The sequence below is a fragment of the Panulirus ornatus genome, chromosome 20 (assembly GCF_036320965.1).
Source record: "Panulirus ornatus isolate Po-2019 chromosome 20, ASM3632096v1, whole genome shotgun sequence".
Classification (NCBI taxonomy): domain Eukaryota; kingdom Metazoa; phylum Arthropoda; class Malacostraca; order Decapoda; family Palinuridae; genus Panulirus; species Panulirus ornatus.
Genome location: NC_092243.1, coordinates 59,867,125 through 60,011,303, shown reverse-complemented (window position 1 = coordinate 60,011,303; position 144,179 = coordinate 59,867,125). Strand labels below are relative to the sequence as shown.

Sequence of the window (144,179 nt, the reverse complement as noted above, 5' to 3'; positions counted from 1 at the left end):
TAGTGTATCGTCCTCCCTACAGCTATAAAGCTGACATTCAGCGAAGATTTACGTGGGAAGAAATGTCTTCCGTCACATGGAGACGTATCTATACCATCCATGGCATGCATGACGTAAGTCTACTTTTATCATCACTGATCCTGTTATTCCCAACAAAAAATAAACTACAAAAATTCAGACTTCATTCAAGCGGCTCAACACCTGCCACCCACCCTCCCCACACCCGTCTCCTTCCTCTCCCACAGGAGGGTGTTGTAGGACACTGCTGGCTCAGTGGACGTCTTGCAGGGGTGTGTCTTGAGACATGGTGGTAGAGGGCGTCCCCAAGTGGGCACGACGCCAGCCGTAGGTGGCCAGTGGTGCTGAGGGAGTGAGGCCGGGTGGTGGGGAAGGGGAGGGGGGGAGGGATCCAGGGAAGGGAGGGCCGGAGGGGTGGGGGGCTCCTCCTGCCTGGGCCATACTGTTCGGTCGGTTCACCTGTCAATTTCCTGCTCCAGTGACGTCCTTCACAGATGACTTCAGCGGCGTGAGTTTCCTCTTCCTCAGTCGCCACACTGAGCCTCGCACCCCTAGTTACCATGCGCTACATGTACAGTGGACATCACGTACAGTCTTGTCAACTACTTTCTAAACCATGTTCAAGAATCTAACAAACAGGGAAGACGGTTAAGAATTTACAGCTTTTTTTGTAGACAGCAAGGGTTTACGAACATTAGAATACAGACAGTATTACATCAGACCAACAGAATACAAACAACAAACTGTAACATAATGAGGCCAGAACAAATTACTATGTAAACGTAAAATAAGACGGAAAAAAATTGGTAATTAAAAGAAAATGTTTCAATAAACTTTAAACGTCAAGTTAGTTAACGCGGAGGATGTATCATATGTCAACACACGAGTTACTCCTGAGTGTGGAGAGGAGAGCTCTGCTAAACTACGTCGCACCTCCAGAGCTGGACCGACGCCAATCACGTCACCACCAACCAAACCACGACTGTGGTCAGGCACGTCGTCTGTGCTTCCGACCCGCGTCCCACCCCACCTCCTGTCTCAGTAGGACCCAAGCCTCCGTCGCGTCGTTCAGTCCATCAAACTTCACCGTGTCATTTTGGACGACAGATTATGCCGGAAGGAACCACGTCAGTGCTATCACCAGATCTTCCAGCTATTGTGTTTATTCACTTCGTGAAGTCAAGACACCAGGACTCCCTACTCATGGAATCAAGAACATCAACGTACCTTTCATTCATTTTAAACTTACTGATGTCTCTCCTTCTGGTCAACATTCAATGGCCTCGTAAAAAAAAAAATGCAGAAATGGGAATTCAACAGCATCCCCAGTTCCTCCCACACCACTTGTCATGAGGTTCTCAACACACTGGTCCTCCCTATTCCCCACCTAAATTTCATCCGCCACCATCACCTCCTGTCACCAGAGATCCCTCGCCCAGAGTTGCAGCTCGCCACCACAATCATTTAAGCCCATTCGAACCCGTAGAAACCAATTCAAGACCAGCCCCATCCCGGCTGATGTGAACATCATCCAAGACTCTCTGTTCAGCCGCCTTTTCATAGCTCCACCGACTATAATCGAATAGCGATAACACACCTCATTTCCCCATATAAATTACAGCGTATCCATGAGGATATACGCCTCAGTCCATCATAAGACATGAGGACAGCAGAGCCTCATTCCTAGTGACTCGACCACTACTGAGCAACCCGCCCAGGTCTATGAGGTCAGGGCGCGCAGGTTGAGGTAGCGCCACTCAGCCAGCCTTCCTCATTCACTCACTTACTCAGGATGGCGCTGTGAGGAACCTGCTGACCAATACAGGACGTCAGCTTGTGGTGTCTTCGCTATCGATCCTGGCCTGAAAGACATCAGGTGGGTATTCTAGTCTTTCCTTCGAGCTTTCACGTGAATCGAACCGTAAGTAACTTATCTTGGGAACTACTGTGCCTGCAGACACTGCCAGCATCAGCTGCCACAGTGGTGGGGACCTCAGACTTTGGTTTGATTGGTCATTCTAAGCTCATTTCTCATTATAATCATTCTCTGTAATACAGTTTTCATGCTGTAGTTCTTATGTTTTTCTTCGTATGGCAGTGTAATAGTTTACATTAAATTTGACGTATTTATTACTATAACGTCGTGGATATGTATGTAAATTCAGGATCATACACGAAGCTTGGGGCAATACTTAACTGTTGTAAGAGGTTGAGCGGCCAGCCCGGGCTGGTGGAGACGTTTACTGGCGCACGAGACGATCCATCAATCTATGGCAGTTTATTCTGCCGCTGCCACTGTGTGGACGGTCGACAGCCGTTTCTGTCATCATTTCGTAACGTCTTTGTTCTCTTGGTGGGAGAAGCGAAGGCAGATCCCAAGGCCAAGACCCCAGTGCCCCTGGTGTACCGATGATGCACTAGGGGGAAGAGATGGAGGGACTCTACCCACGGGAGACTTTACCATCCCCGATGTTGGTTTTCTTCACAGAAATTCACGGCAGCTTTGGTTACTGTTTGGTACAAGAACTTCAGTTTTTGTTGTTGACTATGTGTTACACCTCCCTAGCTCTGTGATCTTGAGATGACTATAACATTGCCAAAGCTGGAGACAGTTTAACTCGCGATCTTGAGCAAGTGTTTCAGACATAGGGAATTTCAACAGAAATTTGGTTCACTATCATATTCAGAGCCACAGTTCACTATGTTAGTGAGGTGGAGCAGATCCTTGGGTTGGGATATCTTATTCAAGAAGCTTAGAACCTTCTTGCGAACTGTTGTTTGTCGCAAGACCATAAACTTCAAAGTACCGGTTGGGCCCAAAATGGATCCTTAACATTTGCTCAATCTCTGAAGCCAAAATGATCTGCAGAAAGGTTTTGCCAGTTCCATTTTATCCGTCTCGTCAGCTTGGAATTCATTTCTGTGTCTATGGTATACTATATATCTGTTTTCAAGAATGGCTGTCATATAGGTATATGTGTTATCTTTGTGGGGACGTCTGATGCTCTTTTAATCGGGTCGAATCATTAACCTGAGATCCATCTTGTCCACAGATGGAGGATACCGAAATTTCTCCTAGCTTAAACTTACCCGATGAGACTCGAAGTCTCTTGTGTGGCTGAGTGATAGGAGACTATACGTTGGACGACCTTCAGTCTAGATGTATACTTTCCATGGTCGATGCTTCTCTACTAAACGTCTCTTTGCCTCTGACAGATATTCTCTTTGCTAGAAGTGGTTGGTATCCCTCTAGCCCAGACTTACGCTATCTTGCTGTTTACACGTTCGAAGAATCGAGAAGAGCTTGTGAGGCCTGCCCATATCAGACATAAAAGAAGGGAAAGAAAAAGTCCCTTTTTTTCCTGCACCGACAAAGGGTTGATGTAGGAACATGGCTGCAGGGAATGTGGGTTTTCTTCAGTGGAAGTCACCATGTTGATGCCACTGTCTTCCCTTGTAGTAAGATTTGGTGAAGTTTCATATTCAGGCAACATACGGTGGGAGCCTCTTCTTCCGGCTCGGAAAGTAGTTAACCTTCAGGGTGTTTTTTATACCTAACCGAGGAATAAATGAGTCATTTTAAAAAGACTAACTCCTGTGGACCAAGCCCAGTTTAAGGAGTGTTTAAGAGCAGGTTTTATCCTAATTAGGTCTAAGTTACCGAAGCCAAGATTCTATTTCAGAGGAGGATCAAGTAGCTACCAATATAAATGTTGATATGGGTTATGATCATCTTGATTTCATAAACGATCCTGAGGCTCATCCCTCTGGTCTCTGTTTGGAGGCTCAGGTCTGGCTGATCCTGATTAAGGCACTGGCTGTAACTGAAGGACACCTGAGTCTCTATATAGGTTCTCCGTACGAGCGGTTCCTGGGTTCTGGTACACTGTGGGGTGAGGAGCTAAACGTCAGCCCAAAAGCAGCCTAGCTTACCTTGTCTTAACGATGTACCTCTTCCTTAACCTTCTCCCTAAGAGGAGGAGTTCTTTTGACTTCAAACAACCACTCAGGGAACTGGGTCAGTTAGTCTCTATTTTCATGGAAGACGCGTTAGGGTACAGATCATTTTGTCTTACCTGCCAGACTGATATCCTTCGCTGGGGGATAAATCTTCAAGTCCACTCGTTTCAGTACATCGTCGGCCAAGATGACTGTACTGTAGTATCCTAATAAAGTCTGTTTCTAGGTTCTACAGGCTTTTAGTGCCTTTTAGAAACGACAGTTTCAAGCATGTATGGACTGTCTACAGAGGTCACGTCTGAAGAAAGAGACTTGATCATACCATCTTTAGCGTTGTCTCGGCTGACACAGTAAACAAGGAACCTAACAAGATACCTTCGTCAGGCAATTGTTGGATATGACTGTCTTCCCAGATACAATCAATGAAAGTTTCCAAGCTTTTTCAGCTCAGATCTTTGCTAAGGTTATGGAAATTGTGTCCATTTACAATCAGTCTTTGAAAGTGGACTTGCTAGTGATGTCTAGGCATGGCCTTAATTCTCAAGCACGCGGCAGGAAGTTTTTACACTTACGAAGGGAAATTTAAGGTGGAAGTGCGGGACGAAAGATGAAGCTTCTCCTAAGATGGCAAAAATATCAAACTTGTAATCTTCACCTTTCTGTAAGTCCTTTTTTCCTGTCGAGGCAGCTCAGACGGCAGGCTATAAAACTGAGGATGTGACCATATGAACAAATCCACACAGTAGTTCGTCAGTCAACGACTGGTATTAAGAGATCGAGTAGGATGAGGCAAGATAACTTATAAGTAAGTTAAGAGAGCCTCTCTGATTAATCCCACGGAAGGGTTTATGGGGCGGTTTTCTTTAAGATCTTCCCAGAATTCATTTCAGGCTTAAAGTTCTGTTGCCCGTGATAACAAGCTCCTTCAACGGACACAGACACAGTTTTAGACCTTCCTTTTTTTAAGTGGTTCAGAGCCACTGCCTCTGAGAGAACCTCTCCATATTATTACGAGGAATTCAATGACTGCCTTCAAGAGTTCTTTTAATTTCTTAGGAAATCAATGACTGCCTTCAAGTTTTATTTTTATATTTTTTGGAAGTTCAACAAATGAACATTATATATGTTACAACGGAATGTTAAGCTGTTATGGAAGACTCGTTCTACCCTCTGTAGATTAAAACGCCAAATGCAATATTAGCTTTTGACAGACTACACCACGATGATGTGACAAGAGACAAGCCAGAGGACCGGATTTCACAAACATCCTTTAGCCGTCGGTAAAAAAAGGTTCAGTCAACTGTGACACCTTTTACTGTCACTTAAAAATCATCTGATCTCATAATAATAACTAATGATAATACTTCTGAACGACACGTTACATAAAACCCACACACTATCACAGGCAAATGTGGCTGAGCCAAGCCTAGTCGTTACGTTCGGGCGTTTCACATGAAGCGTTTCCCCACTATGAAACATCAACGAAACGATCGGTCTATATGTGTATTGTGATCGTCAGAAACCTATCAAGGTCTACGTCTACCTATAAATATTGTACATCTGTACATGTGCCTGTGGCTGCTTCCCTAAATGATTAATCAGTGGGAAACTTTTGAACAAATTCTATATGTAGTGGCGCGGATCTACAGCTTTGCAAAAACTGGTGTCAAATGGTGACTCAGCCCTGAGCTGTTTGCTTGTGCGGACCAATCATGATTAACCATGACCCAAAAACCATGTCACGCCACTGGACACATGCCTTCTAATACAGATGCATTCAAGCAAGCATGACAATGTCTTGTGGCGTACAAGCATGGGTGAGTTGGTAATGGAGATTGGTTGGTGCCGCGCCCATCAAACAGCCATCCTGGGGCTCAACTTAGTTGTAAGGGGGAAAGTTAAGGACGAGGTTGGTGCTGTGTTAACTACAGGAGATATTAGGGAGGTTAACGCTTCACAGTCTACATCTGTGGTGCCAGTATTGAAGACGTCAGGGGAAATCAGGGTGAGTCAAGCTTCCAGAATGTTAAACTGTCATTAGGGCTGACTCCTTCCCTCTACCGGGATGTGGGGAGTCTTTCTTGGCATTACAGGATCTAGAGTGGGTTACAGTCATTGATCTAGGGAAGGGATATCTCCTGGTACCACCGAGGGAAGAGGATAAGACTAACACTATCACTTCAATTGAGTCTTGGATATATGACAGAGTGTCGTACCATTTGCTTTCGCAGGGGCACCAGTAGGTTATATGATAGTAATAAACACAGTTTTTAGGAATTCTTGATCAGAATATCAATGACGAGGACATTCGTGCGTTGGGCTTAAGGGTAGACACCCAGCTCCGTGAGAGAAGACTGGTAAAAGTAGTAATTCCAGGTGACTAGAACACCTTGTTGAAGGGCCTAGCCATCTCACTGTATGAGGAGACAGCGGCTCGGTAGGCGAGGATCGCATAAGGGTTTGTGTTAAGGGTCATCCAACAATCATACACTAGAAAAGTCAAAGTGAGGCAAAGAAAGCAAGTTAACCAAGTCAACAGACACACCCTGCCGTACAGACACGTACCACCAGTTTTGTTGTGATAACTGATTGTGATGGCCCTTTACTCTCTAGTACAAGGATAGCAAAGCAGTACCGTTATCAAGAGAGGGGAAATACACAGTGTTTTGTGAACACTAGTCCGCCCTGCCCTCCAGGAGTATCTTTCAAATCTTGTTTCATGAGTTTGATACAAAAGATGACGCTGAGTCAGGGGTCAAAAATATCACTGTGAAAGGTAAGAATTGAGTGCCTGCTAGATGCGAGGACTTTCATGATAATAAAGACGAACTCCCGTGTGACACTTTACCAAGACACGGCACACTTGACCAGTTACCCCAACGTCTGATGTCAGTAGTGTTGGCAGCGTGTCGCGAGGGAAAACCACCAAAACATACGAAACAATATTACAAGATGTTGCGGGGCGATATTGATGGCTGACATGGCGGAATAATATGACAGCGGCATGTGAGAAAACGAGACTTTTCATAGTCAAAATCTTATTAACGCTCGTGCACACGGACCCAAAACACCGAATCTAACCTAAAAGAACATTGGCCTTAGGTGTTGACCTTACCTACCTACCTACAAAGTACAGTTGATGGACATTCAAATTAGTTAACATAAGTTGTTCCTAAATAAGAAAATACTTTTCAGGCATTTCGCAACATGGTGCCAGATTTTGTGTTATCTTCTGACTCCTGCTTATCAGATTTTTTTTTTTTTAACTTTCAGACATGTTAAAACCATAACATTTGCCACTTAACCTCCGAAACTTAAACACCAGAAGAAGTAGCAGAAGAACAAGAACACGAACAAGAAGAACAAGAAGAAGAACTTGTTTTCAGAGTGAGCTCCACTCAGGCAGTCAACACTGGCAAACCATTGGCCTCATAATGTCATCAGGCACAAGGTAAAACTGACTGTAATGACATATAAACACGTTTCTCATGAAACAACACGAGTGTCACCCACTTAGTTATAAACAGAATGTTCCGTTATGGTTCCTTTCTGACCTGAGATTCGACAGTGTGGATGTGGAAGAGGACTCGGTGAAAATTAACTGCAATTTCGTCAAGAAGCCCGTCACGAGAGGGTTACCCCAAGAACAAGACACGAACCTGAGAGCAATTTGGCGTAGGGTCTTGGGCCAGAGGACAGCACTGGGGAGGATGACTGACAGCAACACTGATCCTCAAGGGTAACCAAATGAGCAACAAGAAGATAATAGCAAGACACTCACCGCAGCGAGAGTGAAGCCTAGTCAGGCAGAGAGCGCGACGATGCAGATGTGAGAGTTGTATTACGTTAAAGTCTTATGCACAGGTTTATGTTCTGGTTTGATAATACTCGACGATGAATGTTTGGTTTTTGTTTGTGATATTTCACTCTGGGTTCTTGTTTCTCTGTGACTAACCTCGGGGAGGAAACAGTGATGCAATGGTGCCTGAAGATAATGTTCCGTGCTTGTTCATTATAGATGACGACGTGAGCAGGGATGTTAATCTTTGATGTATGTGTTAGTTTGTTGAGATGTGACATAAGTAAAGATATTGCCGACATTTATGTTTTTCAGGAAGAAGGTGAAGCTGTACCCGAAGGGCGTGGCTGACGGACAGTTTGGCGGGCGACCGATGCTGGTGCAGCAGTTACAGAATTCCTAGTGGTGGACGCTCGACATTTTTGCCTTACTGATCCCACTACCCACCGCCCTAGAGCACACGTTACATCCTGACATGTTTGGGGTCAAAGCCCTAGGGCCACCACGAGTAGCGTTTCTCTCCTGCTTCTCGGTAAGGTTGTAACCTTCCTCAGAGGCGTGAGAGCAGCTGGGCAACGTGTGATCTCTTCTGTGTCACCCGAGAAAGCCAGCGACCCACCCCATGGCAGATGGCCGCGACCGCCTGTGCCACGCTGCTGCAAGAGGAGGCAAGTTGGTGCGGCTGCCACAGACGAACGAGAAAAGAGCGAAAGCACTGCGGAGGACGAGCCCAACAAGGAAGATACCGCAGGTGATTTTGTGATTCTGAAAATATTTCTAATGTTTATCATTCACCATCTCTTCAGTAGCGTCTCTTGCTCTTGGAAATCAAGTGTAACTAGAGCTTTGTTAAAAAGTTGTTAATGCAAATTCAAACGAGTTCAAGAGAAAGGTAGAGACGTTAAGAGAGGGGGGGCAAACTGAGACAGGGTGAGCATTGGTAAGCTTCATGGCGAATACGATGTTTTGGAAGGAGATGAATGGTGTGGGGTGAACAAGGGAACAAATGGGAGCGTCAGTGAATGGAGGGGATGGGGAAGTGACGACTGGCAAGGAAGAGGTGAAAAGGATATGGAGTGAGTATTTGGAAGGGCTGTTTAGTGTGTTAGATTATGTTGGCAGATTTGGGATATACGAGGCGTGAAAGCATGCACAGCGAGAGCTATGGCAAATGGTTTGGTGAAAATAGAATTCTTACATAGGGTGCAACGTGGCAGAAAGCTGGAGTGGATGGGACTGCAGTTGAACTCCTCAAGGGGGTGACTGTTGTTGGTCTGTCAGGATTAACGCAGGAAGCGACGAACAAAAAAAGAAAAATGTCAATTCAGAGTACCTAGTAAACTGTATGGGTGAGTGGTGAATCAAAGAGTAAAAGCGCGTACAGAGCATTAGATTGGTAGTATACAATGTGGATTTCAGTTGTGGTATAGGATGTGTGAACCATGTGTTTGCTTCGAAGAACTTGTATGAGAAAGACAGAGAGGGATTTGTATATAGCACGTATAGATCTGGAGAAGGTAAATACAACGTTGACAGGGATGCTTTAGGGAATTGGAGAGATTTGGTCATGAATGATGATAGAATAATAATTGATAATAATAATAATTGATGATAATGATAATAATAATAATAATAATAATAATAATGATGATGATGATGATGATGATGATAATAATAATAATAATAATAATAATAATAATAATGATAATAGCTTTGTATCCAGCATTTATTGGTCCCTTAACGACCAAGCCCAGAAAAGTTCGAAAGAAGAATGTTTCAGTCTTATCCATTACCACGAATATCACGAAAAGTTATGAAAAACAAACAAAAAAACAGTCAAACTTACCTTAATAATGGTGTAAATTACTTCAATTTCTGGCTCCTCACTGAGGTGGGTCATGGCGCCCGACCACCAACTCGCATAGTAACTCACACGTACGTACTTTAATTTTCATGTGTTCTATATTAACGACACACTTCACACTGATGGATATTCTTTGTAACGATAACGTAAAATATTTAACAACGCACCATAAGGTTTTTTACAACTGATTTACGTACATTGATTTAATGTACATCACTTATTAATTACGTTTTACTTACATAATTTTCGGATACATATATTTTTCAGTTTTTTATAAAGAAATGTTTATTCACTGCTCAATGACCTGAGCTGTCAGCGTGTATGCCTGCCCTTACCTTGTAGAAGATTCCACCTTTTTCCTCTATACAGAAATCACAATCCACTGTCCTATTGTGATTAGAAATAAAGTTCAACATACGTGAAATCAATATCATGTGTCTTAGAAACAGTCACTAATTTACCGGGACGAACGCGCAACGCGCACCGCTGAATGGCCCCGTTACAACAAGAAGCAACAGCACACGCGAGAAATCGACATTACCCTCCCGTGTCATGTTGGTGACTGACAACGGTGGGATTTTTTTTTACTTCGACGTTAATCATTGTTGGTTGTGACATAAGGCAACTTGTATACCACAATAGATTGATTGGTTGTTTGGGCAGTAGGCCTATTAACTGCCAAAGTATATTAAGGCGGTCAAAGTCAAGCTTTGTACACTAACCGAAAAATCCCTGGAATATTTTTCAGTTACTAAAGATGATTTGAAAATCACATACACTCTCACTGTGTTTATAGGCCTTGCAGAAAGGCGCGCCTCCTAATTCAAATAATGGAAGAAGGAGGAAACTCGACTAACTACGGATTCACGTTAACAAAATGGAGAGATTTGGTATCCCTGATTTCTATCATCTCATACAAATGCAGGTTGGAGTAACCAGTAACCATACAATCTTAAAAGGACGTCTTTCAGTCTGCTCCCAGAGCCTGTTCGTCCACATCAGCATTTAGCTCCCGAAACCGCAGCTTGGCAGCGTTGCTTACACTTTGTTTCGCCCAGTTTCAGGTTCGACCTGCCGCGGCGGTGGTCGCGCTGATGCTGAAACTAATCCGAAAATATATCAAATGCTTCGTGTAAGAAACTGAAATCTGAGTAAGTTGTACTATAAAACTGACTCCGCAAATAAACATTTGTAAGTAAATGAAGAAGAGTTAGGAATATACATGTTTATTGAAGGAATATAGTCTTCATTCATCAGCTATCAGTGACATCGAGCCAGAAAGCAATAGCCATATTTTGCCGTTGTTGTTGAGGCAAAAAGACGAAATATACGAGCAAATAGTTACGTATTGTACATATATGAAACTGGTATGCTTCCATATGAACGTCATGGCTTCAATATATTGAACTAAGTCACTGGGTAATTATGCAATTCTTTTCCATGTTGTCAACACCACGCTTCATATTGTTTGCTTTGATATTATGTTTTTAAGATTTGCAATGTAAATTTACATAACACACGATTCTCTGTTTTTCTGCTCATTTATGGTGGTTTAACTTCGGAAAATGACCATCTACTACGAATTGGCATACATCTTCCCTCAAGTTTTCAACATCTTTGAGAACTAATGCCAGGGTATGTTTACATCGTTGTCACAATGTCATCCTAGCTTATGCTGACAAGAGAAATGAGGTCACTATAATTCATAACTCTAGAATCTAGCAGCTTTCACGACTGTCGTGTTGACCAACTTTAGAATTAGTGAATCTCTCTCAAACGTAAAGTATCAGCGATCTCTTGTACCAAACTTTCCTCCAAGTACACCGTTATGGACAAGATCCACATTTGTCGTGAGTAGGTTCTCAATTGTACTGGACACTTATCAAGTTTAGGTAGAGTCCCACACTTAGCACTGCTGGCAATGGATTCTCCTTACCTCGATACTGGCATGTTAAAATCTTCCATTTTAATTTCTACGAAACAGTCATAACGTCTTTCTTCGACCTCTGGTGTTGAGCAAAAGGTCTATAGACTAAACCACAAGATTAGTTTACTGGTCTCTGTTTTGGTTGATTTCTTACGTAGGTTCCCTCCAACTTCCCCGAAAATGATGTTGATATCAACATTACAGGATTAAGAATAACTAAGAGCAATACACTACCACCTACTTCATTTCCTCTCTCAGTGACAAGAGCGAACCCTGGGTAAGTATGTTCAGCAAGGTGATATCTATTTCTATAATTCAACCACGATTCATAGACACCATTTATCTGATAACTTTCTTCTATGTAATGTTGTTGGAAATACTCATAGAGAAGAGCGGCCCCCCTTCTCATAGGTTTCGTTGTTGGAACAAAATACGAACGAAGCCTTAATGGGCGCCCTGTCTACACGGTTAGCACACAGATAAACAGACAGAGATGAAGATAATGAGGTTATTGATCATTTTATAAGTTGATATCTTTTCAAGATATTACAGATCTTCGTGCTTATCTTGAATTAAACATGTTAATAAGAAAATAAATTTGTAACATCTATTTACCTAGAAATAATGTGTAACTGTTCATCTTTGATTCATTATGAAAAAAAATACAGTAGGGAATGACCCGTAGCTCATAAATATTCATTGTATTTTAATGTTTTATTAGAACACAATAAGAAATCAGAGTAATCCATAAATAGATGCTGACACTACTTATATTTGAACACCTTGTCTGTAACCATATGAAATTTTACCCTTGATTTTTTCTTCACTTGTAAGAGAGTAAATTTCTGAATACTTCTTACTTTAGATGTCCAGAGATCTGATAAGTTATCACTGTCTGTCATACTTGTGTAGAAGAGATATGATGGGTGTACCATCCTCATGACCCCAGCTTGCGAGTTTAGTCAGGATCCTTAGATATGAAGTGTAGTGCAGGGGAGTCGGCACACAGGAAGCAGTTATACTTCTTGGTGTCAGTGGCTGGGTTGGTGATGTTACCATGCCCTAGAGCAGCCCCGAGGAAACTGAAAGTGCCATAACTGATGACTGTGTGGTCGCCAAGTGTCAACACTGCCATATCCAACGTAGCGTCTTTCCAGCTGCCTGGAAACATGATGAATAGGGAGAATTACACGGGTCTGTGTGAGGGAAGGCTGAGAGGCAGTAGGACCTCTAGCTGGGATAGAGATGATGCAGCCGGTTATGTCAGAAGAGGTGTAGCATTGTCAATGAAGGATGAGAGGAGTGGAAAGATGGCTGAGTGCAAGTGTGTCGTCTGTGCAAGAGTGTTAATTGCCAAGGTTGAACGTGAGAGGTTAAGGGTGTTAGGAATGGTTGAATATGCGCCAGGTAATGACAGAAGAGATGGTTAAAGATGCCCTCTGGAGAGGACTGGACAGAACAATAGAGGATGTAGAGCCAGGGGAGACTGTGTGATGTGTGATTTGAGTGACTGTGTGGGGGAGAGAGGGTGGAGGAGGGAGTGGTAATTGACGGTAGGACCCTGGAAGCAAATGACAATGGTGAGAGGATACCTGCCCTGTGTGCAGCAGGAGGCAGGAGTGTATGTATATATATATATATATATATATATATATATATATATATATATATATATATATATATATATATATATATATGGATGTACTATATGAGCTAGTCTTTTGTTGTAAAAGAAAAGTTGAGGAATACAAATATAAAATTTCACTTCCGGGTGAAGTTGCAAGTCACAGTGAGAGGTTGTAAATCATCACAAAGTGTGGTAGAGGTGATGTGGAGGCGGTTTATGAATGTATTACCGGAGGCCGGGATGAAGGTGCGTAGCAATGTACGTATAGGGGGAAAGAGAGGCACAACATAGCGGAATAAAGATAAAGGAAACTTGATGAAAAAGAAAAATAATTTGGAACAAGATACTTTGGGAGAAGCTGAGTCAGAGAAGATAGACATAAACAGATGGCAGAGACTGTATATCATAGCCTGAAAATAAATATCAAAAAGGAAAGTAAATGGGGATCTCGAGACACAATTGAATGAGAATCTAAATGAAAGATAATTGTGTTTGGCAGAGAGGAATGACAATAAAAGATATATGTAAGGAGTATGAGTAATATACATATGTGGGAGAACATCAATGATAAACGATTTAAGACATCTTAAGACGGAGTGGACGAACTTGTGAACATCACAAAAAAAAACAATGTTAGCGCTAGGCAAATTTGAATGCAGACCAGGGTAGTGCTTGTTGGAGATACTCGCCCCAGACCATCCTCGCTTCTGGTGAGGGAAAAATCACCTCCAGGACACAAGGTACGGGATGAAAGAAATACTGTCAGTACATGGTTATGAATCTAAGTTCGCATGGATACATATGGGTATGGCAACAGTGATGACGGAAGTATAAAGTCTTTGAAAATACTTAGGGAACTATTTTTTTCCCCACTTACCCAGGGATTAAGATAAGGACAGCACTGACGTCGAAGCAATCACAAGAGAGTATTTCCTGTCAGTTCCGCAAGAAGGTCTGAGTGATTCCTCTGAAGGTTGGGCAAAATACAAATATCGACGAATCATGTGACCATTTTTTTTTTTTTTTCTCGCTGAGCCAAACCTCAGAAGACAAGCAGGTTTACTTAAAGTTTGTAATCTTTGTTGAACAAGGTATCTTCTCCACACTCTGGTCATACAAACCCACAACAGAACCAAAATCTGGTATATCATCATAGTCGTCGTTTTAAGTGATCAACCACGCATTTCGATGCTGACCACCTAGACTGTTTACTATCATATCTTATGATCTTTTCTAAATTGAATACATTAACTTCCTCATCATGTAGCCTATCACGGTCCTCCGCAGATCTAGAACTAAAGAAGTACTCCTCCACATTCTCTCCCGTCTCTCGTTTAGTTTCTAGCTGCGCTCTCTCGACAGTGTCAATTTCACTCAGGAGCTCCCGTCAGCTGGCAAGTTCATAGCCTCACTCACCTCCCTGCTATTGTTTCTTTATTTCTGCTACTTTCTGTGTTACCTCACGTGTGTTGCCGCTTCTGCCCTCACTAGGAGCCTCTTGCTGGCCAAATAAGAGAACAATAATCTCCACGATGCATTAGCTCAGGACCAGCGAGAAGGACCTGGTCATATCTGCTCACTCACAACCAACCATGTTTGGCCTACGTTATTTACCAACAGGAATCTTGACAGTGTATGATGACTGCTGTGTTCTGACCGTATATACCAACCATCAGTAACCATCGTCTGGCCATAATATATATTTACCGATCGTTAAGAAATTTTTTTTGGCCGTATCTACTTTTTAAATATGGTATCTTGTCCACAGTAACCATGTTTTAAGTCATATCAGACATCCATAATAACCATTTCTGGCCCATATGAATCTATTCTCACCACCAGTAACCACGTCTTGACCACAGTGTCCTGACCACCAGTAACCACGTCTTGACCACAGTGTCCTGACCACCAGTAACCACGTCTTGACCCCAGTGTACTGACCACCAGTAACCTGCTCCTGGCCTGGCCACATATACTCACCAGCCACAATGATATCCCGGCTGCGCAGGAACTTTCGGCACCATTTGTGGTCGTCGCTGACCACCACAAACACCGGGTTCACCACCCTGTCAGAGGTCAGGCATCGTTAGTTATGATGACCATCAAACTATAGCATCAATGACAATAACTCAGTCTAAGAATAACGGTTATGAATGAGCAGTAAACAACAACAGGAATGTTTTTTGTTTTCTATTGCACAAGGAAGCTGCTGGTCACTGTATAGGTGCTCTTCCAGGCCAGGCCCTTCCAGGCGAGGCCCTTCCAGACCAAGTCCTTCCAGGCCAGGCACTTCCAGGCCAGGCACTTCCAGGCCAGGCCCTTCCAGGCCGAGCCCCTCCAGGCTAGGCCCTTCCAGACCAAGTCCTTCCAGGCCGAGCCCTTCCAGACCAAGTCCTTCCAGGATAAGCCCTTCCAGGCCGAGCCATGGATGTAAACAAAATGTTAAAGTTCGTAAAAGCAATAAGGAAAATAAATAATTTTCTAGAACTTTTCGAAGGAGGAGGAACATCTCTCTCGTCAACAAGTATCAGGTTACAGCTGTTAGGAAAAACATAAGTAGGTCGGGAGTTCCATTGCATAATGGTGTAGTGAGTCAATCATAGAGCACAACTACCCACCCATGAGCTGCCAACGGCCACACAGTACTCATGCGACACACTCGCCTGTCAAGTACTATGCGGGTTAGCTAATGGTGGGGACACACCTGCTGCACATTCCCAGGGAGCAAAAATAAGAGATTAATCTCGAAAGAAGAGGGAAATAAGCCAAGACGGCGGCGATGGACAAGTGGGTCTAGGTTTGATGACAAACTGGGAAAGCTGCTATGGTGGACTACTTTGGAATCGACTTTTTTCAAGTATGCAGAGCCAGAACCTGAGATCAGTTACCTTTGCCAGCAAGGACCAAAACTTCGTACAATCGGAACAAATGAGCATCTGTTCGGAGGAGAATCTATGGCTTCTAAACAGAGCTTGGAGTATCTTATGGGAAGACTAATCTAATGATGCAATTTACGATTTCCAGGATAGATGAACGGTTACGATGATATCATGAATATCTGCTGTGCTGAGTGGTGGAACTAAGGAGATGTCAAAGATAAGAAAGATGTGAGAAGGTTTTAGATAGGGGAAAGGGAGGAAACTCAGCTTTAAGAAGCATTAAACTTAACTAGGAAATCGTGTTCAAATCTGAGTTTATTAGTGCCAGTTGTAATGAGACGAGGCGCATATTGAGACTGGAAAAATACAGCGTTGCTTTGAGAAAGTCGAGGAATGCAGTAATGAGTCGTCAGGGTATGAATACATTTGACTACCTGCTGAAGAAAAGAAATTGTTGATAAAAAAAAGGTGATATTCTGAAGTGTCTGTGTACAAGAAATGAAATTAAACTTTACAGGGCAAGAAAGAAAGATAATTGTCTTCAACAATAGAGTTATCCATTCACTTACTTCCTTCTGTAGTAATCGAAGGCTCGATTGAAGTACACTTCATCCAGCTGTGTCAGGTTGTAATGAGTGCGGATGTAATTGGTGTAGTCTCCCCTGCGGACGTGGACCGTGATGAGCGTCACCTGCTCCCGCTTGTACTTCTTGTTCAGTCGTCTGAGAGCTTGGTTGATGCTGTCTCTGGCCCGCTGCAGCAGCTCCTCCTTGAAGGTGAGCAGGCGACGGACCAGGCCCCTGTGAGCCATGATGAGGTCTCGGGGGCAGGGGTGGTTGAACACGTAGTACGATCGCTTCAACAGAGGATCAGTCACCACCTCTTGGGTTGACCGAGCCCTGGCGTCCTGGGCGACCTGGTACAACATCCTGTAGAGGTCGTGGTAGAAGATCCTCTTGGTGTCCTTGGTGAAGCAGCTAGGGTCCTGCACCGGCAGGGTTACATTTTCCAGGATGAGACTCATTGTAGTGTTCATCTCATTTGTTATTGAAACCTGCAGGAGATGAAACCCTTGTCTGAAATCCTGTCCTATTTCCAGATATACACCCCTACCATGGTACCCACTCTGTAACTCGCCTCATTATACTTTACTGATACGTATCAGCAGATGTCATGATCATTCAATAGATATTAACGTTAGATTATTACAGAGTCATACGTGTGTAGTCTCAAGTGTTCATCTCCTCAACACCAACCTGTCGGTGCTTGGTAAACCTGTCCCTGTCATCATACACCACACCACACTGGATTATCACTCTGATCTACAATCTTCCCCAACCACAGTAATTACAGCAACACCGTCACGACTACATCCCACATTTCAATTCGTGGTTGTTTCCGCAGGACACGTAAGATCTTCGTATGGATTGCACGAAGATAATATAGTACTTGGATGGAAAAAAAAAAGAAAAGCTCCATCATGTGACTGAAACATCTCTAGATGTCATGCTCATGGGGAAATCCCAATTACAGACTTAGAGGGAGGAGAGGTTGTCACGTTTGGTATATCAGAGGAAAATATCATATGGTGTTGGTCTCAGCAGCGGCCCTCTGGGATGGTGCTGGTTCCAGCAGGCAGATGGTGATGTGTCACTGAGTGTTAAGCTGCACAGCATCACCACTGGTGACGCTGATTATGAAGGTCAGGTCACATATATCATCTTGTGATGACTTTCTATAGCTCTGTTAGTGATTCGGTGGCAGCACGTGTCTCATGTGTTTATGACCAGTGCCCCTGCCTGCCAGTGAGTCTAGGGTGATACGTATGTGTGATATGTGTCTTTGCCAGGTACGTGGCTGTGATCTGCGTGTCTGTCAGTGAGTCTCTGTCTGTGGTGGTACGTGTCTGTAACCTGTGCCTCTCCGAGTATGTCTGTCTGTGGTGGAGTGTGTCTGCAGAGCAAAACATTATGTTCGCTTGATGATGAGTTCAATAACATCTAAATACAATAATGGTAGAGCCCAACAAGCTTATGGCTCTTAGTTACCGGCATCCTGGTGTGCAGAGAATCTCCAAAGCCCCGCCTGTCTCTCCTGCCAACGAGAAGGACTCAGGCAATAAAAGACTGGTCCTCGCTAACACCCTTACCCATGACTTGACCTGTCTGTTTTGCCCTCTCTCCAGTTTCTCAACAAACAATAGCTAAGGTTGTATCTAAGAAACTAGAAGTCGTGTTTAGATGTCTAGTTTCTCTCCTGACACGCGAACCGTTGCTACGATTTTACATAGGTCTTATCTGTCCTTGTATAGTGGACTGCATCTTGGAAGTTCCAGCTCTGTAGACAGAGTCGAATCCAAAACAATGCCAACGTAACAACTCCTCATATCTCACGCATAACACGACCCACTTTCCCTCCGACGAAATGTTCGTTCTCTTTCCATTCTCTGTAGATATTATTCCGGTTTCTGCTCCCGAGGACCAGCTGCTTATTTGCCCCCAGCCATTTGCTAGAGCTCGTAATACAACAGTAAGCGACTGTGTCCCCGTTGGCAACCCAATGGCAGGGCTTTGTGATGTGTGTTTGTTTCTTTTCCTACACCACTTATTTTGGAGCTCCTTATCTCTTAATAACTTTCCAAAGCAGCAGAGACTTTTCTCCTTGTAAAGAGCAGAGTGTTTTCATTTTCTTTAAAATCCTTATATTATTCTCCCCAGTCACTCCTCACTTCATCTCTTTCGTCTTCTTTTGCGTTCCAGTCGAGGCCTGGCTGCGATGAGGACTTAGGTCCATGACTGGAGCCTTTCACACACACATACACACACACACACACAAAGCTGTACTCAAAGAGTCTTCCTGCACACTAGCTGTACAGGAGAAGGCAGTCGGGCACACATGCTCCTGCACCCGGGCATGGAGGCTCTTGTTTCTGGCTATGAATAAATTAATTCCAGTACGTTTACCACGCCAGGGTCAGGATGCTCATTTTTGGCGAGGAAAAGAGGAAAAATGTGGAAAACAAAACATAAACATTACGTTTCCTTCCTGCTGGGGAAAGAAATAGAGAAAAAAAAAGTCCTGCTATAAATAGATTGAAATCGTGAAGGGTTAAGAGTTGCATTCTACTTTAAGCTTCTCATCTTTCGCTAAACATCTCGACAATAAAGACATACATAATTCTGATGTTTCCCCTCACAATGATCAGAAGATATTTCATGTGAAGTTAAACTGTGGAAGTTAAGAATAAAACTCTCACCACTGTAGACATGAACGACTGAACCACACTGGGTGGAACGACCTTGGAGTATGATGGCCTGACCTCTAACCTGACCCTTAAATGGCCTGGTCTATGACCAGACTATTCATACCTGAAGGTTGTAACCGTCGTGCTCAAGGGTTGTGCTGTCGTGCTCAAGGGTCATGCTGTCGTGCTCAAGGGTCGTGCTGTCGTGCTCAAGGGTCGTGCTGTCGTGCCCCAAGGGTTGTGCCGTCGTGCTCAAGGGTCGTGCTGTCTTGCCCCCAAGGGTTGTGCCGTCGTGCTCAAGGGGCGTGCCGTCGTGCACATGGGGCGTACCGTCGTCCTCAACGGTCGTGCTGTCGTGCCCCGAGGGTAGTACCGTCGTGCTCAAGGGGCGTGCTGTCGTGCCCCAAGGGGCGTGCCGTCGTGCTCAAGGGGATGAATAACAGAAGTGGTAGTCACGCTGGAGCAAGGGGTCAGGTTGATGGTACACAGTCAGTGTTACGGTGTCGTCATTACTATACCAGGTGATGGTGGCGGTGAGGAGGAGGAGCTGTGGGAGGGTGAGGACTTACCCTGACGCCGAAGAGGTGACGCAGGAGGAACAGACTCACGTACTGACACAGTTTGTTGCCCAGCCGACCCCCGCTGTGTATGACCACATGGGGCGCCCCGCACTCTGTGGGGCACAACATACATTACACACGTGTTGCTGTTGTTGTGTGTGTGTGTGTGTGTGTGTGTGTGTGTGTGTGTGTGTGTGTGTACCCCGTGTACATATATGTGTGCGTATAGATACACGGTGGGGGGGGGGGGCGCACACACATACCAACCCCCCCCATCCGCCCACACACACACGCTCATAAAGCCAGTCTCATGTGGACACAGCTGGAGCACACAGTTGTACACATACAAGATACATAAACTACTATAATGGTATGTTCTTACACACACACACACACACACACACACACACACACTAAACGACTAACTAAAAAGCGCTTTCACAGTGGAAGACGTTACAGCCACCAACACCGGTATAGTGGGATGGGATGGAGGTTATATAAAACACTGAGACATCTAGATACGACTGAGACATCTAGATAAGACTGAGACATCTAGATAAGACTGAGACATCTAGATAAGACTAAGACATCTAGGTAAGACTAAGACATCTAGGTAAGACTAAGACATCTAGGTAAGACTAAGACATCTAGACAAGACATTAACAGAATACTAAAAGGTCTTGGCCCATACGAGGCTTATGGTCTTGTTGAAATTTCACTATGTGTCGAAATGGAAAATATGTGCAGATACGTTACACAGACCTTTTGAAATACTGTTCAAGATGTCGTCATTTGAGAGAGAGGGAGTTTCAAGGGAATGGGAGAGGGTGAACGCCATGCCTGTATATAAGGAATGGGACTGGAAAGAGACGTTGAACTGCAAACATTTTAGTTTTTACATAAGTTTGTTGGGGGAAACGTTCTTCGGAAGTTACTTGTTTAGAAAAACCAGAGGACATAAGATGATACCAAGCAAGAAACTTGTTAGAAAAAAATATAAAGAAGTATAATTCTCTGGTATAAGAATAGGGGATAGGGGATTAAGAATACTTCCCACGTATTCCCTGCGTGTCGTAGAAGGCGACTAGAAGGGGAGGGAGCGGGGGGCTGGAAATCCTCCCCTCTCATTTTTTTTTTTTTAATTTTCCAAAAGAAGGAACAGAGAATTGGGCCAGGTGAGGGTATTCCCTCAAAGGCCCAGTCCTCTGTTCTTAATCCTACCTCGCTAACGCGGGAAATGGCGAATAGTTTAAAAGAAAGAAAAAAGAATGGTGGATGAATGGAATCGAGTAAACAAGGACATGGTAAATGTGGAGAACGTACGGAAGTTTAAAAAATTATATGACAGTAGAGAAAGTCGGAGAGATGGGGGCCCAAGAGTGTCGAACTCTTTCCCCGCACAGTAAAACAGTTATTACAAACGCAAAAGTAAGTATACACACACTACTCTATTCTGAGACCCATTTTGAGCCCGGATGTCTACAGCCAAGAAAGGGATTCTTGTTGTCCACACCCAACTCATGAGTGAATCTCAGGACAGAAGTTTCCTCCATAACCTCCTGTAGCTTTTAAGATCCTCTTCGTTCCTTATGGCGACAAAAACAAAGTCATGGCAAAAATATTGACTCTGCATCTGCGTTTACGATCGTTGACGACCCATGTCCTGAATCCAGTTTCATTGACACGAGAAGGGGGACGTTCTTCAACAAACTGACATAAAAACCAAAGGCATATTTTCAGCAATAACTGTGATGAAAATTAATAAAACGTCGGTTCCTCATATAAGCTTTATCCAAGAAAAATGAAAAGGGAGAAGAATGAGATAGTTAAGCTCCTGACAACCTTTTTCAATAATTCACTCACTACAGGAAAAGTTCCAGATGAATGGAGGTTTGTCAATGCAACAGAGACGTTCAAAAAGCAATAAGTCACTGCACAGAAATTATCTCAAAAAAACAATGTCACTGCACGGAAATTATCTCAAAAAGCAATAAGTCACTGCACGGAAATTATCTTCCCATTAACTTAACGTCTGTAGTTGGAAAACATGAGGAAACCATCTTTCGAGATAGAATCTTAAACTATTTAGAGGATCACCACTAAATAAATGATTCTCATTATAATTTTCCTCGGGATCGCTCATGTCTGACAAATCTGCTTGATTTCTTTTATATGATCAACACATATGACCAAAGTTAAGAGCTGATGTTATTTATCTAGATTTTCAAAAAAGCTTTCGATAAGAGGTTCAGCAACAAAAGGTTACTAGCAGAAATAAAGTCATATGGCACTGATGGGGTTGTACTTCAGTGGACAGGAAACTGGTTGACTGGCCGTAAACAAAGTTCTGATTCATGGTCAAGCCTCACAATGGTTAGATGTAACATGTGGGGTGCCACGGGGATCAGTCTTGGGACCGGTTCTCTTTCTCATATATGTTAATGATAATGATAATAGGGTGCATTCAAGGTATCAAAATTCGCTGATGATACAAAGCTGGGAAATAAATCTACAGATGAACTTGAATGTCAACAGCTTCAAGCTGACATGGACAAACTGATGGACTGGCGGCAAAAGAATCTTAATATCCATAAGTGCAAAGTTTTACTTATCGGCAATAGAAACGCAAAGGCAAGCCACAGCATGAATATTCTTGAACTCCAGAAAGCAAATGATAAAAAAAACACTCGGACGTAATTATTTCTGGTAACCTTAAACCAAGTAAACAATGCACAGAAGCAGTGATAAGAGCGACCATAATTTTTGGATCCACATGTAGGGCGTTCGAATTAGACTAAGTCCAGGGAAATCATTCTTACTCTTTACAAGTTCGTCCACATTTTGAAAATTGTGTTTAGTTTTGGTCACCTTTCCTAAAAAGAAGACAGAAAGAAGAAAGTACAGCGTCGAGATACGACGATGATTTCCGGACCGAGAAACAAATCTTACGGGAGCAGATTAAATGTCCTAAATCTATTAGTTTAGAGAGGAAAGGGTTAAGAAGAGAAGATTAAAGACAAGTATTCAACATCTTCAAAGACTTTCTTAATCTTGATCTATCAAGTTACTTTTGACTTCATTCGTCTGATTTTACTCGTAGTAATGGATGCAAACTCGTGGACAAACGTTTTACCTCGAACGAAGCGAAGTACTTTCTCTTAAACAGGAACGTAAACAAGGAAAGGTATGCAACTTAGAATGGTTGGAAGCAGGACTGAAGGCACATATAAGAACAGACTTGAATATTTCGCTTCAAGTCCACGACTAACATCATTTGCGCCTCCTAAGTCAAAACAATGACAATATGCAGGTTAATCTCTTTGAATTATCTGTACACCTGACTTTTATCACATTAATCAGCGAGTTTCTGATATGTTCCACTATCACAAAAAGCTTCGAAAGGACTCAGTGGTCTCTGCTGGTGTTTGAATTCCTTTGTATTCCTGTGTATGAATATCATCAACGTATCGGCAGTACCCCCACAACGATAACAATTCATCTTCAAAACGGAGGCCCTAAAATACATATGCAATATAACATAAATCTCACTCGTCAGCATCTCACCAAAAATATGATAATACTGAAACATTGCCACGACCCTACAAGACTACAGATACCATCAACCATGTATATAAGAGAATAATATCCCCTCATACATCATGAAAGTATAATACAAGCTAAGGCTCTACATTGCTTCTCCACCGCACCCCATATGACCCCACGCTCCACCTCCACTTGGACCTCAAGCAAATCCCCCAACCGTTAACTCACTGAGTTTGACCCCTACAGACGCATGAACTCCGAGGGAACATGGTCCATGGATCAATGTATTATCTGCGTCACCGCTCTCACCAGTAACACTTCATTCCTGTTTTCTTCTCTATGTTCTGATGTATCATTCATAAACAATTCAACTAAAGATGGCCAGTGTTCGTGTTCCTAGGATGTATTATGTATTTCAAGAATATGAAAATGAATATTGGACATTTCATTCACACTTTATCGGTGAAACAGAACGTGGAGAAAAAAAAGTAAATACAGCAAGTGACTTTTAAACATGCAATGATCTTCAACAAACAGTGTATCAAAGAAAATATTCTGCCTCAAACGAATATTTAATAATTGAAAGTATACTTATTGGTGAAATAATTGTACATGAACAGTTGTAGAGACAGTAAAGCCACAAGCAATTGAAAGTATACTAGAGGGGAGAACGTAAAATAAAACGGACTTACAGTAAAGCAGGGAATGTACCGAATTACCTTGTTGAGAAACTGGTCGAACTTGGAGGTTTATCGGTATAGGTAGGCAGACTTCAGGGCTGGTGTCCTCCAGCGATAATGTTCGACTTCGTTCTAAGCTAGAATTTTTGTGTTGCCTTAAATTAGCCACTGTATTTTGCTGTGAGTGAGGTTCTCTACCTTGCAGTAATGTAGACTCTGGGTCTTTCGTTGGGTTGGTCTCAGACCCTTGTTGTGTGTGAGAATCTGAGCGTCCTCGGCTGCTGTCTTGGCTTTGTTTAGGTTGATGTAAGTCCTGTGCATTAGACTCGGCCGTCTGATGAATGTGAGGCTCTGGACGCTGATATACACCAGCCTCGACCACAACTTTAGTACTAACATAATAATGCAAGGTTGAACTAGAGTTTATCTTAACTTTACGTTCCTGACTTTGCTGTTGAGCTGACTCTTGGGTTTGTTCTATATCCGAATTATGTTCCTGTTTTAAATCTAAGAAGGTTAGAAATGGCATTATAGGCATTACACTTGAATCTCGGCCTTTTGTATGGTTTTCTGTGATGTTTCTCAACTTACGGTTTGACTCTCTGACATCACAGCGAACTTTAGGCTGAAACAGGAACGAGTTGTTATATATTACCATAGTCGAGGTCGATAGTAGGATCAGAGTGACAAATAATTTCTCTATTTTCAATAGCTTCATGGCGACGACCTATCCCGCGGTCGATAATAGCCTCACCTCAGAAACGTCAGGATGATGTTGCAACGTCCGATGGATAAATTGTGCATCTAAATTTATAGGTTTGGAGAATAACGCCAATGCTTTTGCTGATTTGATTTTGTCAAAGAATATTTATCAGAGACAAGGTAGTACTGTCCAGTCTTTCCTTAATATGTGTGATTAGTTTCATTTATCCACTACATTGAGACGAAGCTCATCTTTATAATCTCCAGCAAGTAATATGTACTCATTTCCCGTTTACGTAGTCAACTGCTTCCTCAACATCAGTGTAAATGGTCCTCTGCCATGAATGCTGTTTCCTTAACCTATCTTATCTTCACTCTTAGCTAGTCACTATATGCGTCGCGTTGCTGTGTCAGTCTTTAGTTAAGCTGCAGTACTGGATCCACTCACTAAGACAAATTATTTCGCACTATCCTGGTATTGGTTTGCTGCAGTAGACGACGAGACAATCACATTTGTCCTGGTACACAGGTACTGTGGCGTAGCGATGGTAAAATGACTAGGCTGTCCCTGGCAGCTCATAAAGCAAGGGATATGGCTAAGGCCACAGCTGGCCAGACACACCTTTACCCATCTTATTTGCATAAATCATTCTATTTGTACTTGTGTGTTCGCTCAACTCAGTGTGTAAGGGACAACCAATGAATTCTCACAAGCCGTTAGGTCTAAATATATACCGCCTTTGGTTCTCAAGCAGAATAAACAGCGGTCTCCCGGACAACCAACTTCAAGCAAAGTGGGTCAGATTGTCAATTTAGGAGCATTACGAGTCAGAGAGCGAGTATATTCTGGTGGGCGTGCAGGCAGGCGGCATCACAACCCAGGTTTGGGCGTGGGCGGGTGAGTGGCCCCCCTTCCCTCGCTGCGTGTTGTCAACTGTGTCTACATCTCCCACAGAACAGCACACTATATACTCATACTGTTGAACAGGATACAATTGAGCTCATGGTCTTAACATCGTGCTCAAGTACGACGCTGATCCTTGGAGTTCTCATAGCATAGCCACGATGATGACCTGGCATTTGACGTGACCTTCGAGTGTCAGCCTCCACCATACATCTACCTTACATTTCCTTTCTTCTTTTATTAACGTTACTCAAACCATTCATCGTTGGCACGAGATTTTTGCATCTCGGTTTGCTTTTCAAGTTGCCAGCGGGGAAATGTAATTAAAAAGACCTTCAAGGAACACAAAAATGTCAAACTGACCCTCGGTGATATATTGTTTTGGCTTCATCTCCCACTCGCTGATACCGTTTCCATCAACTTCGTGACGACAAATTTAAGTAAACGTTTTCCTAAAACGTCCGTGAAGTAAATCAGATGTGTATAGGACGATGGCCCAGTTGATGGTTGTGTTGTTATGTGGAGGAGCTGAGTTCGGCAGGGAGAAGCGGGCCTCGGGTTTGGCAGGATGTAACTAATGTAATTCATTCAAGGAAGCTGAGGGTCGGTGGCTTGGGTGCGCCAGGACCACAGATGAGGGACGATGACCCGATCCAGCCGAGGCCACTATACCATAGTAGACTCAGGATTTATATAACTACATTATAGTTTGTATGATGATCATGTGGCAGACTGACAATGTCTGCATTATCGAACTTGACCACAGTGTTACCACCACTGACCTGAACCGTACGACCCTTGAGCATGACCATACAACCTCTGTGTTCAAGAGGTTAACTTTGCAAGAAGGAAAGATAACACTTTAGGCGTCCAAATTCTGATTCAGGATGACGGAAGATGATTATAAACCCATGATCACGTGATAACATGATACTATATATTTATAGTTTCCCCACCAGACTACATGTGGCCAAGACCATACTGCCGGGCCAGCTGTAGGTTACAGGTGGCCAAGACCACACTAACCGGCCAGCTGTGGGTTACAGGTGGCCAAGACCATACTGTCGGACTAGATGTAAGTTACAGGTGGCCAGGACCACACTGTCGGACTAGATGTAGGTTACAGGTGGATAGGACTGCACTACTGGACCAGTTGTAGGTTACAGGTCGCCAAGACTACATTAATGGACTACACTGTCCGGCCAGCTGTAGGTTACAGGTGGCCAAGACCACACTGCCTGGCCAGCTGCAGGCCAAGACCACACTGCCTTACTAGCTGTAGGTTACAAGTGGCCAAGACCATACTGCTGGACCAGCTGTAGGTTACAGGTGGCCAAGATCACACTGCTGGACCAGCTGTAGGTTACAGGTGGCCAAGACTACATTGTTGTACCTGTTGTAGGCTACAGGTGGTCAAAACTACACTGCTGGACCAGCTGTAGCTTACAGGTCGCCAAGACTACATTAATGGACCAAGCTGTAGGTTACAGGTGGCCAAGACTATACTACTGGACCAGCTGTAGGTTGAAGGTGGCTAAGACTACACTGCTGGACCAGCTGTAGGCTACAGGTGATCAGGACTACACTGTCGAGATGTAGAGAATGAAAATGATCGCGAGTCCCTAATAATGACGACGTTAAAGAACACCAATATATGTGATATTCTGTAACCTGTCCGAGACATTCATTAGGCTCACAGGTGTGACGGACGCATCTGTGCTAGTTACACCTGCAGCTCCACCCCCCTGGTAATTAACCTGTTGCCTACGGCAGCACGATCCCTCACCATGACGGTGCGGCCTAACAGCATGACGGTAAGACCTAACAGCATGACGGTTCTATCCTTAAGAACGACCTTACAGCCTTGGAGCACGACGGTATGGCCCTTTGAGTGCGATGCAACGGCCCTTGAGCACAATGGTATGGCCTTTTAAGTATACGGTGGGAGGGTCCTTCACTATGACAGTAGGAGCTATCTGTGTTTTCTGTCCTCTCACTCGAAGCTTCAGGATCGGTGGAAGACAGGCTAGTTCTTTATCCCTAAGGTAGTGTTCGCTCAGCATATATATATATATATATATATATATATATATATATATATATATATATATATATATATATATATATATATAAGTCTTCTATCGAAAAAAAATATCATGGAATTCCTCCGATTTTCCTTCCTTAGTTTGTCGTAATAATTTCTTCCTCTCCAATGCTGCAGGTCTACAGTGCTGTCCTTATATTCTCCTTTATATTTCCTATTTCATTTGAAATTTTGTTCACCTGTGTACAGCCACGTCTCTCCACGTCACTCACTCTTCATGTTCTGTCACCAGTATCCCACCATCTGATTCCTCCTACCTTGATTAATGTCCGTAAAGTAATTGTTTAACTCTTAAAAGTTTCTCCCAAGATTTCAAATACCTCTCTTTTTTTATACAGATTCTCAATGACCATGAACTTGATCTCGAGCCTTGCATGACTGCTTTTCTCTCATGACGATGCTCTATAATACTAGGCTGTGAGATAGATCCAGTACTGATGATGCATCGTTGTTTCTACTCCTATTGTCTTCACTGAAATGACATTGAACGTTTCCTGAATCCATTCAAAGAACGTATGTCTCATTATTTTTTCCCTCGTGTGCCTACAGACACCCAGTCATTTTCGTTGTTGGTAACACCAGGTAAGGCGTGTCTGCTGACACTCCATCAGCCTAATTATACCTTGCGTTAATTCCTATTTACAATTACATATATATATATATATATATATATATATATATATATATATATATATATATATATATATATATATAGAGAGAGAGAGAGAGAGAGAGAGAGAGAGAGAGAGAGAGAGAGAGAGAGAGAGAGAGAGAGTACAAGGAAGGAGTTCTACACTCTTGTGACCCCATTTGAAAATTCTGTATTGCCATACATCTTAAATCCATGTAACGGCGATGCATTAATCATTTCCTTAGTCATTCTACTTCATTCATCCACAACACACACTACAAAAATATTTCTTTACTTTTCAACAAGTTCCTTGCTTAATTTCCATTTATGTTCTCTTGTTTCCATATCATTACATCTCTCGCACTGTCCACGTCATCGATCTATTTAACAACATAAAAGTTGTTATCAGGCCACCTTTCACACTTCTCTCTTCCAAGGTGGGCAAATCCAAATCCTCTAGCCATTCCCTGCAACTGAGCTTTCTTAATCATTGTTGCCCCCCTCTGGACTTACTTCATTAGTTCTTTGTGCTCCCTTAGGTGCGGTGACCAAACTTGAGAAGCATATTCTAGCTTTGACCTTACGTAAGCTATGAACACCCTGCTGACTACATCCTTATCCATACAACTGAAAGGTAATCCAATATATGCCAGCAGCGTTTGTCTCCTTTGCTATTCTCTTATTATGCAACTGTGGCGACAGGTTAGGGATAATGTCGACTTTCAAGCCTCGCTCACCCGCAGAATCCTGGAGCTTATTTCCTTTTCGATAATAATGACACAGTTGTCGTCTTTCAACTAATCCCATCCTCATTATTTTACATCTGCTCGAGTTGAATTTCAACAATCATGTATCAGTCTGTCTTTGGAGTAAGTTTAGGTTCCCATGTAAGCTGATGGAATCCTCTTCGCTTTTTACCTCATGAACTTTGTGGGTATATTCGTCTTACATCTTTTAAAGTTTGACAGTTTGTATATACAGAAACGGAATAATCTTGGATTGACAGAGTCAGAGTTCATGTAGCGGAAATATCAGTGTATTTCTGTGATCCCAAGAAAATGTGTGGTGATTTGGCAGTCTAGAAGTCTGAGGCTCCTCCGTCAGCCCTGCAGGATACTGATACTGTTTCGCTCAGTTCTGATCTGGGTGATGTATGCGACACGCAACATAACAGGTTCCGGGTCATCCCGACGGCTTTACCGGTGGCAAGTGAAGATTTCTTGCGATTCTATTCTTCTCACAAGAACTTCCATTCCATGTGGATGCCTCTCATCTTCACACGTGAAGACCTTGATTCATTTCTTTTATTGTTTCAAGTCTGAGAGACAGGCACTGGTGGACTTTTGACAGTGCGTTTGCACAGTAAATCTTTATAGAATCTAAAGCTATTCAGAACTTACTGCTTAAAGTATTACGTTCAAATATCGCTGGAGTCATGATCATCGTTGTGTCGTGCAATATGGCCACAACAGGTCCAGTAGATCCTGACACCTATCCTCGCCACACTCTGGAGTAACTCGTGTATTGTTGACAGCACGATACATCCTTCCGATCACCTGACTTGACGTTTTAGGTTTATTGAATCAAACTTTTCTCTGTACGTAGTCGTTTAATTTTCGTCTTGTTTCGATTGGTTATCTGTCAATTTGTGATTTACTCCAATGAACTCTCTTGGTTGCTTTTATGTCGTACTTCCGATGGCAGGGGAGAAGTTCTAAGATTCTAATCTTACTCCAAATTAATCTTTTCAAACGTTTATAACATTAAAAAGATGTTGGCATGGCCTATAGCGACCTGGGGAAGCCGTGTGTAGTGCCAGGGTGGAGGTCCGACGTGGGGGCTGAGGCACAGGAAATTCCACCAGAAGTCATCTGTGAAGGACGTCACTGGAGCAGGAAATTCACAGGTGAACCGGGGCGTCGGCCGGACCAGCCAGGGGCGGCCTCCTCACCACCCAGCCTACCCCACTATCTGCATTCCCCACCACCCAGCCTCAGCTTTTTCCTGTCGTGCACGCACCCAGATTCCTACACTAGTCTTGGATCTTCTCTCTGTGTCCAGCCAGTAAAGCTGTGTCATCTGTGAACAGCATCTGATTCACTTTCCTTCACTTTGTACTCGTCCCAATGAACAAAACTCTTTGTAGCAACTTTATCCAGTCAGAGGGATAACCTTATCCCCATCCCATAAGTTATTGAATGTTTAAAGCCCTGTCAGGGCATGATTGGGAAATCTGATCTGAAAGACAAAACACAGAGCAATAAAGTACGGTAAATGCAGAAGAAAAAATAAGCTTATTTTTCATACTTATACACCATTTTCTGCTTTAGTAAGGTAGCCCCAGGAACAAACGAAGAATGATCTTACTTGGTTGCATATACCCACTAGGTGTCATGTATAATGCATGGACACCAATGCTCCTTATCAACAGTCGAATCCCTGGCTGCTTCATGTGCCCGTGCCCCAGCCTACACATCCACCCGGCCTCCACACAACCTGGCTTCCCTCACCATCTAGCCTATGTTACAATCGTCACCTGGCTTGTCCCATCTCCTCTGGCTTCCCCTGCCACCCGTCCTCCCTCACCATCCAGTCTCCCCGTCACCCAATTTTTGTGAGGTTGTTGGAGGAAGAAGTGGCTGGATGAGGGGAAGATACAGTATGCATTAGAAGGTTAAGCAGTTCACAGGTGTATGTTATGTGCTGTGCGCTGATGGCTTACTGGAAAGGTGCTCTTGGTTTCTTCTTTGTGTACTCCGGCAGACTGTGGATCTGTGTAGTGATGTTTCTCTCCTGGTGTCTCTCTTATTGTTCTGAGGCTCCGCGGGGATCAGAGGTATTCATCGTTGGTAATACTGTCCAGGTGTTGGATGTGTCTGTGGTCTGTGTCACAGTTGTCTTCCAGACTTTTGTGTTGCTTCTAAGTATGTGCGAGTTGGGTTATCCTTAGACGTTTTTGTTGTTCTTCGATGTAAGGACACTTCCGGTTTCTGAAGGATCATAAGACCCTAGTTTGTTATCTACTGTACCTTGAGCCTGCTTGATCTGGAGGCGAGGTGTGTGAGTAATAGTGAGTAGGTAAGGCCTGGTTGAATTTTGGCTTTCACAAGGAAGAATTTTTGGCTCTCCGGAAGGTGCCAGGATCAATACAGACAAGTCTGGGCCGCTTTTCCTTGTGTAGTCCTTCTGTTGCTATGAAGTATAATAGAGCCTCGTAGTGTAAGTGTGGAACCCAGGACACTGCTGCTCATCTGGCGAGCTGCCTTGTTCCCCCTGTGATGATGTAGTCTGAAGTTACTCTCCCCAACACCATTATCGTATTTTCTATCTTTTTTTATCTCTCATTTTCCAATCCTCTTAGATTTCTTTGAGTCCGGTTGCTTCTGTCTGTACTAAAAGAGTGTTCTGGGAGTGAGTTGTTTAAGACAACCATCAGAGATCCACTGTCTGCATAGACGTCCATGACCATGTCCCCGACTGTACCCAGCTGGTGAGGGAATGTCAGCTGTGTTGCTTGGTGGTGACAGGACGCTGCCTTGGGGAACCCCGGTCAGTAGAGGATATGTGGGTGACCTTGCAGGATTGATGATGATATCTGCAGAGTGTTGCGTTACGAAGTTACACAGCAATCGCTTTGTGATATGTGGCATGCTTGACTGTAGTGAATGTGTTGTAAACCATCAGTCCACCCTCTGTGAAAGGCTTTGCTTTCACCTCGTTGAATAACTATGCCATTTATTCCTTGTCCTCTGGAAATGGGAATTTCTTCTGCTGAAATCACAATTGCAGAGGTAGTGCTTCTGCCTCTCCGGAAGCTAATGAGGTTGTTTTCTAAGTGTCCTCTTCATCTAAGCTTTAAGTTATCCCTCAGAGGGTCTCCCCAGAGCTTCTAAAGGGAATAGGGAACGATAGTTCTTCGGGTCTATTTCTAGCATTACTTGGACGGTATCACATTATTGCTACTCCAGCCTTTTGCAGTCTTCAGGAAGAGTGTACTGTGTTGAGCATGGCTATATAAATGTTCAGAAGGTAGGGAGCTTCTTGATTAATTTCTTGTCTTGCTTTTCCTTGGGGCTGAGCTGTTGGCCTTCTGGCTGGTTGCCTGTAGGTTCTACCTGTTAGTTCTGACTGAGAGGCAGCTAATACGAGGCAGTTGAGTTGAGTCGTATAGTCTACTGTAGGATGGTTCTTTCCTTATTCTGAGTCAGCCAGTTTGTTATTTCTCTTTCATTACTTTTTTCTTTCTTCCTTCAGGCGTGTTTTTGCTGTCACCTAGATAATTCACTGGCAGCAGACCCCATAATTCTTAGTGTTAAACCTTGACCTTAATCTGCCTCATCAAGAAAAATTCAAATCTCTGGTCAAGAATCTTAATACAGATGTTCCTGAAACTTTGCAAACAATATTCCCATTCCATTTCTTATTTCAGTTCCAATACCTTGTGTTGCACTACAGACGACACGAATATTTTCATGAACGTCCTTATGGTTGTGATGATCAATCAACAATTTCCTGTTGTTCTGTGTTAGTAGCCAAACCTGACATGTGCGCTGTAGAACCTCAATCATGCTGGGGACTGACCACATCATGGGTTCCACATTTCCAACACGCTGTCTTGTGACCCGATGTAGTGGCGTGGAATACCCAACACCCTGGCCAAGCATTTGATCATCTATGACGACCCGTTCCTCGATGGATTCTTCTTTCAAAACGAAATCTCGTTTCTGTCAACATGAGAGTCAGAGAGGACGTCCCCAGAGCGAGGCAGGAAAGCTGGACACTAGGGCGCTTCACCTGCCGCCAAAAGTTTCCTGGTGTTCGCTGGCCACTGACGGGATGCGTCGCTCTCCTGCCAGGCAGATCCCTCATCCCACCTGGACTCCTCCTACACGGCTATCAAACACCTCCTTTAAGGAGGTCGCAGAGGCGCGGACGAGACGATCATAAACGTGTCTCCGTTGACTCTGGTCATACCATACCTCCCCTTGCGACACATTACCAATAATAAAAAAAAACCTTCGTAATGATAAAGCAACAGGTAAATGAACGTATGAACAACCGATCCATGACCCATGACAGAGACCTTCATCATTGCTGCACCGTCTGTCACGTGCCACAACGCTTCCCGCGCACATCAGCACAGAGCGTCACTCCTTATCATCATGCACAGCGGCCGGAGGTAAGGCATGACCGGACCAGAGGATCATCGTGTTGTTATCTCTTCCCTCATCATGACCTTCCACAGGCACTGGCCCTTGCATCTACATGCCTCACGTCTGGTCGTCGGGCCTGGGGTGGAAATGCCACCACCATGTGTGGGAATGTGAGAGGAGGAGACAAGTGTTGTTTATCTCTTTATCTCCGGAGGTGTGAGTCTGCCTGCGTCACCTGCCCCCAGGTAGCGTCCCCTCAACTCCTGATAAGCCCCGCCAGCCGCACAGATAACGACGACATGCCGATACGATATCCAATTATGAAATTTTGTACCTGGTGTTGCAACTGGCGCTGTACCTGGTGCTGTACCTGGTGGTGTTCCTGGTGCTGTACCTGGTGGTGTACCTGTTGGTGTACCTGGTGTTGTTACTTGCGCTGTACCTGGCGCTGTACCTGGTGTACCTGGTGGTGTACCTGTTGGTGTACCTGGTGCTGTACCTGGTGTTGTTACTTGCGCTGTACCTGGCGCTGTACCTGGTGCTGTACCTGGCGCGGTACCTGGTGCTGTATCTGGCGCTGTAGCTGGTGCTGAGTTACAGTAAAGAACCTTCAGGAAATGAATATTTATGAATTAGTCTCTCATGACCACAGTCCAGTTATCGTTTCATCCTCAAAGATGATGAAGAAGTACGTCACAAAACTGGCTTTCAGCTTTACGCAAACGAAAATAAGACAGTTTGTTAGCACGAACTGCTCGGGAGGATGATGAAGACCATCGCTGAAGGAGGCACGGGAGGCAGGGTTACTGGAGAGGGTGCTGGTGGGTGGCGACCATCCCTGATGGCCCTCAAGACAAGACACCTCCACCAAACATTACCCCGACTAACGTTAACCCGAGCTGTAGGGCAATGATCCTGATCCAGCGGAGGTTATCTCACAATAACGTCAGCCTGTGGTATCTCTCGTGGTGTTCTTTAAGGTCATTACCGCCAGTATCTGAGCCGGATATGATGCAAGGGTACGCTCCTCACTATCTCTGGCTGAGACTCCAACCTGCTCTGTACACTGACGTCACCGTTTTCTGTATATAACCCCAGCTACTGGCACTGTCCTGTCATGAACACTACTGCCTTGGTCCTGGCATAACACCCTTGGCACTGACCTTACGTAACACTACTGGCACTGTCCTGACATAATACCCTTGGCACTGTTCTGACATATCACTACTGGCACTGTCCTGACATAATACCCTTGGCACTGTCCTGACATACCACTATTGGCACTTTCCTGACATACCACTATTGGCACTATCCTGACATACCACTACTGGCACTGTCCTGACATAACACAACTGGCACTTTCCTGAGGAAACACTACAGGAACACTCACCAGACCACTGTCCATCACGAGCACATTGCACCAGCAGCCGTCGCTAATCTTCGTCAACACAGCGAAGACCTCGACTCACGCCACACAGGTGAGGCACACCCAGGCAGCCAACACCTGCAACAATCACATGTTCTCTGTTATATATACTCGTATATTCCTCCCAGAGTGGACTACTGATATATACTCGTATATTCCTCCCAGTGTGGACTACTGATATATACTCGTATATTCCTCCCAGTGTGGACTACTGATATATACTCGTATATTCCTCCCAGTGTGGACTACTGATGTCCAGAGCCGATAAACTATAAAACTCTAAGACTTTACCCTCAAGTATATTACCTTTGTTATCGTGTTCAGAGAGATACAGTACAGCACCTGAGCTGGATAAAGTCAACAGTTCATCTGTGGTTATCCATCTCGCGTCCATCTTCCCCTCGTATGCCATCCATCGTTTATATCATTCCAGATTCCAGGATGGAGAGCGGCCTGGTGTGGTGGTGTCGTCTGCTCCTGCTGGCTGGGGTGAGTCTCACGGGGCCAACAGCAGCGCCCCTGGCGGTGATGACGGCATCTCTTTCAGGACGACGGGGGAGGGAAATATTAACTGGAGTTATTACTGGGCCAGGAGATGTGACTGAAATGTCCCGATATCAATTTGTCCGGCGCGCGAAGGGGAGGGCAGACTGAGGTGGTGTGGTGGTGGTCACGGCAAGTGATGACTGGTGTTATGATGATGATGATGATGGCATACCACTCTATACAGACGTGGTGGAAGCGGCTATAGAGGATATTGATTTATAATGCTAATTACACCACGACTAATAATGATACTGGTAGTAATCATGACAGAAATACTGATGGCAATAATGATGATAATGATAATACTTAATGAAAATGATAATGATAATGGTACTACTTAATGATAATGATAATGATAATGATACTACTTAATGAAAATGATAATGATACTACTTAATGATAATGATAATGATACTACTTAATGATAATGATAATGATAATCATACTACTTAGTGATAATGATAATGATACTACTTAGCGATGATGATAACAACGTCTTACACCATAGACCAGTGTAGGTGGGTTTGCTGCAGGTGGTGACGGTGGGATGCAGGGGTCACGGACGCCTGCTGGAGCCGGTCTCGCGAGCCTCGGCCTGGCGCCTGGGCTGGCCAACGCCAGTGGACTACGACGATAACCAGGGCTTCTGCGGCGGCTTCTGGGTGAGTCGCTACCAGGTCTCGTGAGGGTGAAAATTCACACACACACACACACACACACACTACTGATGGAACATTTAGAGATCCTGAGTAAATCTAGCCGCTTTACGCTTGATATTGTGAGTCAATATGAGTCTAGAGGTGATGAATAAATAAATGAGCAAGTGATGGTGTTCAACAACTTAGTGGTCGGGGTGTGTGGGTTGCGGCAGCGGCAGCATGAGGTGAACAGCGGCAAGTGCGGCATCTGCGGCGACCCCTGGGATGAGGAGCAGCGGCCACACGAGGCCCCGGGAGGACCTTACGCCACCGGCACCATCGTCAGGCACTACGTCCAGGCGCAGGTCATCACCCTCATCGTCGATATCACCAGCAACCATAGGGGTCACTTCGAGGTCAGCATCTGTCCCGACCCAGAGGTGGAGGCCACTCAGGAGTGTCTCGACATGTGAGTTAGCTGACTCGAGTGAGTGACTGTTAATCTTGTTTTCAGGCCAAAAGTTGTACGCTACACAGGAATGTCTTGACCTGTGAGTTACCTGGCTCGAGTGAGTGACTGTCCCAGTGCCTGTGTAAGCCATGTAGGAAAGCATTGACCAGTGAGTTACCTGGCTCTAGTCAGTGACTTTCCTAACGGCAGAGGTGTAGGCAAGGTAGGAATGTGAGTTACCTGGCTCTAGTGAGTGACCGTCCTAATGGTAGAGGTGTAAGCCATGTAGGAATAGTGAGTTACCTGACTCTAGTGAGTGACCGTCCTCATACCAGTGATCATCACTGTTGCCAGCTCCCATTCGTGAAGGAACCATAACAACAACAGTGATCACCCCCTCAGGTACCCACTGCCCCTGGCTGACGGCTCAGGCTACGAGTACAACATTTCCCTCAACACAGGCGAACACAGCCTCCAGTTAATGTTGCCCCCACATCTCACCTGCACCCACTGCGTCCTCCAGGTGAGTACTGCGTCCTCTAGGTCAGCCATGTATCTCCCAGGTGAGTCCTGCATCCGCCAGGTGTCACTTACACCCGCTGTGTCCTCCATCTGAATCCTTAATCAACCGAGTCATACGTCCTTTAGGTGTCCTTCGCATGCTGAGGACAAGAATCCTCTGTCGGATCAGAGTCAGTTCAGTAGACAACTCCAGCGTCCCTCAGGCCAGTTTCCAGTTGCGTGTGTGAGTTTTGTGTTGTTCGAGTGGCTTATCAATCCTTCATATGAGTTGTGAGTTATGTGTCATCAGGGTGAATTCTGCCTTCAGGAGACTCCTGCATTCCCAGGGTGAGCCTTGCAAACTCTCAGGTGAGTCTCATTGTCTTTCAGGTCAATGTTTATGTCTTGCAAGTGTGTCCTACGTCCGGCAGGTGAGTTCTGCATCATCCAAGTCAGTCTTCAATCCTGCAAGTGATACCTGACACATATCTTGGTCGTTGTGGTGGTTCACATGAAACACGAAATGAAACCTTTCCCAGCCGCTGCAATCGAACCATCAACAAACCATTCCTCTCCCGTAAGACACCAGCAGTCCCTTCACTTAACGTCAGCTTATTGTGTATTAATCTTTCTCCTGTTTTCAGTGTACAGGGGCGTGTCCTGCAGTCTCTGCCATCTGTAAGACATCAACGACGGTGATTTGGAAGGTCCTCTCATGCCAAGTCTTCTCTTCCGGAATATACCCGAGAGAAAACCATTTTCTGAATGTAAAACTAATGGGTCGAGTGGAACCAGTGTGGCGGACCCAGGAATGAGCCTAGAAACAAAGACGTGGTGAAAGCGAGGGAGTAATGCAAAGTCTGATGACATGGTAAAGAGATTCAAAGAGAAGTGGATCATGAAGCCAAGTGAGGAGGCCAACAGTCAGTTAAAAGAGAGGCTAAACATTAATGATAAATGTATAAAGGGCAAAAGAGGACCTACTGTACAGGACAAGGCATTCTCACTTGGATGACAATCAGCTCCAAGGCTTAGCCAACTCCTCGGCAAGATCAAATTGAATTAGAGGGAGAAAGTGGAAGCAGAGAGATACAGGTGGTGATATTTGGACCGGATGAGGACCGCATTCAATCTTGGGAGGGAAGCCCAACAAGGGAAAAGGAAATAAGATGTGAAAATACTGAAACTGATAAGACATGGAAAGTCTGGTCTTCTATAATGAACGAGAGAGAGAGAGAGAGAGAGAGAGAGAGAGAGAGAGAGAGAGAGAGAGAGAGAGAGAGAGAGAGAGAGAGAGAGAGAGAGAGAGAGAGAGAGAGAGAGAGAGAGAGAGAGAGAGAGAGAGAGAGAGAGAGAGAGAGAATGATACATAGTGAGAGTTGGCAGGACATAACTCAGCATGGATATAAACCTACATTTACAGTTATAACGAATGATACGAAGAGGCAAGGGAACGTAAGGGAGGACAGAAGAGTGCGGAGTAGGGAGGAGAGAGGTCGTCCCGGTGAGATACCTTAAAATCTGAGGAGCTACCTGTGTATACTGGTCCCTCCAGAGGGAATATCAACGGAAAACTGGCAAGTAAGACATGTCTCCTTGCATAATGTACACTCCCCTGGGAAGACGTGCCACGACGTTGGCATAGCCAGGAAGGTAAGGTGGGGGGTTAGTGAGGCACGTCCTGCTCGGGAATGGAGATGTCCTTATTATGGAAGATTTCAACCACAGGAACCTGGACCACAATGTCTGCATCCACGTGAGAGGAGGTGATGCATGGAGGCTTTAAGTTCCAGGAATGTGTTGAGGAAACAGTCCAGCACTAACCTGTGACTGAACATAACAGGGTCACATTGTAATCTAATTTTCACGGAAAACATCTTGGCAGTAAGGAACGTGACATGTGGTACACCACGCAGGCACAGTGATCAGTCCAGACGCTGAGAAGGAACAGAAGAAAGGAGAACGCATTAACACGCTGAACATCTACTTTAAGACCATAACTCAAGACATGTTTATCCCCATGGGAGGGAACAGTTATGTGAAGTCTACAGTGACAAGACATGGCGACGGGGGCGACAAGGAGGACAAAGACGTAGTTCAACATATCATAATGTGGCAACATATGCACATCTACAATGTAGATTTTTATTGACGGAATTCTACACATACAGCATTTAGAGGGTATGTGAGAGCAAGGAATGAGTTTAGCAGAATGAGGAAGGAAAAGCAGAGGAATATCTCAAGACATATTGAGAAACTAAATGAGAATCCTAAACCACACGCAGATGGACAACAGACAGGAAGTTGAGGAACAGGTTATTTGAGCGATGGATTCAGAGGGAAGGGCTGATGAGCTGAATGTGAAGTTCTACAGTATGTTGACACTGGTGGACGTGTGACCCCAGCACTACCTGCATGACACATAGGGGTAGACCATGGTAAGCACACACTCACACACATCACGGCACCAGACGGCAGGAGGCTCAGGCAGGGTCAGGCTGCACATGAGGTGTGTTGGTGTGACAGTGTCTCACTGTGGACTGCAGCAGTGTCCAGCAGCACTCGACCCTCCGCTTTAGACGTTTGAGAGTTAAATGAAGGAAGTTATGTGAATATATATATATATATGTGTGTGTGTGTGTGTGTGTGTGTGTGTGTGTGTGTGTGTGTGTGTGTGTGTTTGTGTGTGTGTGTGTGTCCATACATATAATGTTTGTCTACAAAAAGCAGTACCTTGACTTGCTAAGGTGAAATAGTAGCGGTACGTGGCTGGCAACATCTAGGGAACAGTGTTTCTATAAAATCATTATATCAACATGGTGCAGTAGTGGTACGTGGCTGGCAACAACTGGGGGACATTGTTACCATAATAATACTGATATGTTACAGTGGCGGTACGTAGCTGGCAACAACTGGGGCATCTGTGAGGACGGGTCTGGCGCCCTGGGCTGTGGACCACAGGAGGAGTTCCGCGCCTGTGCTGACGTGGCCGTCTCTCAGCCCTCCCCCAGGTATGTCTGACTCACCATAACAAACAACGTCTCGCTACACCTTGTGTTGACATACTATTCATTAGTACACTGTATAGTACATTTATATACATCAGTGGTTTGAGGTGGTGGGTAAACACAAATGAGAGATTTTGAGCATAATTTCTCTTAACGTTTTCGGCTCGCGCCAAAAAAAAAAAAAAAAAAAAAAAACTTTGCGGAGAAACTGATTAAGAGAAAAAGATGCACACAGTTCTTCACCTGGCTGGACGCAGCACCGTGTTCCCTCGCTTTCGCCTGGCTTCCTTAGCCAAGTTCCCCTACATTCTATCATCGTCAAACTTGCATCTGCAGTTACCCATCTTATGAAACCGTTACGTTTGTTGATCATTTCTCTTGTGCGTATGTGGGCAACTTCCAAAGCCTTTTTCACTCGTTTGTTTAACCTTTTATGTATCACTTAAGCCCCTTTCTATACACGTCTGTGTGGACAAGAGGCGCATTCGACATCCTGTGTTGATGTATATCAGCTTTATGATCACTGATCCTTTGGGCCATACTTGCCCTGTTCCCCAGTAGTAAATGGCTGGATATCCAGTGCAAGGTTCTACGTATACGTTTTCCTCGTTGACACTTCTACCACTTTTTTTTTTCACTACATCACCCATCTTTATCCTCGAGAATGCAGCAATGTTTATTCCTGTCTTTATAATCATCTGCTTATATCCGAAGCCCTCCATGAGTTTGTGATTGTTATATACTTTTAGTTTTCCACTGAACTGCTTTCAACAGTCCTACTGCAACCTTGGCTTACGAAGTTGGCCTGGATGTTGACAGGGGGCTGTGGTTTCGATGCATTACACACAAACACACACTCATATATATATATATATATATATATATATATATATATATATATATATATATATATATATATATATATATATATATATATATTATCCCTGGGGATAAGGGAGAAAGAATACTTCCCACGAATTCTCTGCGTGTCGTAGAAGGCGACTAAAAGGGGAGGGAGCGGGTGGCTGGAAATCTTCCCCTCTCGTTTTTTTCAATTTTTCAAAAGAAGGAACAGAGAAGGGGGCCAGGTGAGGATATTCCCTCAAAGGCCCAGTCCTCTGGTCTTAACGTTACCTCGCTAACGCGGGAAATGGCGAATAGTACGAAAGAAAGAAAAAAGAAATATATATATATATATATATATATATATATATATATATATATATATATATATATGTGGTTTCAGAAGTGGTAGAGGATGCGTGGATCAGGTGTTTGCTTTGAAGAATGTATGTGAGAAATACTTAGAAAAGCAAATGGATTTGTATCTAGCATTTATGGATCTGGAGAAGGCATATGATAGAGTTGATAGAGATGCTCTGTGGAAGGTATTAAGAATATATGGTGTGGGAGGAAAGTTGTTAGAAGCAGTGAAAAGTTTTTATCGAGGATGTAAGGCATGTGTACGTGTAGGAAGAGAGGAAAGTGATTGGTTCTCAGTGAATGTAGGTTTGCGGCAGGGGTGTGTGATGTCTCCATGGTTGTTTAATTTGTTTATGGATGGGGTTGTTAGGGAGGTAAATGCAAGAGTTTTGGAAAGAGGGGCAAGTATGAAGTCTGTTGGGGATGAGAGAGCTTGGGAAGTGAGTCAGTTGTTGTTCGCTGATGATACAGCGCTGGTGGCTGATTCATGTGAGAAACTGCAGAAGCTGGTAACTGAGTTTGGTAAATTGTGTGGAAGAAGAAAGTTAAGAGTAAATGTGAATAAGAGCAAGGTTATTAGGTACAGTAGGGTTGAGGGTCAAGTCAATTGGGAGGTGAGTTTGAATGGAGAAAAACTGGAGGAAGTGAAGTGTTTTAGATATCTGGGAGTGGATCTGGCAGCGGATGGAACCATGGAAGCGGAAGTGGATCATAGGGTGGGGGCGGGGGCGAAAATTCTGGGGGCCTTGAAGAATGTGTGGAAGTCGAGAACATTATCTCGGAAAGCAAAAATGGGTATGTTTGAAGGAATAGTGGTTCCAACAATGTTGTATGGTTGCGAGGCGTGGGCTATGGATAGAGTTGTGCGCAGGAGGATGGATGTGCTGGAAATGAGATGTTTGAGGACAATGTGTGGTGTGAGGTGGTTTGATCGAGTGAGTAACGTAAGGGTAAGAGAGATGTGTGGAAATAAAAAGAGCGTGGTTGAGAGAGCAGAAGAGGGTGTTTTGAAGTGGTTTGGGCACATGGAGAGAATGAGTGAGGAAAGATTGACCAAGAGGATATATGTGTCGGAGGTGGAGGGAACGAGGAGAAGAGGGAGACCAAATTGGAGGTGGAAAGATGGAGTGAAAAAGATTTTGTGTGATCGGGGCCTGAACATGCAGGAGGGTGAAAGGAGGGCAAGGAATAGAGTGAATTGGAGCGATGTGGTATACCGGGGTTGACGTGCTGTCAGTGGATTGAATCAAGGCATGTGAAGCGTCTGGGGTAAACCATGGAAAGCTGTGTAGGTATGTATATTTGCGTGTGTGGACGTATGTATATACATGTGTATGGGGGGGGGGGGGCCATTTCTTTCGTCTGTTTCCTTGCGCTACCTCGCAAACGCGGGAGACATCCTCGATAAAAACTTTTCACTGCTTCTAACAACTTTCCTCCCACACCATATATTCTTAATACCTTCCACAGAGCATCTCTATCAACTCTATCATATATATATCATATATATATATATATATATATATATATATATATATATATATATATATATATATATATATATATATATATATTATCCCTGGGGATAGGGGAGAAAGAATACTTCCCACGTATTCCCTGCGTGTCGTAGAAGGCGACTAAAAGGGGAGGGAGCGGGTGGCTGGAAATCCTCCCCTCTCGTTTTTTTTTTTTTTAATTTTCCAAAAGAAGGAACAGAGAAGGGGGCCAGGTGAGGATTTTCCCTCTAAGGCCCAGTCCTCTGTTCTTAATGCTACCTCGCAAATGCGGGAAATGGCGAATCGTATGAAAAAAAAAAAAAAAAAAATATATATATATATATATATATATATATATCGGGGCCTGAACACACAGGAGGGTGAGAGGCGTACAAGGAACAGAGTGAAATGGAACGATGGGCTATACCGGGGTCGACGTGTTGTCAATTGACTGAACCAGGGCATGTGAAGCGTCTGAGATAGACCATGGAAAGGTCTGTGGGACCAGAATGTAGTTTCGGTGCATTACGTATGACATCTAGAGGCTGAGTGTAGACGAATGTGGCCTTTTTGTCTGTATTCCTGACGCTACCTCGCTGAAGCAGGGGATAGCGACGCTGTTCTCCTGTGTGGCGGGGTAACGACAGGAATGGATGGATCCAAGCAAGTATGAATATGTACTAAATTTGTATGCATGTAATGTCTGCGCATGTGTATGTATATGTGCGTATGTGGCCGTTTATTTACATATATGTGAATATGAGTGAATGGGCCATTCTTCGTCTGTTTCATGGCGCTACCTCGCTGACGCGGGAAACAGCGATTATCCATAATTTTAAAAATATAAAGAAAAAAAAAAAAAAAAAATATATATATATATATATATATATATATATATATATATATATATATATATATATATATATATATATACTGTACAACGTCATGTCCTTCACCTACCCACCTCCTCCTAACATCTTATCCTTCATCCTAGGACGCGTCTAGGATTCCGCAGAGCTCTCCAGCCGTCGTCCAGCCGTGAGACTGGAGGAGGAAGACCCCTCCCGCCCCACCATCACCGAGACGAGGCGCCACGCTCCTCAGAGGCACCGTCACCAGCAGCCAAACACGTCTGAAGAGCTCTGGGCGTGAGAGGGTCTCTATTCCGGGGCGGGGCGTGTGGGCGGCACAGCGGAGGCCCCGCCCACACTGCCCTCCCCTGCCCCAGGCCACACACCGCCTCCCGCAGCGGCAGGAGGAGATTCTTCTGCCTCCTCAACGCACCTCTAGCCTCAGATGCCTGTCGAAAGAAAGAAATAGCCTCAGGTTAACTTAAACCCGCAGGGCATGATGGTATGAGCCTTGAGCAAGAGGGCCTACCGTAACCTTAAGGTTAAGGAGACGATCCCTGGCTATGACGAAGTGTCTATTGACCCTCAGCCTTTACGGGTTAGGTCGAAGGTCAGGCTCCAAGGGACGTGCCGCCGTGTTCAAGGGTCATAACGCTGTGCTCTGCGGACCGCGTCATTGCAGACTGTCAATATATACTTCTTTTAAGGTTAATTCATATGAAAATGATCCCTCTTGAGGGAATATCCGCCTTATGTTGCCCCCACCAGTTATCAACACAAACACATTGCATGGAATCATTCATGTTTTCCTCCCAGTCTGAGTTCTTTGGATTTGACATTACTGCTGTTTACACAATACATGTGTGCGGTCATGTTTAAGTCAGCCTGTGGACACACGAACGGATACGTCCTGTAACATACACACACACACACACACACACACACACACACACACACATACAGGGGCTTCCGCGGTGCAGTGGTTGGTGTCGCTGACCAAGATTCACGTACGGATCCGCCGGGGTTCGAATCCTGAGCGCGGCAGCCGGCCCACAGGCAACTCATTTCATCATCCTCCCCTCAGGGATGTTTGATGAGTGGGTAACTGGCTTTGGCTGGTGTGTGTGTGTGTGTGTGTGTGTGTGTGTGTGTGTGTGTGTGTGTGTGTGTGTGTGTGTGTGAATATCAAGAAGCGTGGCAACACAAGTGTAAGGCTCTCTGTTCGTAACACACAGACAGTATTCCCACACAGATGCTCCATATACAAACAGCTACCAAAGATATAAATAAAAGTTAAGTACAAAAAACACAGTTATTTTGTTGCATAATCATTTCCATTACAGCGAGGAAGCGTCAGGAACAAGTAAGCCCCTCAGGTGTACGCACACACGTCCAGTCACTCGTTGTCATGTACAATGTGCCGAACTCAGCTACTATCATCCACAGCCAAGCTCCACAGAGTAGATTTCTAATGTCCTGGTTCAGCCCACTGAGAGCAGGTCACTCCCCGTATACCATCATACCCAAGTCATTCTATCTAATGCAGGCCTCGCCCCTTCCTGTATGCTCAGACCGGGACGCCCTGCTGAAAACCACATTCATTCCATCCCTCCACCTCCATCTTGCTCCTTGGTCTATCTTTTGCCCTTGCTCCCTCCAATTTTGACACGTAGATCCTTTTCTCGGGCCTCTCTCTCTCTCTCTCTCTCTCTCTCTCTCTCTCTCTCTCTCTCTCTCTCTCTCTCTCTCTCTCTCTCTCCATCCATCCTTACCATTTGCCCGAACCAGATCAGTGCACCGTGGACGGCCCTCCCAGCCGCTAATATTCCTTGCACAGTCGACCCATCTCATGCCACATCCCACCCTCGGGCATTTCATCTTCAACGTGTCCACCTTCTTCCTTTCTAATGCGATCGCAGCCCAAGGCTCGCGTCCACACGACACTACTGGGACTACCGTATCGTCAGACATGCATATCTTTGCCCTTAGGGACGCTGGTCTTTCACCCGCACACTCCTTAATGCGCCCAGGACCTTGGCCCAATCTTCCATCCCATGACGAACTTCCTCCCACTTGTTTACATTCTATACATGTCATATACAAGTCGTTCTATCTATACAACGAGGAGACGTAGCTAGGACGCCATCTGGTAAGCATGCGATTACTAAATGGCGTCCTAGCTACGTATCTTCGTTTTATATCAATTGACTGTTATATTTCTCTCTTGTGTCTCCCCTGATGATGTGATTATTACACGAAAGTGCACTTGGGAACTTATCGTGTTTCATTTTCCCCGTAGACTCACAGGAATATACTTGATCACGCACAAAATTGTGATCCTTTCCAATATATATATATATATATATATATATATATATATATATATATATATATATATATATATATATATATATATCATAATTTAGCAAATTTGCCTATTGGTTCGCCAACACCTCGCTGTGTGACTCAAAATATCGCCAAACTGGTGATACGTTGCTCCGTTTCCTGTACAGAGGAGAGCCAAATTTAATGATGGAACTTGTTAAAGCGATCCGCGCAAAAACTCCAACACTGTCAACAAAGATTGTGTACTTCCTCAACCCCTTTAGCAGGGCAGCACGACTCTCGGGTATGGTGGCGCAGTGTTCCACCTGGTCCCAAAGGTTTAGGATGAGTGCCTCGTATTCATACCATACGGTCATACCGTTGTCCTCAGGGGGTTAAACTATGGCTCGAACTTATTCTACAGGGGTTACCAGGAGGTAATATCGCATGTGTGTCTCACAACTTTTTTTTATGACTTGCGCACCTGCTCTCATCATGTTACACACACACATGACATGAAAGTAAGCAAGAAAACAAGTTAAGCAAACACAAAATGGCATTTTTTTATGGTATATCATTAACGGATGAATGGAATCAACTGAATGAGGACATGATGAATACTGACAGCATAAAAAAAAGTTTAAAAAATCTTATGGAGAAAGAGAAAGCCCAAAAGATGGGGGGCCCCACGAGGGTAAAACTCCCTCCTTGAAAAATGACAGGTATCTAATGAATACAGATGTCAGAACATGGGTACCTTCAGCCTCAAATGTAGATGGAGGTTAGAGAGAAGGAGAACCGGTCCAGTGAAAGATGTCAAAACGAGAAGGAAAATCGCAATGTCCTGTGATGACACTCATCCATCCAGAAACTGATGGTATAAGAGAACACGAAACGACTATAGCTATAGTATGGTAAGGAAAGAGGACCGGAGAAGCTGTGAGAAGTATATTATGGACAAGGTTCGGGGTTATCCAAAACTCTTCCATAATTTCATAAGGAGTAGACTGTCCGTAAAAAAAAAAAAAAAGGCTTATAAGGCCAGGGATTCAGAAAAAAGAGATACAGATGATGATGTAAGGATACGAGAAGTGAATAACAATTTCAAAAGTGTTTTCACAATGAAAGACACCACAGGTCTAACACTGGTGAGGTGGAATAGGATGGTCTCAGAAAACACTGAATATCCAGAAAAGACGTAAACAGAATATTTAGGATCTTGACCCACATAAAGCTTAAGGTTCTAATGGAACGTTTCCATGTGATGAGGATGTGAGCAGATACATGTGACAAACCGTATGAAATGTTCAAAATGTCGATGGAAAAATGTAAAGCGTCCAGGGGGTGGAAGAAGGCAAACTTTATACCTTTCAATAAGAAAGATCAGGTGGATGTACTGAACTACATACCAGTATCCCTGACGAATGTGGTCTGTAAAGTGCTGGACAGAACAATCAGGAAACAGATGGATGACTTTCTGCTGAGGAGAAACTACCTAAGTGAGAGACAAAACGGTATCGGGAAAAGAAGGACAAGTGTACCGAATCTCTCTCATTTCTATGAGGGAGTGAGTTCGGTCGTAAACGAAACAGAAGGTTGGGTTGAGTTTGTATGTGGACTGTCAGACGACATGTAACACTGCTCCACGTAAGAGGCTGGTGAAGAAGGTAGATCTTCAAGCAGGAACAAGAGGGGACTAATGTGATGAAAAGATGATTATTGTAATGGAAGAGAACACAGGACGTATGTCAGAAGAGCCTTCTCGAAGTGGGTGGAGGTCAATCAGTGGGGTGCAGCAGGGTCCAGCAGGGTCCAGTCCTGGGAACATTGCTTTTCTTGGTCTACGTAACTGGCTTGCCAGAAGGACTGGACTCCCTACCTGAACATGTTTGCGGATGATGCCAGGGTCATGAGTAAAGTAAGGTGTGAGGAGGACTGCATCAACTTACCTGGGAAAGTAAACAGACTCCAAATTTGGTCTGATACATGGTTGATGAAATGCAACCTAATAAATACTAAATAATAAGGATGGGGCAAAGTGAAAAATTGGCCTGAATGTGATTTTCATGTAGCAGGAATATATATAGCTGCAGGACGCTGTGTATGACCATCCCTATCCTGTCGCCAGATTCCCACACTAGGAAAACAGTAAGAGACAATCTGTCTGTTGGCAAACAACACTTAAATGCAACAAAAAATATGTTTATACCGCATCAAGTGTACAGAATCCAAAAATGACAACCACTCACAGTTGTTTCGAGGTGGAATTCAACCATCGACACTCACATAATGGAGACAGAGTCCAGTTTTTTTTGTCTTTTTTTTACTATTTTTTAATTCAAACCATGCTTAGTACGTGTCATGTACATGCGGGTGCTGGGCTGACTGCAGTACTGAGCTGGGGAGACTAACAAACTTGGCAGTTTCAGTTTGTCTCAAGAGAGGTGCTACTCGCCTTACCCCCCATGCAATCCTCATCTAATCTGCCTTTCTCTTCGTCTCGTAATATGTATGAAATCATTGCTTAAATATGCTACCGTGCCTGTTGTACATTCAGTGCATGTGAAGGAGACATGTATGAAACTGCAGCTTCTTCTGGATATGGTTGGACACAACAGACATCAGTGGATTGTGTGTGGAGACTGTAAAGTTCTGTGCCTGCTGCTTGGTCAACCATGCTGGTAATGTGAGTGGGACAACAGACCGAAATATCAACACTGGAAAAAGAGCGGGAATGGCCACCTTGAAACATGTACTCCAGGTTCAAAAAACCATCATTCTCATAAGCTGAGTGAGGCCACTCCATGTAAAGCTGAGGCTGGTGAATCAGTTTCTCAATGTACGAGATAAGTCAAGACACGGCTTCAGACAGTTGCAGGGAATTTCCAAAACTTTAAAATGAAAACTAGAAGGTATCTTTGCTAGGCTGCAGACCTTCAAAAACTTGCCACAGGATGAGCAATGTGAAAGAACGATGAAGACAGCATAGAAAGAAGTCTTGGAAGGCATTCAAGAGCGTAATCCACAGCTTTCTGTGTGTTTATAAAGATTCCAACTACAAAGATAAAAGTCATTGAAATGATCAAAAAATTGTAAAACTTGGTTGAAACGTGAGTCTGAAAGCACTTCCTCCGATCACATTTGAACTACTTTCTTCTGAAAATTAAGCAAGGAACACGCTGGAGAAGACGTGAAGGAGTGAGTACCTTTATGATGTAAGAGTAGTGGATGAATGGAATAAACTGAAGTATGAGACAGTGGATGTGAACAGCATTCATTAGTTTAAGAAGTTGTATGATAGGAGGAAAAAGTTCAAGAAATGGGACCCCACGAGTGTAAAATTCGCTTCCCATACAACACAAATAAGAACTACATAAAATTCTAAAAAGAACTGAACTGCATGTATAATCAACTTGCGAACGGAATTATTGAAATACATGATTGTTGGTATTTCCTTCGTCGGTATGATTATTGTTAGGCTGGTAATCTAACAAGGATATTGTGGTCCTGGCCACCTGTAACCTACAACTGTTCCAGTAGTGCACTCCTACCCACCTGTAACCTACATCTAGTCCGGCAGTATGGTCTTGGCCACCTGTAACCCACAGCTGGCCGGTTAGTGTGGTCTTGGCCACCTGTAACCCACAGCTGGCCGGTTAGTGTGGTCTTGGCCACCTGTAACCCACAGCTGGCCAGGCAGTATGGTCTTGGCCACATGTAACCTACAGCCGGCCCGGCAGTATGGTCTTGGCCACCTGTAACCTACAGCTGGCCCGGCAGTATGGTCTTGGCCACCTGTAGTCTGGTGGGGAAACTATAAATATATAGTATCATGTTATCACGTGATCATGGGTTTATAATCATCTTCCGTCATCCTGAATCACAATTTGGACGCCTAAAGTGTTATCTTTCCTTCATGCAAAGTTAACCTCTTGAACACAGAGGTTGTATGGTCATGCTCAAGGGTCGTACGGTTCAGGTCAGTGGTGGTAACACTGTGGTCAAGTTCGATAATGCAGACATTGTCAGTCTGCCACATGATCATCATCATACAAACTATAATGTAGTTATATAAATCCTGAGTCTACTATGGTATAGTGGCCTCGGCTGGATCGGGTCATCGTCCCTCATCTGTGGTCCTGGCGCACCCAAGCCACCGACCCTCAGCTTCCTTGAATGAATTACATTAGTTACATCCTGCCAAACCCGAGGCCCGCTTCTCCCTGCCGAACTCAACTCCTCCACATAACAACACAACCATCAATTGGGCCATCGTCCTATACACATCTGATTTACTTCACGGACCTTGTCATGAAGTTGATGAAAACGGTATCAGCGAGTGGGAGATGAAGCCAAAACAATTTAACACTGTCGATATGACTTCTTCACATTGTTTGTTTTGATATTAAATTAACATTTGATTAAATTTGTTTTGTGTTAATATAACACTGTGATGTATACGATAGTGTGTGAGTTACCGGGTTAATGGTGAGACACACGCTCTCTGCCTCACCACATAACTTTCTTGCCTGTCGACACGATCACACCCCCTGCCCGCTCCACATACTGGGACGTTTGTTAAACTTCTTCCGCAATGTGAGGACTGAGAGGGATACAGGAACATTAGCAAGACAGGGATACAGGAACATTAGTAACACTGACGGATACAGGAACATTAGTAATACTGACGGATACAGGAACATTAGTAACACTGAGGGATACAGGAACATTAGTAACACTGAGGGATACAGGAACATTAGTAACACTGAGGGATACAGGAACATTAGTAACACTGAGGGATACAGGAACATTAGTAACACTGAGGGATACAGGAACATTAGTAACACTGAGGGATACAGGAACATTAGTAACACTGAGGGATACAGGAACATTAGTAACACTGAGGGATACAGGAACATTAGTAACACTGAGGGATACAGGAATATTAGTAACACTGAGGGATACAGGAACATTAGTAACACTGAGGGATACAGGAACATTAGTAACACAACGTTGCTGTATTGATATCTCATGAGTAAGTTGGTACTGCTGGTGTAGGTACAAGAGGGGCGGCGAGTATTGCTGTAGCAGAATAAGAGACAGAGGTCGCGTAGCCTCATGCTGTAGTAGGGAGGAGGTGTTGCTAGGGTCCCATGCTGGTGCTGCAGGAGGAAGAAACACTGCTAAGGTCACTGGGTGCTGCTGCAGGAAGGAAGAGGCGTTTGCCGTGATCCCATGCGACCAAGCAAGGACTCGCCTCTCCTGCAGCAGTAGCAGGGGACTCCTGCATCATCTTGTCTCCCTACCTCTGCTCTTCCAACAGCGGTAGCTGCTGTCCTAGTCGCCTGACACCCCTGCACATAGCAATATAACATTGTGGTGTTGCCCCCGTGTTACTGTTCCCGGCTACTGGTTCTCATGTTCCTGAAGTGACAGAGAAACATCCAGAGTTGGTAACACGGTGAAGGGTACTGTCTGGCAAGAAAGTGAGAGGTACTGTCTGGTAACACGGTGAAGGGTACTGTCTGGTAACACGGTGAAGGGTACTGTCTGGTAACACGGTGAAGGGCATCGTCTGGCAACATGGTGGAGGGTGCAAACGTAAATATCATGACTAGATTTGTTCTGAAACTTTGACCAACTTAATGATAACCGGTTTAATTCCCTTGCTAAATACATGCCCTCTAAACTCTGGCCAAATATGATATAGCGAATGTATAGCGTTCATCTTGTTTTCTCATTATACATACGTACTAGCGTTTCCATTGTAATTATCGCCTTGAGTACAACAATAAGTCCCTCGCGTATGATTTCTAGCCCACGAGTATAAAATTCGCTTCCCATACAACACAAATAAGAATTACATAAAATTCTCAAAAAGAATTGAACTGCATGTATAGTTAACTTGCGAACAGAAATATTGAAATACGTATATGTTGGTATTTCTTTCGTCGGTATGGTTATTTAGGCTATAACACTGATCTAGTGATCGAGAAATCCGGAGTTCAAAGCAGCACTTTAATGTACTATTCGTCAAAATGAGTGTTATGGCTATACCAGGATCCATGATGGGTAGGGTACACAGGGTGTCACAACTCAAGGGTCTGGGCCCAGGGGAGGCCAGGGTATAGTTGAACATTTTTGACAAATACGATAACAAAACCTCCTTAAGTAGCAGAAAAATATGGTATTTAATCAACGAACAAGAGGAAAGATGGTCTTCTCTGACACATTAAGAGACGCATCTAGCAGGGTTAGACATGGTTTTCTCCGCCTTGAGGCACCATAACTTAACAAAGCCACTTAAATGTCACTTCATGAAAAGAAAAGTTGCGTACTTAGGAAAGGACCAGATCCTGGCAAGATAGAGGCGGTTAGCGGATGGAACGTCCCAACTTCAATTAGGGAACTACGGTTGTTTCTGGGTGTCGCCTCCTACAGAAGATTTGTACCAGGATTTGTCCAACTTGCAACCCCTTTTAACATCACTAACAGTGGGATCATGCACTCCCAACACACCCTCGTCGGACAAATGGAGTGATATCCGAGGGGAGGTGTCCCAGACCGTCAAGGATAAGTTTGCGACAGCACCAATACTCGGGCGTGCGGACGTATCTCAGCCTTTCTTTCTAGAAATTGACGCTAGCTTTTTGGGACTGGGGACGGTGCTGTCACAGGAGTTTCAGGGAAAAAGGCATCCTGTGGCATATGCAAGTAGGGGGGTTGAGAGAAAATATGCAGAACTATAGCAGAAGGAAGATTGAGCTGCTGGCTCTGAAGTGGGCAATCACGGAAATGTTCAAAGATTAACTCATAAGGAACAAGTTTGTGGTAGTGACGGATAATAACCCACTGACCCATCTAGAGTAAGCTAAACTTAGGGGGTGGCAGAGCAGCGCTGGGTGGCCGATCTGGCCAAATTTCATTTTACCATAGAGTACCGGGCAGGCAAGGCGCCGAACGGGAACGCCGATGGGTTGTCACGAAAGGCGAATGAGCCTGAGGCTGAGGATTCATCAGATATTGTGGAAGCTCTGGGCGTGGAAGTAACAGGAGCGTTGGGTGACGAGGAAGAGAGAGTAGCTCCCATGGGGGATATGAGGTTCAGAGCACCGCCTGCCGGCCGAGGACGCCAAGACATTCCAGTCCTTGAAAATCTGATACCGGTTTACCAGACAAAGATTTTGGGGAGGTCGGAGCCGCAAAACCATTAATCTTAAAGATCCTTTCCGCTTCGGTAATACACTATAACCGTATTTCCCAGATTGTAGAATTAAAAGGGTATCGTTAAATAAATGTTAGCAAATTTGCTTCCCCCTTCCTCCCCCTCTAAGCCAGTGCCTATCTATATCCTCGCTCGACACTACGTTCACTCGAGACATCTCGAGCTCTTGTATGTCGACTCTTACGTTGTAGGTCTCGGCAATAAAGCAAATATAAGGCAAAATCCAAATAGCGAAGTATTAACATAAAACAGTTGACTGCAAAATGTCTTACAAAATATTCGGGACTAAGAATAACAAGTGATGTGTAAGGTCTGGAATCTGAAGTATCACAAGAACCCAAGATATTCCTCTCGGGCTCTGAGTATTAAAACCAATAGAATGTATACACAGTTGACAATGTGCAGCGAACATAATGCTGACTGGGACCTAACCTGCGTTGTGATGTTGCTTGCTTGCACGCCCACTCGCAGTCTGCCCCACCCGTAGTGGTGTTGGCTGTCTAGATTACTAAGCCTGCTCTAGAACCAGAGCCATATCTTACTGGATCGTTAATAATTTATATACATTCACATGGTATCCTTTACATTTTGGGTAAAAACACTTGTACAAATAGTTTGATTTGTAGACGTTGGACGGGTGTGCGTTTGGCCGGTTCATCCCCTTGCACGAGCCTCTCTTCACAATTTGCGAGGGATAGCTTAGCTCAGTCTTCCCTACCGTGGCGGCGCCAGGACCGGTGCACGGCAACTTCTCAACCACAAGACAGGTAGAACTCTTTTTTCATCTGTACTGCAGCAGATCAATAGCATGAAGATATGAAAATATATATATCTTGAAAAGTGATTCTGTACAGCAACAACTTCAGGCTGGCTAACAAAAGCATGCGATGTATGCAGAAAGTTACGAGTGAGGGTAAAAAATGGCCACAGGAACAGCAGTTAAGCAGAATTTGATTCCCTTTGTTCAGAGTATTTGATGCATATAACCGGTTGGAGAAAGTAGAAATGAACGCATCTTAACTGCAGGGAATCAACAGGACCTATATTTATATCCTAAACACATTAAGTCGTATGCGCTTACCAAAGAATTGGCAGCAAAACATCATTTTAGTGAAATTACCAATATCAAATTGCCAAAACCGAAAAATTCAAGATTTATTATTATCAACATCACCCTGACCTCTCGACACTCAAGACACTCCCAAGGCTAGGCTATCATCGGCCCGGGCCCAGTTATCGTCATGAAGCTCCTGAAAATGGACAAATTATTTGTTCTTCTAATCATTGTGTCAGCCTTGATTATCACTGCGATCTACAAATATTCTCAGTTACGCCTCAGTTATTCGTTCCTGTTTAAACAGTTAGTCAACAGCCAAGTCACAGAATCCAGAAGTGAGTCAACGAACAACTCTGCGGCAGATGTTGCTTTGCAGTATAAGACGTTGTCCAACGCCGTCAACGACCTCATGGCTTTCATCGTAGAAAACTTTAAGAAAGGCCAAGATTCAAGTACAATAATACGCCGTACATTCTCCAATGTAGAGCCAAACCATAAGTCAGTTACCAAACAAGTCGAGGAACGTAAAGTAGACTCTAGTTTAGCCTTGCAGCACCATCCTAATTCTAAAGTCTCCAAGACAGGCGTGCAGCAGGGCCCACAACCTGGCAAACATCAACCAGGTTCTCACACAGCGATACCCCCAGGTAAAAAGCCGAACTCACAGCAAAACACAAAGGCTAACGCTGCACGGAAAAATAAAAACTTTAAACAAATGACAACTTTACCACCGAAGGATGTCATTCCTGACCCTTGTTTTCCTGCACCGGAAAACCTCACAGTTCACCCAATTTCCCAGCAAGGTAATATGATATATCGTTTATTGAGTTCATTCTGCTTCCCTTCCGTTTTCATACTTTAAATTCATCGTAGGTTCTACTTTCTCCATAATTTTTCATACGTGATACACATTTCAGTAAGCCACAGACTTAGGGTCGTAGATATATTTTTAAGTGTGTGATTTGCACTCGGAACAATCTTTGACTCCTTAGCAGCCACAAATACTCAACACCTACACAATGAAACAAATATCCTCCCAGTACAATCTCACCTCAACATGACAGGGATGTCGATAAATCCATCCCTATGTTACTGGTTGTCCTCGGTCGACCAGAATTAGCGATTAGGGTAGGAACGACGCTAATGTCAAAAGACCAACTTGAGTGGAACCATATCGGGAGAACTAGAGTACAAGAGTCGTGATCAGGAACAGAGCTGGGAGGTAACATCACGTGAGAAGGCTCGTGGAGGAAGCATATCATATTTTGGTCAGTGTGAAAAACTGCTCTCTCAAGTTCACGAAAGACCTCAACATCCTGGTCTCCTCACTTGAATATCCACGTATTATCATTCTATTTATCTTTCTGTATCTGACGCCAGAAGAGTCTCCGCTTACCTCTGTCCTAACATGCCTCCCTCGCGTACATTATTCCACACATTCTTCCAACATTGTGAATTATTATCATTATGGTATAAAGGAATACAACAGGCATGGTACCAGACCTAATGAGAACGAGTTACGAATACAGAATGAGTCATAATTCTGGCCAAACTAGAGGAAAGGTTCAGGGAAGATATGATAACTATGTTGAAAATGTTTCAAAGGTTTTGAAGACGTTGATACAGATTTTTATCATTCTAAAGGCGAGTTTTAGAACAATAAGGCACAGTTAAGAAAGAGAAGGGAACGGAAGGATTAGGGAATGAACTCCTTCGGCAACAGAGTTGCGGACTTGTGGAAAAGGTTAAGCTGAGAGGAGGTAAGCGTAAATAAGAGGGAAAAAAATGAAATCTCCTTCGCCGTAAGTGTAAATAATTGGTAAATATCTTCGAACACACACACACACACACACACACACACACACACACACACACACACACACACATGTAAGTGACATACATATGAACGCATCCACAAATAAATGAGCAACATGTGTATAATAAATGTTGTGTCCACAGAGTGCGGGGCGCCCTACGTGATAATGAACTCAGGGGGTCGGCTGGGCAATAAACTGTGCCAGTACGTGAGTTTGTTTCTCCTGCGTCACCTCTTCGGCGTCAGGGTAAGTCCTCACCCTCCATAAGCGACTGGTAACAGGAACAACGACACCCTAACACTGAATGTACGTACCATTAACCTGAGTTCTTACAACCAGAGGAGTAACCACTGTCGTCTGTAATTCCTCGGCTGTGATGGCCTGACCTCTGGCCTGGACCTTAAGTGTCAGTTCAGAGGCCAGACAATCATATCTAGACGTCGTTCCGTCGTACCCAAGGGTGGTGCCATCGTGCTCAAGGGTCGGTCGTATCGTCGCGTCCAAGGGTCGGTCGTATCGTCGTGCTCAAGGAGTCGTACTGTCATGCTCAGAGTCATACCGTCGTGCTCAAGGAGTCGTACCGTCATGCTCAGAGTCGTACTGTCGTGCTCAAGGAGTCGTACCGTCGTGCTCAAGAGGTAGTGAACCTTTACCTTGACCACTTTTAATCTCGAGTTCCAGTTCGAAGACATATTTGAAGTGGAGATATGCACGAAAAATGTACGTCTGAATTTATCTATAGTGCTCAGCAAAGGAAAAAAAAAATACATTCACTCAAAATTCCAGTCTGTATAATAATTCCTGTGGTTGTTATCATCATCGTTATCTATAATCCAGTATTGTTCTCGTGTCTCCGTCTGGTGAAGAAAAACAAAATTGCCCTCTTGGTTTCTTCCTATTCTTTCCGTGAATCATCATCACCTTTGACCCTAAGATACTGAAGATGCATCTGACTTGACACGTCAAGAGTGTGAAGATGCGCTTATCAAGGGCGAAGTGTGAGTATTTTAGATTTATCAAAGATGTAGTGATGGAGCGAGTCTCCCAGGTAAACATACGTTAGTGCGACCTGACCCATTAGGGAGAAGGGAAGATTAAGTTGATCGTTCCCGTACAAGATTACTAGATCAAAGGCCAGTGGTGTTGAGGGTGGAGAGACCCACACAACATTATTATACGACCGCCCGGTGGAGGTGCCCGTTATCCTGAGCGCTGCGGGGGATCTCATCAAGACAGAAGGGACTCCTGGGGCAGGAAGTGAGTGAGGAACGAGAAACAAGAGCATCACACAGATCGTATCCCTTGCCTCCTAAGCCTGTGTGCTGGAACACCGCTCCACCTAAACAAGATGCTCTTTTCTTGATGACAGAGACTCATGTCATAGACGAAAGTCCTCAACAGAGCCATGGAATATACACAGAGGGCAAAAGAGACATATTAGTAAGGCGAGAATTGGCAAATTTATCGACGAGTTCTGCAGAAAGTGAAATAAAGCTGCCTTAAAAACAATGGTTGTTTGAAAAGACACGAGAAGATAAAGGCTTCAAAACCATGCAGTGTAGGGAGAAAACAAACATTATAACGGCTACAACAACCACATATACATCTGAATGAACTAACACTGCTGCTACAAGAGCAAAGACATCCCTTATCTACAACTCCATGAACATTCACACATCGACATCTATATCACCAAGTTCGATATCTTCATTTAATAAATCTATATCAGATACAACTCCAACAACTTCATCCACGTCTACTTAGATAAGTACATCTTCAGCGCCTACGTCTACAACATCATTTTCATCTACATTAATAGTGCAACTCTTTCATTAACCACATCTACATCTTCAACAACTATACAAACGCCTACGATAACATTAATAAATCTCCACCGATATCCACAAAAACAATTTTTTTTCAACAATGGCCACCTACATCTACAGGTACAACTACAACTCTTACAACTACGTTTTTAAGTACAACTCCTTCATCGACAGTCCCATTGACATTTACAAGTATATCTACAACTACATCAACAAATTCAACCTCTTTAACATGATCCTCATCCACATCTTCAAGAGCAGATTTTACAACAGCAACAACATTTACATTAATAACACAATGTAAACAGCTATATAGAGATCTGCAACAACAATATCTACAACTTCAAACATCTACCATATCGAAATCTACAACTACAACAAAAACGCTACATGACACTACATAAATTCCTGCAACTTCAACAGCTACCAAATCAAAATATACGATTACAACTTCTACAGTCAACAACAATATCCACAACTCCCATCACCTAACAGTAACCACCGCATCTTCATTAACATCAGCCAGTTCCCTCATCATCTGAAACTACATCAACGCATTCAGTTTGTGTGGCGGTGGGGAGGGTCGTTACGTATTAAGAAAAATCTATGAAGGATAACAAGAAAGTAAAGTGGTTGGTGGAGGAGGGGTAAAGGTTATGGTAATGCCTGGGGTGGTGGTCGGTGTAAGTTCCTATGCAGGCGGGGTACGGAAATTCATTTATCATTATTTCCGTGTGAAATGATAGATCATCACTCAAAAATAAATGGGAGAAAATACGCCGCTTACGGGAAGCAGAGTTAACGATGTTCAGTACGTGGGGATTACAGAACGGAGTAGACTTTAAGATTATGGTGAAAATTTTAGAATTTCTTGCAGTCATCATAGCCCTCTGGCATCCGTATTTAAATCAATACGACACTGTCTCATGCAGTAGTACTTATTTTTGTAGTAACAAATGAGTATGTAACTGCTCGTAGTTTTATGTGACATAGCTCAAATATTATCAAGTAGATTTCTTTTACAAAAAAAAAAAATTAAAGTTACAAAGTAAAATTGAAAATAAACTTCGTACAAACGTGTGACCGAACAACGTTATCTAAGTGCTTATAAGACGTGACAGATGAGGTAGACAGTACGCCCTCACAACGGTGCCTCATAACGTTGCCTAATTACGTCCCTCCACGTCGTTACAACGTAATAACCAAACTACACAGCCTTGAAGCAACTGTGTATCAACGCCATACGTTAGCTGGGTTAACGACGATATTAATGTATTTTGCTGGAGACACATACATGCCACGAGCTCAGGAGTGTCTTCCTATGTGCGCTTCTGGCAGTATTGTGCTCGTGGGAAGAAAATATTTCGACCACAAACTGTGATAACCCCGAGTCTCCTGGGATATATATAATGTGAAGGGACATGTCCACCTAGCTGGCAGGTTGGTGTTACAGAGTTGACCACTTAAGACCATAGACGTGTGACTGTAATAAGCCACTATGAAATATCAATGAATTGTTATGATATATATTAATTTATATCAAAAGAATAATTACGATATTTCTCATTAATTAAAACTTACATGCATGTACCTTAACCACTGTACATACGTATATAAAGGCAGAAAGTGGTCGGTTTGCAGTTCAAGCAATTACACATATCTTTAACTACTGGCTATACAACAAAACTCCTAACATCTGGAAACTTGCCAACATGATACAAATCCTAAAACCCACCAAACCACCCAACTCATCCTTCCTCCTACCGTCCTGCATCACTTCTGTCCTCAGTATCCAAATTCTGAGGAGGAAAAAAAAAAAAAAATGATCCACCACAATATCAAACAAAACAGTCCATTCTCAGCCACACAGCATGGCTTCAGACCCAAACACTCTACACAATGACCTCACACAACATAGCCTAGATAGATTCAACCAACCACAACCTCCCTCCCGCGTACTACTGCAGGCAACTCACATCAACAAAGCATTTGACACTGCCCCCCAACACATCCTCATACACAAAATACTTGATACTTGCCTCCACAACTATAACAAAAAAAAAAAAAATTGACCAGTTTCATAGCCAGCCGCCATGCCAGTTACTCACACTGGCTTCACTTCATAACTCTACAATGGCGTTCCTCAAGGAGCAACTAGTTCCCCACTTCTCTTCCATCTCTTCCTGGACGACCTCCCGTTACCTCAGGTAAACCATGAACATGAAGTCCTTGTGTATGCAGACGACCTCACAATCACATCACAACACCTTACGTTACACAACTGGAACACTGGCTCACCAAGAACAGAATGTCTGAGTCCCTATGGAAGTCTTCAATCACTCTCTTAATTCCAGACAGACATGAGTCCAGTTCATACCCTCTAGTCACCTTGAATGCACACTCACTCCCTCTGGACAAAACGCAACCATTCTAGGCATCACATACGACGCACACATGACAGTCGATCCTAACATCAATATCATCAACACAAAAGCAACACAAAATGCCTTCACAACACTATTGTAACTAACACCAGATTTGGGCAAGAAAAAGAATCCTTCAATATCATCTATAAAAAGAAATGAATCCGCTCAACTTTAAACTATGTCTCGCCTTCTGGTCTTCCGCCCAAACAAAAGCAAACATAACCAAACTGCAAACCAAACAATATAGTGCACTCACAAACAAATACCGACTCCTTAGCAACCACAAACACAGCAACACCACAATGAAATAAAGTTTCCCGGTACGATCCTACCTCAACACGCTCGGCACTCAACTTTATGCAACAGAACTAGACCCCTTTTATCTAAACCACTCTCTAAGTCACAGATCCCTTCACTCCAAACGAATATATCAGCGACGAAATATATGCTTTGAAACAACCTGATAAGCATTAAACAACCGACCTCCCAACTCAGTCTTAAACTCCAACCTAAAACAACCGTCAGAAACCACACTCTCCAGAGAAACACGGGTCATACTCACCGGCTCACGCTCTAGACATTACTGATCACTACAAACACCATTTCAGCATATCCCAAGACCCTGTACACCCACAATACAACATCCATAAAGAAGACGCCGAGCACTTCCTGCTCACTTGCCCTACAATCTATACAAAGATGCATACACAACACTTTATGACCTATGATCCCAACCAATGGCCGCTTCTTGAGTGCTGCAGGAGCCTCATAAAGATAGAAGGGACGTGGGCACCATGTAAACTATATCTGTCCATAACTAGAGCACAAATGACATACGGCCAAGGGTTTCATCACCCGCAGGTTTCGATGCAGAAACAAATGAACGCGACTTTGAGCCGCATTTTGAGGACTATGATGCTACCAGTGCAGGACCCCAGCTGCTTCCCCAAGGGCCCCAAATGGATCCACTTCCGTAACCTTTACAAGATGTTGTACAAGGCCGCAAATGACGCCAGGGCTCGGGCACCCCAGAGTGTCGTCACGGAACCTCTGCTGAAAAGATCTTATTTCGTCTATAACAACCCCTGCCCCCGAGACCTCTTCATGGCCCACAGGGGCCTGATCCGTCGCCTGCTCACCTTCAAGGAGGAGCTGCTGCAGCGGGCCAGAGACAACATCAACCAAGCTCTCAGACGACTGAACAAGAAGTACAAGCGGGAGCAGGTGACGCTCATTACAGTCCACGTCCGGAGGGGAGACTACACCAATTACATCCACGTGAAATTCAACCTGACACAGCTGGATGAAGTGTACTTCAATCGAGCCTTCGATTTCTACAGAAAAAAGTAAGTGACTGGATAACTGTTTTGTTGAAGACAGTTATCTTTCCTCATAGTCCTGTAAAGTTATCATTCTATCTCTCGCTCACAGAGTCCTTGTTGTGGTTGGTGGTAAACCTTCCAACACGACGAACTGCCATTTCATTAGTGTGTTATGTAAGCTTAAGATGTATTTATGTAATTTACCAACGATCATATAGCTTCTGTGGCTCTCCAGACATGATCTAGGCTAGACATCCTCACACCACCTCCACAGTCAGTGGTACACCAGTACACCCACCACTAATACACCAATACACACTAGTGGTACACATGATAAACCGTACACTCATCAGTGGTACACCAGTACACTCACCAGTGGTACAACAGTACATTCACCAGGGGTACACCAATGCGCTCATCAGTGTTACACCAGTACGCTCATGAGTGTTACACCAATACACTCACCAGTGGTACACCAGTACACTCACCAGTGTTTTTATACATTCCCGTCAGGCTGAATGAAAAATAATGTTATAACCAGTACAGTCATGAGAGTCGTTAACAATGATATTAGAGATAATACGTATAATGTGATAGTGAGCTTTTGGACTGCCACAATAAATATCAATACACGTTTTCTTTATTTTCTCCGCTGTTTCTGGTTATGAATTATTTTTGCTCTGATGCGTCAAATGATGCAAAATGACTATTTTTTTTCTTTAAATCGGATGACGCACATAGCGTTACCGATAGGTGAGCGTTTCTGTATATTTTGGATAATCCCATATGCGTCATCATTACTTAAGAGTGTGAGATTTTTGAATGACGCTACATGTGTCAACGGAAAGCAGGAACATAAATTCTCCTCTTCTCACCTTTCTTCAAGCAATCCTTTCTGTTTACCATGGTGCTGTTTTCCTCTGTTCTGTAGGTTTATTTTCTGTCATTATCTTCGTGTAGACCAGTCCCAGTGAAGTAGACTTGTCTCTGAAAAGTACAATGTAGGTCTTCAATCTTCTATTTTCGCCAAAATGCACCACTGATGGCTGGAAAGAACATCGAGCTTCCAGACATTAGCATATTAAAACAAAATCCTTTCAAACATGACATTATGTATCTTACTGTATATCAAAGGTGATATTCGTGTATACTATGCATTCATTCCTAAAATCCATCCCAGAAAGGGAAAGAACCCAACATTTTCTTGAAAACTAAATGTGTGCTGGGAAAGCTGACTGGGGTACCACAAGGCTCAGTTTAAGGACCCATATTCTTTATTGTGTTTCGAGATGATCTGGAAACGGGACTCGCCAGTTGAATTTTAAAGTTTGCCAGCGTGACACGAAGGAATGAAACCTAGATAAAAGACAAAATAATACTACCTAAGGATTCAAAGTGATGTACACAAATTGATGGAGGTCAGAGACATAAATAAACTTCGAAGTTGACAAATGCAAACTGATGTATTTTGGTGAAACATATTGATCGTGAGTATAAAAATGCTCGGTAAGCCATTAAGAAAAAAAAATGGAGCTATAAGACTTGAGCAGACGCGAGTGTGCACAAGGTATATCCAGCTGTGTAACAGGGATCTGTGATACGGTCAAACAATAGAGGGTACAGTAACTACTGTAAACATACGTGGCTGTGCACTAATATAGATGTTAACCATATACATTTGTATTTCACTAAATAAGAATATCAAAGGTAATATCTAAGTAAGAATTTTTCTTCATGGATTGCTGTCAAAATGATATATATCTAGACGACTGGTGTCCTGTACGGTATTGTAAAACTAGGAACATTACTGCCAAGCATCTATGGACTGGCGAAAGGTCTGCCATATTAACATTTTTAAGCTGTTTTCAGTCCCTACGTAAACCAGAGCTTGCTTTGATTCCCTCTCTCAGATAAGAGCTACCCTGATATTTAAGCTTGAAGCAAACAAATATAAATTCAAGCAAAACTGCAAATGTAATGCTTTGGCAGAGTGAGATTCTCCTCTTGTTCTCAGTGTACAGGGGACGAGATGTCGAATGTATGTTGTATGGCTGGCAACAGCTGAGGTGTGAATGTAGCTCTAGTGTTTATTACGAGTATTATTATTATTAAACCTAGATAGATATAAACATTAATGATGTCTATCCTCTAACAGGGTGGCGAACCCAGTGTTTGTCGTAGTGAGCAATGACCACGCATGGTGCCGCAAGTTCCTGCACGGCCGGGATGTCATTGTGGCTGGTGAGTATGATAAGAACAATATATGGTAGCTCAAGGTTGGTACGTCTGGCCAGAACATAGCAACCATTGTTCGTGAACAAATATGAACAATAAAGCGTGCTGTGAACATGATTTGGCAGTGAATTGACGAGTACTTTCTTTTATGCTTCTAATAAAGATATTTTCTTCAAATGCTGTTCTATTGAGAGAGAATCATATTTCTGAAACGTTATCGCTGTTAACCTAAGAGAGGCAAACGTTTTTGAAGCCTGTTTAATTATTACCTTTATAAGAACTTTGCTCGCTCAATCTTCATGACGTCACAAATTTCGACAAGGAGGCTTCATTATGGTAGGTCGTTTAGGCTTCAGGCCTATGAGTGATAGGGTCATTATAGTTGTCAACGTCACCCATGTTTGCAACTTTATCATATAGACAGACCTATTAGGCAATCGATCATTGTCAAAGATGTTTAGACTTCACTATCTAATGCACAGTAAAGTATCACTGTTGAATTATGGAGCTTTAAGGTCAATTCGTACACATCGGTGACGTGTCAGTGGGGCGTCCGCTCAGGTCAACAGTAATAAAAGAGGTATCGTTACCTTGAATTTGGCTGAGGCAATCACACACGACCGGCGGCACAGTACCATATTTTATCGCTCAGTATCAGTGAAGTTGTATATCATCATCGTCAACGATATGTTTTGGTACTTCAAAAACAGTGGACGAGCTTTGGTGTGTGGCTTACCTATAGCTTGTGTGGGTTTGTGAACAAAAATGAATGCCGAACGACTAACTGAATAGTTTCGAAATCATTGTTCTTTTTGAAAACATTTTTCAGACATTCTAAAACTTTGAAAAAAAATTAGTTCCATCATAAATTAATTCCGTATGATAAAAACTCACCTTCACTATCTCTTTTCTTCCAGCCTCATGTAGTACCCACTTCCTTTTCATCCTCTGATGCTCTTCCTCTTCGTCCAAAAGTATGGCAGCCATTGCCAATTCCATATCTGTAAGCTTTGCCATCTCGAAAAATCACTGACTTCAAACCGTACGGTTATGTGTGAATAGGCGTCACTGATTTCACTGACACTGAACTGACACGTCACTGATATGTGTGAATTGACCTCTATGTGCACACTATTGTCTTTCAATTTTACACATTTGTTTACATTATTGCCCACTTTGAGCATATGCAAACCATCGTCACAAGCAAGCCAATCGCTGAGTTGCTCACCTAGTTCATTCTCAGCTTTGTCAACCAGCCTACTGATGATATTAACACGATTTCCGATCCAAGAAACTGTACCATTTTAAAAACTTTCAATCATGTTTCAAAATGCTCTGAAAATTCATCAGGTATCGATTTTGAGTCATTATATAAGTTGCAAGCTTCAAATGGTACACTACATGCAGGAGGACCAGTGCAGACAATCTGCAGGATCTTAATTGTGAATACATTGCAATTACTGATTTTGGTTAAGGGCTTTTCCAAGAGGTTGGGTTAATCACTCCCATGAGTTACAGAGGAAGCTATAAACTTACTAAGAACTAATAACTAATATACTTACAATTATTTTAACCTTTTTAATCCCTGAAAAGGAAAAATAGATGTATATCATGTATATATAACTGGTTCAGTCATTTACGTTGGTGATTAATAAAACAACCTTGTCAGCTTCACCCCCACCCAAAACAATGGCATGGGTATTTAATGACTCAGCTTTCTCTACCTGTAAAAAAAAAAGATAAATATGTTGCATCGAATAAAATGTCTCCCAATTATTACTGGCTGCTCTATGTTCTCAAAATATCCAGTTTCATTGAAAACTAGTAGCTGCTTTCATAATAACCTTACTAATGTGCAACAGCTCTGTTCAATTTCCTGAACAATATTTATGATCTGAATCAAGCATCCAAATAACTTAAAAACTGCTTCGTTTGCTAAGATACAATGTGTTCTCTTGTTTTTGAGCATGTTCTGGACGCACACCTGGTTTTGTAGGGGGCATATTTACTGCTGGTGATGATGGTGAAGTGGCCCTGACACTGGAAGGGAATTGACTATTAGTATTAGAGGTGAAGTGGAGGTGATTTTAGAGGTGAGGTCAGTGTGAGTCATACAGGATCTGTGTGCCCCTTCCCAACCCCCCATACATAATGAAAAATAAAATACAATATCATATTCTTTATCCATATAAATGCAAACAAAAGATGAAGCAAGCCAACATTAAAAGAATGGCCTGACTGGCTCCCCCAATCTGAAGAGACCCTACTTAACAATAGTGAGGATGAGGATATTTTACAGCAACACAGGAACTTACTAATGTCCTCCAGACACTACAAAAAAACAGCGAAAAATCTAGACAACAATTTTTCAGACCTGCAACAAAAGTCTGATGAAAAATACAAAACTAAATATTTCCTTCTTTCACATATGTTTGCCATTTCCCGTATTAGCGAGGTAGTGCCACAAGAAGGAGAAGGAAAAGCCTAGTTCACTCACATTCAGCTCTACAACTAAAAGTACACCAGTTACAAGGTGCAGACTGGTTGAGCCTGAAAGTGTTCTTCTCCTCAATTGATTTCCTGTGTTTACTTCAGCAACAACACTTTCCATACATACTCAAACGCTTCTCATTAACCTTCGAATCCTAATTCCCTTACCTCAAAGCCACCACATGAAGGATATTCACATCTTCATCCACAGCTGTTTCAACTCCAAACAGCTAAATGATTCGTTTCATACATTACTCAAAGTATTCACATGCTTACCGTAGGGTAATCACAACTAAAAATGCTCCAGAAAATAACTCCTCAAAGTAAACTCCCATCCAAAAGAACAACTTTTGTCCACTGAGAGCTTAACAAATTTCTGAGCCCTTTGGGAAGACCGTCTCTCAATGGATAACGATGCTGTATTTCCTAAAATATCATGGGCCAATGATATCTGTGACTGAGATAGGGGCCTTTGCCCACATGTTTCTACCAGCAACTTGGCTCTGTGAGAAACAATGTTTCTATGAAAAAGATATACTCATAACATGGCATCATGTTTTGGGAACAACTTGTCTATGGGAACAAAATTAACGAACATGGAGGCTTGATTAGTTAAGTTTTGTCATCAAGTTGGCACTCCTCGAAGGTTCAAAACAATGTTATCACCAAGAACAACTCAGTTCTAGTCCCTACCTTTAGTGTGTTACCCCCTACATGGACTCCATGCTTTTAAATCATGAAAGAGAACCAGAGGAAAAGAAAAAGAACAAACCAACTGTTTGAAGGAGAAACACCACCAGTAATTAGGAAGGGGTAGGGGAGGCTCATCAGTAAATACAGCAATAAAACTCGCTCCACACACAATAATAATACATAAAAACATATATAAATCTGACCAAAAAATACAGTACACTACACAATTAGAAAAATTTATGATACATACGTAGAATGATGAAAAACAAAAGCACAGATGTGCACCACACTGATCAAGAAATTCTTAACTGTCGAGTAGATCTGTCCCCTAGAGTGAATGGTTGATGTTATCAACATGGCAAACTCTGGATAAAAGCAGGCCCATAGCGAGCAACCTTCTGCTACCATGCTTTAGTGGTTAGTGGAACGATTGCATTAACTAAATAGTTAAATAGCGTATATGAACAAGGTTTTAACCCCTCATTGATTACACAAAAAAACAGCATAGAGAAAAATTGCAGAATTCAGTAATGTCTCTATCATCTTATTTGTCAGCCATGAGTAGCAGTAATTGGTAATAGGTAGGAATTTTAGGCTGGAGCATTTGGTACAAGTAGTAGGTAAAAACATTAGGCAGGAGGATTTGGTAAAAGTAATAGATTGGAGCTTCAGGTAGGAGCATCTGCTAGTGGTCTGTTAAGGGTGAGTCAGTAAATACTGAGGACTGGTAATGGAGTTCAACAGTTATGGGGACTTTTTTTCCCCCCATGGCCTCCCCTTGAGGAAGGGAACCAGCAACAGAGATAGAAATGGAAAGAGTTACTTCCTCACAAAGGTATTTCTTTGATGAATCTTTAGGTTCTGAACAACCTCTGACCCATAGGCTGGATTAAATGGGGTTATACTATGGGGAAGGAAAACTGTGAAATACCTCTCCATCATCTAGATAGTCAAGTTCTGTACAACATTGTTAGTTAGCAAGAATGAGCACTACTTTTGCTGTCCTCAGGTAAACCTTTCAGAGATCAATATGAACACTAGTTATATAAAATACACATTGCTTTGCTGAACTTAGATAAGCCTTCTGCTTCAATTTTTCAATTTTACAAATAACATCCGGAAAACAAATCTGTTTCCCCAGTCATTTTCAGGGCTCTTCCACTTTATGACGTATGACGGTCACCTTTCTTGATCGTCTGGCCAAAGGCCATGTATGAATTTTTGCAAACCACCATCTGTTCATTAAAGGTTCACATTTCAGTCTTCTCAGGAGTTAATGAGTCAACCTGAACCAAACTTGGTAGGGACTGTTCTCAGATAGTCTATTTCCAAAACTATGTCCAGTGACCCTGACCACAACCCAAGATGCCTGCTGTTACTAAAAGTAGCCATCATCTGTCCATCAACTTTTCATAGATCAATCTCCTTTACTATAACTATGCCGCTGTGAACAAAACTTGGCAAAGGTGATTCTTGGCCCTTTTTTCAAAGTCTTGTCTGGTAACTCTGACACCCTTTGAAGATGGCAGCTGTTTCCAAAATTATTAATTTTTTCTGCTTATATTTTTTCACAATTCTGTCTCCTCCTTTGAAATTGCAGGGTCAATTTGAACTAATCTTGGCAGAGATGGTCCTTCGCTTCTTGCCCAGTATTACCAAAATTTTAAGACTGAATTATTCAAGAATTCGTAAGCCTTTAGATTACTCTGATTATCCAAAAGTACACTTAAACCAAATTGCATTTCCCACATTAACACAGTCAGCATTTTCTTTTATTCCTAACATCCTGGATTTGGTTTTTCCTTTCCACAGGGGAGGGTGGTTAGAGGCAGGCATATTCAAAGAAGCACCACCCTGCCTAGTGCTTAGGTTACCTTTCATGATGCCGGCAAATTCATCCACATACTTGCTAGCACTTCCACTAATTTCAGGCAGATTTTCACCTGCAACATACAACTTGATGTCATGTCTTTTCTTTGTTTCAGTCAGACAGTAGCAAAGTCATTCTTCACATCAATTTTCATAGCTTCATAAATTTTTTTAACCTTTGCCATCACTTGGTGCCTGGTCAGAAGGATTCCATAAACCCTTTTATTGTGAGCTCTGACTTTTGTCTATATACCATACACTGTGGATACTGATTATTGTTCATCAACATTCTTTAAACTCGATGCCTTTAAGATCTTTTAATGTATGGCTGGCACAGTGCCAAAGTTGCCAGGGCCCTAAGCTCCATCCATATGAAGGACTGAAGGGTTGAGGGGTTAGTATGACATTGCACTGCCAAGAGGAGTAATTTTCAGTCAAGCTCACATGGACATTCTTTATTCAACATTTCATTCCTTTCATTTTTCCATACTTGCTCATTATTTCCCATGTAGTTAGGAAGCACCAGGAACAGAGAAAAATGTCCTCATTTTCTCATACCCACTTGCAAATTGTCATGAATAATGCACTGAAACCAGAGTCCCCATGCACAGTCAAGCACCACTGACCTTTCCATGATTTCCCTTGAGCACTTCACATGCCCAATGGCAGTATGTTACTCCAATTTGTTCAAGTCCATGCACACCTTATATCTGTTTGCATATTCAGGCCCTAATCACTCAAAGCTTCTTTCATCTATCCTTCCATCTCATTATCTGTCTCTTCCTTCTTGTTCTTTCTAATTCTACATATGTACCCTCTTTGCTAGCTTCTCCTCACTCATCCTATCCATATGTTCAAATATCCCCAGAGCCTAGGTCTTTGGGGTCCTGGAAGAAGAGAGATGAAATCTAAAAAAATCAAAATATCTAAGTAAATGAGAGGAAATATAAGTAAAACATACATATTATAGACTATTTTTTTCTGTCATTTCTCCTTTCACATGGGCCCCCAAGCCCCTTTCCTGGTCAGCCCAACAGGACCATATGCCAAGCCTTCCCTTGGGTTGGCATCAGCTCTTGCTGGGCTTGTTTACATGGTGATATTAGTCTTAATGATCATACCAACCAACTAACTTACCCTGCAGTGGTGGTAAATCGAATGCCTCTATAGTTCTAATTCTCTCTTTTCTTTTTTTTTTTTTTTGTATTTAACGAGAAGTACTCTATTCAGTGCTACAGCAGACTTCAAAATACTTTTTCTATTTTTCATTTATTGTTAATCCCCACCACACTGAGGGAATGAGACTATTTTCCCATCAGCAGGTAAAAGATAAATTTTGCATCTGCTGAAATCATACAGAATTTACTTTGTAAACTCCAAGCATATCCAACTTCAAAGAGTTTCTATTGATCACACCAACAGTATCCACCTGCCCCCCCAAAAATGCCTCCACATACTTTCAAAAGCATTACATGAACTTAGGCTTATTGTGGGTACAAGCACATGGTGCTTCAGGAACCAAGCAAACTCAGTCCCCAGATACCAAGGCCAGAGGAGAGATAAAAGACTTCTAAAATGTAAGTGTGACATCACTTTTGGAAATGTATGGGGAGTTGGACAAGGTATTTTGCAGACACTATATTCAAGTCAGATTTATGCATAAGACTCTTTCGGCCTCTGTTGTGCCTAATATATGTTTCAATTATGCTAGTCCCAGTTTCCTGTATGAACCTATTTAAAGGTACTCCCTCTTATGCAGCTTATCCACACTGTATTTACATTTTCTGCAGTACTGTTAACACTTGCATTTTTCATGTGAATGTTGGTGTACAAACAGATGATAAAGACATGGCAGCAAATTTTCCATATATTTTAGTTTGAAAATTGTATGGATGTTAAAAAATGATCATAGCCATTATTCATTTAAAGGAAAATGAAACAAGGTACAGGTTGTACCTCTTTAATCTGGCATCCTGGCCATTGCTGGACCAAAGAAAATGCTGGAAAACAGAAATTGACTCCAAGGGGAACCCCCTATGTAAACACATGCCCAACAACTAGTCTTGCCAGCTCATTCCAGATACATATTGCTGTATTATCAAAGGTAGAACAAAGCGTAAAACAGGAAACAATACAACTATTAAAGCTTCCAAACAAGGTTTTTATTGTTACATCAGATGGAGACTCTTCAATATCTTAGGCAAGGATTTTTCGTGGCATACAGTGTCAATACAGGGCAGCGTTGTGCACTTGTTGTGGGCCTTAGTTTTCCACTGCCACTAACTATGCAAATTCATCCACAAACTTTGTTGCAGCTTCCATGTCAGCACTATGCTTTTCACCACACACACTATGTACTGATATTCCATGTCTCCACTTGAACTTGTGTAATCATCCTTGCAAATATTCACAGTTACAGTCTAGCTTTAGTTCTTTATGAAAAACTTTGGCCTGCACAATAAGCATCTTCCCAAAAATGCTTACACCTTCATTACATTGGAACGTAAACTGTTTCAAAGTTTTCCAAAACTTTAAACTTTTCTGGCTTTCATTTTCAGGTAAAAATGAATATATGAAACTAACAGGACTGTTAATTAGCTTGGCTGCAGTGCAAACAGATTTTGGCACTTCAGCGCTGCTAACAGTGCCGCCCTTCTGGCATATCCACAAACTAATGGGGGTAGATTCAAACATACCAGACCGCATAGCACCAGATTAGAGAGGTACAACCTCTGTATTGATTTCCAAGTGAACAGGGTAATCCCACGAAGTCACAATGCTACTCTTTTTAACTCTGTACTTGCTCAAATTCTTTGCCATATTGTTCCTCAAATGAATATTTTGGATGTTTTTCATAAATTGGTAATTTCTTTCTAGGTGGTTTTCATTAAAACAGTATTTTCCTGAACCTACTGTATAAGTCAAATTCATTCAGTACCTTTACTTCAAAAAAGTCTTTTTAGTAATTCAGCTTTGATGCTAAATCTATCTACATCCATGCAGAGATGTGAAGAAATACTTTCAAACGGTCAAAGTAATGGAAGAATGGAATAAGCATAGTGATGAAACTGAGTGCTGACAGCATGCAGGAACTTAAAATGTAAACAGAGCTCAAGATATGGGGGCCCACAAGTGTGAAACTCCCCCATTATATGGTACAAATATGTAATCAATAATACTCCTTTACATCTTTTTTCTAGGTAGCCTGAGAGATCCAGCAATGGATATGGCAATCTTGTCACTTGGTGATCACACAGTCTCCACATATGGCACCTTCAGCTTCATGGGCTCTGTTCTAGAGCCTGGCAACTTTACCCACCCTTTAAGTGACAACAAGAAGTATAACCTCTACGAATGTGTGGACTCCCCTGCTTTTCACTATATCCTTAGGGATCCTAACTAAAATTAGCAACACTGTAAGCAAGCTGAACGATGTAAGATTGACATTAAAGCACATCTGTATACTTGAGTATAACAGACAATAACTTTTTAGATTTCTGAACAGCCACAGTAAAACAAGTATTCAGTATGCTAATGAGTCTATTATTTATGAAAAATACAGTACAAGGTTGAATCTTCATATGAACAAAATGTAAAAGTATTTGCAATAAAGTTCCATGTCCGACAAAAAACTGAATAGGGACAATAAATCTGTAAGGATTACATAGGAAGGGTAATCTGACCACAGCAATTTTCATAATGAAATGATGGTTAATACTTGCAAATTCTTTTTAACCCCACCCCACTGGAAACAGCATTGCTACCCCCTGCTTCAGTGAGGTAGCACCAGGAAAACAGACATAAAAGGCCACATTCATTCACACTCAGTCTCTAGCTGTCACGTGTAATGCACCGAAACCAAAGCTCCCTGTCCACATCCAGGCCCCACAGACCTTTCCATAGTTTACCCCAGACAATTCACACAGGGCATGTTGACCATGGTATACCACATCGTTCCAGTTCACTCTGTTCCTTGCACGCCTCTCACCCTCGAGTATGTTCAGGCCCCTATCACCCAAAATCCTTTCCACTCCATCCTTACAACTTCAGTTTGGTCCCCTGCTTCTCCTTCTTCCCTCCACCTCTGACAAATATATCCTCTTTGTCAATCCTTCCTCACTCATTCTCTCCATATGTCCAAACCATTTCTACACACCCTCTTCTGCTCTCTCAACCACATCTCTTACCCTTTCATTATTTACTCAATCAAACTACCTCACATCACATATTGTCCTCAAACATTTCATTTCCAACACATGAACCCTTCTCCATACAACCCTATCTATAGCCCATGCCTCACAATCATAACACTGTTGAAACTACTACTCCTTCAAACATACCCATTTTTACTCTCTGAGATAACGTTTCTCTCCTTCCACACATTCTTCATTGCTCCCAGAACCTTTGCCCCCTCCCCAACCCTGTGAATCACTTCCGCTTCCATGATTCCATCTGCTGCTAAGTCCACTCCCTGATATTTAAAACATTTCACTTCCTCCAATTTTTCTTCATTCAAACTTATATCCCAGTTAACTTGTCTCTCAACCCTCCTGAACCTAATAACCTTGCTCTTATTCACATTCACTCTCAACTTTCTCCTTTCACACACTTTTCCAAATTTGTTCACCAACTTCAGCAGTTTCTCGCACAAATTAGCTACTAGAGCTGTATCATCAGCAAACAACTGACTCACTTCCCAGGCCCTCTCATCCACAACAGACTGCATACTCACCCCTCTCTTCAAAACTCTTGCATTTACCTCCCTAACCACCCCATCATAAACAAAGTAAATCACCATGGAGACATCACACACCCCTGCCCTAAACCGACATTCACTGGGAACCAGTTACTCTCCTCTCTTCCTACTCATACACATGCCTTACATCCTTGGTGAAACCTTTTCACTGCTTCTGGCAACTTACCTCCCACACCATATACTCTTAAAACCTTCCACAATGCATCTCTATCAACCCTATCATATGCTTTCTCTAGACCCATAAAAGCTACATACAAATCCATCTGTTTTTCTAAGTATTTCTCACATACGTTCTTCAAAGCAAACACCTGATACACACATCCTATACCACTTCTCTTGTCAGGTGTTATGTGTAACAAGGAGAGATTGTATTTTTGTGAATAGAATTCCAGCAGTCCACATGTGGGTGAGGCAGAACGATAAGACAGCTAACTGGGCCAGAGGAGTGCAACTCGACAACCACCAAAGTGCTGGCCCACTATGTAGCTGTCACTAATACTCCTGATACCTATGCGGGTAGTACTGGTAATATACCTCCCTAATCATTGGCTGCCTACCAACTGCTACTTATTGAGGAATCAAAATAGAGCATTTGGGCTGTTCACCTAGTACAGATGAAGTTAACCTATAACAAATTATCTTCAGTGTGTAACATGTGCTGTCTATCTATCTATATCTCCAATGCCCATTCCCTCATGGAACTCCCTTAAAGAAGTGGCAATGGCAATAAAGTCTCCATAACTAATGAACTCTACTGCCTCTTTCTAGCCTTTTGTGCCTCACCCTTAACAGGCCACTGGCAGAGGTCAACTCTAGTACAGTGTTTTCAGAGGCTCCTACCTAAGGCTTCTACTGATTAATTCTACTTAATGTCTCCCTAATTTTCCAGCCTACCACTTCAGCCTATGTTTCTATCTAATGATCCTCCCTAAATGTTCCTACCTACTATCTACTGTTCCTACTATTTTGCCAAAAGGCAAGGCTAGCACATAGTGTTCACCGCAGGAAAATCTAGTTATGAAGAATTAGCTGTGTGGGTAAAGTGTTACAAGTGACAAGGAGAGATTGTATATTTGCAGACAGAATGCCAGGTGTCCATGTTTGAGTGAGGAAGAAAGAAAAAGGCAGCTACTTGGGTCAGAGGAATGCAACCTGACAGCCATTGAAGTCCTGGCTCTCTACACAGCTGTCACTAACCTTCCCAATACCCTGGCAGGTAGTACTGGTAATATACCTCCCTAGTCATTGGCTGCCTACCAACTACTACCTTCACATGCAATATTAACAATACATAAATTCCTCATTTTTGGATTTCTAAGACTCCATGAATGCATGAATGATATCAGAGTGGAAGCCATCAACCACTCACAGCAATCCTTCAGAAAAAGATTTAGTACAGTATCATATTTTTTTAAAGGAATATTTTCCTTACAGCTGTCAAAGTTTTCCCTTCATTTTTCTCTTTCTCTTACATTCCTCTAGTTGAGGAATAACATACATCAGTAACATACTTTCTGTATCAGAGGATGTGTGGCAGACTATGAAAAGGAAGTCTAGTAAATATAATAAAAGAAAGGTCAGTTAAAAAAGCATTTAGTTATTTATTTTGCTTTGTCGCTGTCTCCCGCGTTTGCGAGGTAGCGCAAGGAAACAGACGAAAGAAATGGCCCAACCCACCCCCATACACAATGCATATACATACACATATACACACGCAAATATACATACCTATACATCTCAATGTACACATATATATACACACACAGACACATACATATATACCCATGCACACAATTCACACTGTCTGCCTTTATTCATTCCCATCCCCACCTCGCCACACATGAAATACCATCCCCTCCCCCCTCATGTGTGCGAGGTAGCACTAGGAAAAGACAACAAAGGCCCCATTCGTTCACACTCAGTCTCTAGCTGTCATGCAATAATGTCCGAAAACACAGCTCCCTTTCCACATCCAGGCCCCACACAACTTTCCATGGTTTACCCCAGATGCTTCACATGCCCTGATTCAATCCACTGACAGCACATCAACCCCGGTATACCACATCGATCCAATTCACTCCATTCCTTGCCCTCCTTTCACCCTCATGCATGTTCAGGCCCCGATCACACAAAATCCTTTTCACTCCATCTTTCCACCTCCAATTTGGTCTCCCACTTCTCCTCGTTCCCTCCACCTCCGACACATATATCCTCTTGGTCAATCTTTCCTCACTCATTCTCTCCATGTGCCTAAAACCATTTCAAAACACCCTCTTCTGCTCTCTCAACCACGCTCTTTCAATTTCCACACATCTCTCTTACCCTTACATTACTTACTCGATCAAAACACCTCACACCACACATTGTCCTCAAACATCTCATTTCCAGCACATCCACCCTCCTGCGCACAACTCTATCCATAGCCCACGCCTCGCAACCATACAACATTGTTGGAACCACTATTCCTTCAAACATAGCCATTTTTGCTTTCCGAGATAATGTTCTCGACTTCCACACATTCTTCAAGGCTCCCAGGATTTTCGCCCCCTCCCCCACCCTATGATTCACTTCCGCTTCCATGGTTCCATCCGCTGCCAGATCCACTCCCAGATATCTAAAACACTTTACTTCCTCCAGTTTTTCTCCATTCAAACTTACCTCCCAATTGACTTGACCCTCAACCCTACTGTACCTAATAACCTTGCTCTTATTCACATTTACTCTTAACTTTCTTCTTTCACACACTTTACCAAACTCAGTCACCAGCTTCTGCAGTTTCTCACATGAGTCAGCCACCAGCGCTGTATCATCAGCGAACAACAACTGACTCACTTCCCAAGCTCTCTCATCCACAACAGACTTCATACTTGCCCCTCTTTCCAAAACTCTTGCATTCACCTCCCTAACAACCCCATCCATAAACAAATTAAACAACCATGGAGACATCATACACCCCTGCCGCAAACCTACATTCACTGAGAACCAATCACTTTCCTCTCTTCCTACACGTACACATGCCTTACATCCTCGATAAATACTTTTCACTGCTTCTAACAACTTGCCTCCCACACCATATATTCTTAATACCTTCCACAGAGCATCTCTATCAACTCAATCATATGCCTTCTCCAGATCCATAAATGCTACATACAAATCCATTTGCTTTTCTAAGTATTTCTCACATACATTCTTCAAAGCAAACACCTGATCCACACATCCTCTACCACTTCTGAAACCACACTGCTCTTCCCCAATCTGATGCTCTGTACATGCCTTCACCCTCTCAATCAATACCCTCCCATATAATTTACCAGGAATACTCAACAAACTTATACCTCTGTAATTTGAGCACTCACTCATATCCCCTTTGCCTTTGTACAATGGCACTATGCACGCATTCCGCCAATCCTCAGGCACCTCACCATGAGTCATACATACATTAAATAACCTTACCAACCATTCAATAATACAGTCACCCCCTTTTTTAATAAATCCCACTGCAATACCATCCAAACCTGCTGCCTTGCCGGCTTTCATCTTCCGCAAAGCTTTTACTACCTCTTCTCTGTTTACCAAATCATTTTCCCTAACCCTCTCACTTTGCACACCACCTCGACCAAAACACCCTATATCTGCCACTCAATCATCAAACACATTCAACAAACCTTCAAAATACTCACTCCATCTCCTTCTCACATCACCACTACTTGTTATCACCTCCCCATTTGCGCCCTTCACTGAAGTTCCCATTTGCTCCCTTGTCTTACGCACTTTATTTACCTCCTTCCAGAACATCTTTTTATTCTCCCTAAAATTTAATGATACTCTCTCACCCCAACTCTCATTTGCCCTCTTTTTCACCTCTTGCACCTTTCTCTTGACCTCCTGTCTCTTTCTTTTATACATCTCCCACTCAATTGCATTTTTTCCCTGCAAAAATCGTCCAAATGCCTCTCTCTTCTCTTTCACTAATAATCTTACTTCTTCATCCCACCACTCACTGCCCTTTCTAATCAACCTACCTCCCACTCTTCTCATGCCACAAGCATCTTTTGCGCAATCCATCACTGATTCCCTAAATACATCCCATTCCTCCCCCACTCCCCTTACTTCCATTGTTCTCACCTTTTTCCATTCTGTACTCAGTCTCTCCTGGTACTTCCTCACACAAGTCTCCTTCCCAAGCTCACTTACTCTCACCACCCTCTTCACCCCAACATTCACTCTTCTTTTCTGAAAACCCATACAAATCTTCACCTTAGCCTCCACAAGATAATGATCAGACATCCCTCCAGTTGCACCTCTCAGCACATTAACATCCAAAAGTCTCTCTTTCGCGCGCCTGTCAATTAACACATAATCCAATAACGCTCTCTGGCCATCTCTCCTACTTACATACGTATACTTATGTATATCTCGCTTTTTAAACCAGGTATTCCCAATCACCAGTCCTTTTCCAGCACATAAATCTACAAGCTCTTCACCATTTCCATTTACAACACTGAACACCCCATGTATACCAATTATTCCCTCAACTGCCACATTACTCACCTTTGCATTCAAATCACCCATCACTATAACCCGGTCTCGTGCATCAAAACCACTAACACACTCATTCAGCTGCTCCCAAAACACTTGCCTCTCATGATCTTTCTTCTCATGCCCAGGTGCATATGCACCAATAATCACCCATCTCTCTCCATCAACTTTCAGTTTTACCCATATTAATCGAGAATTTACTTTCTTACATTCTATCACATACTCCCACAACTCCTGTTTCAGGAGTACTGCTACTCCTTCCCTTGCTCTTGTCCTCTCACTAACCCCTGACTTTACTCCCAAGACATTCCCAAACCACTCTTCCCCTTTACCCTTGAGCTTCGTTTCACTCAGAGCCAAAACATCCAGGTTCAAACATACTACCTATCTCTCCTTTTTTCACATCTTGGTTACATCCACACACATTAAAAAAGTAAATACAATAAAAAAAGTAAAAAGAAGTACTGAATTTGCTTCAATTTTTTCTTTCATGGACAACTGTAATCAGTTAATTCATCAGGTATGAAGTCATAAAAATAATACTTATTTCATAATCAATACATTTAATAGAAAATAAATATAAATTTGTAAAATTTTAGAATAAAACTTACATAGGTATATACAAAATTACAATAATACAATACATATATTGCAGAAGTATCTACATACAGTAGTAGCAACATTGTTGCAATACATTTTGCTATAGGGAGTTCTATGAGTAGCTCAAGTTTTTGTCATACTTGCTCACCATTTCCTACTTCAGTAGTGTAGTACCAGAAACAGATGAAATAAATCCTCCATTTACTTGCATCCACTTTCAAGCTGTCATTTTCAATGCAACGGTAAACAGAGTCCACTAAGCACAGCCAAGACTTACAGAGCAATTCCATTCCATGGTGTCCACTGACCACTTTATATGACCTGGTTCAGCCAAATGATAATATCTAACCCCCCCCCCCCTCCCATATACCATATCATACTAATTTGCTCTATCCCATGCATGCCTTTTACTCTTATGAATAGCACCTCAAAGCCTCTTTCATTACATTCTTCCATCTCCTTTCCAATCTTTCCCTCTCTCTTTATTTCTGACAATATGTTGGTTATTCTTTCTTTACATATCACATCCAACACAACCTGATCAGCTCTCTCATTCAGACTATTTACAACACAAATAACTCTATACAATGTCATTTTTTAAATGATCAACCCCCTCAAAACATATGGTCTCCTTTAGCATTTTATCCCTGACATATCTACCATCTTCATATTAATCTTTAACAACATACTCACTACCATTCCTTAAACACATTGTCCCTCCTCAATCTAAAACTTTGTGCATGCCACCATCCCTCTTGATCACCACTTTCCCAAACAAGTTATCAGCGACACTCAACAAACTTATACCTCTGTAAACTGAATATTCACTTTTGTCCCCATTACCCTTATACTATGGCATTATATGGGCATTCCACCAATCCTCATGCATCTCACTATAAGCCACACTTCTTTCATACATGCTCAAATTTCCCACATTTGGTGAGGTAGCACCAGGAGCAGACAAAGAAGGGCCTCATTCACTCATATTCCATTCTCTAGCTGTCATATGCAATGCACTGAAACCATAGCCACAACCAGGCACGATGAACCTTTCCATGGTTTCTCCCAGCTGCTTCATATGTCTTAGTTCAGACCACTGACAGCACATTGCTCCCTGTATACCACATAACATTCATCCTATCACATGTGCTCCTTTCATTCTCCTGCATGTTCAGGTCTTAACCATTCAAAATATTTTTGCACTCCATCCTTCCATCTTCAATTTGGTCTCCCCCTTATTCTAAATGGCACAGGACCCCTGTGCCTAGGATAAGACTTCTGTGATAAATACACTGAACATCTACTCCTTAAATCTTGCATTCACCCCTCAAAAATGGACCCATAACATCACATTACTTGACCCTTGGTCCTGCTCAGTAAACAATGACCGTCTTCATGAGCCATGTGGATCACTGAGTGAGAAGTTAAAAGACTGCGAGGCAAATTATTGCAATATGGCTGAGAGCTCATGATTTCTCAATTGGGTCTTCTTTACCATTCTGAACAACAGATATGTGGTACAGTCGCTGTTCTTCCTGAGTAACACTTCCTGGAGCACCTGACATCAAACAGTGGCCCTCCATAGACTTGGGAAATGCTATAACATCACGTATACTATTGGCCCTGCACATCTCAGCAATAAGTCGATCAAATCCTGTTACCAAAAGAGACTAATAATGAAACCTACAGACTGTCAGAAAATTTTCTTTTAAAGTCTACATTTCTTATGGCAATGCAACAATCTTTAATCATCTTTATCATTATATGTTCCTAAACAAACTACAGTATTATCCAACATCCCACAGTCACACCAAAAATAAGTGAATTAATATGGCATACTGAAGTTCAAATCACAATTAAATAAAAATATCAATCTTGTATTATATATGATAACATTATTACAATAACCCTTTGATTAGCCTGAAAAATTTTGGTTATGAAGACTGAAAACCAATGAAGTCAGAGGACTATGACCTGAGAGAAATTTAGCTTGGAATGGATTAAATCACAGTCTTACCCACACAAAATGAGATGTACCTATGAGGATCCACCCACTTAAAACAGGCTAACAGAAGCTTGTTCAGAGTGACTTGTCCAGGCCTATGACAATCACATCACAGGTAAAATGGAAGGGTGCAGCTGAATGCTGGCATCTTTGCCTTAGGCCTTTTACTGCCAGGAATCAAGAAGCAATTTTTCTAAAAGAAAATGGGGAAGGAATTCTAAATGGAAACTCAAAGGACTCTGCCTATAAGATAGAAATTATTTTTCATCCCTCAAAACCTAATTTTCTTACATACAGGTGAAGCCCCAGGAGAATCTGAGAACGTGCCCACATAAAGGAAGATGGACTTACAGAAAAACCTAAAGAATAAAACTAAAGAAATATTTACCCCTGATGGCAATTTGCCTCCAGCTATAAACCAACTGCTTCTAAGAGTGGCATATCCAAAGGCCCAAAGGGGAGGTGAAACTGGTTCAAAATGAAATGATGTCAAACCAAGGAGTCTGTCAACTGTTGAAGTGTCCTTCAGCTTTGGAGGGAACAAGGGGAAACAGGAGACTGAATTGGAGGTGGAAGGATGGAGTGAAAAAGATTTTGAGCAATTGGGGCCAGAACATACAGGAGGGTGAGAGACATGCAAGTGAACTAGAATGATGAGGTATACTGGGGTTGAAGTGCTGTCAATGGACTGAACCAGGGCATGTGAAACGTCTGAGGTAAACCTTGGAAAGGTCTGTGGGGTCTGGATGTGGATAAGGAGCTGTGGTTTCAGCACATTACAAATGACAGCTAGAGACTGAGTGTGAACAAATGTGGCCTTCTTTGCCTGTTTTCCTGGTGCTACCTCACTGAAGCAGGGGGTAGTGATGCTGTTTATTGTGGGGTGGGGTAGCGGTGGGAATGGATGAAGGCAAGCAAGTATAAATGTGTTCATGTATATATATGTATATGTCTAAGTAATCCTAGCACTAACTCACAACTGCACGGGGGAGGAGGGGGAGTGCCATTTCATGTGTGGCAGGGTGGCAACAGGAATGGATGAAAGCATCATGTAAGAATATGTACATGTGTATATATGTATACGTCTGCGTATGTATATGAATGTATACAGTGAAATGTATAGGTATGTGCATGTGTGGGCATTTATGTATATACATGTGTATGTGGGTGGGTTGGGCCATTCGTTCATCTCTTTCCTTGCACTACCTTGTTAACGTGGGAGACAGCGACAAAGTATAATAAAAAAAAATAAATAATATGTTATGTATATGTATTATTTATCCTGGGGATAGGGGAGAAAGAATACTTCCCACGTATTCCTTGCGTCTCGTAGAAGGCGACTAAAAGGGAAGGGAGCGGGGGGCTGGAAATCCTCCCCTCTCATTTTTTTTTAATTTTCCAAAAGAAGGAACAGAGAAGGGGCCACGTGAGGATATTCTCTCAAAGGCCCAGTCCTCTGTTCTTGACGCTACCTCGCTAATGCGGGAAATGGCGAATAGTATAAAAGAAAAGAAAAGATATGTATTATATGGGCATTTATGTATATATATGTGTATATGAGTGGATGGGCCATTCTTCGTCTGTTTCCTGGCGCTGCCTCACTGATGCGGGAAACTGCGATCAAGTAAAATATAATAATAATAGAAATAAGAAAAGAGTATGTTAATCTAAGGTTTACATAAACCTACAAGAAGTAGGCCCCTTTCTGAGTCTATAAATGCATTTTGGTCCACAAACAGCCTGTGTGGAGCAGATCTATCCCCCTTTGTAAGTACCTTTCCAAATAGGTCTGTTTCATCCAAAAATATTTCACATTAATGGTTGGAATATACAAAATAAAGTTTCAGAGTTAGCGACAACAGCATTAGATGAAAATTATGATGTTACTGCCATTTCCAAAATTTGATTAGATATCAGTAGCCAAATACTCAATTCCACTGTAAACTCTTTAATAGGGATAGAGGAAACAAGGTAAGCAGTGGTGTCCTGCTCTTTGTTACAGCTCTTTTAAATCCCATAGTAAAATGTGTTGTAGCCATTAAGAATAACGATTTCATTTTTGTAGAAATTAATGATAAACTATATAAGAAAATAACAGTTGGACAAGTTTATAGGCCACCATGCAGAGACACCAGAGGTAGATGAAAGATTTTATGATCAATTAGCAGAAATTTGTAATACACAAGATTCTATCATAGGAGATTTTCAAATACCAGTATCTAAATGTGGAAAACCCCTTCCCAATAGCTCTGGGCATCGACACTTACTAAATCGGCATGATAGTGAACTTAACCAATTAGTCGAGAAACCTAATTGTGGTGAGAATACACTTGATTTAGTTCTAACTACAAATGAGGATCTCATTAATAATGTTGAAATTTGAAAAAAGTTTGATACAAGTGATCACCAACAAATCACTTTTGAAGTTGCTTTCAACACTGCTTATAATGATGGTTAACAAGACAGTTGTATAAAAATATCCATTTTTTTATCATGCAAAGTTCAATGATCTTTGCACTGCTCATGACAGGCAAACCTGGGATGATATTGTCAATGAAATAACATGAACAGAGTTTGGAAAAGCTTCAGGAAAACCTTCAAAGCAGCAGATGGTACATATGTACCAATGCATAAGAGATGGTCTATTTCTAAAATGAAAGCAAAGTGGTGCAACAGTGAAATGAAAAAAAATGCTTGTTTTCTAAGGCAATAGCTCATGAGAGACTCAGAAAAGTCAATAACCAACATGATTGTAAAGCTGTGATGAGAAAGTAAGAGTTGTATGATGAAGTAAACATCATTATGATGCATATATAGCTGAAATCAGCAAATGAAACCCTGAGGCATTTTACTGTTATGTTAGAAGCAAGAGAGTCATCACCCAGTCAAGAGGTCCACTAATCATGGAAAACTGACTTGGTTCAAGACAATAAAGCAATGGCAAAAATCTTGAATGACTTTTTTGCATCTGTATTTATGATCGAAGACACAACCTATGTCCCTAACCCAGTTCACTGAAAAGTTCTTCAACAAACTGACACAGAAGCCAAATATATACTTTCAGCAATAAACAAAACGAAAATAAATAAAAAAGCAGGATGTGATAAGTTTATCTGAGAACAATGAAAGAGGTGAAAAATGAAACAGTTAAGCACTTGCCACAGGAAAAGTCCCAGATGAATGAAACTTTGCCAGAAATAATTGTTCGATAAGCTTAACTTCTGTAGCTGGAAAACTTATGGATACCATCATTTGAAACAGCATTGTGAACCATTTAGAGTGCTATCATTAAATAAACGATTCTCTGCATGGTTTTTGATAAAATTGCTCATGTCTAACAAATCTGCTTGATTAATGGTATAATCAACATGTATGATGAAAGTGAAGCAGATGATGTTATCTGCCTAGATTTTCAAAAAGCTTTCAACAAGTTTCTGCATAAAAGGTTACTAGCAAAAATTAAGTCACATGGCACTGACAAGGTGTACTTCAGGGGGTAGGTTACTGACTGACTGGCCTTAAACAAAGAATAGTGATTAATGTTCAAGCCTCAGAATGGTCAGACATAACAAGTAGAGTTCCACCTGTCTTGGGACAGGTTCTCTTTCTCATATATATCAATGATACTTACAATGGAATGCATTGCAAAATACTAAAATTCGCTGATGATACAAAGCTGAGAAATATATCTACAAATGACACTGAACATCTACTGCTGCAAACTGATATAAACAAATTGGTGAACTTGGCTCATAAGTGGTAAATGAACTTTAATATCAATAAGTGCAAAGTTTTACATATTAGGAATAGAAACAAAAAGGAAATCAATACTGTGAATGAATCCTGTTGAACTGCAAAAGGTAAAAGAGGAAAAAAACCTGGGCCTAATAATCTCTGGTGACCTAAAACCAAGTAAGCAGTGCATAAAAGTGATGAAAGAAGCATAAAGAATTCTTGGATTCATAGGTACAGCCTTCAAATCTAAATCCAGGGAAATCGTTTTTACTCTTTGCAATTCACTGGTTGATTCACATCTTGAATATTGTGTTCAGTTTTGGTAATTCTACCCAAAAAGAGACACAGATAGAATGGAGAGTACAGCATCAAGCTACCAAGATGATTCCTGGACTGAGAAACAAATCCTTCAGATCAGATCAAATGACATGAATCTATTTGGTTTAGAAAAGAGGTTAAAAGGTGATCTAATACAAGTACAGTACTCAAAATGATCAAAGGCTCTGATAATCTTGACCTATCAAGTTATTCAAGGCTTGATCCATCTGATTTTACTTGTAGAAACGGATTCAAACTTGTGAGCACACTTTACCTTAAATGAGGTGAAGCGCTTTTTCTTCACCAGGATTGTTAACATATGAAACGATTTCCAAATCAGATTGGTTGAAAGCAATACTTAGATATGTTTAAGAATAAACTTGATCACTACTCAGCTTCAAGTCCAAAACTTTCATTGCAGTAAAACCTTGATTTAACGAAACTCTATACAATGGATTTCAGATTTAACAGACTGGGTAAATAATAATACATTATTTCATAATAACCATGTGCATTTCTTATTGCACTTGATTTTGGTAACACGAGGTATACACGCTTTGTTTTGGTTTCACTCTGCCTCAAGCTATCATGTGGTCAGGTTGTATATAGAGAATTGTGACTTTATTCATAAAATAATTTAGCAATCTTTACAATTCAAAATGGCATCAAGTGATAGAGGAGTTAAAAGAAAGCATGTGAACTGCATATTGTAATATTGTATGTCATATATTGTATTAAAAAATGGCCCATAGGTTATATTCGATTTAATGAACTTTGCGCATTAATGGACATCCCTTCCCCCTATTAGTCTGTTAAATCAAGGCTTTGTTGTATATGCGTCTCCACAGTCACAATGACAATTTGCAGGTTATTATCTTTGAATTATCTGTATGCCTTCTAACTTTTACCCACAATTTTTCCTACACTATTCTGTGAGTTTTTGATATCTTCCAATATTGCAAACTGCCTGTTTGAATTCCCTTGTATTCCTTCGTATAAAAGTGGCACAAATGGATGGGGAGAAAGATGGCTAACTCATATACAGTAACTATATATGAACTTACCGAGCGCAATGCCTCCATGAGGTGGAGATCCGGACTCTAAGGCTTTAGTGAGGAAACCAAGAGTTGTTGCATCTATCCCTAATATATTTTGGAGGATGTACTGCTGCATTCTCGAGTCATGGATTCGTATGGATCCACCACCAACCTCACAACCATTTAGAACCAAATCGTAATGCTGGGACTTCACCTAAAATATAATTCTAATTCAGTATATCTAAAAACAACAACGAATTAACAGAAGTAATTCATAAAAATAGCTTTAAGTATCACAAAAGAAATTATTCTTAATTCAAGTATTGCCACAATACCAAGCCATCCTCATTGGAAGACTGCAATGACAAAAAAGCTGAAATATTCAAAAGACCATGGCTACATGTGAGCAGATCATATTGTCAACTCAAAACAATCTTACATCAAATCTTTAGTATGAAGAAGAAAATGCCAAGGACACATGAAAGATTCCATAAACATTATCAAAAATAACATCTAATAACAAACCTTAAGTGGATCAGTATAAAGGTAATGGGTATCTTCCTCCTTGGGTAGAGTAAAAGGGTGATGAACTGATACTATTCTCCCCGTTTCATCATCTTGCTCAAACAGAGGGAAGTCTACCACCCACACAAAATTGAAAGATTCTGGGCTTCTCACACTAAAACCTGCTTCCTCTAACGTTTTGGCTGCTAATAATCGTAATTTACCCAGTAATCCAAGCTGTAAGACCACATAAAAAATTTTGTTGAACAAATTGTCACATGCCAATGGTTATGAGTACTTTATATAGTCAGAGGAATGTTGCAGGTATTCATCTTTTGAACTTCTAAGAAAGTATTCTTCCAAAGATTAAAATGCCTAACTTGGTAATTTTTGCAATCAAAACTTGGTAACATGAGATTAAAAAGACTGCCAAATATACTTTTGCTCTCAAACATCTGTCAACACGATTAAAATATCTGCATTTAAGTCCGTAAACAAACATATTCCCAATACTATACAACCAGGTAATTACAAAAAGAAAATAAACAAAATCACAAAAACATCCACACATGTTCTTTTCATTTTGTTGTTCGTCCCAATGGGTTTAGATAGGGGAGAATATTTAGACAAGGCAACTGTGACAAGATTCATGAAAAGGAAGGGATAACACATGCATTACATGAAAACAAAAATCTAGAGATGCTGGATGAAATAGTCATGAAAAAAGGTTCAGATATTAACACAATTAAAGGTGGAAGTAAAAAAATATAAAACTTTTTTTATAGATCATGAGAGGTCTCATATGAGATGTGAAACAGGAACTCATGGGAATTTAAAATTAAAAGAATGATCATGAACACAATTTATTGACTCTCATGGTATAGAGGGTAGCATTCCTGACTGATGCATTCATGGGCCGCCCAAGGTCAAGCCCAGAGATTCGAATCCTAGCTGCAGCAGTTGGTCCACAGTCAACCCAGCTGTTCATCCACCCTTAGGGGCTAGTCAATAAAATGGATACCTGGCTCAGACTCAGGTGAGGTAGCGCTAGGAAACAGATGAAGAATAGCCCATCCACTCATATACACATATATATATATTATCCCTGGGGATAGGGGAGAAAGAATACTTCCCACGTATTCCTTGCGGGTCGTAGAAGGCGACTAAAAGGGGAGGGAGCGGGGGGCTGAAATCCTCCCCTCTTGTTTTTTTTTTTAATTTTCCAAAAGAAGAAACAGAGAAGGGGGCAAGGTGAGGATATTCCCTCAGAGGCCCAGTCCTCTGTTCTTAACGCTACCTTGCTAACGCGGGAAATGGTGAATAGTTTGAAAGAAAGAAAATATATATACATAAATGCCCATACACACAATTTTTTTTTTTTTTTTTTTTTTGCTTTGTCGCTGTCTCCCGCGTTTGCGAGGTAGTGCAAGGAAACAGACGAAAGAAATGGCCCAACCCACCCCCATACACATGTATACACATACACGTCCACACACGCAAATATACATACCTACACAGCTTTCCATGGTTTACCCCAGACGCTTCACGTGCCCTGATTCAATCCACTGACAGCACGTCAACCCCGGTATACCACATCGATCCAATTCACTCTATTCCTTGCCCTCCTTTCACCCTCCTGCATGTTCAGGCCCCGATCACACAAAATCTTTCTCACTCCATCTTTCCACCTCCAATTTGGTCTCCCACTTCTCCTCGTTCCCTCCACCTCCTACACATATATCCTCTTGGTCAATCTTTCCTCACTCATTCTCTCCATGTGCCCAAACCATTTCAAAACACCCTCTTCTGCTCTCTCAACCACACTCTTTTTATTTCCACACATCTCTCTTACCCTTACGTTACTTACTCGATCAAACCACCTCACACCACACATTGTCCTCAAACATCTCATTTCCAGCACATCCACCCTCCTGCGCACAACTCTATCCATAGCCCACGCCTTGCAACCATACAACATTGTTGGAACCACTATTCCTTCAAACATACCCATTTTTGCTTTCCGAGATAATGTTCTCGACTTCCACACATTCTTCAAGGCTCCCAGGATTTTCGCCCCCTCCCCCACCCTATGATCCACTTCCGCTTCCATGGTTCCATCCGCTGCCAGATCCACTCCCAGATATCTAAAACACTTTACTTCCTCCAGTTTTTCTCCATTCAAACTTACCTCCCAATTGACTTGACCCTCAACCCTACTGTACCTAATAACCTTGCTCTTATTCACATTTACTCTTAACTTTCTTCTTTCACACACTTTACCAAACTCAGTCACCAGCTTCTGCAGTTTCTCACATGAATCAGCCACCAGCGCTGTATCATCAGCAAACAACAACTGACTCACTTCCCAAGCTCTCTCATCCACAACAGACTTCATACTTGCCCCTCTTTCCAAAACTCTTGCATTCACCTCCCTAACAACCCCATCCATAAACAAATTAAACAACCATGGAGACATCACACACCCCTGCCGCAAACCTACATTCACTGAGAACCAATCACTTTCCTCTCTTCCTACACGTACACATGCCTTACATCCTCGATAAAAACTTTTCACTGCTTCTAACAACTTGCTTCCCACACCATATATTCTTAATACCTTCCACAGAGCATCTCTATCAACTCTATCATATGCCTTCTCCAGATCCATAAATGCTACACACAAATATACATACATATACATATCAACATATACATACACAGACATACATATATACACATGTACATATTCATACTTGCATGCCTTCATCCATTTCTGGCACTACCCTGCTCCACAGGAAACAGCATCACTATCCCCCACTTCATCGAGGTAGCGCCAGGAAAACAGACAAAAAAGGCCACATTCATTCACACTCAGTCTCTAGCTGTCATGTGTAATGCTCCCTATCCAAATCCAGGCCCCACAAACCTTCCATAGTTTACCCCAGATGCTTCACGCCCTGGTTCAGTCCATTGACAGCACATCAACTCCGGTATACCACATCATTCCAATTTACTCTATTCCTTGCATAACTCACCCTCCTGTATGTTCAGGCCCCAATCACTCAAAATCTTTGTCACTCCATCATTCCACCTCTAATTTCGTCTCCCGCTTCTCCTTGTTCCCTCCATGTCTAACATATTCATCCTCTTTGTCAATCGTTCCTCACTCATTCTCTCCATATGCCCAAACCATTTCAACACACTCTCTTCTGCTCTCTTAACCATATTCTTTTTATTTCCACACATCTCTCTTACCCTTTCATTACATACTTGGTCAAACCACCTCACACCACATATTGTCCTCAAAACACTTCATTTCCAAGACATCCACCCTCCTCCGTACAACCCTATCTATAGCCCACGCCTCGCAACCATATAACATTGCAGGAACTACTCTTCCTTCAAATATACCCAATTTTGCTCTCCAAGGTAACATTCTATACTTCCACACATTCTTCATAGCTCCCAGAACTTCGCCCCCTCCCTCATCATGTGATTCACATCCACTTCCATGGTTCCATTCACTGGTAAGTCCACTCCCAGATATCTAAAACACTTCACTTCCTCCAATTTTTCTCCATTCACACTTACATCCCAATTAACTTGTCCCTCAATCCTAGTAAAAATAATAACCTTGCTCTTATTCACATTTACTCTCAATTTTCTCCTTTCACACACTTTTCCAAACTCAGTCACCAGCTTCTTCAGTTTCTCACTCAAATCAACCACTAGAGCTGTAATATCAGCAAATAAATGACTCATTTCCCGGGCCCTCTCATCCCCAGCAGACTGTATACTCACCCCGCTCTCCAAAACTTGCATTTACCTCCCTAACCACCCCATCCATAAACAAAATAAACAACCGTGGAGACATCACACACCCCTGCCGCACACCAACATTCACTGGGAACCAATCACTCTCCCCTCTTCCTACTCATAAAAATCTCTTACATCATTGGTAAAGACTTTTCACTGCTTCTAGCAACTTACCTCCAACACCATATACTCTTAAGACCTTCCACAAAGCATCTCTATCAACCCTATCATATGCTTTCTCCAGATCCATAAATGCTACATACAAATCCATCTGTTTTTCTAAGTATTTCTCATACACACATTCTCCAAAGCAAACACCTGATCCACACATCCTCTACCACTTCTGAAACCACACTCCTTTCCCAATCTGATGCTCTGTACATGCCTTCATCCTCTCAATCAATACCCTCCCATATAATTTTCCAGGAATAGTCAACAAATCTATGCCTCTGTAGTTTGAACAATGCACTATGCATACGTTCTGCCAATCCTCAAGCACTTCACCATGGTCCATTCATATAATGAATATCCTAACCAACCAATCAACAACACAGTCACCCCCTTTTTAATAAATTTCACTGCAACACCATCCAAACCTGCCACCTTGCCAGATTTCATCTTCTGTAAAGGTTTCACCACCGCTTCTCTCTTAACCAAACCATTCTCCCTGACCCTCTCACTTCACACTCCACCTCAACCAAAACACCCTATATCTCCCACTCTATCATCAGACACATTCAACAAACCTTCAAAATACTCACTCCATCTCCTTCTCACTTCATCACTAACTGCTATTACTTCACCACTTGGCCCCTTCACTGATGTTCCCATTTGTTCTCTTGTCTCACGCACGTCATTTACCTCCTTCTAAAACATCTTTTTATTCTCCTTAAAATTTAATGATACTCTCTCACCTCAACTCTCATTTGCCCTTGCATCTTTCTCTTGCCCTCCGGCCACTTTCTTTTATACATTTCCCAGTCATTTGCACTCCTTCCTTGCAAGTATCAACCAAACACCTCTCTTTTTTCTTCCACTAACAACTTTACTTCTTCATCTCACCACTCTACCCTTTCTACCTGCCCACCTCCCATCCTTCTCATGCCGCATGCATGTTTTGCACATACCGTCTTTGCTTCCCTAAATACACATCCCATTCCTCACCCACTCCCCTCATCATTTGCTCTCACCTTTTGCTATTCTACATTCAATCTCTCCTGGTACTTCCTAACACAAGTCTCCTTTCCAAGTTCACTTACTCTCACCACTCTCTTCTCCCCAACATTCTCTCTTCATTCCTGTCACCATCCCGCCACTCATGAAATGACACCCTCTCCCCCCTGCACGCACGAGAGGTGGCGCTAGGAAAAGACAACAAAGGCAACATTCGTTTACACTCAGTCTCTAGCTGTCATGTATAATGCCCTGAAACCACAGCTCCCTTTCCACATCCAGGCCCCACAAAACTTTCCATGGTTTATCCCAGATGCTTCACATGCCCTGGTTCAATCCATTGACAGCAAATTGACCCCATTATACCACATCGTTCCAATTCACTCTATTCCTTGCACGCCTTTCCTGCATGTTCAGGCCCCAAATAAATCAATGAATATATATATTTCCTTGCGCTACCTCGCAAACGTGGGAGACAGCGACAAAGCAAAATAATAATAATAATAATTTTTTTTTTTTTTTTTGCTTTGTCGCTGTCTCCCGCGTTTGCGAGGTAACGCAGGGAAACAGACGAAAGAAATGGCCCAACCCACCCCCATACACAATGTATTTGCATACATGTCCACACATGCAAATATACATACCTATACATCTCAATGTACACATATATATACACACACAGACACATACATATATACCCATGCACACAATTCACACTGTCTCCCTTTATTCATTCCCATCGCCACCTCGCCACACATGGAATACCATCCCCCTCCCCCCCTCATGTGTGCGAGGTAGCACTAGGAAAAGACAACAAAGGCCCCATTCGTTCACACTCAGTCTCTAGCTGTCATGCAATAATGCCCGAAACCACAGCTCCCTTTCCACATCCAGGCCCCACACAACTTTCCATGGTTTACCCCAGACGCTTCACATGCCCTGATTCAATCCACTGACAGCACGTCAACCCCGGTATACCACATCGATCCAATTCACTCTATTCCTTGCCCGCCTTTCACCCTCCTGCATGTTCAGGCCCCAATCACACAAAATCTTTTTCACTCCATCTTCCCACCTCCAATTTGGTCTCCCACTTCTCCTCGTTCCCTCCACCTCCTACACATATATCCTCTTGGTCAATCTTTCTTCACTCATTCTCTCCATGTGCCCAAACCATTTCAAAACACCCTCTTCTGCTCTCTCAACCATGCTCTTTTTATTTCCACACATCTCTCTTACCCTTACATTACTTACTCAATCAAACACCTCACACCACACATTGTCCTCAAACATCTCATTTCCAGCACATCCACCCTCCTGCGCACAACTCTATCCATAGCCCACGCCTCGCAACCATACAACATTGTTGGAACCACTATTCCTTCAAACATACCCATTTTTGCTTTCCGAGATAATGTTCTCAACTTCCACGCATTCTTCAAGGCTCCCAGGATTTTCGCCCCCTCCCCCACCCTATGATTCACTTCCGCTTCCATGGTTCCATTCGCTGCCAGATCCACTCCCAGATATCTAAAACACTTTACTTCCAGTTTTTCTCCATTCAAACTTACCTCCCAACTGACTTGACCCTCAACCCTACTGTACCTAATAACCTTGCTCTTATTCACATTTACTCTTAACTTTCTTCTTTCACACACTTTACCAAACTCAGTCACCAGCTTCTGCAGTTTCTCACATGAATCAGCCACCAGCGCTGTACCATCAGCGAACAACAACTGACTCACTTCCCAAGCTCTCTCATCCACAACAGACTTCATACTTGCCCCTCTTTCCAAAACTCTTGCATTCACCTCCCTAACAACCCCATCCATAAACAAATTAAACAACCATGGAGACATCACACAACCCTGCCGCAAACCTACATTCACTGAGAACCAATCACTTTCCTCTCTTCCTACACGTACACATGCTTTACATCCTTGATAAAAACTTTTCACTGATTCTAACAACTTGCCTCCCACACCATATATTCTTAATTCCTTCCACAGAGCATCTCTCTCTCTCTCTCTCTCTCTCTCTCTCTCTCTATATATATATATATATATATATATATATATTTTCTTTTTTGCTATGTCGCTGTCTCTCGCGTTTGCGAGGTAGCGCAAGGAAACAGACGAAAGAAATGGCCCAACCCACCCCCATACACATGTATATACATACGTCCACACACACAAATATACATACCTACACAGCTTTCCATGGTTTACCCCAGACGTTTCACATGCCCTGATTCAATCCACTGACAGCACGTCAACCCCGGTATACCACATCGATCCAATTCACTCTATTCCTTGCCCGCCTTTCACCCTCCTACGTTAATGGAGTTTGGTAGGATTTGGTTTCAGTGCATTATATATGACAGCATGAGACTGAAGATATGGAAATGAGATAACTGTCAGTCTATTCCTGACACTTCCTCACAAAGGCAGGAAAAGTACTTGCATATAAAATAAAAATTCTGGAGAGATTGGTGGTTTCAAGAATGCGATGAGATGGCATAATGTGCACTTGACTGCGAAGCGTAGTTTCATATGGGTGTACGTCAGGTGGGGTGGAGTTTAAGATGGACTGGAATGACTGCAAATATGGTGATTGTTAAGTCTGTGCATATTCTTAGTCAGTGTCATGTATGTTGGGAAGGAAAGATCTGTAACTACAGGTTGCTGAGGTAAGAAGCCATGGTAAGCATTCTTTTCTACTTGAAAGGTGGTAGATGGATGTAAAGCAGTTTGGGTAAAGATTGCCAAGAACACAAGTAAGCTTCTTCCATACGTATTTTTGTTGCTTTGTAAGTATTTTTGTAAGTATTCCTGTAAGTATTTTTGTTTCTATGTATAGGTAATGAATGTTTCTGGTTATCAGGCAATTGGAGACTGTTCTGAGAGATCAGTTTTGCATAGTTTTCAGCTTTCCTATTTTTGTTAATGACAGGATGGATGATCAGGCAAGTCAAGCATAATTAAGGAAGAAAAAGAAATGTTTGTAGAGAGTACACCAAACATACACATTCATACCTCACATTTAAAATGTAACTATACTGAAATTTCAACAACCTACCACATTACGTGTAAGGCCCACAGCCAAAACTAAAACATCTCCTGCTTCTGCCCCAAGATTTTTAATCAGATCCGTCTGGCTTGCAGCGCTCATCTTTTTAGCAAGAGCCCCCTTCAGCTTGAGGTCATCTTGAACATAAAACAATGACACACCAGGATTGTTGTATTCCCTTCTTGCCAGATCTTCCCATGATGATGAAAGCTTCCTGGAAATCTCAGTCTGAAAGAAAGTCACATATATTCTATATATCTATTATACTTAATTGCTGCCTCCCACATTAGAAAGTCACATATATATTCTATATATCTATTATACTTAATCGCTACCTCCCATGTTAGTGAGGTAGTGCAAGGAAACAGACAAGGAATGGCCCAACCCACCAACATACACACGCACATATACATACATATATACATACATATATTCATACACAGACATATACACATGTACATATTCAAACCTGCTGCCTTCATCCATTCCCATTGCAGTGAAAAGTTTTTCCCAGGGATCTAAGACATATGTACAAGCAGGAAGAGAGGAGAGTGACTGGTTCCCAGTGAATGTCGGTTTGCAGCAGGGGTGTTTGATGTCCCAATAGTTGTTGAATTTGTTTAAGGATGGGGTGGTTAGGGAGGTAAATGAAAGAGTTTTGGAGAGAGGGGCAAGTATGCACTTTGTTGGGGATGAAAGGGCCTGGGTAGCGAGTCAGTTGTTGTTTGCCGATGATACAGCTCTATTGGCTGATTCATTTGAGAAACTGCACAAGTTGGTGACTGAGTTTTGAAAAGTGTGTGAAAGGAGAAAGTTGAGAGTAAATGTGAATAAGAGCAAGGTTATTAGGTTCAGTAGGGTTAAAGAACAAGTTAATTGAGATGTATGTTTGAATGGAGAAAAACTGGAGGAAGTGAAAGTGTTTTAGATATCTGGGAGTAGACTTAGCAGGGAATGGAACCATGGAAGCGGTAGTGAATCACATCAGTCTCCCATGTAGTACAGAGTCAAATCCAGATACAAATAATCCACCCAGTCTACCCTTTTTTTCTAAGACAAAGCTCACTCTCTAGTAGAAATATAAGAGATTCATATCATATGACCTCTTTTCCCTAATATTGTCCTGTCTCTCGCCTACATAATATCTCCTCTGCAGAAAGTCATCAATTTGCTTTCTGATTTTTTTCAGAAACATACAGATCAAACTCATCAGTGTGACCATTCTGAAGTTCAGTGTCTTCCTGGTCACCTTTCTTAGAGATAAGTATGAACTTGCCCTTTTCCACTCCCTTGGCACTTTGTGTGATCACTATTCTTGTTATCACTATTTGTGTGTTATGGGGAGTTTCCCACTTCGTAAACTAAAATCCTATGAATGTGTTGGAAACTTGTTGTTGGTAAACTAAAATCCAAAGCATATGCTGGAAACATTCTGTTGATAACCAAAAATCCTAAGAATATGTTGGAAACATATTGTTGGTACACTAAAGTCCTAAAAATACATTGCCCCGCCCTTTATCTTAATCTGATATATATGTACCATGTATCTATTCCTATTTATTTTTATTTATTTATTTTGCTTTGTCACTGTCTCCCGCATTAGCGAGGTAGCGCAAGGAAACAGACGAAAGAATGGCCCAACCCACCCCCATACACATGTATATATATACACGTCCACACACGCAAATATACATACCTATACATCTCAATGTACACATATATACACACAGACATATACATATATACATATGTACATAATTCATAATGTCTGCCTTTATTTATTCCCATCGCCACCCCGCCACACATGGAATAACAACCCCCTCCCCCTCATGTGTGCGAGGTAGCGCTAGGAAAAGACAACAAAGGCCCCATTCGTTCACACTCAGTCTCTAGCTGTCATGTAATAATGCACCAAAACCACAGCTCCCTTTCCACATCCAGGCCCCACAGAACTTTCCATGGTTTACCCCAGACGCTTCACATGCCCTGGTTCACTTCACATGCCCTGGTTCAATCCACTGACAGAACATCGACCCCAGTATACCACATCGTTCCAATTCACTCTATTCCTTGCACACCTTTCACCCTCCTGCATGTTCAGACCTCGATCACTCAAAATCTTTTTCACTCCATCTTTCCACCTCCAATTTGGTCTCCCACTTCTCCTCATTCCCTCCACCTCTGACACATATATGCTCTTGGTCAATCTTTCCTCACTCATTCTCTCCATGTGACCAAACCATTTCAAAACACCCTCTTCGGTTCTCTCAACCACACTCTTTTTATTTCCACACATCTCTCTTACCCTTACATTACTTACTCAATCAAACCACCTCACACCACATATTGTCCTCAAACATCTCATTTCCAGCACATCCACCCTCCTGCGCACAACTCTATCCATAGCCCACGCCTCGCAACCATACAACATTGTTGGAACCACTATTCCTTCAAACATACCCGTTTTTGCTTTCCGAGATAATGTTCTCAACTTCCACACATTCTTCAAGGCTCCCAGAATTTTCACCCCCTCCCCCAACCTATGATTCACTTCCACTTCCATGGTTCCATCCGCTGCCAGATCCGCTGTATCTATTCCTATTTGTGTATAAACACACACACAAACACACACACATATATATACACCAAGGCCTAATCCAGGTACCTACTTCATGACCAGCCCCTGAGGGATGATGGAATGGGTGTGGGTTAACTGTTGTCATGCCCAGAATTAGAAACCATGCAGTACCCTGCTGACTCATGGTCAGCAATGATATCCACTTCACCATGGAGGTCCATGTTTGTGGGATAGTGTGGGTCTTGGGGGATGAGGAATAAGCAAACATATATCTTTACCTGTCCACCTGGGATGACAAAAGCATGAGCTGTGTTCCCATGTTCAGAGGCAGCATTTTCCAGTACTGTGGCTCCACAGCCTCTGAGAAGGTGAGTAACATCTTGAAGCTGAAATATACATGCACAGGAGGTAATTCAATTTTTCTGTATACAAAATCATGCTTTCCCTAATCAAAATTTTTAATCAGAATTAACTTCTGTGAGAAATTTCTTTTCATATCAGATGTCCTCTTTTAAACATTTCTCCTTGTTTGTCTGCCAACATTTCAAAACAGTTTACTTTCACCTTCAGAACCTAGGAAAAGAACAAAAAAATGCTATATAATAAAACTGTTTTTGTACTGGATGGGAAAACATGCAGAAATAACGAAAGAAAATACATTATGTTCCTTTTGTCAATTTGTTAGTAGACACTCAAAAAAATTAAGCATATTATGTCCTATCATCTCTCTTCTGCACATAGATTACCTCTCTTCAACTTCTAACCTCTTCACTCTTACACTGATTCCACTCAGAATATTTCAAATCACTCTCCCTCTTCTCCTCACTCTACTGCTCTTTCTCACAATGACCAATCTCTTTCCTAATCAGGACATGTGCAGCATCTCTGAATGAGAAAATAGTAATCTGGATACAATGAACTGTGCTACACTGCAGTCTTTACTTATATCTCTTTCTTAATGTCACTCATTTTCCTGTGTTCATTTTCAAAACATTACAATACATCTCTACACTGACATCAACCAAATATTTGACACTGACATCAGCCAAATCTTTGACACTGTCCTGGAAATTAAAAAAAAAATCAATATCACAAAATTGACTTCCAAAAAGCTGGTACTGCTGTAGAGGAACCATTTTAATTTCTCTTGTCAGCAACAATTTTACACCTACATAGGTTATGTTAACTTAGTCCAGAGTATAGCCCACATATTTGGGGTGGCTGTTCCTCCACCTCTTTATCAACCATTGACCAGTCGATTCAAAACCCTTTTATCTAATTAATTCTCCAGGCATCTCTTCTCTCCAGCCATTCTTTCCAGTTTGAAGTGACGCTGTTGTCCTCTCCTGATTCTACAGGTATCATTTCAGCCACTTCTCTCATGAGCTTCCTGCATGTGTCTCTGCCACCAGAGTATGGATCTACAGCATGTGCCTTGTTGTTACTGGAGACCAACCATTCAAGGACTTCCCATTATGATATCATTTTTTTTTTCCCCTGAACAGTGAAGCTATGGAATTCTCTTCCTTCTTTTGTCTTTCACTCCTCCTGTAACCTAAGGCTCCAGTCATGGACAAAATTCCACATCAAAGCCGGGCCTTAATTGAAATATAGGAAGAATTGTGAAAAGGGAAAAGAAAAGACAAGGTAAAGTATTTACAAATTTTGGAGGACCTGTCTTTTGAAATATGCCAGGCCATACTTATTAGGAAAGAATGAGAAGGTAGAGAGTTCCAAAGCTTCAATGTGTAGGAAAAGAAGCAGGTATCAAAATGGTCCATCCTTGAGTTGCTGATGACCACACAATAAACATGTGACACAGCAGCTTGCCAAGTATCGCGCGGTCTACCTAATGGTAGGAGCACACAAGCAGCCAGCTCTCGGGAGCAAAAACCAAAGTAATACCTATAAAAAAGTGAACCAATATTGCAGCATAGGGCAAGGGGGTCAAGTTTGAAAGTTATCCTGGGACAGTTTATAAGTCAGACCACTTTAAACTCAACTCTGTCAAGTAAGGATACAGAGCTAGAACCATCCCAAATGTGAGAGCAGTACTCCATACAAGGATGAATCAATCCCTTGAGTATACGGAGCAACTGTTCAAGAGAGAAATTTCAACATCTAAACGGAACACCCAGTTTCTTAGAGGCAGACTTAGCTATCCCTGTAATGTGGGGTTTCCAAGAAAGACTGAACGTTACAGCAATACCAAGTATGTTCACTGAGTTAAGAGGTGGAATCACAGAACCATCATAGGAGAGACGAGAGCTGTGAGGAGTTTCCGATAGAGAGATGGGAAGAAACTGGGTCTTGGAGGCATTACACTTAACAAGATTTTGTGTACCTCACTGGGATAACCTATCCAAAACTGAGTTTACTGAAGAAGCTGTGTCAAGACAAGATGCAGATCAAGTGATAGAAGAAGGAGCAGAATTGAAGGATGTGAATGAATGCAGTGCAGCATTGAGTCATCAGCAGATGAGTGAATTGGATTATTTGTGAAGGAGAGGAAATCAGTGAGAAAAAAGGAGAAAAAAATGTAGGGGACAGGACAGAACCTTGAGGGACACCACTTTTGATGGAGAAAAAGGGGAAGGCTGATCCATCAACAACCACAAGGCTAGATCAGCTGGAGAGGAAGAGAGATATGAAGGAGCAAAGTTAGGGAGGGAAGACAAAAGAGGAGAGCTTAGAGATGAGACCACGATGCTACTACACATGACTCCCTAAAATCTTTCAGAGATGATGACCAGATATTAGTAGGTTAGAAAAGAATATCACCAGTGTTTCCTGCCTTATGGAAACCATACTGGTTATCAGAGAGAAGACTGATTTTCTTATATCCTATTTCCTTTTCACCCAAGATGGCTATGACTGGGGCATGTTGTGCCCATGCCATGTTGGTCTCTATATAAAAAAGTAATAGGAAAAGAAAATATACTGCATATAGCTACATTACAATGAATGACTCTGAAATGGCCAAGATCTGAGTTTGTAAGGCCAAGGTATCATAAAGCACTTAACTCTGTGGCCTCCCTTGTCATCGAAGAACCCATCTGAGGTAGGCTGAATGAATGAATGTAACAGGAAAGACCCTTCAGAGAAGAAGGAAGAAGGGGGAAGAAAAAATGAGGATGAATTCGTTTTCATGAAGTGAGAACAGTGGAAGGGAAAGAGCCAGGACTTGACACAACATGCATTGAATGGGTTTGTGTTTGACAAAACCAGATCAGACAAATGAAGACAGGTCATGTTTAGCATGTGTGGATGTGCATTCTTTTCTTTTAAGAAGCAAGGAGGAGGATGTGCATGGAGTGGATTGTTTCTACATATGACGCTAGTAACTGGGTATGCCAACACTAACTTTGTAAGGATTTGGTGTTGATAAGTTATCAATAAGTGCAGTTGCCTGGTTTACTATAATAAGCTCAAGGAAGTTTGTGGCAGGTCTATTGAAGATATAAATGTAGTTTATCCAAATGAGATTATTGAAGTCTAGAGTCATTATGAAGCTTAAAACACTCCCATTGTTTGTCAAAAAAAATCATCAAAAGATGTTTAGAATTTAGAGTTTTGATCTCTCATGTAATTGTGCAGTCCTAATAAAATTACTGTTTGATGTTAAAAATCAATCTTGGTGCTTTATTCTGAATGATCTGAAATACATAAGCTTGTGCTTGTTGCATATTCTAATGCAACTAGAGCATTTGGTTGTATTTGCATCTCTAAATCTATACAGTTTCAAGAATTCTGCTCTTGAAATAGCTACCCTAGATTAAGTATGCTAGTTCATTCTCGATTAATGTCAAAATTCAGGCCGAGTCCAGCATTGGTGAGTGTGACGTGGATGGGAGAATGACAAAGTACATCAGAGTGCAGGAAAAGATTAATTAGGTTTGTTTCTCTCATATGTTGAAACAGAAAAATTGGGATTTTGCAGGTCTAATATTATTCTCCATTTTAGCTCCCATAATGAAATGTGGTCAAACTCTTTCTGAACGTTTTGGCTGAAATTAGTATTGGTAATAGCTCTCAATAATTGTCCAACATTCTTTAAAGCAAGTACCTGATCCACACTCCTCTACCACTCCTAAAACCAAATTGCTGCTTCACTCTCTCAATCACCACTCTCCCATACTACAAACTTATACCTATGTAATCTGAAAACTCATCTTTGTTCCCCCTTGCCTTTAAGTGAAAATATATACTATACATATTCATGTAAGAGTTTAACCTTTGAAACTAATTCTCATGGTTTAAAATTTATGCACAGGCTTCTACAAGATTAAAATTTTTGAAAGGCTGAAAGTAATATTCAATCTATGTCCAGAGTACATGAAACTGACACCAAAACTAAAACCAAAGTGATGTCTAACCCCACACCAGCAAAAAAGACATACCGTCCTAATAATAGTCTGTTCAATCACATTTCCTCATTCAATTTGTTCTCATTCAATCTTTTACATTTACAAAGATACTGCCTATATGTCAGCAGAAGCTGCACTGGAGCATCATAGATACAAAGATGTGTAATTCATTCCCATCATCATCTCTGCAGGATAAGTGAGAGTGATTGTACTATTGAAGATTTAATACCCAAATGCATCTAGTTCTCCATTCTTATCTTAGCTTTGAAATTGTGGCTTGAATTTTCAAAATGTGAATATATGCCAGGAGATGTTACTGGACCCACATATGCAGGCATCTGCAGACACTTAAGGAGTGAAGGAACTGGTTACAGATAATGATGAGAGACATAACATGGGAAGAAATAAAAGGATTAAAGGTCTTAGAAAATGGAAAGTTAAAGATGGAGTGGTAAATAGGATGGTAAAGAGGGGGAGTGAAACTGTCGTAGAGTGGAAAGTTAAAGATGGAGTGGTAAATAGGATGGTAAAGAGGGGGAGTGAAACTGTCGTAGAGTGGATCTGAAAAGACAAAAAAAATGGTGCCTAACAATTTGAAAATGGCAGCAAATGTTTTACTCTATACAGTATTACATACCCAAAATATGAAAATATGATCAATACTGTAGTAGCAATATTCCTAAAGAACATATAAACAAAACACAACTTACCTTAAATTACCAGATCAACCTAAGACTGACAATCACTGACAGTGTATGTTAGCATGAGGCAACAGCAATAAGAAACAAGCAAGATATGTGGTGAGCACTGTATGACAGCCCTGCCTCAAGCAAAATTCATCATAAATACTCATAGTTTCATCATAAATACTCATAGTTAAGTAGGGGTACCTTCCAATTCAATTTTCCTAATTAAATGGGGGGATCAGGTACATACAGCCTTCTGCCATCACACACACACACACACACACACACACACACACACACACACACACACACATTATCAACTCTTGTCCAGTATGTTTAAATGAAACATAGTTGCCAAATCTATAGAATATAAAAATGATTCTTACATTTTCACTTTACACACTAAGTCGATCAATGAGATGATACCAATGTCTATTTGGGAACATTATGTAATGCTGTGAATATCATGGAATGCATTCATAACTATGGTAAATAGTCAAAAAAACATTTAAAGTGAATGAAGCAAATTGAAAAAGAAAAATATAACAAGCTTTGAAAATGATAATAACAGTAGAATCCCTTACTTTCCAATCAAATCTTGTGTCAGGTTTATCAACTCCATACATGGTCATAGCCTCAGTGTATGTCATGATGGGAAATGGTGCATGAATAGTGGGCAGCTGAATGGGCCAAGAATAAACGAGGAGGTTCTCTATCAGATGCTGTACTTCTCCCATCACCACATCTGCCATCTCTAGGTCCACCTGTGAAAAAACAGCTTTTCAGAAAATAATTTGGACACTGTGAAAATAGGTTGACTAATATATCACACCTCATAATCAAAACAATTTAGAACTACAGGACATCAATTACCAAGAGACCCTTAATATGTCCATGAAAGCATTTGCTATCCATGAGGTATATCCTAAGGCTTTGCCTAAGAGGAGATGCCCGAGATGCACTCCTAACATCTACCGAGCACAGACTTTGGAGGTCTTCCACCCCTAAAGTTTGCAAAGGGCCTAAGTTGCTGAGTTTGGTCACTGGTTGACCAAGTTGTTTGAAACCATTGCCCACAAGCCCACATAACCACAACAGCCTGACTGATCTGGTACGCTCTGTAAATAGATTTACAGGGATTTCTTGAATTTCTCCATCACAGTATTTCTGATGGGCGAAGGCAATATGTTAAATATTCTAGAGCCCTATGTACAAAGACTTTTCTCTCTTTGTGCTTATCACACCTTTTTTAAAAGACTTTTCTCTCTTTGTGCTTATCATACCTTTTTTTACTTTAGTAGCAATATCTTCCAGTGTCTTCCATGACTACTGCACCACATCTATTACTTCAACTGTCAGCCTGAGTAGAAGTTCTATTTTAAGTCCGGATCAATATTCTCCACACATCACCACCCAAGAAAGTAGGAACTGCACTAAACAATGAATCAAATTTTCTTGTAAAAAGTAGGACTTGTGGCTCTACCTATCAAAAGCTACCATCCTGGAAGCATTTCAAACTTTATTCACTCCAGCAATCACAATGACCTGTTTTTCTGTTCAAATTTCAGGAATCATCAAGAAGGTATAGTGTTTGCTCACATACAGTTGTTGGTAAATTCTCTTTTTTCATAGAGAATTTTCTCCATTGCTTAAGCAGATGCAATTCTAAGAGATCATCTTGCTGTTACCAGTATTTGTGAGGTAGCGCCAGGAAATGATGAGGAGAAAGCCTCATTTGCTCTCATCCATTCTAAATATGTCATGTGTACTAAACCAAAACTACAGCCCTCTCTCCATAACTAGGCCCTACAGACCTTTCCATGGTTTTCCCTAGCTGCTTCATATGCCACAATTTGTACACAGCATTCATATTTTTCATGAAGGCAAGCCAGTATGAATATGTACATGCATATATATGTATATGTCTCTGTATGTACATGTGTATATGTTGATATGTATGTATTTGTGTGTGTATGTGTGTATGAAGTCTGTTGGGGATGAGAGAGCTTGGGAAGTGAGTCAGTTGTTGTTCGCTGATGATACAGCGCTGGTGGCGGATTCATGTGAGAAACTGCAGAAGCTGGTGACGGAGTTTGGTAAAGTGTGTGGAAGAAGAAAGTTAAGAGTAAATGTCAATAAGAGCAAGGTTATTAGGTACAGTAGGGTTGAGGGTCAAGTCAATTGGGAGGTGAGTTTGAATGGTGAGAGGCTGGAGGAAGTGAAGTGTTTTAGATATCTGGGAGTGGATCTGTCAGCGGATGGAACCATGGAAGCGGAAGTGGATCATAGGGTGGGGGAGGGGGCGAAAATTTTGGGAGCCTTGAAAAATGTGTGGAAGTCGAGAACATTATCCCGGAAAGCAAAAATGGGTATGTTTGAAGGAATAGTAGTTCCAACAATGTTATATGGTTGCGAGGCGTGGGCTGTGGATAGAGTTGTGCGCAGGAGGATGGATGTGCTGGAAATGAGATGTTTGAGGACAATGTGTGGTGTGAGGTGGTTTGATCGAGTAAGTAACGTAAGGGTAAGAGAGATGTGTGGAAATAAAAAGAGTGTGGTTGAGAGAGCAGAAGAGGGTGTTTTGAAATGGTTTGGGCACATGGAGAGAATGAGTGAGGAAAGATTGACCAAGAGGATATATGTGTCGGAGGTGGAGGGAACGAGGAGAAGAGGGAGACCAAATTGGAGGTGGAAAGATGGAGTGAAAAGGATTTTGTGTGATCGGGGCCTGAACATGCAGGAGGGTGAAAGGAGGGCAAGGAATAGAGTGAATTGGAGCGATGTGGTATACAGGGGTTGACGTGCTGTCAGTGGATTGAATCAAGGCATGTGAAGCGTCTGGGGTAAACCATGGAAAGCTGTGTAGGTATGTATATTTGCGTGTGTGGACGTGTGTATGTACATGTGTATGGAGGGGGTTGGGCCATTTCTTTCGTCTGTTTCCTTGCGCTACCTCGCAAACGCGGGAGACAGCGACAAAGTATAAAAAAAAAAAAAAAAAAAAAAAAAATGTGTGTATATGTATATACTTGTGTATATGAGTGGATGGGTCTTTCTTCACCTATTTCTTGGCACTACCTCGCTGATGTAAGAAACAGCAATCAAGTACAATATTCTTTTTTTATTATTATTATCATAACTTGTCGCTGTCTCCCACGTTAGCAAGGTAGCGCAAGGAAAGACAAAAGAATGGCCCAACCCACCCACATACACATGTATATACATACACTCCCAAACACGCACTTATACATAACTATACATTTCAATGTATACATACATATACATAGACAGACATATACATAGATGCACATGTACATATTCATACTTGCTGCCTTTATTCATTCCCATTGCCACCTCGCCACACATGAAATGACATCACCCTCCCCCTGTGCGCATGCAAGGTAGCACTAGGGAAAGACAACAAAGGCCATTCGTTCACACTCAGTCTCTAGCTGTCATGTGTAATGTGCCGAAACCACAGCTCCTTTTCCACATCCAGGCCCCACAAAATTTTCCATGGTTTATCCCAGACACTTCAAATGCCCTAGTTCAATCCACTGACACCACATCAACACCAGTATACCACATCATTCCAATTCACTCTATTCCATACAAACCTTTCACCCTCCTGTATGTTCAGGCCCCGATCGCTCAAAATCTTTTTCACTCCATCTTTCAACCTCCAATTTGGTCTCCTACTTCTCCTCGTTCCCTCCATCTCTGATACATATATCTTCTTTGTCAATCTTTCCTAACTCATTCTCTCCATGTGACCAAACCATTTCAAAACACCTTCTCCTGTTTTCTCAACCACACTCCTTTTACCATCACACATCTCTCTTGCCCTTTCATTACTTACTTGATCACACCACCTCACACCACATATTGTCCTCAAAAATTTCATTTCCAACACATCCACCCTCCTCTGCATAACCCTATCTATAGCCCAAGCCTTGCAACCGAATAACATTGTTGGAACCACTATTCCTTCAAACATACCCATTTTTGCTCTCCAAGATAATGTTCTCACCTTCCACACATTCTCCAATGCTCCCAGAACCTTTGCCCCCTCACCCACCCTGTGACTCACTTCTGCTTCCATGATTCCATCCACTGCTAAATCCATTCCCAGATAGCTAAAAGACTTCACTTCCTTCTGTTTTTCTCCATTCAAACTTACCTCCCAATTGACTTGTCCCTCACCCCTACTGAACCTAATAACCATGCTCTTATTCACAAAAATAATGATAATAATAATAATAATAATAATAATAATAATAATAATAATAATAATAATAATAATTCCCACGTATTCCCTGCGTGTCGTAGAAGGCGACTAAAAGGGGAGGGAGCGGGAGGCTGGAAATCCTCCCCTCTCATTATTTTTTTTTTAATTTTCCAAAAGAAGGAATAGAGAAGGGGGCCAGGTGAGGATATTCCCTTAAAGGCCCAGTTCTCTGTTCTTAACGCTACCTCGCTAATGCGGGAAATGGCGAATAGTTTGAAAGAAAAAAAAGAATAATAATAATAACGGAAATGAATAATATGGGAATGAATAAGGCAGACAGTATGAATTATGTACATGTGTATATATGTATATCTCTGTGTGTGTATATATATGTATACGTTGAGATGTATAGGTATGTATATTTGAGTGTGTGGACGTATATGTATATACATGTGTATGTGGGTGGGTTGGGCTATTCTTTCGTCTGTTTCCTTGCGCTACCTCGCTAACGCGGGAGACAGCGACAAAGCAAAATAAATAATAAATAATAAATGAAATAATAATAGTAATTATTTATCCAGGCAGAACTTTATTATTTTCATGTTACAGGCTTCAATCATAGACAAAGGTCCACATCAAGGCCAGGCCTTAAGTGAATTATCAAGTGGTTAATGAAAAGGAAAAAGAAGAAACGCAGAAAACTATCTATGAATTCTGGAGGAAGTGAAAAACCTGTCCTTTAAAAAGGGTAGGGTCATAGTTATTAGGAAAGACACCAGAAGGTAGAGAGTTCCAAAGCTTCAAGATGTGGGCATAAAAAAAAGTTATCAAAACGGCCCACATATGAGCAGCCAATGGCCACTCAGCAAACATGTGATGCATCAGCTTGCTGAGTATTGCGTTGTCTAGCTAATGGTGGGGGTACACAAGCAACCAGCTCTCAGGAGCAAAAACCAAATTAACACCTACAGAAGAGGGAAAGTGAACAATACTGTAGCAGAGGGCAAGTGAGTCAGTTTTGAAGTTAGCATGGGAAAGTTGATAAGTCAGACTGCTTTCAACTAAATTCTGTTAAGTAAGGATGCAGAACCAGAACCAGATGTGAGGACTCCATACAGGGACAGATTAGTCCTTTGTACATACAGAGCAACTGTTCTTTGGAAAAGAAATTTCCACCTCTAAACAGGACTCCCAATTACTTTTAGGCCTACTTAGCTATTTATGAAATGTGTGGTTTCCAAGAAAGTGTGGATGTTACAGTAATACCAAGCATGTTCTTTGAGTCAATGGGTGGAATTACAGAACCATTAAAGGAGAGAGAAAAGCTGTGTAAAAGAGAGGAATGCTCTGAGGAATTTTTGATAGACAGATGGGTAGAAACTGGGTCTTGGAGGCATTAAGCTTGACCAGATTTCATCTACCCACTGAGATATCCTATCGAAGTCTGATTATACTGAGGAAAGTGTGTCGAGATGAGATGCAGATTGAGTGAGAGAAGAAGCAGATTTGAAGAATGTGGTGGAATGCAGTGTTAAGTCGTCAGCATTTGAGTGAATCTGGTAATTTGTAGATGAAAAGAAGTCATGGATAAAAACGAGAAAAAATGTAGACTGGAAAAAACCTCGAGGGTCACCGCTGATGATGGAGAAATGAGGAGAGGCTGATCCATCAACAGCCACAGAGACAGATTGGCCAGAGAGGAAGCTAGATGTGGGGGAGCACAGTGAAGGAGGGAAGCTAAAAGAGAGGAACTTAGAGATGAGACCTTGATGCACACCCTCTCAAAAGCTATGAATATATCAAGGGCACCTATACAGAATCCCCCAAAATCTTTCAGGGATGACGATGGAAGCCATTCTGATGATCAGAGAGAAGACAGTGAGATTGAAGAGGTCTGAGGATGAGGGAGATGAGGAGGGATTCAATGACTATGGAAATAATAGATGTTCTTAGGGAAGCATGTACCAAGACATGCCTCCAAGAAGGAAAGATTCTGATTTCTAAACAGAAAAAACAGATGAATAAGCATAGGTGCAAATTCAGAGGCATACTCTTTTACCATATAGGAACAGATGCCATCAAGTCCATTAGCCTTGCTGTTGTCCAGGCAGAGAAGAGCTTTTCGGGCAGTGCGAAATGAGATTACGGGGAGAGGCAGTAAGAGGAGCAGCACTGGGTGAAGGAATGTTAGAGTCATCCAAGGCAGACTTACAGGAAAGAGAGGAACCAAAGAGAGTTGCTTTTTCTCTAGGAGAGACAGCTATAGCACCATCAGAATAGCAAACTGAAGGAAAGGTAAAGCAACAAAAGTTGTAAGCAATGCCCTTAGCTAAAGACCAGAAAGACCTATCAGTGGATGAAGAGGAGAGGTTAATGCACTTCCTTTGAATGAAGGAATGCTTTGCCTAAAGGAAAATGTACTTAGAATGATTACAGGCAGAGAAAAGCAGAATGGGAGTCAAAGGATGGAGACTTCTTCTAAGCACAATACACCTGATCCTTTGCCTGAAGAAAAAAGTAATGGGTGACCTGATAACAACATTTAAGTTTTTAAGAGAGATCAATGATGTGGATGGCAAACAGTTCTTAGAGAGTTGTAGGGATAGAGCAACCAGAAGACATAACATGAAATTACATAAGAAATCTATTCAAAAGATGTACAGAAATACTTTTACAGTATAAGAGTGATAGATGAATGGACATGTTTGATGCAGACAGCATAAATAAATTCAAAAGGTTGTGTGATAATAAAGTACATTTAAGAGCTGGGGCCCCCAGGATTTTTGTAAAAGTCCCTCCCCGTACAGTACAAACATGTAACAAATTGGTAATTACAGTTTATATGAATTTTGCCCTCTTAGACACCTTATGACTCACTTCCATTTCCATAGTTTTATTTGCAACAACCCTGACTTTTGAATGCAAAAATGATGCAGCAACTATACCCAACCATCAATTAGTGATCTTAATATGAGTACAGTTAATAAAGAACTACATTTTGCTTCCATTCTACTCCCAACAACAGAAAAGTATTTTTCTTCTCTTTATGAAACACTGACTTCTTGAGAATTTCCATACGGTATTCAAAACTTGCAGCTATCGGTGAAGTAACATTTATTACCAAGTGAAATGCTTCATTAGAACCATGATTTTACTCTAAGTGTCTCACCTGCAAAAATTCTGGTTGTCTGTCAGGTTTGGCTCCTTCATCTCTGTAACATACAGCAAATTGGAAATATTTGTCAAATCCTCCAATCATAGCCAACTGTTTATATGTCTGTGGACTCTGGACCAAAGAATAAAATTTCCCTGGATGTCTTGTAGGCACCACAAACTCCTGAGCTCCCTGAGGGGAAAAAGAAAAAAAAAGAACATTTTTTTATACAACATTCTAATAACTCTGATACCTATCCTTGAAATGCATAATGAAATAATTTTTCACTGAGTATGATAGGGAATGACTTACAAAACTGAGTATGCCCAAAAACATTACTTATCTATATATTTTACTTTGTCTTTGTCTCTGTCTTGCGAGGTAGCGCAAGGAAATAGACAAAAGAATGGCCCAACCCACCCACATACACATGTATATATATACACGTCCACACACGCAAATATACATACCTATACATCTCAACGTATACATATATATACACACACAGACATATACATATATACATATGTACATAATTCATACTGTCTGCCTTTATTCATTCCCATCGCCACCCTGCCACACATGAAATAACAACCCCCTGCCCCTGCATGTGGGCGATGTAGCGGTAGGAAAAAACAACAAAGGCACATTCATTCACACTCAGTCTCTAGCTGTCATGTATAATGCACTGAAACCACAGCTACCTTTCCACATCCAGGCCCCACAAAACTTTCTATGGTTTACCCCAGATGCTTCACATGCCCTGGTTCAATCTACTGACAGCACGTCGACCCCAGTATACCACATCGTTCCAATTCACTCTATTCCTCGCACGCCTTTCACCCTCCTGCATGTTCAGGCCCCAATCACCCAAAATCTTTTTCACTCCATCTTTCCACCTCCAATTTGGTCTCCCACTTCTCCTCGTTCCCTCCACCTCTAACACATATATCCTTTTGGTCAATCTTTCCTCACTCATTCTCTCCATGTGACCAAACCATTTCAACGCACGCTCTTCTGCTCTCTCAACCACACTCTTTTTATTACCACACATCTCTCTTACCCTATTATTACTTACTCAATCAAACCACCTCACACCACATATTGTCCTCAAAGATCTAATTTCCGGCACATCCACCCTCCTCTGCACAAGTCTATCTATAGCCCACACCTCGCAACCATATAACATTGATGGAACCACTATTCCTTCAAACATACCCATTTTTGCTTTCCAAGATAATGTTCTCGACTTCCACACATTTTTCAACGCTCCCAGCACTTTCGCCCCCTCCCCCAACCTATGATTCACTTCCACTTCCATGGTTCCATCCACTGCCAAATTCACTCCCAGATATCTAACACACTTCACTTCCTCCAGTTATTCTCCATTCAAACTTACCCCCCAATTGACTTGTCCCAATTGGTAGAGATATATTTATATATATATATTTGTTTATTTATTTTGCTTTGTCGCTGTCTCCCGCATTAGCGAGTTAGCACATGGAAACAGACGAAAGAATGACCCAACCCACCCATATACACATGTATATACATACACGTCCACACATGCACAAATACATACCTATACATCTCAACGTATACATATATATACACACCCAGACATATACATATACACATGTACATAATTCATACTATCTGCCTTTATTCATTCCCATCGCCACCCCGCCACACATGAAATAACAACCCCTCCCCCCTCATGTGCGCGAGGTAGCACTAGGACAAGACAACAATGGCCACATTCGTTCACACTCAGTCTCTAGCTGTCATGTAATAATGCTCGAAACCACAGCTCCCGTTCCACATCCAGGCCCCACAAAACTTTCCATGGTTTACTCCAGATGCTTCACATGCCCTGGTTCACTCCATTTACAGTACATCAACCCCGGTATACCACATCGTTCCAATTCACTCTATTCCTTGCCTGCCTTTCACCCTCCTGCATGTTCAGGCCCCGATCACTCAACATTTTTTCACTCCACCTCCAATTTGGTCTCCCACTTCTCGTTCCCTCCACCTCTGACACATATATCCTCTTGGTCAATCTTTCCTCACTCATTCTCTCCATGTGACCAAACCATTTCAAAACACCCTCTTCTACTCTCTCAACCACACTCTTTTTATTGCCACACATCTCTCTTACCCTATTATTACTTACTCGATCAAACCACCTCACACCACATATTGTCCTCAAACATCTCATTTCCAGCACACCTACCCTAGAAATGAGGATATTCCCTCAAAGCCTCAGTCCTCTGTTCTTAACGCTACCTCGCTAACGCGGGAAATGCGAATAGTATAAGAAAAATACATATATATATATATACACATACAAAATAACATCCCCCTCCCCCCCTCATGTGTGCGAGGTAGCGCTAAGAAAAGAAAACAAAAGCCCCATTCGTTCACACTCAGTCTCTAGCTGTCATGTAATAATGCCCGAAACCACAGCTCTCTCTCCACATCCAGGCTCCACAGAACCTTCCACAGCCCACCCCAGACGCTTCACATACCCTGATTCAATCCATTGACAGCATGTCGACCCTGGTATCCCACATCGATCCAATTCACTCTATTCCTTGCCCGCCTTTCACCCTCCTGCATGTTCAGGCCCCGATCACTCAAAATCTTTTCCACTCCATCTTTCCACTTCCAATTTGGTCTCCCACTTCTCCTCGTTCCCTCCACCTCTGACACATATATCCTCTTGGTCAATCTTTCCTCACTCATTCTCTCCATGTGCCCAAACCATTTCAAAACACCCTCTTCTGCTCTCTCAACCACGCTCTTTTTATTTCCACACATCTCTCTTCTTTCACACCACATATTGTCCTCAAACATCTCATTTCCAGCACATCCACCCTCCTGCACACAACTCTATCCATAGCCCACGCCTCGCAACCATACAACATTGTTGGAACCACTATTCCTTCAAACATACCCATTTATGCTTTCCGAGATAATGTTCTCAACTTCCAAACATTCTTCTAGGCTCCCAGGATTTTCGTCCCCTCCCCTACCCTATGATTCACTTCCGCTTCCATGGTTCCATCCGCTGCCAGATCCACTCCCAGATATCTAAAACACTTTACTTCCTCCAGTTTTTCTCCATTCAAACTTACCTCCCAATTGACTTGACCCTCAACCCTACTGTACCTAATAACCTTGCTCTTATTCACATTTACTCTTAACTTTCTTCTTTCACACACTTTACCAAACTCAGTCACCAGCTTCTGCAGTTTCTCACATGAATCAGCCACCAGCGCTGTATCATCAGCAAACAACAACTGACTCACCTCCCAAGCTCTCTCATCCACAACAGACTGCATACTTGCATAAATGGAGATTTGATATGTAAGATCAAGATACTGTGAATTTTTTTTTTTTTCTTTTTTTGCTTTGTCGCTGTCTCCCGCGTTTGCGAGGTAGCGCAAGGAAACAGATGAAAGAAATGGCCCAACCCCCCCCATACACATGTATATACATACGTCCACACACGCAAATACACATACCTACACAGCTTTCCATGGTTTACCCCAGACGCTTCACATGCCCCGATTCAATCCACTGACAGCATGTCAACCCCGGTATACCACATCGCTCCAATTCACTCTATTCCTTGCCCTCCTTTCACCCTCCTGCATGTTCAGGCCCCGATCACACAAAATCTTTTTCACTCCATCTTTCCACCTCCAATTTGGTCTCCCTCTTCTCCTCGTTCCCTCCACCTCCGACACATATATTCTCTTGGTCAATCTTTCCTCACTCATTCTCTCCATGTGCCCGAACCATTTCAAAACACCCTCTTCTGCTCTCTCAACCACGCTCTTTTTATTTCCACACATCTCTCTTACCCTTACGTTACTTACTCGATCAAACCACCTCACACCACACATTGTCCTCAAACATCTCATTTCCAGCACATCTATCCTCCTGCGCACAACTCTATAAATAGCCCACGCCTCACAACCATACAACATTGTTGGAACCACTATTCCTTCAAACATACCCATTTTTGCTTTCCGAGATAATGTTCTCGACTTCCACACAATCTTCAAGGCTCCCAGAATTTTCGCCCCCTCCCCTACCCTATGATCCACTTCCGCTTCCATGGTTCCATCCGCTGCCAGATCCACTCCCAGATATCTAAAACACTTCACTTCCTCCAGTTTTTCTCCATTCAAACTCACCTCCCAATTGACTTGACCCTCAACCCTACTGTACCTAATAACCTTGCTCTTATTCACATTTACTCTTAACTTTCTTCTTTCACACACTTTACCAAACTCAGTCACCAGCTTCTGCAGTTTCTCACATGAATCAGCCACCAGCGCTGTATCATCAGCGAACAACAACTGACTCACTTCCAAAGCTCTCTCATCCCCAACAGACTTCATACTTGCCCCTCTTTCCAAAACTCTTGCATTCACCTCCCTAACAACCCCATCCATAAACAAATTAAACAACCATGGAGACATCACACACCCCTGCCGCAAACCTACATTCACTGAGAACCAATCACTTTCCTCTCTTCCTACACGTACACATGCCTTACATCCTCGATAAAAACTTTTCACTGCTTCTAACAACTTGCCTCCCACACCATATATTCTTAATACCTTCCACAGAGCATCTCTATCAACTCTATCATATGCCTTCTCCAGATCCATAAATGCTACATACAAATCCATTTGCTTTTCTAAGTATTTCTCACATACATTCTTCAAAGCAAACACCTGATCCACACATCCTCTACCACTTCTGAAACTGTGAAATAAATATCTATATAGCGTTTATGTATATACATGTGCATGTGGGTGGGTTAGGCCATTCTTTCGTCTGTTTCCTTGCGCTACCTTGCTAACGTGAGAGACAGCAACTAAATATAATGAATATAAAATAAATATCATGATACTTATGGTTGATACATCAACTTTTTTTTCTATCAGTAACTCATGGTACTTATGGTTGATACATCAACTTTTTTTTCCATCAGTAACAACGCTACAAGTAACCATAAAATCAAGAATTATACATATGTAGGATTGTCTCTAGAGTCTCTGCTGTAGCATTCATAAACTAAAAGATTATAGCATGAATCTTGAATTCAAATCAAGCCTTCTATGGAAAGAGAAAACAGGCACTATGTACCATCAGTTTTGCCATTCTCTCTCCATAGTTTTATAAAATGTACTACATCTGATTTTTCTTCTTCACTATGCCAAGTAGTTTAAAAAAAGAAAATAAAATCTGTTAAAAATCTCTCAGCTGGATTGTTGATTACTGCTATGGGTTAGATTCTACTGTTGCAGAACAGAACTGACTGCTACTTATAACACTCAACCCAGTGAAGCAGAGTTGAATTTGCTTTTCATCATTCATAATATCATACTAAATATGAAGCTAGTGACAATATCATAGCCACCTGGTGAGTGCAAAGGTTGTACTGTACATCAAAAAACACCTAATAATCTGATGAAAACAATGTAGGGAATTAGAACTGTAGGACCACTGAGTACAGTTAAGCCTATGTTCATCTCCAGTTTTAATTTTGTAAAAACACTCTACCTTGTCCTATCATAACAGTCTGCATAAGAAATAATTTTGTGGGTTATGTCACATGCCTGGATAGAGGCACTTTCTAACTCCTTCCTATGAGAGAGGGATTTGATATGATTAGCTTTCAGACTATGGTAGATGTTTGCTTACATGCATTGTTCATCAAATGCTACTGGCATTCAGCCATTAGTAGTGGTAGGGCTACTGAAAACAATATGGGGGTTGTCCATGTATATGTGCTTCAAATGATTTCCAGACAGTTAATCTAGTGTCTTCAGCTAACTTTCATGCACAAAAATGCATGCTCTTACATAATATGAGTTTCTGCCCTCTTAATTTCACCTTCAGCTGGCAATATTTTCTGTAATATGTGACCATTATATATGCTTATCCATAAGCAATATATCAACTTAGTAATCATATAATTAGTACTGCCTTACCCCTGGTGTATTGACGGAGAGAGTTGGTGTTGTGATCTCAATAAATTCCTCTTTATCTTGTAAAAAGTCCCTCATCTTCTTAGCTACCTGAAACATAAGTCTAGGAAACTGAGGTTCTGGGAGAAAACAGATGAAATATATCAAACAATAATTTCAAGCTTTCATACCGAGTTAAATAACTGTACAGTACTAATTAACTAATGAATTACACCACAATAAAGCAAATAAAAAGCAGATAGGAAAAGAAAGTGCATCCAAATAAAATGCTCTACACATAAAGTTATGGAGAATCTTGAAAGAAATGGTATCACTTTTGCTTTTCCCACTTTTCATGAATTGATATCCTTTTAAGGAAGAAGGATTTGCTTATTTTGAAGTTTCTAACAAGGTAAAAATGCCAGTCCTGCATACTGTGCATGATGCAGATAATACCAGCTAACTTCCTCTGATCACTGTAATGAACCTAAGCCATTTCTGATGAGTGAAAAATGAGTTCTTAGTAATATGGAAACATAACCATGAAGGTCCTTTTATGACACATTGGCATCTTTATTGGCACTGAACATATGTAACATCCAACCACCCTTCCTGACACTGGGATTGAACCCATGTTTCTAGGGTTCAGAGTGGAGATCACTACAAAAACTGATCTATGATGCTCTCAGAGTACAAAAAGAAATTCTGAATGAGATGCATCCATGAATATCACACTATACCATAGAGATATAAATTAAGGGAGTCTGGATGAAAAGCAGAGGCTGGAACCCCATATTCTCAGTATTTGCAAGATATTTTAATAGATCTATTATACTTATGCTATTTTCACTGTATTCTTACAATGGAAAAGTTCTATAAATTTTTCAGTCAACATTTCCAAAGTGAAAAATTCTTTTACCAAAGTGTCAGTGGCATAACTAGCAGTGAAGCCTGGATGTTTATGCAAAGGAGCTATCGCCAAAAGTTATGAGACTACTCATTCTTTTGAAAAAATAATGATAAAAACTGAGACACTTAAAGAAACTTAGAAATTATAGACCACATATGATGTTTATAAATAATCACAAAATATCACCCATGGTTTTATTCACAAGAAACTTGTAAACAAAAATTACTTTAAGTACTTTCACTTATAAATCAGCTATACCTCTGGGCCATTTGTCAGGTACTGTATTTCTACATCAGATTAATCATGCCTGTAACAATGCATATCAAAATGGTGTTACATTATTTTCAAGAATGTCTGGACTATTAGAGTAGTTCCTCATAAGGTTAATTGTTTATACTAGACAACATTCTACTGAACACTTTTGTTCACCTTAGTTAAACAAAAAGAATATATCCTGAGTCTTTCCCAAGTAGTGTCCTGCAAGCCTTGAGAAAATCTCTAGGGTCCCTGCAGGTTAAAAAACTTAAAAATATGCCCTCTGGTGAGATGACCACCTCTCACCCCTCACAAATCACTTTTTCAATGTTAGTAGCCATCTAGTTCAGCCCAGGTCCATCCACTGAATAATCAGCAACCTCCATTTCATAATGATGTCATCATCCCCTGGCCACTGGTACTGAAAAACAAGCATCAACTGGATGATGGTCAGATAGAAAAGCTTTCCCAAAGAGAAGGAGTGGTAGGAAGAAATATGCTCCTCGTAAGATATCATCCCACAGAGAAACATATTTTTGTACTTCAAAACTTACATTTCACTTTTCTCTCCAAGCTCTTATATGCAATATATTCATGTCCTTATGAAAACAAAATTGTGTGAAATACCTCTTCATAGTACAACTCAGCATTTTGTTGCAAGCCTGATTTAACTAATGCCTCCCAATCACACAGTGGGATTATGATCAAGTGGCCACACTCAGCCAATCACTGCAATACTTTCCTGGTTCAATCAGAGTTTATATTGCTTGTAGAACATTTTAGACGAGCTTTTCTAGTTATCAATCAGTGATTTATCGTTTCTTCAATAAAACTAAATTCTATCCAGCTATCTCCGGATTTGGTTCACTATATGGTGCAACCAAATGGCCTAAGAATGTAGGAGAGAAGAGGAAAACAAAGGCCAAAACATAACATACAAGTCCAGGAATACACAAAAGCATCTGATGGTAAGAAAAATTGGCCCAATATGTGGACACAAATTTAAATGTTCCCAAGAAGATGCATTTTTAACACAAAGTATTTTTCGGTGACAATTCATGGTGTTAAGTCTTCATGTGTAAAACTTCTTTCCTTAATGAAAGGAAGAGGTCCGCTAATGTGTTCCTCTTTTCTATAACAAAAGTAAGGCAAGTACGAACTAAACGTGAATTTTCAGTATTTAAAGTAGTGAATCAGCTAGTGCTAAAATAGTGAATTTCTTAATGTTTAAGTAGTAACATTTTTATCTAAAACTACTCTGGAATAATTACAGAAGCTAATGGTAAATATACAAGAATGTGAAAAATACTTTGAGTAAAATTAGTAATCAGAAAAAGGTTCTTGGTCCAACAAAATGAAAGCCGCAAAGTATGAAATGAATGGTGAGCATCAAATCCATTTTTTCTCTTTTAAGGAAAGGAAGTAGTCAGTAAAAGGTTCTGGGTCCAAAAAGTGAAAGAAACAAAAGATGAAATGAATGTTAACTAAATTCATATCTAAGGTTATTCAGTTTTTATATTCTTGAGAACATAATGCACGACAATGGTATTTCATTTCCCATCATTGTATTTCATATTCTTATTTGCAAGCAACAACATTATTTATTGTAAAAACTGCTAAATCATTTCAGTAAATATAACTATAGTTTGCGATATTAAATGAGGCAAGTGCAAAAATGATAGCCAAAGGTCCTCAGGCATCTAATGCAGACAATGCAGTACAGGGTTAAGTATCTTCACTATGCATTTTCTCTGGTTTTTCTTCAGGTAATAACATCCCTTCAGAAAGAGAGTTGTTAATTGCTATTAATGTATGCATGAAAACTTAATTCAGCACAGAACCGACATCAAAGTGGCACTTTGGCACTGACTGGGATCACAGCCCTTCTTTCACTTTGGAAACCAACCTTCATTTACTCTAAATTTTCTTATTTCATCCTTTTCTAGAAATGCAACCTCTATGATAAGTGAGGGACACCTGTACATTTCCTAATGTTCACTATTACTGTATTTTCCTAATGTTCACTATTACATCATCTTTTCATGTGTAATTATACAGTTTCCCTCCACTATATGTGGGTATGGACATGGAATATTAAATATGGAATGTGCTTTAACTTACCTGAGATTTTAACCTTAGATTCCTCTGCAGCTCTGCATGACGCAAATCAAGATAGCGGTACTTTAATCTCAACTGCTCTTTGGGCTGTAAGTGAGAAGAAACTTTCAGCTATTACTGAAAGTGAAATCAACTATATTCTAAGATAATAAGCTGCTTAACACATAGAAACATACATAAAATACTTGAAAGCTGACATTCATCAACTGCATGAAACAATTCATTCGGTATTTACCCTATATATCATTTTATCCAACTTATTCTTCAATTCCATTGTGCTCACCATGCTGAGATAGACATACAACATATAATCACACTTTATGACCTGTGATCTCATTCAATGCATGCGGCCATCTTCCTAAGAGCCACATCACAAAAAGAAGTGTCGATTGAGACATGTCTGGGTGTGATGGACCAAAGATGGTCTGCAATCACCATTTGTGAACAACTCAACCCATCAAAGGACCTTGCCCAGTGCCTCTTATCTTGTCCCAGAGGAGAATCACTTTTCCTACTCCTGCATGAGCACAGCCTCAAGCTTTCCCTAATGGCTATGCTGGACCATAGGTGGTACCCAAACACTGCACACATTCACACACATCATCTCCTAACTACACATGCAAGCCATTGACATTAACCCTAACCCTTGACCACCAGTGTACTTCTGCCCTCAATGCCAAAAGCCCAACACCAAAAAGGACTACTTCACCAGATGCTCCAACAGCACTCAGTGGAATAGCCTCCACTGCACATCAACGTTATCCACTAAAGAGCAATAACTCAAATGGTAACTCCCAAACCCCTTACCTCAAGCAAAAGACACCCAGCAAACAAGAGTACAAAATGCTTAGTCTCACTCTTCACAGACAAATCATACTACACCACAGAATCAGAGACAAACCTAACATTCTGCCACTCAATACAATGGCATCAAGCACAAAGAAATATTCAACCAACTGCAAGAATGCAAAAATCCAAAAAAACAAACCCACATTCAGATCCACCATCTATACTTTCAACAACTACACAACCATAAAACAAGACAGACAAGGAAAATGGCAGGACCCACTGTTGCTAATAAAAGTAGGTATATCACAGTCAGCTCTGAGGTACCAATATTTATGTTTAGAAGGGGCTGCTTGAAGGAAATTTTCCATAAAAATAGATACATTTATGAGAATTTACTCAGATGAACCACTTGGAGCAGAGAATGCATAGTTACCAAGCAAAGGATCTGAGGTGTAAAACAGATCCATGATATTAGGAAAGTGTTCATGGCAGTTAGGAATATGAGTGGTGTGGGAGATTTGCTCTAGATCACTGAGAATGGAGAACATGAGGGCTTCAATGCTCCCATCATCAGTATGGGAGAAATTCAACTATTCTCTGTGGTGAATGTTTAAATCCCAAAGTAGAGGATCTTGGCCTGCAGGTGAGAGGATACCACAGTCTCATGGTAGAAATCTAAATAGTCACAGAAAAATACAAAATCTGTAAAATTAGGAGAGCAGTAGGGGAAACAAAGGAAAACTGTGGTAGTTGGGAGACAGACATTTAGCCAGATAACATAAGAATTTGGGGACTCAAGATCCATACATACAATCAATCAACAACACAGTCACCTACATTTTTAATAAATTCAACTGCAATACCATCCAATCCCACAGTCTTGCCGGCTTTCAACTTCTGCAAGGCTTTCACCACCTCTTCTCTTTTCACCAAACCAATCTCCCTGACTCTCTCACTTGGTATACCTACCATCTGCCACTCTATCAAACACATTTAATAATCCTTCAAAATACTCACTCCATCTCTTCCTCACTCCATCACTAATTGTTATCATTCCCCTTTGCTCCCTTCACCAATGTCACTATTGTTATTATTCCCATTTGCTCCCTTCACTAATGTCCCCATTTGTTCTCTTGTCTTTCATAAATTATTCATCTCCTTCAAAAAAAATCTTTTTATTCTCCCTAAAGTTTGATGATATTCTCTCAACCCAACTCTCATTTGTCCTCTTTTTCAACCCCTGCACCTTCCTCTTGACCTTCTGCTGCTTTATCTTATATATCTCTCAATCATTTGCACTCCTTCCTTGTAAGTACTGCCCAAACGCCTCTCTTCCCTCTTTCACTAGCAACTTTACTTCTTCATCCCACCACTCACTGCCCTTTTCAATCTGCCCACCTTCCATCTATCGCATGCCACATATGTCTCTTGCACATGCCATCACTGCTTTCCTAAATGCCTCTCATTCCTCATCCACACCTCTCACTTCATTTGCTCTCAACTTTTGCCATTCTACACTCAATCTCTACTGGTATTTGTTCACACAAGTCTCCTTTCCAAGCTCACTTACTCATACAACTCTCTTCTCCCTGACATTGTCTCCTCTTTTTTAAAACTACAAATTTTCACCTTCACCTCCACAGATAGTGATCAGACATCCTACCAGCTGCCCCTCTTAGCATTTACATCCAGAAGTTTTTCTTTTACACACCCATCAATTAATACATAATCTAATAATGCCCGTTGACCATCTCTCCTACTTACATACATGTTCTTGTGTATATCTCTTTTTTAACCAGGTATTCCCGATCACCAGTCTTTTTTCAGCACACAACTCCACAAACTCTTCACAATTTCCATACATAACATTGAATACCCCATGTATACCAATTATACCCTCAACTGCCACATTACTTACCTTTGCATTCAAATCACCCATCACTAATACCCAGTTTTATGCACCAAAACTGCAGACACACTCACTGAACTGTTCCCAAAACACTTGCCTCTTTTGATCATTCTTCTCATGGCCAGGTGCATAAGCACCAATAGTCACCCAGCTCTCACCATCCACTTTCAGTTTTACCCACATCAATCTAAAATTTACTTTCTTACACTATCACACAATCCTACAACTCCTGCTTCAAGAGTAGTGCCCCTTGTTCCTTAGCTCTTGATCTCTCCCCAACCCCTGACTTTACTCCCAAGACATTTTCAAACCATTCTTCCCCTTTACCCTTGAGCTTTGTTTCTCTCAGAGCCAGAACATCTAGGTTTCTTTCCTCAAACATACTACCTACCTCTCCTCTCCTCTCATCTTGGTTACATCTACACATATTCCAACACCCCCAGCCTGAGCCTTTGAGGAGCATGAGCACTCCCTGGTCGACTCCTTCTATTTCCTCTTTTAGAAATTGACACGTGGGGAATACGGAGGAAGAATTCTTTCTCCCCTAACTATAAAATAAGTCTATGTTAGATGGTTTTTATGTACTTCTGCTTATAAAATGATTCAAATAAATTTCCCAGCTATAATCATACGAACAAGAGTAATACCACACACACACCCACCCAAATTTGTATTACAATGCTTATATTACCTTATTGGTATCACGTATAAGAAATGGAAGATCTTGTCTAGCCTGACCCAGAACTCGGTAGCTGTCAGCCAGGACTTCAATCTCTCCTGTGGCCATATCCTACAGAGAAAAATGCAGGTTATGAAAATTGAAAATAACATTTCTCAGAGGCAGTCTCAAGTGCAAGAGAGGGTTAGGAAGTCTCTAACTCCTAGAGATCCAAGATATCTCTCAGGGACAATGCAAGAAACTGACCCTGGAGAACTTGTAGTTATGAATTAATATTTCAAGTACAAATGGTTAGTGTTTACTTAATATGTTGTTTATGTTATAAAACCATATCTTTCAGGACACTGTGACTCAAAAGAGAACAGGTGCTGTGAATGTTATCTCACACAAATATTTCACTCCAGTACCCATACTACATAGAATATTTAAAGTCTTCCTTAGCAGACTCTTATTACATTGTTCTTCCTAGTCTACAATGTGTCTTGAAGACTTACCTTATTGTGCTGATCTTCAGGTCTACGACATACTGTACCCTTTACTTCCACATATGACTCAAATGTTGTATCACTGAGCAGACTCATAAGATTAGTGTCCTGTAAAATGATGTGCTTTATCATCAAAGAATGTGTCAGTTTTAATATTCAACATTCAGTCACTCATATATGAAGCTTTACCATTATTGCATATGATTTAAAAACAAAATATTTTTCTTTACCAGCATAAGGACCCAGTCTCTACTCAGGATACATAATTACTCAAAAACTTGACAAACCTCTTCTTTAATGAGGACTTGTGTTTTCCCAAAGGCATCACGAAGAACGGCGAATTTCCCCATCCGCTGGTACTGCAAATAGCCACGGAGTGTGACCTTAAGTCCCACATGTTGAGCACGAAGTTCACCACATGTGTGACTTTTTGACGATAGGCCAATGGTACAACATGCTGCAAAGACAAATTTCAGACTCAAAAATATAACTTTTTGGGGGTGAGCTCCTTTCAACCTTTTACATAAAACCATCTAATAAGGTATGACTAGTAGGGCCACTTCATTCATTTGTATTACTGAGAGTAAGATAAGATAAACTGCAGATAATAAAAAAAACCTCTAGTAAGGCCACTTCATCCATAATATTACTGACAGTAATATATGAGATTACAGATGGTAAAAAACCTACGAAATCAATTATAATGAGACAGAATATCCACATTTCCAATCAAAAAGAGCAGAGTCTTTACTATTCTACAACTAGCAAAGCTCCATAGTAGTACACAGATACAGTTAATGCAATTCATATGCGGCTTAAAGTATAAGTCAAAGAGTACATATCCATGGTGACTTGGAGTAAGGTACTTAGTTTAAGAAAAAGTGCATACAAAAGAATACTTTCGTGAGTTGGGCAGGGGGTCGAAAGGCATTAGCAGATATGTGCAAAGACAAATGCATGCAAAAGAGAAAGGAAGTAGGTGGAATGTCAGACACTTCTTGATGGAAGTAAGTGTAAAAGTTTGTAGTGTTTAGGAAAAGAGAAAATGACATTTGAAAAAAAGTGATATAAATGAATGAGCTTGAAAAAGTGACCTGTGTTCAGAGATACCCAGACAGATTGAAAAGAAAAGCATAAAGATAAGAGAATGAAAGATGAATAACAGGTATTATGGGATACAGTGTTTAAATCTTTAAGTGACATGTGAAATGAAGGTATGATGTGGACATATGAGAAATGGTAGTGAGTGATGGAATGAGTAAGTTAATTTGCTAAAAGAAAGGAAAATGCAGGAAGTTACAATGCCAATGGAAAAGAAAAAGGCAGTGCATGCATGGTATCTGTGGGAATGACAGAGTGTTTGGTAGGGTATAAAAGAAAGTGGCAGGTCAAAAGAAAATAATGAGGGCTGAAAAGAGGACATGTAAGAAATAGGGAGAAAGGGTGGAAAACTATTGATGAACTTGAAGGATAAGAAAATACTTTGGAAACCTGAGACGAACTGCATGAGGAGAAAAAGAGAAATTCTTAGCAAAAATACTCAATGTAATCTTCATCTGTGGATGATGATCACTGGGAAAGATTTTTGCTGTGAATGTTAAAGAATTAAAGAAAAATGAAACACTGCTCATATTAGAGTCTGATTCACAGGTCATCATCAATAACAGAATGCAAAATGTGCAATGTCACATGTCTAATCTTTTAATAATAATTTAGTACTGTGTCACTATTTTCTTTCTCCCCACAAAAATCTTTCTGTTTCTCTATATTCTCAATCATCTTTACATAAGATTTTGCTTTAGAAGTACCACAGAAAGAACTTATGGATTTGGAGGAAACATATCAGTTTACTTTTTAATTTCAAAAGTAATTTTTTTACCAGTGTTGCATGATTCAGAGCAATTATTATGGGAAGTTATGAGGATTAGGAAAAATATGGGGAAGTAAAAGTGGTTCAAATAAAAGTCTACAGGGGACAGGAGGTGGAAAGACAAAAGTGAAAGAAACTCTGGGGTATTTGAATCCAAACATTCTGGAGGGTAACAAACAGAATAAATAAGAGTGATGTAGTATATGCAAGTCTCATGCTCTCAGTGTGGTTAACCGGTGCTGACTGAGCCCTGAGGATACGCCACAGAGTGGTTTAGGGAGCTTGGCTGAGGATGGTAGGCCGTAGTTTTGGCGCATTATACATGACAGATACAGAATGGATATGTGCAAGTAATCTTATTTACCGTCCGTTCCTCATACTAACTCCAAATGTGAAAGGGCAACTATGTATAAAACAAATATACATATGGGATATTTGAACACCCAATAATGCTCTACCATAGATTTATGCCTCTTAAGAGTCTGCATATATATATATATATATATATATATATATATATATATATATATATATATATATATATATATATATATATATATTCTAAAATGGGAAACAGAAGAAGGAGTCACGCGGGGAGTGATCATCCTCCTCGAAGGCTCAGAGTGGGATGCCTAAATGTGTGTGGATGTAACCAAGATGTGAAAAAAGGAGAGATAGGTAGTATGTTTGAGGAAAGGAACCTGGATGTTTTGGCTCTGAGTGAAACGAAGCTCAAGGGTAAAGGGGAAGAGTGGTTTGGAAATGTCTGGGGAGTGAAGTCAGGGGTTAGTGAGAGGACAAGAGCAAGGGAAGGAGTAGCAATACTCCTGAAACAGGAGTTGTGGGAGTATGTGATAGAATGCAAGAAAGTAAATTCTCGATTAATATGGGTAAAACTGAAAGTTGATGGAGAGAGGTGGGTGATTATTGGTGCATATGCACCTGGGCATGAGAAGAAAGATCATGAGAGGCAAGTGTTTTGGGAGCAGCTAAATGAGTGTGTTAGCGGTTTTGATGCACGAGACCGGGTTATAGTGATGGGTGATTTGAATGCAAAGGTGAGTAATGTGGCAGTTGAGGGAATAATTGGTATGCATGGGGTGTTCAGTGTTGTAAATGGAAATGGTGAAGAGCTTGTAGATTTATGTGCTGAAAAAGGACTGATGATTGGGAATACCTGGTTTAAAAAGCGAGATATACATAAGTATACTTATGTAAGTAGGAGAGATGGCCAGAGAGCGTTATTGGATTACGTGTTAATTGACAGGCGCGCGAAAGAGAGACTTTTGGATGTTAATGTGCTGAGAGGTGCAACTGGAGGGATGTCTGATCATTATCTTGTGGAGGCTAAGGTGAAGATTAGTATGGGTTTTCAGAAAAGAGGAGTGAATGTTGGGGTGAAGAAGGTGGTGAGAGTAAGTGAGCTTGGGAAGGAGACCTGTGTGGGGAAGTACCAGGAGAGACTGTGTACAGAATGGAAAAAGGTGAGAACAATGGAAGTAAGGGGAGTGGGGGAGGAATGGGATGTATTTAGGGAATCAGTGATGGATTGCGCAAAAGATGCTTGTGGCATGAGAAGAGTGGGAGGTGGGCTGTTTAGAAAGGGTAGTGAGTGGTGGGATGAAGAAGTAAGAGTATTAGTGAAAGAGAAGAGAGAGGCATTTGGACGATTTTTGCAGGGAAAAAATGCAATTGAGTGGGAGAAGTATAAAAGAAAGAGACAGGAGGTCAAGAGAAAGGTGCAAGAGGTGAAAAAAAGGGCAAATGAGAGTTGGGGTGAGAGACTATCAGTAAATTTTAGGGAGAATAAAAAGATGTTCTGGAAGGAGGTAAATAGGGTGCGTAAGACAAGGGAGCAAATGGGAACTTCAGTGAAGGGCGCAAATGGGGAGGTGATAACAAGTAGCGGTGATGTGAGAAGGAGATGGAGTGAGTATTTTGAAGGTTTGTTGAATGTGTCTGATGACAGAGTGGCAGATATAGGGTGTTTTGGTCGAGGTGGTGTGCAAAGTGAGAGGGTTAGGGAAAATGATTTGGTAAACAGAGAAGAGGTAGTAAAAGCTTTGCGGAAGATGAAAGCCGGCAAGGCAGCAGGTTTGGATGGTATTGCAGTGGAATTTATTAAAAAAGGGGGTGACTGTATTGTTGACTGGTTGGTAAGGTTATTTAATGTATGTATGACTCATGGTGAGGTGCCTGAGGATTGGCGGAATGCGTGCATAGTGCCATTGTACAAAGGCAAAGGGGATAAGAGTGAGTGCTCAAATTACAGAGGTATAAGTTTGTTGAGTATTCCTGGTAAATTATATGGGAGGGTATTGATCGAGAGGGTGAAGGCATGTACAGAGCATCAGATTGGGGAAGAGCAGTGCGGTTTCAGAAGTGGTAGAGGATGTGTGGATCAGGTGTTTGCTTTGGAGAATGTATGTGAGAAATACTTAGAAAAGCAAATGGATTTGTATGTAGCATTTATGGATCTGGAGAAGGCATATGATAGAGTTGATAGAGATGCTCTGTGGAAGGTATTAAGAATATATGGTGTGGGAGGCAAGTTGTTAGAAGCAGTGAAAAGTTTTTATCGAGGATGTAAGGCATGTGTACGTGTAGGAAGAGAGGAAAGTGATTGGTTCTCAGTGAATGTAGGTTTGCGGCAGGGGTGTGTGATGTCTCCATGGTTGTTTAATTTGTTTATGGATGGGGTTGTAAGGGAGGTAAATGCAAGAGTCCTGGAAAGAGGGGCAAGTATGAAGTCTGTTGGGGATGAGAGAGCTTGGGAAGTGAGTCAGTTGTTGTTCGCTGATGATACAGCGCTGGTGGCTGATTCATGTGAGAAACTGCAGAAGCTGGTGACTGAGTTTGGTAAAGTGTGTGGAAGAAGAAAGTTGAGAGTAAATGTGAATAAGAGCAAGGTTATTAGGTACAGTAGGGGTGAGGGTCAAGTCAATTGGGAGGTGAGTTTGAATGGAGAAAAACTGGAGGAAGTGAAGTGTTTTAGATATCTGGGAGTGGATCTGTCAGCGGATGGAACCATGGAAGCGGAAGTGGATCATAGGGTGGGGGAGGGGGCGAAAATTTTGGGAGCCTTGAAAAATGTGTGGAAGTCGAGAACATTATCTCGGAAAGCGAAAATGGGTATGTTTGAGGGAATAGTGGTTCCAACAATGTTGTATGGTTGCGAGGCGTGGGCTATGGATAGAGATGTGCGCAGGAGGATGGATGTGCTGGAAATGAGATGTTTGAGGACAATGTGTGGTGTGAGGTGGTTTGATCAAGTAAGTAACGTAAGGGTAAGAGAGATGTGTGGAAATAAAAAGAGCGTGGTTGAGAGAGCAGAAGAGGGTGTTTTGAAATGGTTTGGGCACATGGAGAGAATGAGTGAGGAGAGATTGACCAAGAGGATATATGTGTCGGAGGTGGAGGGAACGAGGAGAAGAGGGAGACCAAATTGGAGGTGGAAAGATGGAGTGAAAAAGATTTTGTGTGATCGGGGCCTGAACATGCAGGAGGGTGAAAGGAGGGCAAGGAATAGAGTGAATTGGAGTCATGTGGTATACAGGGGTTGACGTGCTGTCAGTGGATTGAATCAAGGCATGTGAAGCGTCTGGGGTAAACCATGGAAAGCTGTGTAGGTATGTATATTTGCGTGTGTGGACGTGTGTATGTACATGTGTATGGGGGGGGGGGTTGGGCCATTTCTTTCGTCTGTTTCCTTGCGCTACCTCGCAAACGCGGGAGACAGCGACAAAGTATAAAAAAAAAAAAAAAAAAAAAAAATATATATAATTATACATATATATATATATATATATATATATATATATATATATATATATATATATATATATAGTCATTGTTATATCTCACCATCAGTAAGAGAAAATCTCTGTAAACGTGAATAAGTTGTACTGCTGGACCCAAGCAGGGGCAGTCGCCTTCCTCGCTCCTTCGCAGTGTATATTCCAAAGCTCTTAATATTCACAGTCAAAGCTTTCCTCAGTGTTAAGAAGGCTTTCTCTCTTCCTGAAAATCTTATGAATAGCTTAGGTAATAAATTCATCCCAATATATTAACTCGTGTATGGTGAGCCGGCCAAGATATTGAATGTTTGTTTTGATTACAAACTAGAGTCTCATTCAATCCACAAGGAACTACGTTCAAATTATTTACCTCGCCTTGACATCATTCATTTATATTTATCCCGCCTTTCATGGGTGTAATGACCTAATTAATTTTCTAAATTACTTCAAATTATATGAAATCGTATAGAAATCTTTAATACTCAGCACACGAAGACAAAACTGTGAGAGCAAGTGTAACATTCCTACCAGCACAAAACAGCAGTACACTTCTCATTCACCCGGAATTTGTTTTGAATGTAGCAGAACTTAAAGAAATAAATTGTTATATATTGCATAATTTGAAATATGCTGAGAATTCAGGCCAATTGATATTCCTAAATGCCAAATGATCTTCGCTGTCGGCACATTAGTCCAATAGCTTGCATAATACATAGCGGAATTGATTCTATACGAATAATGGCTGTATCATAAATTGAATAATAACGATTCGTCTTCTTTTGATATACTTCACTTTTGATTCATGCATTTGAATTTAGATTTACATAAGCGCTAGGAGGAAAAAAAAACAAATTGTTCGCTGAAACATATGTTCGCTGGATATGTTTACATACCTCGCCAGAGCTGACTCGAGAGAGACGTAAGAGGGACATATAACTCACAGCAATAGACAAGCTTTACTATAATATTGGTAGCGGATATAATAAACAAGATGTCATTCTTCTGTCTTATGCAAGAATTATTCAAATATTTCATTAAAGGTAAGTTTGAAAAGCAATTATTGCTCTAATAGTGTCGTCTTACGTCTGGGTTTATGGATTTGCTCTGAAAATGTGGTAATGTTGAATTATGTTGTTCCATGATGAGCAACATGGTATAGTTGTGGTAAATTGGATGGAAGAAAAAAAAAAAAGAAGACTAAAGGAACGGAAAAATGAGTGGGTTCTTATTAAATCTTACTTTTAAAGGTGCGATGGTTATAAAACATAGGAGGGGAAAATAGTATGCTCCACTTCATTATCAGCTTTGATAATGAAGTCATTTTGTTATACATTTCTCACATGTGAGTACTGATTGATATTCCATATGGTCATACTGGTAAGGTTTACATGCATCGGGGAAAACGTGGGGTTTTTCTGTATTAAAATAGGTAAAATGATTGTGAAAGTCAACTGAACCTCATACATCACCAAGTAGCCGAAACTGTACTGTACTGTACCATCATTGAAATATTCCTGCCTGCTGCAGTGCATAGGTTCTGTGGATTTCCTACTGGTATATTATCTAATTTTACAGAGATTAACCCCTAAATTTACTCTGATATACTGTAATCGTGTCTTTTGATATTGTTGAACTTTTTATAAGATTGCTTAGTCCTCTGCAGGTATTTCTGTAACCATAAGGAACTATATAAAGCACTTAAATAATAAGTAGCCATTTCCCAAGGCTACCTTTGATGCAGAGCCAACTTGGACTCTCACGTGAGGGAGACAACATTTGGAAAGAGGCATCATGACCATCAGTCTTCGGTTGGCTGGTCTCCAGACAAACTAAGGGAAGCATTAGGCAGTCGTGTGGTAGGTTAAGGCTGTAATTTTTAGGACACAGGCAGACAGTTCATGAGAACAGAGCCTGAGGCTGATAGAATATGGGAAAAGGTTAGTTTAACTCCAGCTCACTTTTAGCATCGAGTATTAAGTGTTTTTGTTTTGTTATGCTTGTATATTGTTTAGAGAGCACAATAGCAGTTGCAGAGCCTGATCGAGTGGTCTATTTTTATTGAATGATTTTGAATAAGGGTAAGGGAAATGTAGGATTAATGAATGTAGAAGTAGATAGTACTTTGTAAAAAAATAAAACCTACAAAACCTATAAAAATCTCACCTTATGTTACTAGCAGTCAGGACTGAATATTGTACAATAATGTACCATTAAATTTAAACAATCAACAGTTTGAGTGACCATGCAATTACTAGCAATAGAGCAGTTTTATGTTGATGTATTTCTAGTATACTTTTGGCTACTAGGCAAGGTTGAGGTTTTTATAGGTTCTGTTGATTTTGTGTAAGTATTTTACATTAACCCAATATCCATAACCCTCATTACAATTGCCATAGATATTTGATATTTAGTAATATGCAATGCTCCACAACTGTTACTTTTTTCGTACTTGTTTGCTGTTTCCCACATTGGCTAACATCGACTCTCTCACTGTCATGTTTAGGGCACCAAAACCATAGACCCTTATCCACAACCAGACCCTGTAGAGATGATGTCTTTGTTTCTACCGAGCTTATTTTCCAATTGAACTTAAATTTTAAACACAGGCACAGCATTAGTGGTAAATTAAATGAACAGATATAGAAATATTACACTTTTACGTTAACATTCATGGTGAGGAAGACTTGCTGTCAAATGTGGGGAATGGATACAAATTTTTTTTTTCTTTTAAACAATACTCTGATGTCATACACACTTTTGTATTTCATAAATACGTACAGTTTTGGTGGTGATTGACATGGATATAAGTAGAAATATTACACTTTTCACAGTACAAATAAATGTGAGTACATTAGATTAGCTGTCACCTTTGGGGATGATATGGGAGATTTATTTATTTGGAAATATTCTTGCTTTTTACATGTCATCTGCTAACAAACTCTTCCATTAATCTAGGATTACATAGTGAGAAAATTGTGGACTTCATATGTAATTTCTTCCATAAGCACAAGTTTAATGAGGAAGCCTCTCCTCATTTATCTGCCTGTCTCTAATGCCCATTTCCTCCAGGAACTCCCATGGCTAAAGAGTGTCCATTTATCCCTGTCCTTACATGCCTCCCTTGCATACACCATTCCATGCATTCTTCCTCTGTTTCTCTCCTTCCAGTATTCCTCCGCCCTGTTTGCCCATGTCACAGGGGTCTTCCACTCACACTAACCTCTTTGATTTAAACTCCCAATCTTGCATTCTTTCCTTATACCCAAATCACCTCAAAGTATTACATTTCACCCTTTGTACTACTCCACAATTCACTCCCTTTGCATTCCTTGCCATACCACATCCCTCACACACCCCTTCATTTCTTTCTTCATTCCATCTAGTCACACCACATGCTCTTCTCAAATAGCTCATTTCCACAACCAGAATTCTTGACCTCTGTACCTTAATCTACATCTGTTTCAGCTGCATAGATCAGGGTTGGGAGGAGTATGCTGTCCCTTAATCCTCTCTTCACTTCCATACTTACACCTCTACCCTTCATTATTCTGTTAAGGGACCTAAGGACTCTTCTCACCTGTACTGCTCTCTCCCTTGTCTCCTTCCATATCACCACACTTACCCAAGACAGCTCCCAGATACTTAAATTCCTCACTTTTTCCAGTCTTTTTCCTCCCGTATCCACAGCACAATTTAGTACATCTTTCACTTTGTATGGTTTTACAAAATCTATACTGTCACTTTGTTTCCTTTCAAACACCATTACTTAACTTTTACTTGCATTTACCTTCTACCTTCTCCGCTTATGCACACATATCATGAAACTCACTTACAGCCTTCTGCAACTCCTCTTCACTCTCTGCAAAAAACACAAAATCATCCACAAACAGGTTGCCACTGGCCACCACATCTCACCACCACACTCATCTCTGTACCCTTTCCCCTAGTTTTGCTTTCATATATATATGTGTATGTATTTTAACTTTCCAAAAGGGGAAACAGAAGGAGTCATGTGAGAGTGCTCATCCTCCTCGAAGGCTCAGATTGGGGTGTCTAAATGTGTGTGGATGTAACAAATGAGAAAAAAGGAGAGATAGGTAGTATATTTGAGGAAAAGAACCTGGGTGTTTTGGCTAGTGAAACAAAGCTCAAGGGAAAAGGGAAAGAGTGGTTTGGGAATGTCTAGGGAGTGAAGTCAGGGGTTGGTGAGAGGACAAGAGCAAAGGAAGGAGTAGCACAACTCCTGAAGCAGGAATTGATAGATATGATGACTAATTGGAGAGCAGATGCAAGTTCCTATGCCCCTAAGAATATTGAAGTAAGAGATTGTCTCTCAGACCACGGTTGGCAAATGGTAAGAGATGGAACAATCCAAACCCTTGTGAGCAAGTCACAAAGAACAAAAGTGGGCACTGAAAGGGAATGACAAAGATTATCACATGGATGTCAGTGGAACATGGAGAACAGAAGGGTATATGATAAGAGAATTGGAATAAAAGGGAATATGGGAATGATAGTACCAAAACTGGAATTAGAAGGAATGTGGGAATGATAGGACCAGAATGTCAATACAAAAAAATCTACCAAGAGAAAGATTATCCCAAGTCCCACATGAGTGCAATAATAAAAACATTAAACTGAACCATGTTATAGTGGAATTGATGATAGAAATGGCAAGGACCCTGACAAAACTAAAAATGTAAAGCAAATCAGATGATATAGAGAGAATAATAAAGGAAAATACAGATATTAGACAGAGAAGACAATTAGTAAATCATGGAAAATAGTATATTTGAATATACAAAGCATAGTAAATGAGGATTCCAAAATTAAAAGAAACTGTTCCAATGAATATTCAAGAGTGGAAGATCAAATGCACACAGGCATGCATCTTTTTGTGAATTTTATTTTGTAGAACTGAAGTCTGCAACTCCAGTCCTCCAAGAAGACAAACAGAAGGGACACGTAAGTTTCTTAGGAGTAGAATTATTACCTAAGAAATTACTTGCATCAATATATGATTATATTCTTTTAGAAAATTTGAAGATTGTATGTTCTTGAAAGTTGTTTCTCAGCTGCTGATGACTTGAAGTTGATCCACCCCATGTGAATGGGACTAGAGATGAAGATGATACAGATAGATACACAATAGACTGGTGAGGATGAATGTCTTCTTTCTCTGGAGCTATTGCCTGCATTTCGGGGAGCTAGGCAGTGTTCAGATCACAGGCTTTTTCAGACTATACATACTGAGCTCTCTTTTGGGCCCTGACTGAGCTTCAAACATTTCATAACTTTGATTATGAAATTTTTGTGTACCTTTTATTGTTTTTAAATGTTGTGTGTATTGTATGAAATTTTTTTTTTTTTTTTTTTTTTTATACTTTGTCGCTGTCTCCCGCGTTTGCGAGGTAGCGCAAGGAAACAGACGAAAGAAATGCCCCCCCCCCCCCCATACACATATACATACACACGTCCACACACGCAAATATACATACCTACACAGCTTTCCATGGTTTACCCCAGACGCTTCACATGCCTTGCTTCAATCCACTGACAGCACGTCAACCCCTGTATACCACATGACTCCAATTCACTCTATTTCTTGCCCTCCTTTCACCCTCCTGCATGTTCAGGCCCTGATCACACAAAATCTTTTTCACTCCATCTTTCCACCTCCAATTTGGTCTCCCTCTTCTCCTCGTTCCCTCCACCTCCGACACATATATCCTCTTGGTCAATCTCTCCTCACTCATTCTCTCCATGTGCCCAAACCATTTCAAAACACCCTCTTCTGCTCTCTCAACCACGCTCTTTTTATTTCCACACATCTCTCTTACCCTTATGTTACTTACTCGATCAAACCACCTCACACCACACATTGTCCTCAAACATCTCATTTCCAGCACATCCATCCTCCTGCGCACATCTCTATCCATAGCCCACGCCTCGCAACCATACAACATTGTTGGAACCACTATTCCCTCAAACATACCCATATTTGCTTTCCGAGATAATGTTCTCGACTTCCACACATTTTTCAAGGCTCCCAAAATTTTCGCCCCCTCCCCCACCCTATGATCCACTTCCGCTTCCATGGTTCCATCCGCTGACAGATCCACTCCCAGATATCTAAAACACTTCACTTCCTCCAGTTTTTCTCCATTCAAACTCACCTCCCAATTGACTTGACCCTCACCCCTACTGTACCTAATAACCTTGCTCTTATTCACATTTACTCTCAACTTTCTTCTTCCACACACTTTACCAAACTCAGTCACCAGCTTCTGCAGTTTCTCACATGAATCAGCCACCAGCGCTGTATCATCAGCGAACAACAACTGACTCACTTCCCAAGCTCTCTCATCCCCAACAGACTTCATACTTGCCCCTCTTTCCAGGACTCTTGCATTTACCTCCCTTACAACCCCATCCATAAACAAATTAAACAACCATGGAGACATCACACATCCCTGCCGCAAACCTACATTCACTGAGAACCAATCACTTTCCTCTCTTCCTACACGTACACATGCCTTACTCGTTAAACTACTTTTTCCAGTCTTCCTGCCTTCACACCTATACTTTTCACCTGTAGTTACAAATCTATATTACTTTCTTTCAAACACTTCTTAACTTTACTGCATCTTACTTCTACTTTCTTATGCATCCCAATCCATAAATCACTTACACCTTACAACCATTTCTTTTCATAAAACATATCATCCACAAACTTGCCAGCAACACCACATCTCATCCCACACTCATCCTGTCTTCCAGTTGCTCATTAATGGTATGATTTAACTTTCCAAAAGGGCAACAAAATCATGAGAGTACCTGAGCGATTGGGTGTCAATGTTGTGATACAAATGCAAAAAGTATCAGTATTTGAAAGACCTCTTATTGCTACGGAAAACTCAAAAAGGAATATGGTTTGGGAATTTAGGCATAATCTAGGGTTGTGGCCTTGTACAAGGAGTGAGCAACTCTGAACACGAATCTAGGACTACTGAATATATAACACATCAATACTCTACCACAGACATAATAAGTGTCCCACCCTTTTGGCAAATAAGTTACCACTGCAAACCCAAACCTGTGGCATCAGAGTAACAAATGGCAGCAAAGCTGTAATACTCAATGTTTACCACATATTCATGCAAACCCCAAGGAACACCTCGAGATTGAATAAGGATATGATGATCGTACCAAAATGAATCAAGACATAGAAACTTAGACCAAAATACTCAATCAATCTCCAGATTATCCGTCCACATAGTCAAATAAACATACTCAACCATGTTATACGTGATGATATAGAAATGAAGGACCTACAAAACAAATTAGCCAAGTCTTACACAGAGAATTTAACCTTCAAGAACATTTTAGATCTCCCAAACATTTAATATGAAATAGTCTACCCAAACTCATACATTAATGTTTTTTTCAAACTTAAGACTGTTCCATTGATACTCAGTAAGTTCTAATTTACTTCGCATCATCATTTTTGTGAATTCATGAAACTGAACATGCACTCCTCCTCTACATTCAACAGAAGTACCTAATGCTTTCTTAGCATACAATTTTCTAAAATCTCACTTCCCTCATTATGATTATATCAGCATTTTTGCACAATCCATCACTGATTCCCTAATTTCCTTTTCCCCACTCCCCTGATTGCTTGATTCTCACCTTTTCCATTTGGTACACAGTCATCTGATACTTCCACACAGTAGCATCTTCAAGGACTATGACTTCTTCCCGACTATTACCCCATTTGGACTACTCATTTTCTGAATACCAGCTATTTCCTAGCTACATATGATCAGTACTCCCTCATACCTCTCAGACATAATCCAAAATCTCATCTTTCACTGCATTATTAAACTTTATTCCAATTAACGCTTTCAACTTCTGAAAATATATACTTTAAAACAATAAAAAACATTTAATTATTGAGCTTATCCAGAAGTCTTTCTTTTCTATGCTTCTAACCAGTGCAATGTAGACTTAGTTTGGTAGTTAGGTAAAGGATGAAGTTCAGGGATGGCATCAAGCTCAATCAAGGATAAAGCAGCTGGAGATGATGGAGGCAGGCTTTACATATCATCTTTGACCAATTTGCAGTATAATTTTAGTAGTCTCCATCTGCAGTCATTTTCTCACCTCTCACTTGCTGGAAGTTGTCAACAATACTAAGACCTTAATAATTGTTCCACACTGCTTCTTGATGTTTTATATGGTTGTGTTACTAAGACTATAACTCTCCCTTAGGTAACACATGATTTGCCATTCTCTAATCTTATGTAGAATTTCAATTTCTTGTGTATTAGTAAGCATATCATGCTTCTCATTCTTATCATTACATTCAGGACCATCACTTTGATAATTGTTAGATGTATCTGGACAGTATAAGAACAAAAACAATAGAAGCTGCAGAGAAAAGTACAGAGCACTGTTGCTCTTAATTTATAATGGAGAAACAGTTAAGCAAAAAACGAAGTGACGGCTAACTATATCTCTGACGTCCATTCCAACTAGAACTCCTTCAGGGGGTGGCCATGGCAACAGATTTTCTGTAATTAAAGAACTCCAGTGCCTCTTCTTAGCCTTTAGTGCCTCACCCTTAACAGGCCACTGGGAGAAGGCAAGTCTAGCTCAGTATTTGCAGAGGCATCTACCTTATGTTTCTAATGACTACTCATATCTAATGCTCCTACCTACTACCTTTACCTAATGTTTCTGCCTAATGCTCCCATCTAAATGTTCCTACCTACTACTTCTATCTACTGGTCTTACCATTTTGCCAAAAGGTAGGGCTGGCGCATAGTGCTCGCTGCAGGAAAATCTAGTTACAAAGAATAAGCTGCACGAAGTAAGTGTTGTCGAGTGTTACACATGATGAGGAGAGTTTGTATGTTTGTGGACAGAATGCCAGTTAGTGAATGCAACTTAACCATTAAAGTGTTGGCTCACTAAAGCAGATGTCACTAACCCTCCTGGTACCCAGGCAGGTAGTCCCTAGTCATTGGCTCCCTACCAAGATGGTGTGGGAGCCTTCAGACACTCAGTGTGCAATTTTAGCAGGAATCTTAAATGTGCAGGCATTTGAATTTTGGATGCTTGTAGACTACAGATATTCAGACAGGAGATCTTTTACTGAAATAAGTTCCCATTTAGTACTTATGGAGTACACAGACGTAAGAGCATTATGCATGTAATGCAGGTTAAACCATGGTATACTTATTACTTTTGTATGTTGCAAACTTGTAAACCACTTGAGAAATTATAAGCCCCCGAGACTCAAACTTCCTTTTCTAATCCCTTCCTCGTTTTTATCCTTTCTCTTTTTCCTCTTCTTTTTTTTCCGTTTTCCTCTTAATCCTTTTTCTCCTTCCTTATCCACTGTACATACAAGGCTATTAATCTACCCTTTGGCAGTAATTCTGCTGTTTGTATGCATAAGAATGCTATTTTGTTTAGATTTACATAATTGTTTCTTTAAGACTTTGAAATAATATACAAGGTTTATTGGTGCATTCTTCACACACTGTTGTAGTTGTTATTTAAGTAGCACCCAAAAAAGAATGAGTTGCTTACTGCACGTGTCTTGATCCCATAAATAATATCATCCGATTCACTGAGCTGGTAAGCAGCCTGTTGTCATTAGTCTGACTGATACTTCTACTTGCACTCCCCTGCCTTTGCTTAAATTTATATTTAGGTATTTTATATCAATTTTTTATCTTATTTACCTCACATGCCTGCCTTAGAATAATACTAGAGGTGGTATACATCAGTAAATTTGGTTTACTGAGCCTTTGGCTTATGAGCTGAATTATTAAGTAAAAATATTTTGCACATCTGTTTTTATAGAAGAGTTGGTATCTGTATGTTCTTTGCTAGCCCTTCTGCCAAATTCCTATGAATTATCTCCAATGGTACACTTTTAAGTTTTTAAAACTAGATTGTATATTGTAGTCAGAATGTGATATGGCCTAGAGGGATAGAATCATTTAGTTGATGAATAGTGAATGAAAATTACTTCATGAGATTTGGTCAAGTCATTTTGGTAATACATGACTTTTACATTTTTTTTTTTTTTCAGAGTAGAACTACTGATGAAATAGCTGCCAGTTTTGAGTCTTGGTCTGCTTACCAGCCCTGTTGAAATTTTCTACTTTTCCACTGTTGCTGGCTAGCCATCACCATGGAAACATCATGGGACAGTTTGCCAGTGAATCTTCTGAAGCCCATTAAACAAACTATCCAAGACTTTGGTTTTATGAGCATGACTCCTGTTCAGGCAGCATGCATTCCGTTGCTTCTTAAACACAAGGATGTAGCAGCAGAAGCAGTAACAGGTAGTGGCAAGACTTTAGCATTTTTGATTCCTGTTATCCAGATTCTAAAGAAGCTGGAGTACCCATTGAAGAAGCATGACATTGGTGCTCTTATTGTGTCTCCTACTCGTGAGTTGGCCTCACAGATTCATGAAGTACTGCAAGGCTTTTTAAAACACATACCACAGCTTACTTCTCTGCTAACAGTTGGAGGATCATATCCCAGTGATGATATTGAGAATTTCGGAAACACTGGTGCCCACATTATTGTGGGTACACCAGGCCGTCTTCAAGATTTGTTAGCTCGTAATGGCAAGGGAGGTCCTAGTCTTGCTGCCGGTGTAAGAGCGCTGGAGATATTAATCCTTGATGAAGCTGACAGACTTTTGGACTTGGGTTTTTTTGATACTCTTAATACTATTTTTGCCTACCTCCCAAAGCAAAGAAGAACGGGATTGTTTTCAGCTACACAAACCTCAGATGTGATCAGTCTCATTCGCGCAGGACTGCGAAACCCAGTGCAGGTTAAAGTGAAAGAAAATGAAGCTACAGGGAATGAGAAAACACCTCTTTCCCTCCACAATTATTTTATGGTATGTAAAGAAGATAAAAAATTTGCAACCCTGGTTACACTTTTGAAAGAAAGAGAAGCAGAGAAAGTAATGGTATTTCTGGCTACGTGTGCATGTGTTGAATACTTTTCAGTTGCCCTGGGAGTATTTTTGAAAAATATAAAGATTTTGTCCTCACATGGTAAGATGAAAAATAAGAGATTTACAATATTTAATCAGTTTCGATCACTTGAGTCTGGGGTTCTGTTATGCACAGATGTGATGTGTCGTGGTGTTGATATCCCAAGTGTTGACTGGGTTATTCAGTATGACCCTCCCTCTTCTGCAGCTGCTTTTGTCCACCGTTGTGGTCGTACTGCAAGGATTGGTAATGAGGGCTCAGCCATTGTCATGTTACTTCCAAATGAAACAGAATATGTAGAATTCATCAAACTGAACCAGGAGGTTACTTTACATACCATGACTGCTCCAACAAATATACCTGATCTGTTGAATAAGATGAGGAAACTCCAGCTCCAGGATCGAATGACAATGGATAAAGCTAACCGAGCATTTGTTTCATACATACAGTCTTATGCAAAGCATGAGTGCAATGTGTTATTGAATGTGAAAAGTCTCAATTTTGGTCGCATTGCTACTAGCTTTGGATTACTGAAAATGCCCAAAATGCCTGAGTTAAAAGGTATTAAAATCACCGATTTTGACCCAGTGAATATGGATTATAACACAATCACCTACAAAGACAAGCTAAAGGAGAAGAGCAGACAAAAGAAACTTTGCCTATATAAAGAGACAGGTCAGTGGCCTGGCATGAAGCAGCACAGACAACAAACAGAGCCTTGGTCCAAGCAGAAGGAGAAGAAAGAAAGAAAGAAGAGAAAGAAAGAAAAGAAGCGAAAAGGGCACCAATTTACACAGGAGGACTTGGATGATCTTGAAAAGGACTTCCGCATGGTTAAGAAATTTGGAAAAGGCAGGGTGAAAGCCAAGGACTTTGATGCATACTTTGGTTGTGAAACTGAAGATGAAGTAGAGAAAAGTGTTAAGTAAAGTGCTAGTGTCTTGAGATAAGCAAGTTGTGGAATAAATGTATTAATTTCAGCTAATTGGTGATAGCAATGCAGTATATTTGGGCTTAGTAACCCTTACTAGCAGGATGTAGCTGTTTGACCAAGATATACTGTTACAAAACCTATTTTGCCTACCTCCCAAAGGAGGAGGGTGGATGTGTTGGAAATGAGATGTTTGAGGACAGTATGTGGTGTGAGGTGGTTTGATCGAGTAAGTAATGAAAGGGTAAGAGAGATGTGTGGTTATAAAAAGAGTGTGGTTGAGAGAGCAGAAGAGGGTGTATTGAAATGGTTTGGTCACATGGAGAGAATGAGTGAGGAAAGATTGACTAAGAGGATATATGTGTCAGAGGAACGAGGAGAAGTGGGAAACCAAAGTGGAGATGGAAGATTGGAGCGAAAAAGATTTTGAGCAGTTGGTGCCTGAACATGCAAGAGGGTGAGAGGTCATGCAAGGAATAGAGCGAATTGGAACGATGTGGTATACTGGGGTGACGTGCTGTTAGTGGATTGAACCAGGGCATGTGAAGCATCTGGGGTAAGCCGTGGAAAGTTTTGTGGATGTGGAAAGGGAGCTGTGTTTTCGGTGCATTACACATGACAGCTAGAGGCTGAGTGTGAACGAATGTGGCCTTTGTTGTGTTTTCCTAGTGCTACCTCGTACACGCAGGGGGTGGGGGGTGCCATTTCATGTGTGGTGGGGTGGCAACAGGAATGGATGAGGGCAGCATGTATGAATATGTACATGTGTATATATGTATATGTATGTATGTATGCATTGAAATGTATAGGTATGTATATGTGCGTATGTGGGCATGTATGTAGATACATGTGTATGTGGGTGGGTTGGGCCATTCTTTTGTCTGTTTCCTTGCGCTACCTCGCTAATGCGGTAGGCAGCGACAAAGTATAATAAAAAAAAATAAAGATTTCAATTTTAATAAGATTGTTATATGAAGTGTAGCTGAATCTGAAAAATAACAATAACAGTTCAGTTTTAAACTTAAGCTGTGAAGCACATCAACTGTTGCAAATGAAAATATTTTGATTATCACATTGAGTTTTATTGACTCCATCAGATTTTTTTCTATAAGGAAACAGATTTTAATTAGTCTAACACATATGAAGAAATTAAACAGTTGATACTATAATCATGGCGCATGAGTCTGAAGGTTTCATTATCGTGTCGTGGCAACCTACTAGTCCATAGTGTATCCAATTTCTTGTATAATGTGATACACATAGGACACAGTTGTCCATTATTTGAAAGGCCAAATATGGAGGCAGTAATGATGAATACCGTCAATTATAGTCAATTTCGAGTTTCAAAAGAATAAATACTCGCATACAACTGTTTTGTTAATTTATAAGTTTGCTGATTATAAGTCATAAGAGGCTCAAACAGTGCCCTCTGCAGACCAGAGTAGTGCACCCAGCTAATCCCCTACATGTTAATTATGTATGGGTGAAGGGTGCTGAAAGTAAATACAAATGCTTGCAAGACTTGTTATTGAAAGAGATAGGTTTTCTTATAATACTTGTCTGGATGATGATGTTATTTAATGTGATGATTTGTAAATATTTTATTTAGGAAGGTTAAAATTGAGAGGAGAGCCTTTCAGAAGTAAAATCAGGGTGTAGTGAAAGCTATGATGAATGAGAAAGATTTGAATGCAGACTGGACAAAAACAAGAGTTGACAACACATAATCTATATAGTTTAGTTTGAATCAAGAATACATGTAGAGTAAAGATGAGAAAAGTATGTGATGTGAGGAAATCAATTAAAAGATGTAAGGATAAGTTTACAGATAAGAATGATGGTACAGAAAGAAGACAATAGTAGGTGATTAAGGAGATATGTAATATAGTAGGCAGAAGAACTTCAATCAGAACAGCCTAAGTCTAAAATAATCCATATATGATTTCCTCTGCATTTATTATTCTTACCAGAATGGTGAAAGCGTTTCCAAAGTTTAAATTCAAGGCTGAAATATCGTGTGTACTTTCATTCAAATCTGGTGCTTTTGCCCTTATTCTGCTCTAAAAATCCCATCCAAGTGTCTGTCTCCCAACACTTTATCTTTTCTGCGATTGTCAAACTTTTATCTTAGGCTACAATACACTTGCTAGAAGCAGAGACAGTGAATTAGATAAGTACAAGAAGAAATGAACGTCTCTTAAATGTTTTGTATAGTACAGTATATATTTGCGTATTTTTTTTTTTTTTTTTTTTTTATACGTCGCTGTCTCCCGCGTTTGCGAGGTAGCGCAAGGAAACAGACGAAAGAAATGGCCCAACCCCCCCCCCCACACACATGCACACACATACGCCCACACACGCAAATATACATACCTACACAGCTTTCCATGGTCTACCCCAGACACTTCACATGCCTTGATTCAATCCACTGACAGCACTTATACTACATGTAAATAACACGTAAGAACAGAAAAACCCCATTGCAAAGATTAGGAGTTATTCAAAAACTGTAATGCTTGGTGCAAGTGAATTCTGACTGGAGATGATTTACCTGAGTAGTTAAAGATGCAAGGAGGATACGTTGACTGAGAGAGATGGATAAATGCAGTGAGAGAATTTACTAGGGCTATGGTATTTCAAATCAAGGTTACAGAGTGAGAACAGGGGTATCATTTTGTGTGTATAGGTGGTAATGCTTAAATTAGAGTGGAAATCCATTTTTCATTTTAGCAAATTGAATATGGATATGCATGAGTGAACTGAGAGGCTTTATGTACTTGATGCAACCAAATGTAGATCGGAATAATAGATAGGTAAGTAGTTAAAAAAAATGGTACATATGACAGATAAAAAAGATTAGTGCATATGAATAAAGGAAAAGCAGACATTTTTAAAAAAGCTGCATAAAACTCTAAGGGAGAGTAACAAACTATGTTGGAAGGAGGTAAACAGGTGCAGAACAGAGATGAGTGAAAATTAAAAATGTACTCCAAGTCCGGAGGCATATTTGTACAGAAACGGGATGTTTCAGAGTAATTGGAGTGATAATATATATGGATATTGTTGTAGTAGGAATAGAAGTCAAGGAATACATAGATATGGACGACAGGATGACATTATAAAATATGAAAAAAAAAAAGGATGAATATTAGTAATACACATAAAACATGGAAAAGCTCAAAGTACAGAGTAAGCTGAAGTGGTGATAAACCCTCAGTTAAATGGATATTAAAAACTTATATGGCATCTTAGAAAAGTAGTTATATGCTATATTGTTGGTTGAAATCTGTAACTTCTCCATTCTATAAAAACAAAGATAAGTAGAAATGACAATACAAATTTGAAGAACAGGTCTTATCACCATAACTGGTGATATATTTGTCAGGACTGTTAATAGTTTATTGTTAAAGGATTATCAAACCCCTTGTAGATAAAAGAAAACAGGATTTGGGAAGGGAAGAGGGTTTGGAGATCACATATTTACACACATTATTGAGAGAGATTTAGAGAAAAAAATGTTTTGAATATAGAAAAGAAATATAAAAGTGAAAAGAATTTTGGCAAATTTGGACTATTGAGGAAGACTACTGGATGTTACAAATAGCTGTATAACAAAGTATTATATGTTTTAGAGTATATGGTAGTGTAAGTGGTTTTGAAATATATGGGAGTGTATCATGGCTGAGTAATTACAATTGTTTAATGATACATTAATGGGGCATTGAGTTATATAACAATGCATAGTTCTGGAGTATAAAGTTTGAGTGTCACATAATATGGATGTGACAGGATGAATGTAGCAACAGTTGTATATAAGATACTGTTCCCTTATATAAATCACA

The 144,179-nt window shown here is 41.3% G+C and overlaps 5 protein-coding genes across 9 annotated transcripts; 3 read left to right on the top strand and 2 right to left on the bottom strand.

The window, feature by feature from the left end:
* Positions 1 to 12,272: 12,272 nt before the first annotated feature.
* On the bottom strand, positions 12,273 to 25,770 carry LOC139756052 (galactoside alpha-(1,2)-fucosyltransferase 1-like). 3 transcript variants are annotated; one of them, XM_071675038.1, is made up of 5 exons: positions 24,141 to 25,741; positions 19,888 to 19,991; positions 16,644 to 17,128; positions 15,176 to 15,261; positions 12,273 to 12,729 (listed from the first exon to the last, which is right to left on the bottom strand). In XM_071675038.1, exons 1-5 carry the CDS (start codon positions 24,817 to 24,819, stop codon positions 12,527 to 12,529), a joined length of 1,557 nt encoding a protein of 518 aa, XP_071531139.1. In that variant the 5' UTR covers positions 24,820 to 25,741; the 3' UTR covers positions 12,273 to 12,526. The 3 variants fall into 3 exon arrangements, with proteins under 3 accessions (XP_071531139.1, XP_071531141.1, XP_071531140.1); XM_071675039.1 differs by having other exon boundaries at positions 12,559 to 12,725; positions 24,141 to 25,768; XM_071675040.1 differs by lacking the exon at positions 15,176 to 15,261 and having other exon boundaries at positions 24,141 to 25,770.
* Positions 25,771 to 34,674: 8,904 nt separating this feature from the next.
* On the top strand, positions 34,675 to 45,466 carry LOC139756053 (uncharacterized). The gene is made up of 7 exons (XM_071675041.1): positions 34,675 to 35,073; positions 35,455 to 35,510; positions 36,101 to 36,229; positions 36,439 to 36,674; positions 37,059 to 37,179; positions 40,047 to 40,168; positions 43,859 to 45,466. Exons 2-7 carry the CDS (start codon positions 35,463 to 35,465, stop codon positions 43,998 to 44,000), a joined length of 798 nt encoding a protein of 265 aa, XP_071531142.1. The 5' UTR covers positions 34,675 to 35,073; positions 35,455 to 35,462; the 3' UTR covers positions 44,001 to 45,466.
* An 8,459-nt stretch (positions 45,467 to 53,925) lies between these two features.
* Positions 53,926 to 72,717, top strand: LOC139756051 (galactoside alpha-(1,2)-fucosyltransferase 1-like). Its single transcript, XM_071675037.1, has 5 exons — positions 53,926 to 55,125; positions 56,282 to 56,385; positions 61,253 to 61,737; positions 63,869 to 63,954; positions 72,201 to 72,717. The coding sequence occupies exons 1-5, from the start codon at positions 54,507 to 54,509 to the stop codon at positions 72,401 to 72,403; spliced, it is 1,497 nt and encodes a 498-aa protein (XP_071531138.1). The 5' UTR covers positions 53,926 to 54,506; the 3' UTR covers positions 72,404 to 72,717.
* Positions 62,548 to 128,707, bottom strand: AspRS-m (aspartyl-tRNA synthetase, mitochondrial). 2 transcript variants are annotated; one of them, XM_071675036.1, is made up of 13 exons: positions 128,438 to 128,707; positions 122,991 to 123,160; positions 122,713 to 122,811; positions 122,231 to 122,329; positions 118,845 to 118,928; positions 115,583 to 115,669; positions 109,581 to 109,757; positions 102,768 to 102,947; positions 97,409 to 97,516; positions 94,562 to 94,780; positions 86,516 to 86,731; positions 86,018 to 86,204; positions 62,548 to 62,700 (listed from the first exon to the last, which is right to left on the bottom strand). In XM_071675036.1, the coding sequence occupies exons 1-13, from the start codon at positions 128,628 to 128,630 to the stop codon at positions 62,660 to 62,662; spliced, it is 1,860 nt and encodes a 619-aa protein (XP_071531137.1). In that variant the 5' UTR covers positions 128,631 to 128,707; the 3' UTR covers positions 62,548 to 62,659. The 2 variants fall into 2 exon arrangements, with proteins under 2 accessions (XP_071531137.1, XP_071531136.1); XM_071675035.1 differs by lacking the exon at positions 62,548 to 62,700 and adding an exon at positions 78,522 to 80,549 and having other exon boundaries at positions 128,438 to 128,706.
* Positions 128,708 to 129,253: 546 nt separating this feature from the next.
* LOC139756048 (ATP-dependent RNA helicase DDX55) lies at positions 129,254 to 141,409 on the top strand. Of its 2 annotated transcripts, none has more exons than XM_071675028.1 (2): positions 129,254 to 129,410; positions 138,479 to 141,409. In XM_071675028.1, exon 2 carries the CDS (start codon positions 138,581 to 138,583, stop codon positions 140,333 to 140,335), a length of 1,755 nt encoding a protein of 584 aa, XP_071531129.1. In that variant the 5' UTR covers positions 129,254 to 129,410; positions 138,479 to 138,580; the 3' UTR covers positions 140,336 to 141,409. The 2 variants fall into 2 exon arrangements, with proteins under 2 accessions (XP_071531129.1, XP_071531130.1); XM_071675029.1 differs by having other exon boundaries at positions 129,255 to 129,410; positions 138,484 to 141,409.
* The last annotated feature ends 2,770 nt before the right edge of the window (positions 141,410 to 144,179 follow it).

What these genes read in the sequence shown, in the direction of transcription:
- LOC139756052 (XM_071675038.1), bottom strand. Translation starts at nt 24,819, where the DNA reads ATGAAGCTATTGAAAATAGAGAAATTATTTGTCACTCTGATCCTACTA. An exon ending in GTCACCTCTTCGGCGTCAGG is followed by an intron (nt 17,129 to 19,887) that starts GTAAGTCCTCAC and finishes CATCTCCTGCAG; the next exon opens with GTTTCAATAACAAATGAGAT. An exon ending in TTCGATTACTACAGAAGGAA is followed by an intron (nt 15,262 to 16,643) that starts GTAAGTGAATGG and finishes GACCTCTGACAG; the next exon opens with GGTGGTGAACCCGGTGTTTG.
- LOC139756053 (XM_071675041.1), top strand. Translation starts at nt 35,463, where the DNA reads ATGGAGAGCGGCCTGGTGTGGTGGTGTCGTCTGCTCCTGCTGGCTGGG. An exon ending in GCTTCTGCGGCGGCTTCTGG is followed by an intron (nt 36,230 to 36,438) that starts GTGAGTCGCTAC and finishes GGGTTGCGGCAG; the next exon opens with CGGCAGCATGAGGTGAACAG. An exon ending in GTCTCTCAGCCCTCCCCCAG is followed by an intron (nt 40,169 to 43,858) that starts GTATGTCTGACT and finishes CCTTCATCCTAG; the next exon opens with GACGCGTCTAGGATTCCGCA.
- LOC139756051 (XM_071675037.1), top strand. Translation starts at nt 54,507, where the DNA reads ATGAAGCTCCTGAAAATGGACAAATTATTTGTTCTTCTAATCATTGTG. An exon ending in TCACCCAATTTCCCAGCAAG is followed by an intron (nt 55,126 to 56,281) that starts GTAATATGATAT and finishes TTGTGTCCACAG; the next exon opens with AGTGCGGGGCGCCCTACGTG. An exon ending in GTCACCTCTTCGGCGTCAGG is followed by an intron (nt 56,386 to 61,252) that starts GTAAGTCCTCAC and finishes CATCACCCGCAG; the next exon opens with GTTTCGATGCAGAAACAAAT.
- AspRS-m (XM_071675035.1), bottom strand. Translation starts at nt 128,630, where the DNA reads ATGAATTTATTACCTAAGCTATTCATAAGATTTTCAGGAAGAGAGAAA. An exon ending in ATCTAAGGTTAAAATCTCAG is followed by an intron (nt 115,670 to 118,844) that starts GTAAGTTAAAGC and finishes CTTATGTTTCAG; the next exon opens with GTAGCTAAGAAGATGAGGGA. An exon ending in TCTCCGTCAATACACCAGGG is followed by an intron (nt 109,758 to 115,582) that starts GTAAGGCAGTAC and finishes TTTTCCCCTCAG; the next exon opens with GGAGCTCAGGAGTTTGTGGT.
- LOC139756048 (XM_071675028.1), top strand. Translation starts at nt 138,581, where the DNA reads ATGGAAACATCATGGGACAGTTTGCCAGTGAATCTTCTGAAGCCCATT.